This window comes from Rhipicephalus microplus, chromosome X, assembly GCF_043290135.1.
Source record: "Rhipicephalus microplus isolate Deutch F79 chromosome X, USDA_Rmic, whole genome shotgun sequence".
NCBI lineage: Eukaryota > Metazoa > Arthropoda > Arachnida > Ixodida > Ixodidae > Rhipicephalus > Rhipicephalus microplus.
Window position 1 is genome coordinate 474,072,176 of NC_134710.1, and position 144,179 is coordinate 474,216,354.

Below are 144,179 nucleotides of genomic sequence, written 5' to 3' on the forward strand. Positions count from 1 at the left end.
AATATGAAGAAAAGTGGATGAAAAGGTAACTTGCCATGGGCAGGATCCGAACCCGCGACCATTGAATGACGCGTTCGACGCTTTACTACTGAGCTACCCCAATGTCTCTCCCCCCCCGCCCCTTTATAGGAATTTATATGTGAATTAAACGTGGGAGTGTCAGTCAGCGCCATTAGTAGCAATGGCGGCGAGTGTCGCACACTCTTTTGAGCCTGTTTGGCATCACGTAGCACGTGAACTTGTTACGAGTGGGCAGCTGACCAATAGTCCCTCGTATACAACCTAAATGCAAGAAGTCTTCCAGTACGAGACCCTCGTTAATGAATAAGGAAAGAAGTGTATACCAAAGGGCTCGTTTTTCCGCGTTTTTACACAATAATAATGAGATCTAACAGACAGTAATGCCAAGGAAAGTATAAGGGAAGATATTAGACCAAGTTGTAATGTAAATAAGAAGAAAAGTGGGAGAAAGATAACTTGCCGGGGGCAAGATCCGAACCTGCGACCTTCTGATGACGCGTTCGATGCTCTACCACTGAGCTACCCCAACAGCCATCCCTCCAGCCACTTTATAGGGTTTATATGTGAATTAAACGTGGCGGTGTCAGTCAGCGCCTTCAGTAGCCATGGCGGCGAGTGTGGCACGCTTTTTTGAGCCCGTTTGGCGTCACGTAGCACGTGAACTTGTTATGAGAGGGTAGCTAAACAATAGTCCCTCGTGTACGACCTAAATGCAGAAAGCCTGCCAGTATACGAGGGACAATTGTATACGAGGGACAATTGGCCAGCTGCCCACTCGTAAAAGATCATGTGCTACGTGACGCCAAACAGGCTCAGAAGAGTGTGCCACACTCGCCGCCATAGCTACTGGTAGCGCTGACTGACCCTCCCACGTTTAATTCACATATAAACCCTATAAAGTGGCTGGGTGGATAGCTCTTGTGGTAGCTTAGTGGTAGAGCATCGAACGCGTCATCAGAAGGTCGCAGGTTCGGATCCTGCCCCCGACAAGTTATCTTTCTCCCACTTTTCTTCATATTTACATTACAACTTGGTCTAATATCTTCCCCTATAGTTTCGTTGGCATTATTGTCTCTTAGATCTCATTATTATTGTGTAAAAAACGAAACGCGAGCCCATAGGTATGCACTTCCTTCCTTATTCCTTGACGAGGGTCTCGTACTGGCAGATTTTGTGCATTTAGGTTGTATACGAGGGACAATTGGTCAGCTGCCCACTCGTAACAAGATCACGTGCTTCGTGACGCCAAACAGGTTCAAAAGAGAGTGCAACACTCGCCGCCATGGCAACTGGTGGTGCTGTCTGACACTCCCACGTTTAATTCACATATAAATCCTATAAATTGGTTTGGGGCATCTCAGTCGTGGTAGCTCAGTTGTAAAGCATCGAACGCGTCATTGGAAGGTCGCAGGTTCGGATCCTGTCCACGGCAAGTTATCTTTTCACCCACTCTTCCTCATATTTACACTACAATTTGGTTTTATATCTTCCCCTATAATTTCCTTGGCATTATTGTCTGTTTGATACCATTAATATTGTGAAAAAACGCGGAATAATGAGCCCTTAGGTATATACTTCTTTCCTTATTCATTAACGTGGGTCTCTAACAGGCACACTTTGTGCATTTTGGTTGTATACGAGGGAATATTGGTCAGCTGCCCTCTCGTAACAAGTTCACGTGCTACGTGACGCCAAACAGCTTCAACACAGTGTGCCACACTCGCCGCCATGGCTACTGGTGGCGCTGACTGACACTCCCACGTTTAATTCACAGATATACCCTATAGAGTGGCGGGGGGGATAGTTGTCTTGGTAGCTCAGTGGTAGAGCATCGAACGCGTCATTCGAGGGTCGCAGGTTCGGATACTGCCAACAGCAAGTTATCTTTTCACCCACTTTTCTTCATATTTACAATAAAAAATGATCTATATCTTTCCCTATATTTTCCTTGGCATTATCGTCTGTTAGATCTCAATAATATTGTGTAAAAACATGGTAAAACGAGCCCTTAGGTATACACTTCTGTCCTTATTCTAAAACGAGGGTCTCGTACTGGCAGACTTTGTGCATTTAGGTTGTATACGAGGGACTATTGGTCAACTGCCCACTCGTAACAAGTTCACGTGCTACGTTACGCCAAACAGGCTAAAAAGAGTGGGCCACACTCGCGGCAGAGGCTACTGGTGGCGCTGACTGACACTTCCACGTTTAATTCACACATAACCCATACAATGTTACCGGGGGGATAGCTGTCGTGGTAGCTCTGTGGTAGAGCATCGAACGCGTCATTCGAAGGTCGCAGGTTCGGATCCTGTCCACGGCAAGTTATCTTTTCAACCACTTTTCCTCATATTGACATTACAATTTGGTGTAATATCTTCGCCTATACTTTTCTTGGCATTATTGTCTGTTAGATCTCATCAATATTCTGTAAAAACACGGAAAAGGGGCCCTTAGGTATACCCTTCTTTCCTTATTCATTAACGAGCATCTCGTACTGGCAGACTTTGTGCATTTAGGTTGTATACGAAGGACTATTGGTCTGCTGCCCACTTGTAGCAAGTTCACGGGCTACGTGATGCCAAACAGGCTCATACGAGTGTGCCACACTCGCCGCTCTGGATACTGGTGGCGCTGACTGACACTCCCACGTTTAATTCACATATAAACCCTATAAAATGACTGGGGGGATAGCTGTCGTGGTAGCTCAGTGGTAGAGCATCGAACGCGTCATTCGTAGGTCGCAGGTGTGGATCCTGCCCATGGCAAGTTACCTTTTCAATCACTTTTCTTCATATTTACCTTACAACTTGGTCGAATATCTTCCCCTATATTTTCCTTGGCATTATTGTCTGTTAGATCACATTATTATTGTGTAAAAACACGAAAAAACGAGCCTTTAGGTGAATATATATATATATATATATATATATATATATATATATATATATATATATATATATATATAAAATATATATATATATATATATATATATATATATAAGGGAAAGAAGTGTATACCTAAGGGCTCGTTTTTCCGTGTGTTTAACACAATAAAAATGAGATATAACAGACAGTAATGCCAAGGAATGTACAGGGGAAGTTATTAACATTAATGGAATGTAAATAAGAAGAAAGAAAAGTGGATGAAAACATTACCAACTGTAAGCAGGAATTGAACCTACGACCTTCGAATTACGCGTTCGGTGCTCTAACCACTGAGCTATTACAGCGGCCCTCTCTCCATCCACTTTTTTGGGTTTATCTGTGAATTTAGAAGTAGGAGCGACAGTCAGCGCCATCTATAAGCCAAACAACGAGTGTGAAAACACTCTTATGCGCATGTTTGGCGTCACGTAGCACGTGAACTTATTATGAGCGGGCAGCTGATTAATTGTCCCTCTTATACAACCTAAACACACCAAGTCTGCCAGTACGAGACCCTCGTTCAATGAAATAAGGGAAAGAAGTGTATACCTAAGGGCTCGTTTTTCCGTGTTTTTAAAACACAATAATAATGAGATATAACAGACAGTAATGCCAAGGAATGTACAGGGGAAGTTATTAACATTAATGGAATGTAAATAAGAAGAAAGAAAAGTGGATGAAAAAATTACCAACTGTAAGCAGGAATCGAACCTACGACCTTCGAATTACGCGTTCGATGCTCTAACCACTGAGCTATTACAGCCGCCCTCTCTCCATCCACTTTTTTGGGTTTATCTGTGAATTTAGAAGTAGGAGCGACAGTCAGCGCCATCTATAAGCCAAACAACGAGTGTGAAAACACTCTTATGCGCATGTTTGGCGTCACGTAGCACGTGAACTTATTATGAGCGGGCAGCTGATTAATTGTCCCTCTTATACAACCTAAACACACCAAGTCTGCCAGTACGAGACCCTCGTTCAATGAAATAAGGGAAAGAAGTGTATACCTAAGGGCTCGTTTTTCCGTGTTTTTAACACAATAATAATGAGATATAACAGACAGTAATGCCAAGGAATGTACAGGGGAAGTTATTAACATTAATGGAATGTAAATAAGAAGAAAGAAAAGTGGATGAAAAAATTACCAACTGTAAGCAGGAATCGAACCTACGACCTTCGAATTACGCGTTCGATGCTCTAACCACTGAGCTATTACAGCGGCCCTCTCTCCATTCACTTTTTTGGGTTTATCTGTGAATTTAGCAGTAGGAGCGACAGTCAGCGCCATCTATAAGCCAAACAACGAGTGTGAAAACACTCTTATGCGCATGTTTGGCGTCACGTAGCACGTGAACTTATTATGAGCGGGCAGCTGATTAATTGTCCCTCTTATACAACCTAAACACACCAAGTCTGCCAGTACGAGACCCTCGTTCAATGAAATAAGGGAAAGAAGTGTATACCTAAGGGCTCGTTTTTCCGTGTTTTTAACACAATAATAATGAGATATAACAGACAGTAATGCCAAGGAATGTACAGGGGAAGTTATTAACATTAATGGAATGTAAATAAGAAGAAAGAAAAGTGGATGAAAAAATTACCAACTGTAAGCAGGAATCGAACCTACGATCTTCGAATTACGCGTTCGATGCTCTAACCACTGAGCTATTACAGCGGCCCTCTCTCCATCAACTTTTTTGGGTTTATCTGTGAATTTAGAAGTAGGAGCGACAGTCAGCACCATCTATAAGCCAAACAACGAGTGTGAAAACACTCTTATGCGCATGTTTGGCGTCACGTAGCACGTGAACTTATTATGAGCGGGCAGCTGATTAATTGTCCCTCTTATACAACCTAAACACACCAAGTCTGCCAGTACGAGACCCTCGTTCAATGAAATAAGGGAAAGAAGTGTATACCTAAGGGCTCGTTTTTCCGTGTTTTTAACACAATAATAATGAGATATAACAGACAGTAATGCCAAGGAATGTACAGGGGAAGTTATTAACATTAATGGAATGTAAATAATGAGAAAGAAAAGTGGATGAAAAAATTCGCATCGAACGCGTAATTCGAAGGTCGTAGGTTCGATTCCTGCTTACAGTTGGTAATTTTTTCATCCACTTTTCTTTCTTCTTATTTACATTCCATTAATGTTAATAACTTCCCCTGTACATTCCTTGGCATTACTGTCTGTTATATCTCATTATTATTGTGTTAAAAACACGGAAAAACGAGCCCTTAGGTATACACTTCTTTCCCTTATTTCATTGAACGAGGGTCTCGTACTGGCAGACTTGGTGTGTTTAGGTTGTATAAGAGGGACGATTAATCAGCTGCCCGCTCATAATAAGTTCACGTGCTACGTGACGCCAAACATGCGCATAAGAGTGTTTTCACACTCGTTGTTTGGCTTATAGATGGCGTTGACTGTCGCTCCTACTTCTAAATTCACAGATAAACCCAAAAAAGTGGATGGAGAGAGGGCCGCTGTAATAGCTCAGTGGTTAGAGCATCGAACGCGTAATTCGAAGGTCGTAGGTTCGATTCCTGCTTACAGTTGGTAATTTTTTCATCCACTTTTCTTTCTTCTTATTTACATTCCATTAATGTTAATAACTTCCCCTGTACATTCCTTGGCATTACTCTCTGTTATATCTCATTATTATTGTGTTAAAAACACGGAAAAACGAGCCCTTAGGTATACACTTCTTTCCCTTATTTCATTGAACGAGGGTCTCGTACTGGCAGACTTGGTGTGTTTAGGTTGTATAAGAGGGACAATTAATCAGCTGCCCGCTCATAATAAGTTCACGTGCTACGTGACGCCAAACATGCGCATAAGAGTGTTTTCACACTCGTTGTTTGGCTTATAGATGGTGCTGACTGTCGCTCCTACTTCTAAATTCACAGATAAACCCAAAAAAGTGGATGGAGAGAGGGCCGCTGTAATAGCTCAGTGGTTAGAGCATCGAACGCGTAATTCGAAGATCGTAGGTTCGATTCCTGCTTACAGTTGGTAATTTTTTCATCCACTTTTCTTTCTTCTTATTTACATTCCATTAATGCTAATAACTTCCCCTGTACATTCCTTGGCATTACTGTCTGTTATATCTCATTATTATTGTGTTAAAAACACGGAAAAACGAGCCCTTAGGTATACACTTCTTTCCCTTATTTCATTGAACGAGGGTCTCGTACTGGCAGACTTGGTGTGTTTAGGTTGTATAAGCGGGACAATTAATCAGCTGCCCGCTCATAATAAGTTCACGTGCTACGTGACGCCAAACATGCGCATAAGAGTGTTTTCACACTCGTTGTTTGGCTTATAGATGGCGCTGACTGTCGCTCCTACTTCTAAATTCACAGATAAACCCAAAAAAGTGGATGGAGAGAGGGCCGCTGTAATAGCTCAGTGGTTAGAGCATCGAACGCGTAATTCGAAGGTCGTAGGTTCGATTCCTGCTTACAGTTGGTAATTTTTTCATCCACTTTTCTTTCTTCTTATTTACATTCCATTAATGTTAATAACTTCCCCTGTACATTCCTTGGCATTACTGTCTGTTATATCTCATTATTATTGTGTTAAAAACACGGAAAAACGAGCCCTTAGGTATACACTTCTTTCCCTTATTTCATTGAACGAGGGTCTCGTACTGGCAGACTTGGTGTGTTTAGGTTGTATAAGAGGGACAATTAATCAGCTGCCCGCTCATAATAAGTTCACGTGCTACGTGACGCCAAACATGCGCATAAGAGTGTTTTCACACTCGTTGTTTGGCTTATAGATGGCGCTGACTGTCGCTCCTACTTCTAAATTCACAGATAAACCCAAAAAAGTGGATGGAGAGAGGGCCGCTGTAATAGCTCAGTGGTTAGAGCATCGAACGCGTAATTCGAAGGTCGTAGGTTCGATTCCTGCTTACAGTTGGTAATTTTTTCATCCACTTTTCTTTCTTCTTATTTACATTTCATTAATGTTAATAACTTCTCCTGTACATTCCTTGGCATTACTGTCTGTTATATCTCATTATTATTGTGTTAAAAACACGGAAAAACGAGCCCTTAGGTATACACTTCTTTCCCTTATTTCATTGAACGAGGGTCTCGTACTGGCAGACTTGGTGTGTTTAGGTTGTATAAGAGGGACAATTAATCAGCTGCCCGCTCATAATAAGTTCACGTGCTACGTGACGCCAAACATGCGCATAAGAGTGTTTTCACACTCGTTGTTTGGCTTATAGATGGCGCTGACTGTCGCTCCTACTTCTAAATTCACAGATAAACCCAAAAAAGTGGATGGAGAGAGGGCCGCTGTAATAGCTCAGTGGTTAGAGCATCGAACGCGTAATTCGAAGGTCGTAGGTTCGATTCCTGCTTACAGTTGGTAATTTTTTCATCCACTTTTCTTTCTTCTTATTTACATTCCATTAATGTTAATAACTTCCCCTGTACATTTCTTGGCATTACTGTCTGTTATATCTCATTATATATATATATATATATATATATATATATATATATATATATATATAGTGTGAGGAGGTTTATTAGCCGTTAGAGACAGTGACGAGACAGCGTGAAGAACCGTCCAGCGACCGCCTTAGCAACAAACCGAAGCACAAGCCGAGAGAGCCGGGAGTTGGCGATGCTGCTTGCTGCAGGCACATCTTTACAATCGCCCTCGCTGAAAAAGGAGCCATCTTGGCGACCTAAGAAGTTTCAGGGAGAGGCTCATGATACGGTTTTAGGCGGGAAACATGGACGAAGTCACGTGCACGCCGGCGCATGCCGTCCGATCGGGAAACTGGCTCAATTAGGTAATTAACCGGTGAGGTTTTCTCTAAAACGGTGTAAGGCCCCTCATACCGGGGAACAAGTTTTTATGACAGTGCCGGAGTTTGGTATGGGATGGCAAGCCACACGAGAAACCCTTGGGCATAGTTGGGATCCGGAAGACAGGTGCAACGGTTTTCTTTCTGGCGTTTCTGCTCGTCCGAGGTGAATGCATGGGCGAGCTGGCGGCACTCTTCGGCTTGTCGAGCAGCATCGGAGATAGGTGGACATTCGGAAGCATCAGGACGGTAGGGAAGTAGAGTAACAATTGTATGGGAAGGGTCATGTCCATAAAAAAGAAAGAAAGGTGAAAATCCCGTGGTTGTTTGTATTGCAGTATTGTATGCGAACGTGAAGTATGGGAGAACACGGTCCCAGTTGCTATGATTAGATGCCACGTACATTGAGAGAATATCACCCAGCGTGCGGTCAAACCGTTCCGTTAGCCCATTAGTCGGCGGGTGGTATGCTGTCGTTTTCCTATGAATGACGTGGCATTCCGAAAGCAGAGCTTCGACGACCTCGGAGAAGAAAGCGCGGCCTGTGTCACTAAGGAGCTCTCGAGGTGCGCCATGTCGAAGGATAAATTGACGTAAAATAAAACAGGCGACATCCTTAGCGGTAGCGCTTGAAAAGCGGCTGTTTCGGCGTAGCTTTTTAGATGGTCGACCGCCACTATAATCCACCGATTGCCATCTGGTGTCAATGGAAGGGGGCCGTAGAGGTCAACGCCAACGCGATCAAATGGCTTGGCTTGGCACGGAAGTGGCTGCGATTCGCCAGTCGCACGTAGTGGTGTTGAGTTGCGTCGCTGGCAGTCAGGACAGCACTGCACAAATTTGCCCACAAAATTGTACATGCCACGCCAGTAATAGCGATGGCGAAGGCGTTCATATGTTTTGAACACTCGGCGTGGCCACATTGTGGATCGTCGTGAAGAGAGGCGCATACCTGCGATCATTAAGTGCGTGGAATGACCAGAAGCCACCGGCGGCCATCAGGAGAGTAGTTGCGTCGATGGAGAAGTTGATCGCGGATGGCAAAATGGAAAGCTTGACGTCGGAGGGATTGAGATACCGGAAGGTTGGGCGTACCGGATAGATATTCGAGAAGAGATGCGATCCCCGGGTCACGACGTTGTTCGGTGGCAATTGAGTGAAGATTTAACGATGACGAGGTCTAGAGGCACGTGTTTCCGCACGTCGGATCTGGTGGCAAAGGGGAGTGGGACAGGGCGTCAGCGTCAGAGTGTTTGCGTCCGCAGCGGTATACGACGCGAATGTCGTACTCCTGGATGCGGAGGGCCCCTCGCGCAAGGCGGCCAGAAGGGTCTTTCAGCGTGGACAGCCAGCAAAGCTCGTGGTGATCAGTTACTAGGTCGAATGGGCGGCCGTATAAGTACGGCCGGAACTTTCCAAGCGCCCACACCAGAGCCAAACACTCTTTTTCTGTCACGCTGTCATTAGTTTCGGCTTTCGTCAGAGTGCGGCTAGCGTAGGCTACAATGTATTCTGAATAGCCTGGTTTTCTTTGAGCGAGAACAGCACCTAGCCCGACGCCGCTGGCGTCGGTGTGCACTTCGGTAGGTGCCGTCGGGTCGAAGTGGTGAAGAATAGGTAGGGAGGTGAGCAGATGGCGTAGAGTAGTGAAGGCAACGTCACATGCAGGGGACCAGGAGGAGAGGTTCACGTCGCCGCGAAGAAGCTGGGTTAATGGTGACATGATGGATGCAAAATTGCGAACAAAGCGCCGGAAATATGAGCATAGGCCTACAAAACTGCGAAGTTCTTTCATGGTCGTCGGCTTGAAAAATTCTGCGACTGCTCGAAGTTTTGCTGGGTCCGGTTATACGCCGTGCTTTGACACGATGTGGCCTAGGATGACGAGCTCGCGTGCAGCGAAGCGACATTTTTTAAGGTTAAGCTGCAGGCCAGCGTTGGTCAGAAAAGTTAAAACGTGCATGAGGCGAAGGAGGTGCGTAGGGAAGTCGTGCGAGAAAACCACGGCATCGTCGAGGTAGCAGAGGCCCATATTCCACTTGAGGCCACGTAACGTATTATCCATAAGTCGTTCAAACGTGGCGGGCGCGTTACAAAGCCCAAAGGGCATGACGTTAAACTCGTATAGTCCGTCAGGTGTAATAAATGCAGTTTTTTTGGTGATCAGCTTCAGCCATTGGAACTTGCCAGTAGCCAGACCGCAAATCTAGCGACGAGAAGAATTCCGCTCCGTGATGGGTGTCAATGGCGTCATCAATGCGTGGCAAAGGATATACGTCCTTGTGGGTTATCTTATTCAAACGACAATAGTCCATGCAAAATCGGATAGATCCGTCTTTCTTACGCACCAGGATGACAGGAGACGCCCAGGGACTGTGAGATGGTCGAATGACGTCTCTACGAAGCATATCTTCGACTTGATCGTTGATGACGCGGCGCTCTTCAGTGGACACACGGTATGGTCTTTGACGCAGTGGCTGGTGTAGGCCGGTGTCAACATGATGCTTGAATTGCGACGTGCGGCCTAGTTGAGGTTGGGACACATCAAAAGAATTCCGGAACTCATGCAGAAAATCAAGCAGGTAGGCATGTTCGGTGGGAGTGAGGGTGTCGGCGATGGCGCTAGAAAACGTATCGTTGGAAGACTCCTCAAGGGCCGACAGTGATTTTGGGTGGTCGCAGTAGTCATCCTGGACATCAACCAAAGACGAAGGGTCGAGATCCTGCACGCGGCCAAGACATTCTCCCGCAAGCAAAGTGACAGGTGTGGAAAGCGGGTTGAGTATGAACATATTGCTTCTTCCGGCGGCAAGGTCAATCGTAGCGAAAGGCAGCCGTAGAGCTCGACGACTCATGAAGATATCGGAAGGCATAAAAAAGACTGTAGCGTCAGTGTAGGCGTTGCATGAAACTGGAACAAGTGCGAAATTTTCAGGTGCAATATCGGTATCTTCATGCACGAACAACTTCGGCGGCTGATGAAGAGCGTCAAGTAATGGGGCATCACAAAAGGGTGAAAACTCAACTTCAGCGCGTGCGCAGTCGATGACGGCATTATGGTGGGATAGGAAGTCCCATCCGAGGATGACATCACGCGAACAGACAGCGAGTACAATAAACTCCACAATGTAAACAATGTCTTCGATGGACACTCTTGCAGTGCAGACTGCGAGAGGCGTTACTTGCTGTGCACTTGCGGTGTGGAGTGACAGTCCCGAAAGCGGCGTCGCGACTTTACGTAATACACGGCAGACATTAGCGGCAATAACAAAAACAGCGGCGCCGGTGTCTACAAGGGCGAAAGTAGAATAACCTTCAACAGTTACTGCGACCACGTTAACAGGAGAGGGGCGAGGGCTTAGACAGTTAGAAAATGGCGCAGTTCTTGCCTCTTGAACTGCGGTGCTTAGTTTTCCTGGTCAGAAGGTCTGGGTCGGCGACGCATGGGGGAGGGCGATCGCCGACGAGGAGAGGGTGCGCGCGGCGTCACGAAGTCGGGGTCGTTCGGAGGGGCATAGCGAGGTGACGAGACCGGCCCGTATTGCGCGAAGGGTTGGCTGCCGGGTTGCGACGATCGAACATAGTCGCCGAATATCTGAGTTCAACGGCGCCAGTAGTGGGCAACGTGTCCGGGAGTAAGCAGGCGTAGCGCATATATATATATATATATATATATATATATATATATATATATATATATATATATATATATATATATATATATATATATATATATATATATATATATATATATATATATATATATATATATACATATATATATATATATATATATATGCATTAATACATTGCTTAAAAATACAAACATAACACCTTCTCTTCAAAAGCACTTTTGAAATTAGCATCAGCACTTATTGCGATGGAGGCGCGAATGTGGTTCCATTCTCTATTTGCCTGCGGGAATAAATTGTAGCTGTACAGGTTAGTATGACATAGCAACACACCAACCTTAAAGCTTTGGTCGGCGCTTGATGAAATGTACTCATGTTAAAGATAAAGATGTTTTTTAAATCTTCATTTTGATGATACGTTTTATCAAAGAGACAAATATGAAGAAATTCACGACGTAAATATAAAGGAGATAGTTGTAGTGTGTTCTTCAGTGTAGATGCAGAAGCGCAACTGGAATAATTAAACAAGATAAACCGGGGAGCACGATTCTGAACAGATTCAAGTGTGTTGATTAGTGCGGTTTCATTGGGGCCTCAAATACTGCATGCGTATTCTAATTTTGGACGTCATAAAATATACACAAGAATAATTTTAAAGAAGAGAGAGCTTTAGAAAAATTACGGCACAAGAAGCTAAGAGTGCGTTCGCGTTGCAGGTTACGTATTCATTATCCATGTTCCAGGAAAGGCCGTAAATTACATTATTATCAAGGTATTTGAAGGACTTAATCGGACTCAAGGAGACTCTTTCAAGGTAGTAAATGTTGAGTGGGCTTCGACGGCATTGCTCGTCGCATTTCCTGAACCATTGTTTGAGTGACGCCTCAGCTGTCCAAGGCATTCAACGTGCCTTTCAAACAATTAGTCAAGTTTGAACATTGTTTCGCATGTCCCGCTAAAGGACAACAGTCCTGAAGAAAAAACATCGAGAGGCGTCTACAATGGCGTTTGGCCACCTGCGGTGATATTGTGAAACAAATAAGGTTGGTGGAACGTTACGATTCAGTTACATTGTGTCAAGAAACGCGTTCCGAGATAATTCACTTGGTTGAAGAGTTTATGGACGCCTTCCATGACAAAGCAACACCGTCCACAGCTCATTGCCTACATCGGCAAATATGTTCAGCCTACTTTCTCTTATGCCTCGCTACTCTTGAGACATTTCTAGGCATCACGTACCATTTGTTTGTGTATCTCCAGAGCTCAAACTTATACATGAGCTTCGCCTTCAAGCAAGTTCACTTGGTGCTGATTGAACTCGAAGAGATGGAAACTAATGCGAAGGCAGAATTCCACAAGATATTTTCTCTTGTGCAGACAGAGGGACGGAGTTCGAAATGAAGTGCGAAATTTTATGGCGGATAAGAACTCAGAAATCGGCGACGGCTACAGAGATCGACGATTGCATAGTTCTGTGAAAGGCTACCACAGGCGGGTCTTGTTCATTCCGAGCATAAATGACCTGAAAATTTCCCTCAATGTGCACTTCGAAAACCGTCGCAAAGCACTGCAAAGTTTGCAATTCATTTTTGTTACTTCAATATACTACAGGCCAACTTGCCCCTAGTAGTAAAGGCAGTCTACATAAAGGAAACAAAATACAAAGATGGTTTATTACATGTAATGCTACAATTTTGAACTTGGGTGCATAAAATAGGGTGCATATAACAATGAATCATTTAGATGCGCTCCGTGCCAGCCCATTATTCTACCGCAGAGTCACATCGGTGCTCGGGACTTATTCGCAAACTTGCCTAGTGCAAGCTTGATGTCGGGAAAGAATCACGCTAGTATGAGTAAAAGCGTTTTAAAGGAGCGAAAGAACAACCAGGTGTCACAAAGTGCGAATATCGTAATGAGTGGATCGTCCAACCCATTACGAAAGTTTTTTCTTGATCACCTAGTAACATCGTCATCAGCCACTGCATGACCAATTGACAGAAAATTCATTGCAAGTGTTTAGCGGACGCTTCTCAGAAGAATGGTGAAGAATACCGTAGCAAATATCAGCCTACTACCTAGTAATTATTATTAATAATGCTGTAGTGTGTACCCAGGAAGTGTGCTTGCAGCAATACACAATGAGTATTTAGTTAAGGCTTTGAAAAGCCGCCCTTTTAGCTTTCGCTTTGACTGCTCTGCGCCTTCCGCGCAGGCCTGGCATTTTTCGGTCACTTTTTTTTCCCGTTACACAATTTGTGTGGGCATTCTTGGTCGACACTGTTTGTATGGGAAGCATTATTTCTGCTCCACACTCACTAGCTTTACTTAAGTGCCAAAATTTCCTTTCTATCGTCTATTAATTGACCTCTTGGGCTGCATTTGACTTTTTTTTATTTTATTCTAGTAATGCATTACTTTCTCTTTTGCACGAAAAGACTCTCTTTCGAACAAATAGGCCTTGGGTTCCTACCGATAAAAATCGTGCCTACATGCCTGGTAATGAGAAGGGGTGAATTATAGTGTTGAAGGCTTATGTTGGTCTATGGATATAAATGCAGCGAAATCACCTTGGCCGATCACCTGCTATAAAGCAAATGCTAAATATTATGACAACTGTTTTTCCCGAAAAGCCGCCGAGAGAGCGAAGGTGATTGGGGCAAATATTACCAGATTTATTTGAGTTTGAGGGACGAAGCTCTTGAGGGCCTAGCCTTGTCAGCGTCCATCGTGCTAGGAATCGTAGATGTGAAATATGGATGTCATACACAAATATTTTTCTACAATAGGCTCACACGACTCATACCTGTGATGGAGCAATATAAAACACCTAGAAGCACAAAGCCCTTATACTCGTAAGTGACATAAATGCACAAATTATGCACCTTAGGAACTTCCTGTGTTGTCGAAGCTTCCTGTCCGCTGTCATGGTGGTTAGAAAACCATTGCTATACTTCAAATGTGCATTTAGAAAAAAAAGACAAAAACGTTCACATTAGGTTAACAACTCTTATAATTGTGTGGCACTTTAAAGTCATCATACCAGTTGTATCTAAGAAAAACCGTTTCAACAAACAAAATCTGGAACATGCGACAACCTAAATTATGAAAAATAGTATAGGCATTTGCCTTCCCACTGTAAGCAACAATTTTCAGAATATTTTAAAGCAAGCTGTCTATGCATGTCTTCCGGCCCGCTGTGTGAATTGCGAAAATTGTAATGCCATATCTCACAGCACTATATGCTAGCGAATCACCTGTCATTTTATTCACGAGTAGAGGCACCAAGCTCTTTATGTTGAAAAACAAATATGCCACACTTCTCTCCTTAGAAGATATCAATGGCATCTGCTGCTGCCAAGATATAACACTGTGAAAACTTTTTCTACTACATGTTCACGTATGATTCAGTAGACGTCCGGGCGCGAGCGGCGATAATCTTTTTGGCAGCGAGCTGACGACCAGATGAATCACCGGAAAAATCACGGATCTTCGTTTTGAAGAGATCTCAGCTTGTTATTTTGGCTTCGTTGGTTTTGAACCATGTCTGCGGCGTGCCGTCAAGGTAGAACACAACATTGGCGAGCATGAGCGTGCGATACCAGCGGTGGGCAGCACTGACACGCTCGTACTGGTGCAGCCAGGAGTCAACGTCAATGGTACCGTCAGTGGAGTAAGTGCCAGGATCCCGTAGGGGTGGCAGGGTGACGTAGGTTGTCGACTCGGCTGGAAAGGCCGGTGGTGATGACGCACTGGCAGTTGAAGTAGCTGAAGAGTCCCCGGTGTTGCGACCGCTTCGCGTCTCCATCGAGGTACGGGAGTCGTCCACCTCCACCAATAATGTTACGAGTAACTTATTTAATAAATGATATACGATGAACCGTGCTCAGTGAACAAGATGGTGACAGTTCATCAACAACGTCATCTTTCTCTTTCATGCAGCAAGGCTGTGGCGGCTGTTGTGTATCAATGTTATTTCAATGTATCTGTCTTTCATCTCTTGCCGGCGCGTTCCAACTAAATTTCAGACCTATTCTTCTTTTCACATGAATAGTTGACAAGATAACTCTACAGCACTTGAATTACCTTCGATGTTGCCTCAGGTACGCTTTTTCAAGAAGTTTCATGGGGTGCTGCACGACGACATGCTTGATCCCTCTGAGCCAGTGCCAAGTGTTGAAATGGCAGTGTAACGTGAACATTTTCTACCAGAATGCCCGTGGTCTACGTACAAAAAGAAACAAGTTTTTTGCTAACGTTCTTTTGCCTTCTTTTCATATTATCACTATTTCTGAAACCTGGCCAGGCCCTGAAATTCCCTCGTCTCACTTTCACTACCTTCCACAGTGACCGAGATTTCAGTGCATCCAAAGAGAAAGGCTGTGGCATGCTGAGTTACATTGACAGTTCACTAAAATCTGTTCGACGAAAAGACCTGGAATCTTTCGAAGAATCTATCTGGTTAGATATCAGCCTAAAGCGGCGAGAAAAATTGTTGATTGGTTGTTTCTATTTACCAGCCATAATTTCCCCTGCCTTGTTTATTGATGTCATCTCTTCCATTGAATGTCTCATTTCGACTCATAATGGGCACAAAATTATTTTTCTGGGTGACTTCAATGTGCCTGGACTTGCAGTCTGCTCTTTCATTTTCTGGCGTTTAATTCTTTACTGCAACACAACACAGTCGTCAATTGCAAAAACAAAGTATTGTACCTCTGTGTGTCAAACGATCAAACCGTTGAAGTTGCACGCTCCGACATTTCACTTGTTCGTCCTGACGAATTCCGCCCACTAATTAATGCAAGATTATCTGTATGTGCGAAAACTGCGAGCTACTGTAGTCATTTTAACCTATCTCCAAGATTTGCTTTTAGGAGAGGACACTACATGGGCTTTTGTCATTACTTGTCAGCCGTCAATTGATCTCAGGTTACTAACAAACCAAGTTTTGACGAACAAGTTGAGTAGTTTACGGAACTTTTATCAAAGAGCATGCAAAAGTTTATACCACATTGTACGCCTAAACATCGCGTATATTCTCACTGGTTTTCCCATGAACCTATAAGGGCAATGAAGCAGAAAGTTCACGCGCACAATAAAAATAATTGTTCTCCATTTAGCAAGTTGAAGGAAGAGTTAGGCTTTTTCTGAGCTCTATCTAAACGTCTATATAAACGGGACCAGAATTCATATACTGCATTGTTAGAAAAAATCTTTCTGACAGGCCAGCTGAGTTTTGGAGGCATGTACGCAAACGGTCTGGCAAAAGTGGGGAGTCCGTCAGGCTATTGGACTCGCATGAAGTCGAAGTGCATGCCGTTGCTGAGTGTTTTGCTACGCATTTTTCATCAATTTATAGAGCCTCAAACTCTTCGACTGAAATAGTACAACAGCCCAAGGCAGTTGGCACATCTAGTGCATGCTCAATCGCTGGTCAAAAGCTCATCTGCTCATGCATTAAGCGCTTGAAACCGTCTTTACCGTGTGGCTCAGATGGGATTTCTTCCAGCATACTAAATTCTTATGGTAGTATATTTGCCCTAGTATTGACTACAACATTTAAGAACTGTTCGAACGCTCGCACTTTTCCTAGCATGTGGAAAACTGCGCGTTTGTAATTGTTGCCCGAATTATCCATTGTGTGCCGCATCGAAGATCTTTGAGCTGGCTCTTCACAACATTTTGTATGATAGGTTGAAGAACGCATTAATTCCTAATCTACACTGGTTTCTTCTTGGCCATTCAACCACCAGAAAGTTTGCTAATTTCGTGACACTACTTTGTTTTCCTTTTTCTCTCAAAGGACAGGGTGATGTAATCTACTGTGACCTGAGTCTGCATTTGACGTAGTCAGCCACTCACTGTATATGTTTAAACTGTTTTCATTGTATTTATTTGCACACTTTGAAGTTGGCTTATCTGTTGTGAATCTTTTGCAGAGCTATCTGCTAAATGGCCAATCGTCTTCCTTTTACAAAGTTACTAGTGATGTCCCTCAAGAATCGGTATTAGGCCCAATCCTAATTTTAATTTACGTCAATGATGTTTCTCATCCAATTCGTAATTCTTCTTGTCTTTTGTATGTTGATGACAATAAAATATTCAAGGAAATTCATTTGGTCAACGACTGCTGCTTTCTGCAGTCCGATTTGTGTTCTTTGTCTGAATGGTATCATAAGAATAACCTCTGTATGAATACCTCAAAGACTTAATTCATGAGGATATCTCGCAAAACATCCATCATGTCATTTACATACTTTCTCGATACCATCTCCTTATGTAAGGTATATGAATTCAGTAATCTTGGTGTTTCGTTTTTTTTGATAGCATGCTAAATTTTTCTGCTCACATGAAACATGCTGCCGGGCGTGGGCTTCTTTCTCTCGGCTGCATTTGTAGAAGCTCTCGGGAATTCAGTTCTCCTACATCCTTCCACAAATCGCACACCGCCATATGTCTTCCTCAACTCGAATATGTGTTTGTGATCTTGAATGGCTTTGCTAAATTTGGCGGTGATGCCACTGAGCGAGTGCAGAAAAAATTCATATGCATTTAGAATCATCGTTTCGCTAGAAATAACTCTGCACCTCGTTCTAACAATGCCAGATTATTATCATTGCCATCACTTCACTGTCAACGAAATCGCGCAGACCTATTATTTCTTTACAACCTTGTTCATATTATGCTATCCTGCCCTCTACTTCTCAGTGGTTGACTTTTTTGGAATCCCCGTAAGGTAACCAGAGTCAATCGACCATTTCATGTACCTGCCAACTTCTTTCAACACTCGACTGTTCATAAAAAACAAAGTATATATATAATGTGAACTTTCATGATCTGGATGTTTTTCACAGTCCAGTGTCATTGTTCTTCCCTTTCCGTCTTTCAGGAATGTTTTTCCATATATGTGTATACTCTCCCTTATTTTTCACTTTCTTTCTAAGATTATTGTCTTGTCGTTTTATTCTTCCCATTTTGCACCGATTTGTTTTTTCTTTGTATTTTCACTGTTTATTTGATTTTTCTGAAGAGTGTTTTATTGTTTTATATGTAGTGTTAATTGATAATTACTGTTTTTATTATTTATTCGTATTGTATTATTTTTGCATGCACCTTCTCTTAGACCCCACGGTTGTTCCAGGGCACGTTAAATATATGATTGCTTAATTTATTAATTGATTGATACCTTATTGTACACATACATGCGAATCACAAAAAACGGGTCTGTCTACCCCTCAGAGGACTTGTGTGACTGCGCTCAGCAGAGCTTGATATGTGGGGTTTAACATCCCATAACCACCATATGATTACGAGAGACGCCGAAGTGGAGGGCTCCGGTAATTTTGACCACCTGTGATTCTTTAACGTGCACTGACATCGCACAGTACACAGACCTCTACCATTTTCCCAGCTTGGATCGAACGCGTGGAATTCAGGTGAGTATCAGAGTACCCTATAGCCTCTGATCCACCGGGCTTGACTTTGTCGCTTTGTCACTTAATTTACATTATATGGAACTGCGCTCCAATAACGTATGTGAGACTCGGAAAAAGGTTCAACAGTACACTATTATCAGTCGTAATTGTGACGGAACAATATAAAACACCTACAAGCAGCTTTATACTAGTACGTTTCTATACTAGTCGGCAGCTTCAATGTAAACAATAATGACCTTTCCTCATAGCTTCGACCACTTGCCATCAATCAATTCGTGTGTGTGTGTGTGTGTCTGTGTGTGTATGTGTGTGTGTGTGTGCACGTGCGTGTGTGTGTGCATGTGTGCGTGCATGTGTGTGCATGTGTGCGTGTGTGCGTGCGTACGTGTGTGCGTGTGTGTGTGTGTGTGTGTGGGTGGGTGGGTGTGTGGGTGGTTGGGTGGGTGTGTGTATGTGTGTTTAATTTGCTTTTTGAAAGTACGTGAGGCGGCGAATAGCCATGACCTCGACGTATTCAGTAGAAGGCCCAGTCAACCAAACTTTTGATTTAGATGAAAAGTTATTCCTTCTCCTTTTACATTTTCCGATTATTTTCTCCATAATTTTCCTAAAGACAGAGGCTCTAGTACCGTTTAAAGTAGGCATATATTACTGGAGTAAATATTAACGCGTGTTCCTGAACGCTTTGCTGTTGTAGGATGGCGCGTAGGATATTTTTCAGCACTAAGGTTCGTAGCAACTACATAATCATTACTCTATCTGGCGTTTTACGTCTAAACCCATAATAAGATTTTGATACGCCGGGTGAAAGAGTGAGGAAATTTTAGCCCTCTGATGTTCTTTAACGTGCTCTGAAATCGCAGAGTAGGCGGGCCTCTAAGATTCTGCCTCTTTCGATTTGGGACCGACACCGCCTGGTTAGAACCTTCGGGTCAGCAGCCGGCCAGTATTCCACTGAGGCAGACGCAGGTACAATGTGTATCGTTTCTGCAAAGTGTACCAGTTTACGTCATTCTTTTACTTCTGCATGAGGTCTTGTCTACTTGAAGGCCGCCGTGGTGGTGTTACGCTGCTCACCTGCTGATCCGAATCCCGACTGAAACCGAAGTATTTCTGTAGAGGTGGACTGCTAGGGTTCTGAGCACTGTGTGACGTCAGCACGCGGTAATGAACACCCGATGGTGCAAATTTCCTTAGCACTTCACTACGGCGTCTCTCATTTCGGGACGTAAAACAACAAATAGTACTGTCTTTCTCAAGGCTACAAGTTACAGTCTTCAATAAGACAAGGTCACTTCGTTGAACTCTGGCTCCAGTGACGTCCTGTTTTCAGGCAATTTTCATCTCTTTCAGCTTCCACCTACTCTTGAACTTCTGCCAATTTTACTATTCGTCTTTAATAAACAGTTAATGCATGCACCGATGATGACTGTTACATACAAACATCATCCACTTACAGGTGTGCCCGTGCAGATCAATCCTTCAATGTTCGAGAACATAAGGGTCTAATCAACACGCACGGGCTTTCCTTTTTGTGCTTGTTTTTCAGAAATAATTCATAATTTGAATTGCCTGCTGGAACAGCTACTCTGCGCGTTTAGCACTTTTTTATGTGGATGCTGCTTGATGTTTCCCTAGTTAGGTATTCTGTAAAGTTTCTGTCATAATAGTGTAAAATATGAACTTTTCCTGCCCTTTTGTAGCATTCGTACTGATCTACCGAAAATACATTGGACTACATGTGCTTCTTTTTTAACGCCAACGTATTTTATGCCGAGGAATACCAGAATTTCAGTGACGTATTTCTGTCCCCAAATTGATGTCGAAAACGTACACACAATCAGAAGACAAAAGTTTTTTAAATGGCAGTCGAACCCACTATCTCTCGGTCGATGACCACACATGCAAGCCATGCTATCCACTGCGCCTCGTTCACATTCTTTGTATTCTTGAAAGACCCGTCTTTCATACCTACCCCTTCACCAAGAAAACTCGCAGGGCTCTTAATAAAGTGAAGTAATGCATCATGACCACGACATCTACTATTAGTTTTTTCAATGCGTCATTTGAAAGTAATTATTCGACAGAAGTCTGTCTGGTTGGGTATGGAACTGGGAGATGATTTAGACTCCAAACAAAAGTTTTGAAGAAACCCGACGCTTCGGAACCAGCTTGGTTCCTTCCTCAGGGGTGACTGCGGAGGCTACTAGCAGCGTCGTCTTCAAAGCACTCGCGGGGTGGCTAATGACCCCCCCCCCTCTCTATCTAGTTTTGCCGTGGAGTGCAGTTCATGTGAATACACTGGGGGAACGGTTCCGAAAGAGCGGTTGATATTATGGGCTGTCCTCTGTATGTGCCACGACTCGAGTAACAACCTTCTCCTCCAGTTCGGCTCGCTTTCAAGGATGGCCATCGCTTCGAAATTTATTTTGTGATCCAACTTCTCAGCATGTTTAGCGACTGCGCTGCGCTCTTTATAGAAATACCACACATCGTTGGCGTATTGTTTCAGTCGTTCCGGTAGGTTTTTCGTCTCGCCGATATACGACGAGGGGCACTCGGCACACGGAATTTTGTAAACGACACCGGGGCGCCTGTCTATTGTTGGCCGGTCTTTCGGGCGGGGGAGGATATGGCTCAGCGTACACGAAGGCACGTGCGCGATGCGAAGCCCTTCCTTTTTGAAGATCCGCGCTAACATCTCGCTGGTTCCCTGAACGTATGGAACCGTTACGCGTTTCGGGGGGCTGCCTATTGAGGTTGATTTGTGTTCTCGTATCCTCTGTTGCTCTGCGCGGCGGGTGGTGGCTCAAATGAAGTTTTTTGGGTATCCGTTTTTTCTGAGGTCAGCAATTACGCGGGCCTCCTCCTTTTTTCGCTCGGTGCCATTAGAGCATAAGTTTCTAGCTCTCTCGAGTAGCGTGGTCACAACCGAGGCCTTGTGGCAGGCGGGGTGGGAAGAATCAAATTGAAGGTAGCGGCCAGTGTGCTTTGGCTTTCTATGAACGGAAACCTCCAGGCCGTTGCGCTTTCTTGCCAACTGGACGCCGAGAAAGGGCAGGCAGTGGTCGCTTTCACACTCGGTCGTGAATTGTATGGCTGGGTGCACGGAATTTAGGTGTTGTCTGAAGTTCTCAACTTAAGCCGTCTTAATGACGCAAAAGCAATCGTCCACTTAACGCAAAAAAAGCTTGAGTCGTGGCGAGAAGGAGCTGAGTGCTTTCTCTTCCATGAACTCCATGGTCAGGATGGCCATCGCGACGGAGATGGAAGCTCCTATTGTGGTTCCACTGTTCTGCCTGAGAATAGTTCCTTTCTAGGAGAAGTACGTACTGGAGAGGCAGAATTCCAGTAGACGACAGAGCTCGTCAACCACCAAAGGAGTCCTTTCGCTCAGACTTGCGTCCTCCTCAAGTGCAGCACGGGCAGCGGAGACAGCTAAGGGAACTGGCACGCTGGTGAACAATGAAATGACGTCAAATGAGACTATGCTCTCATCATCGCCGATGCTTACATTTGACGCTAGCTGCATGAAGTAGCTGGCGTCACGGACATGAGTTGGTGTCTTTCGGGTTTGTAGGGCGAATATTTGGTGTAGAAAATTTGAAAAAGCTCCGCATGGGGAGGATGTGAAGTCTAAAATCGGTCGAAGGGAGTCTTACATATGTCACACTACATGCAAAGAAAATAGTGAGTGCTACACAAACATGTTATTTGGTGCTTTACGCAGTTATAATAAACTAACTAGCCAAAGAAAAAAATCATAATGGCGTAATGTGAAATAAAGGTACAAGTGCAGATGATAATCCCTCAACCAGATGGTTATGCAGAGTAGAAGCATGAACAAAATACACGGAAGCAAGCAACGTGGCAATATTTTAAACGAAAATTGCAACACACTTCCAGTATTTAGGAAACCTCATGTGCAGGCCCATTGTAGTGTAAAGTGCATGTGCTCAATAAGCTTTCATTCCATACAATAAAGTGTAAGTAGCATGAAATAGAAAGCATCTTTTTGCTAATTGTTTTAATCACTTGATCAGATAATGTTCATCTTTAAAAAATAATCATTCATCATCTGCGCCGTATTTTCCAATTGAGGTGTCTACTTACTGTAATTCCTAATAGTCTAATTAGAAACACTGGTGCATTTTAAACAAAAAGAAACACAATGCGTGCAGTGGTTATTTTGAAAAAGAAGGTAGCAGGTAGAACTTGTGTTTTGCAGTAGGCTCTTCACTTCTTCTGATAATGAACAATAGGGCTGTAACGAAAAAAAGCACAAATACAATTGTTAATTTAGTGTCAAAATTTTGGTAAGTGTTCGCTTTTATATTGATTTCAATTATATGCGCTAAAAGTGCGCACCCAGCAAGAACGTTGTACTACACACCAACCTCCGTTAATTAATTTTTTGTGTATATTACCAGGGCTTAGAAGGGATACTCAAGAAAGTATTGTGAAATAAACATTACGAGATGTCGAATGCACACTGCAACATATTCAACTAGTTTTAACTCACTTGCACATTGCAGGAGATGCCAAAGCAAACACCTGTTTCAGTAAAATGTAGCATTCTTCAATAATAAGAATGAACAAGCCGATAGATAGTAGTGGCATACCACATGCACATGCATCAACGCGGGCACCTACATGTCGAATGCGCTGGTGCCGGCGAAATGCCGATCGACGCAGTGCTCATTCGTGCTGTTGAAATCCATGTTTCTTCACGAATGACCATAAGAGTGGTATTGTGAAACCATGTTTCACTTTCATGTTAAACCAATTGTTATGAAAGAAAAATTAAGCTTTTCGCGCCTTCGCCGTGCTGTATTTTCATATCAGACGGGCATCACGCGAGTTGGACTAGTGCGATTTGGCACTTGAGCATCAGTGCTATAGGGAACGGTGATCCCATCTTTTCCACTCATCTTCGTCTTCCTCCGTTCCTATTACACAAGAAGGTGTACTTGGTAACTTAGAGGAGGTTCAAGCAACCATGAAACAGTACACGTACCAGTCTGGCACATTTGAGGCATCTTCGCAAGTGTAACTGTACTGACTGAAGGCCTTGCCGTATCCACAGCTAATCAGACGTGGCTTGTCGTTGACGCAGGTGATAAGGCGCGTGCAATCAGCCGGATGAGGATAACGTGGGTATGGGTAGAATTTGGCACCAGGGCCAGTCACCTTGTCGGGACACCGGAATCCCACGATCGCTGCAAAGTTTCACTCTCGAAAATAAACGGTCGCTTATCGACAAACACACACACAACCTTCAACACTTATGATGAATAGTGAGTTCATTCGATTATACGTATCCTTGACACATTTATATGACAATTATTTCAAAAGGAAATTATTATCAGAGTTTTCGTTTTTCTATGTAATTTCGCTCTTAAACATCACGTGACCTTCGATGCGTTGTCTCACATTTTAAAGTAATCTCACATCTAATACTCGCTTTGTTGAGAGTTGGGGTCCCCCAAGACATAATCTCGACAACTTTTGTCAATAAATGATTACGTAGGCCCTACCAAACGCCACCAAATTCCATGACGTCAAAGCAAGCTGGTGCGGGAACATCAAGGTGGTGCCGCCACCTGTATTACCTTGTGGCAATGTCCCAAAACTGAGGCACCAAAGCTTAGCGCCGCTTCCGCCGTCAATCTAAGGCCTATTTTCCTAAATGGCATAACTAGTAACCTTTTTCTAAGTACATCGTAGCGGCGACAATACAAAAAATAATGAAATTCTTGATAAGTGCACAGAACTCTTTCGTTTTTCGCTGTAGAAGAGTCCTTAGTCGTGTCCTAATAGTGATATGCCTGATAGCGAAAAAACTGCTGAAATTGCTGTTTTCTGTATACAGCACTAAAAAATCGCTTAATTTTGAAACACCACCCGCAAAGATCCCACATACCTAGGAATTGAGGTTATGCGAAGTATGCGGAGGGAAGGTGACCGTGTCCCATTTTTTATTGAGCGACACGTCATGAATTGACGCCAACTATATGTACAAATGCTGCACGCACAGACCTATGTTGAAGAGTTGCAGATGTTCATATAAGTACTTTCAACTTGCGCAAAGATGCCAACCGGAACATGCACATTAGAAATACCAGAAGCTGATATGAAGCATTGATGCTGGCGAGGATGCTAACCCTGGACACTGTTACATAAATTAACTTCAGCGTATGGTAACTAACCACAATTGACTTTAACCCGACGTGACGGCTGTATCAAAAGAGTACATATGTAATGTTTATAAAATTTGGTAGGCAGCAGCGCAACAACTATTGACATTTCAAAAAGATTAGCGCCTATTTGAAAAAAAAAAACGCCAGGCCTGCGTGGAAGGCGCAGCAGTCACAGCGAAAGCTAAAAGAGTGACCTTTTGAAGCCTTTTCAAACACTTCTTGGGTAACTACTGCAAGCACATTTGCTTGATACTGTTATGACCCTCGTCAGTAGGCACCATGCTGTCCCTGAGAAACTTAGCCGGGCAGCGCTCTCACGCCTGGAAGCCCTGTTCTCTCGGAACCAGTGTCCAGCGGCGGGGAGACACAAAAGCATTAGAAGACGGTCCGTGAGCCCTACAAGCATTTCCTCCAGACTAACTTGTTTGGGGAGACGGTGAGGCAGCCCAACCACGCAGGTAGTGACTAAGCAATAAAGTCTTTACTTCTTAGCTGCCCTTCAAGGGAAAGGCGGAAGAAACAACCCAACCACCAAAATGTTGCGGGAGAGAACACCATTTCCCCTCTCCTCAGTGAAACTCGGACCGGAAGAAAATTGCGTACAGGGGTGCGGCAACTATTCGTCGGACCGAGTGTATTTGACTGATGCTCTGGAGAGTGGTATCTTGTGTCTGTGTACAATTGGTGCTTCAGTCAAGGAGCAGAAGCCCGACAGGGCTTAAGAGGACGCTTGAAAGTGCTGGACGTAGCTCTGAGCCATGTAACGGTTCAGCCACCCCACTCATGGAATTGTGGAACTTCTAACCTCTCTATGCTGTAAATAAGTGTAAATGGTGCCATAAACTTGTTTGTTTTTCGTATCCCCATCTTGTCAGCGTTCGTTTCCTCCACCCGAAGTTACGACATGCTACCACAAGAGACCGGATCCGACGTAACCCGGACGTTCCGGTAACCCACGTCAGCGGGGAAGCGTTGGGTTAGACCCTAGTCTGCTGCAACTGGTTATCAGCGCTGGGATTCAAAGTGACTATTGGTGAACAGCACTGAGATCTGTGACAATACCCACTAGGGCATTATTAATAAAGTTTGGGGGGTAGTAGGCCGTCATTCACTATGCTATTTTTCTTCACTCTTCTGAGAAGCGTGGTATCTGCTAAAGACCTGCAAGATATTTTGTGCCAATTGTTCATGCAGCTGCTGACGACGTTGAGGAATTATAGCTAAAGTAGGTATGCGCCACAGTTAATAGGGGAACAAGAACCAGCTTTTGTGTTGGGTTGGAATATTGGACGACCTACTCGTTACGCTATTCGTATTGTGCGACGACTGATAGCGATTTCGCTGTTTTAAAACGCTTTATAAGTCGTAATAACACCATTGCTTCCCCGACATCAAGCCTGCCTAAGGCAAGTTTCCCACCAAGCCACAAGCACCAGCGTAGCTCAATGAAAGTCCACATAGCATTATGAAATCAAAGGGCATTCCCTCTTCGTCCACTATTGGCAGAAATCTTATACGATATGAATTTAAAGGGAAAGAATACGGTACTGGCGCCCAGTGGGCCCGGGTTCAAGCCGAACCGTGTCATTAGTGCTAGTTTTCTTTTTTTTAATTTCGCGCGATGTGGTTACGGACCACCAGCAGCAGCGACGGACAACTACACGTGACCCGAGTCGCGATCTCATAACAACTTTCGCTGTAGAAGTAGTTTCGAGACCTGGTGTAGCTCTATGGTAAAATGCTTCATTGCCACGCAGAATGCTTGGGCTTGATTCCACCTGGGACCCTGACATTTATTATCTGCACTCGTCTGGTCGATGCTATAGCGAGACGATAGTTATAGCGCGAGAACAAAACTATAACTATCGTCATGCCATACCAACTAGCCCAAGCTGCCACACTTCTAAGCTATAGCGAGGTCAGGCATTTCTTAACACTCACGCGTGGAAATCATCCATCTGTGTTCTGGTCGTTCCTTGGTAGATACTAAGTGTCATTTGCCTGTGTCACATACCCGCATACCAGTGGCACATACCCGCCCGTGGGTATGTGCCACGGGATTGTCACAATATAAATGTCTTGACCAGCGCGTCATATTTGTCAAACCATCCTACACTCCCATGCTGATTTTGGTTGATGCCAAGGTAAGTGGGTGACTACGAGAGCACACAAACGTAAGCGCATAGATAGATAGATAGATAGATAGATAGATAGATAGATAGATAGATAGATAGATAGATAGATAGATAGATAGATAGATAGATAGATAGATAGATAGATAGATAGATAGATAGATAGATAGATAGATAGATAGATAGATAGATAGATAGATAGATAGATAGATAGATAGATAGATAGATAGATAGATAGATAGATAGATAGATAGATAGATAGATAGATAGATAGATAGATAGATAGATAGATAGATAGATAGATAGATAGATAGATAGATAGATAGATAGATAGATAGATAGATAGATAGATAGATAGATAGATAGATAGATAGATACGCAAAAATTGACTGAAGTTCGCTAAGAAAGGCTTCGCATTTAAAAGCGGTGCTATTGAGCATTTGAGATGACTTGCTGTCTTTGCTGATCCAAGTTTGCTGAGACGCGCTTTTTTTACAGTCAAAGCTGTTATAATTTTACAACATGGTTTACGTGCACGCCGTAGTTGTCCGCCACCGCCGTTGCCACCGCTGTCCGTAACCACTATCGCACGAAATAAGAAAAAAACTCAGTAAAAACAAGACACTAAGCTTAAAGGGATCCAAACCCGGGTCCCCTGCGTGCCAGCCCAGTGCTCTACCACTAAGCATGCCGGTGCGTGGAACTCCTTGACAAACTGGCCTTAGGCAGTTTTGAAGTCAGGAAAGCAATCACGCTTATAAAAGTAATAACGTGCTTTGTGTCACACGATGCGAATCGTACAAAGAATGGCTCGTCGAAGGGTCCAATCGTTTGCAAAAGCTCGATCTTTTTCACATATTATTTGTGCCTCCAACCCACTGTAGGGGCTTGCGTGGATTACAAAAGCTTCTGCAATAATTCTTCATCGTCGTCAATCTTAGAACAAAAAAAGTTGCACAAACTTACTTCCAAGTGCGCAGCAGGTACCACACTTCTCATAGAATGACGAAGGATGGCGTAGTGAATGCCTGTCTACAATTACTACCACTCTTCCAGCTTTCGCTTTGACAGTGCTGCGCTTTCCGTTCAGGCCTGGCGTTTTTTTTTTCAAAGTTTATTAGGAGAAGTTCCGTTTTGACGTAATTCAGCAGCGGTATTTCCTGCCCACCTAGTGCTTGAAGTTTCACAATCACTTGGGTTGGGTCTTTAAGTTTTGATGATTATTATACTAAATCGCGTGTTTGTGATTTTGTTATTAGGGGGATAAAAGGGGCATGCCATAAATTGTCACGTCATAAAAATTTTCCACATGAGCTACAAGTTATAAATGAAAAAGTATTCATATAGTTGTTGTTGAATGATCACTTCAATGTAACATCTAAGTAATTTCCGACTCGTCATCGAGTTCATTGACGAAGACGGACACATGCACATTGCTGCCATAGCATATTTGATTATTGTTACGTGAGTAACAAATCAATATATTGCAAATATATTTGGAAAATATATTTGCAAGAGCGGTTGCAGAGCTGGCCAGTCTGGCTCCGAGCTCGAGCAGCAAGCGACCTTCATCCTCTTCGTTGGGCGCACACGCGCATAGTCAATACGCATTGCGGCCGCCTACATGTACCAATTAGTATTGCTTAATAAAATAACCTGCATAAAATAACGTTAGAGTAGAGCAGCGCAGCTGGTGATGACAGAAAACAGGCGTGGTTATATAACAGCGTTGGATCGTGTCATGAATTTCATTTTGCTACCTTTAGTTTAAGTTACTTATGCACGTTAAGTTTTATATTTCCATTAACTTTAGTGCTTTCACTCTTGTACTGTAAGCCTTATCTTGGTCCTACTTGAGCACGTTACACTGCTGTATGTTGTAATAAGTGCCGACTCTAGCCTCAGCCCTGAACTCCAAGACCATAATACACAAAAGAAAAAACAATTAGTTTTAAGGTCATGAACAATCTTTATATATAAGTATCGTTTGCACAAAACACTGCCTAATACATGCGGTAACGCTGTTTGTAGTTTATGCTTATTTTGAACTGAAATAATAACTGCGATACTTTTTGGTGCTATTCGAATCAAGTGTATTTCAATTTTTCTGTGCTCTTGGAATCTTTGCGCCTTCTAAGGCCATGTTGAAAATTTAATATTGCCGAGCAGCCTCTCCCTTAAGCTTGAACGCCAACTCATCAATCTCGCTCTCCGTGAGCCGACAAAGTGACATGCATTGCATCATTGTCTCTGGTATGACATTACAGCATGAAATGTAATGTAATCAATCGCCTTTTGTGCAAAGGTCGCAAAAGCTGCTTAACGACGTCTTGGCCAAACTACGGTTCTGTTACACGTTATGTCTGCAAAACAATGGGTCACGAAGCAGGAGACTGCAAATGCCCAAACTTTACTCTTAGATGTTAAAATGACACTGACGTTCTGCCAGTATCTGTTAGTGAATAAATCAACTTGACTACTGTGCACAAATGCTGAACAGCGCCAGCGCAGAGAAGTTCACGGAGTTGGTTCAAAGCTCCCGCTCTACTCTCTTTAGTAATTTCATGACAGTGTGGCCTGAAAACTTATGGCCCCTCGTATACACCGAAACAACAGCGCCTATTGACCACCCCCCATTGTGACTACCCCCATACCTCCTATTATTATTCACTACGTTGGTGTTGAAAGTGTAATCAAGTCCTTAAAGCCTTCCTCGTCTCCTGGGTGTGATACGATCAGTCCTAAATTTTTTGAAAAACACCAGCTCTTGTTGTTCAATCATACTAACGGAGATATTCGAACAATCGCTTCATGAAGGCTGTCTCCCCATCGACTTTAAGATCGGAAAGATAACTGCACTTTTTAAAACTGGTAACAAACATTCACCGTCTAACTATCGGCCTATCTCGCTAACCAGCATACCTTGTAAAATACTAGAACACATATTATATTCCAAACTGGCAGGTTTTCTCGAATCTAACTCGTTTTTTTCCAAGTGTCAACACGGTTTCAGAAAAAAGTATTCATGCAAGACTCAACTTGTATCTTTCACCCATGAATTAAACATCATTCTTGATCATTCATCTATCGCAGATTGCATTTTTTAGACTTTTGCAAAGCTTTCGATAAAGTATGTCATAAGTTGTTACTTCACAAACTACAAAATCTTAATCTTGATCCGAAATTTTTATTTTGGCTTGAATGTTTCCTTTCTAACCACGCTCAGTTTGATGTAGCTGACGATAACGTCTCACCCCGAACGAACGTCTCTTCTGGAGTCCCTCAAGGATCTGTCCTGGCTCCCCTGCTCTTTCTTATTTACATTAACGACTTACCTTTATCTGTTACTTCTCACGTTCACTTGTTTGCCGATGACTGCGGCCTCTTTCGTGAAATATCTAATGACAATGACCTATTAACCCTTCAATTCGATGTTAACGCTATTTCTGTGTGGTGTAAAACATGGGTAACGGAACTCAACACTAGCAAATGCAAATTCCTTCGCGTATCTAGAATTAACCGTATATTGCCCACTTACTATCGGAACGATGCTCCACTGGAATCTGTCAGCACTTACAAATATCTCGGAATACATATTACTACCGACCTCACTTGGTCCGTGCATACCACGTACGTAAATAATAACGCTAATCGCATGCTTAGCTACGTAGGTCGAAATTTCTCACAGGCTCCTTCAACACTAAAACTAGCTCTCTACAAGACGCTTATTCGCTCCAAACAGGAGTATGCTGCATCAGTTTGGGTTCCTAACCAAGAAAATCTAATACACTCACTTGAAATGGTTCAAAATAACTCTGTTCGTTTTATACTCTCTAACTACAACCGGACTGCCAGCATAAGCACTATGAAATCCAGCCTCGGATTACCTTCCTTATCATCTCGTAGGAAAATCCTTCGCCTTTGTCTTTTCCATAAGTTTTCTATCACAGCCAGCTACGAAACGAACTCATTCTGCCTCCTCGGTACATTTCAGCTCGTATAAATTATGTCCATAAAGTCGGCTTGCCGTGCTGCAGAACAAACTCCTTTACCCAGTCATTCATACCGCGTACATCACAACAGGAATAGAACCACCTACCCGCACTGACGGCAACAATCTCGGACCACCAACTTTTTAAAACTTCTTTAGCTAACATTGTATAACGTGTAACACTGAAGTACATTGCATTCTCCTGGTTTTGTTTTGTTTATACCTTTTTTCCTCTGTTTTATATTATGTTTGTAACTATTGTAACCCACTCCCCTCTCTCATGCCTCTGGCCCTGAGGGTACCTAAAAAGATAAATAAATAAACAGCGCTATATTGTGAAAGTACCAGCTTTTCGTCAGTGAGTTGGTGGATCTCAACATCTGTTCAGCGTAAGCCTAATGTCGTTCAGACATACTCCTTGTGGCAAGGTACGACTGTCTCTTAATGTTTTCTTACTTTTTGTTTTTGTTTTGTCAGTAGCACTACGCGCATTAATGCGCTTTCTTTTCAGCCACATTCGACACTGCTGCATACTGACCAATGTGAATTTTATTTTGTTATTAGCAGAAAGTTCCTTTTTTACAATGTGAATGGTACGCTATAATTATTTCTTAGCCATTTTACTCGTTCCTGTTGCTTGAAGATACGCGACAGAGGTACTGCTGAGGCTGGTGCATGCGAGTGGCGTTTTTCATTTCTCAAGATGCTGTGTCTAAATACGCAGGTAAGTCCACCACGCTTCACCTCGGGATATTAGCGTTGCTGGCGTAGCGTGTTGGACATGTATGTACTGCAGGCTCATTGCCGCAACAGCGCGAGGAACGACGGACCAACAAACAAGCACTCTGTCAGTCTCTTCCTATTGGTCTGTTGTTTCTTAAGCTGCTGCGCCTTAAGGCGTTATGGGAACATTGCATGCATCATAGGCGCAGAGAGCAGCAGGGGTAATGATTGTGGCCAAAGATTACGTTGGTTCGGGGCGCCCGAGCAAATTATATTTGCGTCGTATGCCCATTATGTAAATGGCGGAAATGTTTCCATGTCATCATCAAAAAGCTGTGCAATTCTCTCTCAGTCGTTTCGAGCATTCGTTGTAGGGTTGAACGAAAAGAGTAAAAACAATCGAACCTTCAGAATCACATCCGTCAACTAGGTCTGGCCAGTTGCAGGAGTGTGTGGCATCGTCATACGCAAGTCCTGGTTCACAGTTGGTCAAGTTGGCAAGCCCGAACTCGCACTTGAAGTATTGCAAACAGCTTCCACTGGGAAAGATTCCGAACTGCCACGGGCAGTCAGGAGAAGGAATAGGACCCGCTGAAAAAAAAAAGGAAGCGTGGTCTGACCTTTAATTACACATAGTAGAATTCTTAGGCATCGAGGTAAACTTAGAAGTAGCAGAATATTATAAGTGTGTTGTGCCGAAGACTGCAAGGAAGGTTAACGAAAGGGCCAAAGTGTCACTGTAAATTAAAGTGCCATCTGTTTTTTTTTTTCATCCGCGCACGTACTTTCGTGGATCTAAAAAATTAAATTTCTTCAGAAATATTAAGAAATGACTTTTCAAAAAGTCACAGTTTTGCCTCAACGGCAAAGCAATGAATGTGATAGTGACAAATTTGATATTATAGTAAGTAAGGTTAGGAGCCAAATTTTTTTAGAAACGATACGCCGAGGTAGAACCATGGATATATATCGTGCTCAGCTGCTGACCGGAACGACGCTGGTTCTATCGTTACCGCAGTAGTTGCATTTTGATGGAGGCGAATGGTAAGAGCCCGTGTACTGTGCAATGTCCATACCGGTAAAGAACACCAGATTGTCAGAATTTTCGGAGCCCTCCACTACGGCGTCTCTCATATTCATATCGAGGTTTCGGGACGTAAAACCCCAGATACCATTATTACTAATTGAGGAGGCGATCTTGCGTTACTCTATAAAACGTTGGCTTAAAGGTACGTGGCTGCTCCATTGAGTAGAGCGGTTTCTGAGTTGTCTCCTACAATGCGGAGTTAGCGGTGACACCTTGGCACGTAGAAATGTACGAGCCTGTCAGGATTGCGCGCGCGCTTAACGCAAACTGGTAGCGTTAGGCCGTCGGCGCTATCTCGCGGCATGATAAACTAGCCTCTGTGGCGCTGAAGCAGCCCAGAGATGCACGCACCACCAGCTGTACAAATTGTCTTTAAATAGCTAGTCATTTGCATGCTAAAACTTGTGTGCCGTCTGCAGCGACGAGTAGCCATGAATCAGCCCTTGTTTGTTCGATTGCAAGGTCATGCACAATTCTGAGTAAACTTGCTTCAGTAATATTTTTCACATACATATAAATCATATACGTAACGCAATGGCAACGGCGGCAAAAACCCACCGAGAGTGTGCCTGTAATCGCTATAGCAATAAAGTTTATTGCAACATCACTTATGGAGATTCTCTAAGCGAAAACTGTTCACGGCATCCCACGGTGGCCTTTACAAGGCCCTGCATGGTGCGATCGTATCGGTGACAGCAGGTAGTACGCTGTGAAACAAAAAAAAATAAAATGTCTTCACGTGCTGAAGCGCAGCAACATTGAAGGAGAGAAAAGGCAAGCACGACCGACAAAGGGGAGGGAGTTAAATGCACCTGAAATGTGCATCTTCTGATCTAGCCAGCACAGCTTCGGGGCAGCAGGAAAGTTCTAAAATATCATTCCATCTCTCAAGCACAAGTAATCTGTGGCAATTCGAAAGACTCGGTCGCTTCGTTCCTCCACTGGCTCTCCCAGATGTCCTTGCATTCAGTACTGATTGTCACGTTCTCGAAAACGAGAAACAGATCGATGTGATCGCTCACTTCTGCTACGGTGCCTAGAATACGCTTTCTAGTGTGCCGACCACCGGGTGTCTCCAAGGTGATATGGTGGCACGCGCTACAATGCCTGCCTCCGTGAACCACCGGATGGTGATACCCGTCGAGACCCTGACAAATAATGAGCTGAATAACACTGTACCAGCAGGGTGTTCCGACGCGCGTTGGGTTGTAATCTCCTGGTTGTTATGCGTTCATTTTATGTTGCTCACTTGGCGTTTTGCTGACGTAGTCTTGCAGTTTTTTTTTTTTGTGGTGGTGGTGTTCTTTTTTTTTTTTGTGAGTGAGAGAGCTTATCTGAGCAAAGAGACTGAACTATGATGTGCAAGAAACAGATCAGAAAAGAACCGATGCGTTTTGTTTCATATTCGGTGAGTACCTTTCAGGCTGCGCACCTCATTATTAGGTGGGCCTGCGGACAGCGAAAATTTAGTGGTTTGAGACCAGAACATGACGAGGGTACATTGAAGAGTTACCAGGTGGTCTACATGTGAGAAACGCTTCAAGGACCACTACGTCCAGCGCTTGCTAAGCTATGACACTTGACCGCACCAAAACTAAAATTTCTTTCAACAAAGCTTGCCTCACAATTGATGCCGCTCCTGCTATATCTGAAGATATTTATTCGCGTCAGGTGCTCGACTGAGAGCCTAACGTCAGAACGCTATGTGGTGAAGAACCTGTGAATGGTCAGAGGCGGCTGGCTTTATGCAGGAATCGTCGTGCTCGCAGGGTACCAGGAACGCGACCCCAGCTGTGGCCGGGCAGAACGAGAGAGTCAGCCCATGAGTCCGTCCGTGTTTCAGCGTGATCTGGCAAGGTCAGCGCTCTTTTAAAATTGGGCACGGTCTCACTGCGCAACACACCAACCAGCCGGTGGTGGTTGCCATCATTCGTGGTGCCATATCAGCAGACATTCATAGAAGATTCTAGTCAATACGCTTCTGCTCGCTGTCCGTGATTCCACTCTTATAGGCATCAGGCTTTGCAGACTTTCAGCTAGATGTGTTAACTTGTTCGGAGGCACGTGCTACCACATGCACAACAAAATAAGAAATATTTCCATGGTTAAACGTGCGTAAACCAAACTGGTCGAGCAATATCCCGGTTTTGCTTGACATCGCTGTGCTTATAACCTCGAAAAGGCCCCCCTTTCTTCTCTCGCCTCTCCAGCCTGTTCAGTGCATTTCAACCCAACGTATTGTCGTTGGCTGCCGCCGCTTGAGAGCAACTGTGCGTTCAATCGTCGCTGCCGTTTTTCGTAATATGAGACAGAGAACTTCGGAGAACAACTCAAGCTTGTGATGTTTGGATTACGGTCATTGTTTTAAGAATGAGTATGCACAGGATTAAAAGCCCAGAGCATGAGCAGGTAGGTGCTGGTGTGTGGGACTCGTCATGGCTACTCGCCTAAGGGAGTCTTCCGTGCATGTTCATACGACGTTTGACCCACGACAGCGGCCAGTATCGTTTCAAGTGGTACATGAAGACATTGTTAGAGAATTGGTTATGTCAAGAGAGAAAAGTTTGAGTATGATACAACATAACAAACAGCTTCGCTCATCCTCTGTTTCCACAAAGTGGAAGGGCTTCGAATTTTTCATGCCAGCATTGCCAGTCTTTCCGTGAACAGTTTTTGCGGCAAGGGAAAGAAATTAATTTGGTGAAAAAATCTATGGCATGAACTGAGAAATTCCGTTTCATACGGGCAATTCACCAGCCAGGAAACAATGCCGAAGAACAGTTATAGTCTGCTGTTACTACATACGCTTTTCGATGCGGTCGCCGCAGTCCACACGCCAATTGTAGTTGCAGAAGTCGTAGATGCCTCCGTTGGGGTCGAAGAGAAGTCCGTTGGGACACACCTCCTCGGTGACTGTGCCATTCTCACAGCGGGTGTAACGGTCGCAAGCTGTCGGGTGAGGCCATGCCAGCAGGCCCGGGTCCGGGCAGTGTCGTGGTTCCACCACAAATGGGACAGCACCTGCATTATTCCAAAGCGCCGGTGCTTGGAGGTTCATAATAACACAGCAGTAACAAGATCTATGCGATGCCTGTTGCGCGACACGGGTGCGAAGCTGCTAACGCTAATTGTATTGGAAAGCCTGGAAGCTACACAAACAGAACCGTCGCCTAATTTTAAATGTAGAAAGAAAAGAGTATGGTGCGAGGGGCTCGTAACAATTTTAGGGCATTGCCTAATGAAGCCAATGGTGTCAACAAGCCAAAAAAAGCCTAGAATACACCAACTGCAGCTTTTAGCCATCTTTAGGTATTTTCAATAATCATCTGTCTGGGGGGGGGGGGGGATGTTTATCTTTTACCTTGCATGGACGACGCCCTGGACTGCCTTCAAGGAGCCTATTATTCCTAATAACTGAATTCGCCCTAAGGCTATTGGCAAGTGCCCCTGGATGAAGCTGACCATCAGAAAACATCGTTTGCCATGCTTTATGCTTTACACGAGCTTAACGTGATGCCTTTCGGCATTTGCAACGCGCCTGCACCTTTCGAGAAAATGATGGACACCATTCTCAGAGGCTTGAAATGGCAGACCTGTCTATATTGCTTTGATGACGTAGTGGTATTTTCTGCGAATTTTTCATCTCATATCCTTCGCCTTAAGCAAGTTTTACAATAAAAGCTGTTATGAGATCATAACTCGTGTCACGCGCAGTTATCCACCACATCGCGCGAAACTAGAGAAAAAAAAACTAGCACCAATGACACAGCGGGGCTTGCAACCGGATCCGCTTAGCTCCTGCCCAGTATTCTACCACTGGGCTACGCTTGTTTCTTTTTTTCTTTTTTCTCAGTGCGTGTGACTCGTTGGAAAAGTTGCCTTAGGCAGGCTTGATGTCGAGAAAGCGATAGTAGTAATACGATTGAAAAAGCGTTTTAAAATATCGAAAGAAGAACCAGTCGTCGCAAAATAGAAATAGCATAACGAGTGGGTCATCCAATGCTCCAACCTATTAGAAAAGCGTGTCCTTGTTCCCTATTAACTGTGACGCATAACTACTTCAGCCATGATTCCTCATCGTCGTCAGCCACTGCATGAACAATTGGCACGAAATTCTTCGCAAGTGTTTAGCGTGTACCACGCTTCTCAGAAGAATGACCGAAAATAGCATAACGACTGCCAGCCTACTACCCAAAAGTTCATTATTAATGCCGCAGAGAGCATCAAGCCAGCGTGCTTGCAGAAGTTACCCAATGAGTGTTTAGAAAAGGCTCTGAAAGGCCGCTATTCTGGCTTTCGCTGTGACTGTGCTGCGCCTTCCACGCAGGCCTGGCGTTTTCGAGTGACTCATTACCACCGGCTTACAGTCAAATTTAAAGAAATGTCATTTTGACGCCCGTCAGCTTAGCAGCCCACGTCGTCTTGAAAGAAGGAATTTTGCCAAATCTTTTCAAACTTCAAGCAGTTACCGAACACTGTAAACACGTTTTAGCCTTTTAGGGAGTTTTTGGCTCTTGTTCCAGCGTGCATCCCAAAGGTAATAAGTGAAAAACCCTCTAAAATGAGGTTTTCGCTAACACCCTTATTGCGATGTTTTTGCAGAGTCTCTGGGGAGTTTTGTCTTCCTCTTTTCGACACCAGAGTGCTAAGGGGATACGTAGAACAAGATGGCGGCGCATATTAAAGTGAATGCTGTTCGCTTCTAATCTTTCTAGTGGTCAGCCTGCTTTATTACACTCATTCATTGACAGATATTTCTCGTATTTGATTTAGAGTGAAGTTATCAAGCTTCGCTAAATGTCTATCACCGCCAAAATAGCTCCGTTTTAGGGATAAATGGCCGATTTGTGTTGGCAAAAGGCTTAACAAGGTTTGTTTACGAAGTAAATGGGGTCAAAAGAGGGAACTGACGTTGGTGTTTTTATTTAACTCAATTTGGAAGCTTGAATAAAGCGAAGTGAAAGTTTTTCTGCTTCTTTTGAGAGTCTTAAAAGCACCCTTTTATATGCCACCAAAAAAACGTATTTCAGACACAAAATTAGACGTTTGGAGACATCTATTGCTTTTATTCATCGCAGGGACATATTCGAAAACGTACATCAATGCATTCACACACAAACATGACATCTGCGAAAAAATACGCATGAAACAAGAATCGAACTCGTGACCACACGCACTGAAAAGAAACACGATAAACATTACACCACAGCACAACTTTTTTTCATATTATTCACGGACGTACTTGTGTAATAAAGACAAAATCAAGCAAACAAAAGTACAATCAAATGGCGACAATAAGCGCTCAAGCGTTACTCATAAACATTCAATGGCTAACACAGCGTGAGTTCTTCACATCGAGAGTTTTTCACATCGTATTATGCAAACAAGAAAGGGGTAAGGTCAAACAGCTCTCCAAGATGGAGTACCAATCTGGTCTAAAGTCTAGCTCGTCCTAAATGTTTTGAGGTGGATAGCCATTTGAATGAAGTGTGTGCTTGAAGAGGTGATGGGCTCTTCATTGCAGCCTTGTATTGACGTCTTCAACAAGCTGTGCATACTCATGAGGAAAAACATATCGTGTGGCATTTCATCAAGCGCTGCTGGTAGAAGATAACGTATTGTGTGAGAATTAATGACGAAACGTTTCTTAATGCCAGCTGAAGGACATAGCAAAACAGTATGGCATCTTTGCAGCTAACAAAGCAATGTTCAATCGTTCTTGGCGCATCACATAGACGGCAGTTACCAGACGGACTAAAAATACCTTTTCTTTTTAACCATCTGATTGATATGAGGGGTTTAACGTCCCAAAACCACCGTATGATTATTAGAGACGCCGTTGTGGAGGGCTCAAGTAATTTCGACCACCTGGGGTTCTCTAGCGTGTACCTAAATCTGACCACACGGGCCTACAACATTTCCGGCTCCATCGGAAATGCAGCCGCCACAGGAAATGGTAATTGTCTCAAAAAAAAAAGAATCGTGACACTATTTGCCATAGATAAAGCTGTTCTAATTCTAACCCACCCTTACTAACTGACTTGAATGTATTATCACGACTCATGGGCTCAAATGTTGAAGACCATATGAAAGTAGCGAAAATCCGATGAAAGCGTTGTTTATAAAATCTTGCGTAATGAATAAGTTGCAATAAATAGTAAAGGTGTGTTGCTAAGTTAGTATTGCAAGCTTCAGCTCTCCCAAAGATTGAAAGTCGATAGGGAACAAATGTCTGGGACTGTCGTTCAAGCTTAGAAAGCATTCCTTCCAGTAATGCGCGCTGAATCTATATGCATGCAATTGTACACTGAGGTATGTTGGAAGAGTTCTTGTCCAATTAATCCCTGCTAATTGGTTTGGTGTGCTACCTCACAAGCCAAACCAGTCTTAAATGCTTAGAGGCATTTAAACGAGCTCCTGATACTACTGCAAACTTTTCAATATAGATACCACATTTTCCACACTTGGCTTGTCTGTGCAAAAGAATGCGACATCGTCTGCATTAGCTAACACTGTAACGTCAATGCCTAATATACTGAAGCCATGAATGCAACTCGACTGTATTATGCTTAAGCATAGTGGTTCTACACAAAGTGCAAATAGAAGAGGTGACATTGGGCATCCCTGTTTTACAGAAGAGCGAATAGAAACAGGCTTGGAGAGTTGACCATTTATCAGACGAGTTGGGCATTCATAATAGCATAGTTTAATGCCTTTAGGGACAACTTTTCCAACATCGGCCTGCTCGAGAAGAGAAAAAAGGTAGGAATGACAAACATGATCAAAAGCTTTTACAAGGTCTACCTGTAGCATTGCAAGATGTTTGTGAAAACCATGACAGTATTGAAGCACTGTACAAGCCCCATGTATATTGGTTTGTATGGATCGACCCCTGATTCCACATGTCTGATGATACCCAATGAGGATCGACATAGCAAATGGAAACCTATTCGATAATACTTTTGCGAAAATTTTGTAGTCCACGTTTTACAGCGATATTGGTCTGTCAGTGATATCTCAGTGTGCAGCAGTCATGGATTGTAGTGTAAAGGAATGCAAAGTGAGTAAGATTGACGTTGTTACGAAACTCGCTGTCGATGAAGAAAACATGCTTGACACCTTTATCCTCAAATTTATGTGCACAATATTTAGCTGCAGGTGGTAAAACTTTCTGTACCTCCCCACTACAGTGTCACTCATGATGATATGATGATTTTTGGACATAAAATAGCAAAACTTACGCCCCTTTGCAATGAAGCGCGTGAAATACTAGCCTATTCAACAGCCCCAGCTATTCTGTTTAGGTCCCTGATTGGGTGACTTGTTATTGATTCATGGCAAAAGTAAACAGAAAACTTGTAATGATGACAAAAGAAGAGCCAGACACAATACCAGCACTTGCTACCTTGCCAGCAAATGTCTCAATAGTCAGAATTCGCTGTGTTGATCACAAGCGCTATGACAACGAATTGTAAAACAAAATAACCAAAAGGAAGGATCAAGGTGACTAAATAACAAGGTTCAAGAAATTCACCTGACTGATACGAATTCAATTAAATTAGTCATGTATAAGTGACACATCTCCTAAATGTTATAAATATTCACATGTAATCTTGGCAAGCTCAAGTGCTGATATGTGACTAATGAAGTGACAATACCATGAAATGCACGTGCTCCCTCAAAAACGCAGTGTCACTAACCACATGTCTGTGACATCATAAGATCTTGATTACGTCTCTTTAACATAATTTATCTTTCAAGCTAAATGCAATGTAATTTTTTCCTCTACGACACAGTGAAGTCTTCTTACTAGCTCGTGAAGTCTTCTTACTAGCTCATATTCTGGGCATAAGAAGAGAATAAATAGAAAACAAATTTGCCCTATACACATTTCTTCACATGGCAGCCCGATAACAGTGGTTGTTTGTTTTTGCTTGAGTGTATACTCCCTGAAAACACTGTTCCATTCATGCTTTATCGTAACTAAACAAATTATGTCGCACAAACTTGCCTTTTTAAGGCGCACTTGCTTGAACTGGCTGGCTGTGCAAAGCTTCTGAGATGTTTACAGGACTTTAAAAACACGCACCACCCATCGTTATGTGAGCTTACCAACTTTGTTTTTTTTTTTTGCTTTTTGTTGCTCTTTTCACGCAACGCAAAGCGCAAAACGCTTTCTATTGCTGCTCAAGCGACGATAAGGATTCGCGAAGAGAGGAAACATAAGTATTTATTTATTTATTTATTTATTTATTTATTTATTGATTTATTTATTTATTTACTTAAATAAATAAATAAATTCCTATGTTTCCTCTCTTCGCTCTTTTCTCTTTCGCTCTTTTCACGCAACGCAAAGCGCAAAACGCCTTCTATTGCTGCTCAAGCGACAATAAGGATTCGCGAAGAGAGGAAACATAAGTATTACCTACCATTTGCGTTTCTGATTGTGCCGCGAACGCGGCGTGCCCCTGAGCTGCTTGGATGTACACAGCGACATGCTGGAATGCTTGTCACTTCGTAGCGGCCACTTGAGAAGAGTTCCCTTCGTTTCTTCTTTTTCTTTTTTTTCTGCAGGTCTCCTCAACACCTGGTTTTGTTCTGTGCGTTGATGCACGCCGCGCCCGCGCGATACGGTGTCTAAAAGGGTAAACTGAGTGTGCATGCGGTGCCAATCGGCCGCATTGAAGGTCTGCAGGCTTTTCTTTTAGCATTATATAGATTGGTGGTAAGGCAACATAAGCGAAGTTTTTCTGTGGTCGCAATGCTGGTTGAACCCGAGCCCAACTGTCTGAAGTGTGTCCTCCGCAGCATTCCATACAACGGATATCGTTCGACGATATGAAGAAATAAATAATTTAAGTGTGCGCTCCGCAGCGTTCCGTACAATGGATATCGTTTGACGATATGAAGAAACAAATTATTTATTACCGCGTTGTGAACTTGTTAAGCTTTCTGAAAAATTTGTGCTTTAGTGTGACAACGCACTTCTTCTCCCTGCACAACAGAATGCATGCCGGCCAGCACTAAAGGCAAATTGCAGTTAGCTCCGGGATAAAAATGAAAAGAAAGCACGTGAGAGGACGTGAAATGGGAGTTTTCTGGTGGTCTCGTTCGTGACAGATGGCGTACGATCATGAATTTACCTCCTTTATCCCCTCATTCATCCACTTTATTTTCTAAGAAAGTAAAATAGAGGTCGCAAAATCATATTACTCTTTTTGTTACATCCTATGGTTGTAAAAGTGTGAATAAAGGTAATATCACGCACTTTAAATGCCCCATTCGGCTAGTTTGTGTTTACAGTGAATATCTCAAGGGCATCACTCTAAAGAAACTGCGAAGCTTCACAGATTTGTGTTCATAATTTTGGCGCTTCATCCACAATTTTGCTTTTATTATTTCCCCCTTGACACAGGTTTTCGCTAGCAGCAACAACCTCTAAGGTTGGAATGCTGGTTGTAATGAATCATTTACGATGCTCCACCGACTCCTCACGTTCCCTCCAATTCTGCGCCACTGCGATCCCCACGCGCCTACAAAAATATACATGGACTCTAGCAATGGCAACCTTGCCGCTGTACTTGCTCAGCAGAACCCCGACTTTGGCGAGTGCGTTGTAAAATATGCCAGTCGTACCCTCACAAAGGAGGAATCAAATTACTCTGTCAACGAAAAGTAGTGTTTGGCGATTGCTGGGGCAATCGCCAAATTTCGCACCTACAGCTATGGGCGGCAGTTTGATGTTGTTACCGACACAACGCACTATGCTGGCTGTCATCCTTGAAAGACCCGACTAGACGCCTCGCTCGTTAGGCTTTACGCCCACAGGAGTATGATATACGTAAGATTTATCACTATGGACGGAAACACTCGGACGTTGACGCCCTATCACAGTCGCCACTGTCCGGCTCACCATCTTCTACTTACCATTCATCGAAAAAGAACGGCTATTTGGGCTAGTTGGTTTGAATTCATGGTAATAAGGGCTGCAGCGCGAGCAAAAAGGTGCTAGAAGAAACGTAAAATGAAAGGCAAGGCAAGGCAAGCGTGTTGTCCTCTTTGCTTTCCTTGCCTCACCTTTCGTTTCACGTTTCTTCTTGCACCTTCGTGCTCGCGCTGCAGCCCTTATTACCATGTTGCCATTCATCATCTCTGACCATCACCGACATGCCAGAAGGGCAGCGCAAAGATCCCTGGATTGCCTCTCTGCGTGACATTTTGTCTCCCCATTCACCGAATTCCGTCTTACGCACCCTTCGTCGTCAAGTCCAACACTTCGCACATCGTGAAAGCTTGCTGCGTCGTCGAAATCACCTGACAGACGGCCGCAGGTGGCTCCTCGTGATCCCCCATATTTAGCGCGCGGGCATTTGCAGCGCCTTTCATGACGACCCTCAGTGTGGTCACGCTGGCACGTTCAAGACGTACTCTCGCCTTCGCCTGAAGTACTACTGGCGAGGCATGTATCGATACGTTCGCCGGTATGTTCAGTCATGATCTGCCTGTCAACGTCGCAAGGTTCCTACTCACAGCACTGCTGGTCCTCTATAGCCATTGGCCTGCACTGCCCGACCATTCTACCGCGTCGGAGTCGAACTCTTCGGTCCACTCCCGACCACTATTGACGGCAACCGCTGGATAACAGTCGCCATCGACCACCTCACATAGTACGCAGAAGCATCTGCGCTACCAGCTGCCACCACAAAAGACATCGCGTGGTTCCTTCTTTGTCTTCTCATTTTTCGCCACGTGGCCCCAAGTGAATTACTTAGCGACCATGGCCACATCTTCCTCTCAAATTGCATCAAGGTCCTCCTCAAAAAATGCCGCTTTTTACATCGCATCACTTTCGCATACCATCCTCTAACGAAAGCCAACACGGAAAGCTTCAATCGTATCCTTGCCGACCTGCAAGGCGATGTACAATTCAGAAGACCATACCACATGGGACTGCGTACTCCCTGTCGTCATCTACGCTCACTACTCTGCGTTCCAAACAACCACTGGCTTCTCTCCCTTTTTTCTCCTATATGGAGGTGAACCTTCATGCTCCATGAATACCATTCTGCCCTACCAACCAGACGTTTCTGAAGCCAAATCCATCTCTGAGAGAGAGAGAGAGAGAGAGAGAGAGAGAAAAGGCAGGGAGGTTAACCAAGCTTGGCTCTGTTGGCTACCTTAAAACCGTAAACTGGCTCGCTCGTTCGCCGCCACGATAAGTCGCGCCGCAAATTTCGTCATGACGCCTTGGCGTCTGATGACCATTACTCCCCGGGAACGCTGGTTTGGCTCTGGGTCCTGTTCACAACTACTGGTCTTTCCGCAAGGCTTTTGTTAAGGTACTAAGGTGCTTACCAAATACTGGAGTGGTCATCTCCTGTACATTACGTCGTCGAGCCAGTCAACCCATCGCCCGAACATCACAGCTGAGGCCGTTAGACAGTTTACGTCCAGCTACTTAAATCCCAATAAGATCCACCTGTAGCGTCTTTTCCCTAAGTTGCCAGTATGTCTCCTATTTCTGCAGGAGAGACTGCACCGGTGCACATCAGCGCCTGCTCTGTGCCGGCGAAAAAAAAGACGATGACGTTCGTGCATCGCACGCTGTTGTAAACATAGATGAACAATCACCCTTTCTGTCAGTGGCATTCAAACCAACCACTTGCAGAACCCGTGCCTGATACTCTACCAATTAAGATGCGACGGAAGGCGCTTCGTGGTCCACTTCACTGGGCATTTCTATGTCCCACTGTGGTGCTTGGTTCCTCACCCGAAAGTCACGGGTTCTATCTTGGCCATGGTACATGCATTTTAAGGGAGGCGAATGGCCCGTGTACGATGCCAGTGCACCTAAAGGAACATCAGATGATCAAAATTTTTGGAGCCCTCAGGGTATCTGATAATATTCTCGTTGTTTTGGGACGTAAAATCAATTCCACACTTCACGCACCAAGCTTACATCGATCTGCGAATGATCTTAATGACCCGCTTGACCGACTCAATGCGTTTTTACAATGTCGTCATAGTCGTCTCGGATCCTCTTTGGGACATTGTGCGTAAAATGTCATAACCTTCATTATTATGTAGCATGCTCCATCTTACGTCCAATCGACAGTTACGCCGTCTTCACCGACCAATTTTCAGTAGAACGTGTTCTGTGGGGCTCTTCTAACTTCCCCGTGTTTGAGCTTGGAACTCTATACATTATGACCTTTTCTATAGAGAGTCACTTCTGTGGATGAAACCGTCTTTTTTTTTTTTACAGCTGCCGTCTTGATGTTTCAGTATCGCATGAGGTGGGGTTTCAAATGGCTTTTAGGGTTTGACAATTCAGTGAATCTTATTTTATTTTTCTCGCTAGTCTATCTTATTTTTGTAATTTTTATTAGGTATTTATAAGATTGAAAAAACCTCACTTCTTTTTTACGTGTTTTGTACTGCGACTGTTTAAGAAATCTTTCGAATGAAAATTTTGTTAATTTTCTTCACGTTGTCGTTGCCTTCTTGTTCTAAAACCTGGTATTTGTTTGCATGGACCATTTTAAATTACTAAGGCTTCTCCCGGTTGCACATGCTTTCGAGGATTTATTTTAGTCTTGTTTTCCTAGAATTTAGAGTGATCTTCACCCTCACTAACTTAACAGATCAGCAGCGTTGGCTATTTTTCTGGAAACAACTTGTTTAAGCTGTGTGTGGCGTCTTGTAGTCAAAAGGGAGCTAAGCATATTGCTCATTGGATTATTTGAACCCACTGCATTGTCACTATATTTTTACCTTACTTAACTGTGCTGCGTATATCTGTAATCAATCACTTTGGAACAGCCACTACGATGGTCTAGGAATCGTCTGACGTGCCGTATTCTAGGACCAACCTCAAAAATATTACTTTTATTTTCTTGAAATGAATGCAACAAGAGACTGATTGCGCACATACTATAATCCTTTGATTTTGTTATTATATAGAAATGGCACTTGACTGACTGCAAAATAATTAAATATCTCCTTACATGCTCGATTGCAACAAATTACTGAAAGTTTCACAGAGCACTCTATTCACTCGTTTTCGTTTTTGAACTGTAATACTGAGTGTCTTGCAATTGTTTTTGTTAATTTAACGAACCTGCAAACCTTGTATTATACTTCGCGCCTCAATGGTCAATATTGCTACGTTTTACAGTACCCGCTAAAGCTACGGCATATACTAAGTATAACCTAAAACTAATTTATTGAAAACTCTATTTTGTTTTAAAACGGTAAGGTGCTGCATGGTTGATGGAACACAAGTGAAAATTTTTTACCGTTTTTTTTGACAAAGAATCCTCCCCCTTCCTTATATGCACTTTACTATTTCGTTTCTTTTGTGTGTGTTACTTGCATTAGGACTGACACTCAAAGATTTCATACGAATGGCACGGTTTGGGTTTAGGAATTTTTTATATTCATATGTATTTTATAGCAAGGCACAGTGACGTAAATAAAGCCGAAAACTGTTCTTTCGCAATATAGAACTGACTGCGAGCCGTGTAAATGCACTGGCTTCATAAATGATTCGTATTCTCGCTACCGACTGATTGAAAGAAATGGGAACTGCGGTGAGCGTCCTTAATTCCGAGGGTCGCAGAACGAGTCAATACTATAGCTGCGTGCATGCAGGGCGGGGCTGCGGGGACACGCTCACTCCGCGGGTGGCGAAATTGAGGCCACCAATATGGCCGGTTTCGAGGCCGGGCAGCTGTTCTGCAGCACCCACCCAACTTCTTGTAGCACGGCCAATTTCGCTTTCACCGCACAAGACATTGAGAAATAACATCACATAGGACACTTCATCGCGTTGCGCTTTCGTGGCTTCTACATTACGCAATACGCCAGCCAACTTTGGGATACACGAATTAACGGAAGCAAGACAATTTGCACTAACACAGTCAGTGTCAAAAGCGTCACTTTGGGTCTCTTGTGGCTTTTGAGATGTATTTAAGCATTCATGTAGTTTCTTCATTTATTTGTTCATTCGGGTATTTAATTCAGCATACCATTAGATCATGCAGGTAGGTCACATATTGTAATACCCCAATACACAAAAAGGTGCCGTAATTATACTCACCGCCAACCAAATATTTAGCAAGGGCACATGGAAAGCGATCAATTATTGTTGAAAAATACTGCGTCGTTAACACAAGCAAGTATAGAGGGCAATTTTTCGCACTGTATGTAAAAGCACTTATGCATTCATCACTAGTAATTAACCACCAATGAAAATAATGTAAACATACTACAAAAGCTGCAAATAGAACTTGGCGGATAGCACAGAAAGATAGAAATGACTGAATATAACAAGGCACGCTTGAACAAAACCGAGATTCTAGTGAACCCAAGTTTTAGTTTGAAATAAAGAATGCATGGCACGTTCCCAATCAGTTGCACCATTTTCTTGCTCTCGCTCTTCACACTTTGGGAAAATTTCTACCCGATTGCAAAAGTACTCAATATAACTCGATAGAACTAATTTAGCGATGTTCGGGAGAACTATACAAAATTTTCGAAAACAGCGCAATAAAGCGTAGACACTGTGCCCGAATACACTTAGGCTTTTTTTCAAAACTTCCCTCTGCTATTTACCTCCCGTCCTCACTAGCGATTTGTCCGTAATGCCAATGACTCAAACTTTGTCATCAGAATGACTTTAGCGTAAAAAAGTTTCGACAGTGGAGCTGTTGAAGCGGAACGTAAGTCCGTACGGAGCAGCATCGTAAACCAGCCCACAAAGTTTTCATCCTCCTCCTGTTTTGCTTCACTCCCAGAACACGTGTACCGATTTGTCCGACGTGGATTGCGATAACTCTGATGGGCGAGAGAAAGAGTACACTATAGAACGAAAGAAAGAGAGAGAAAAGCAGAAAAATAAACGGAATAAAGACACAAATATAAAAGGAAACAGAATAGTGAAAAGAAAATAGAAAAAAAGAAAATCAAAGAAAGAGATAAATTGGTACACGCACAGAGCAGGAGAGAATTTCGGAGAGTAGAAGAAAGAACGGGAACAAAACGAAAGCAACAGCGACAGAGTGACAGAGGTATAAATAAACAGACAAAAATGATTTTTAGAAAACGGAGAACAAAGATTAAAGAACAAGGAGAAGCATGGCAGACAGCCGATTTCCGCCCTTCTCTTAGGCGTGGCACTTGTGCGAAGCCATCTCAATTTTTTAAATTAAGATCCTGCTCAGCACCAGTGCATCATATATTCTTGCGCACGTGCTGCGCTTTCCTGTTCCTTATTTTTTCCTAGCTGTTTGCACAAAACATTTCGTTTTAGATTGCGATAACCTCGTAATCTCGATTGTTTGTAATTTTCCTACTCGTTTAAGCACATTTTCTCGAATTATATAAAGGCCCAATGGGCAAAAGTTCCTATTCGTGAGTGTTCTTTGATTGGATGACAGTTTTTGCGAATAAAACATACATTACCGAACAGGCCTGTAGCAAGGAATTCTTTTTAGGGAGGTAGGGGGGGAAGCAAAGAACATTTGTTGAAGATTTTGAAAAACTTCTATTTCTTATAATTTCTCTGGTAAAACACACACTTCCATCCAAACTTCAGGCGCGAAGTCAGTCCGAGCCTTCCTTCCCCCTTCCTGGCAACGGGCCTGTTAACAGATGCGGCTTGAATTCTTTCCTACGAATTTTGGCACCAGATACTTCTGCCACTGGCGTAGCTGAGAGGGGGACGGCGGTCTTTTATAATACCCACTGATTTTAAACTTCAGTCATCATCACAAAGAACCACTGAACTTGAGTCCTGCCATTGAATTGATGAAAATGTACAGTAAGGCATAGACTTGTTGACGTGAATAGAGACAGCTCCTGTTTTTTTATACAAATTAAGCAATCGTGCGCGTACCTGAAAGCTTGTGTTCAACAGGCGTGTTTAATAGTTCACCTGCAATAACACTGCCAAGAACTGATAAAAGGCAAGTCGTACAAATCAGAAGCAATGGCCGAAGGTGTTGAGATTCCGGTTCATTGGATGTAAAAAGAGCTGTCGAACTTGATGGCAGTTGAATGAAGATAAAATTTATCCCGCCGTCGTTGCGCAATAAACTTTTTACCAGCAAATTAAAAAGTTGTTGCTGCTAAGAACCACGGGATTCGAAAAATGCACTTCCCTGAAATCCTCCATTTTTTTACGCAAATATGAAGATCAACATGCGGCACAAAATAATACAAGCCGTCAATATCTATTGTAAGTGCAGTTCTGTCAGTTTCTTGAGCTTCGCTAATTATTGCACCCAAGATCAACACCCTTATTATTTTCGTGGAACCTTTTCAAATATATCCAAAAACGATATGCAGTGTACTTATGCCGCAAAAACTGCGTTCTATTCAATTCAACTCTACGCTTTTAAAAAACTTACTAGTACCTGATACATTTGGGTTAGTAACGGTTGGTCACATTGGGTATAGTCATATATGGTATAGTAGGCCAAATCAGCAACGGCGAATGTGGTCACTCTTACTACCTTTTCCGTTACTAATAGCAAATAGTAACCGTTACTACTCTAGCTGTTGCAAACTTTATAAGTATTCGGTTCTGAAGCTTTTAAGAAAAAAGTGTTGGCCCCTACTACCATGTCCATTTGCACCATATATTTTCTCCATTGTTATTCTTGGTCAATTGATGTCTCATAACTACACAACTTCGGGCAATCTTAGACCTCTCCACTGCTTTTCACTGCGTGTTTACAGGAGGTTCTCAGGGCCGTAGACTGGGAAGAGTAAAGGACAGGAGTTAATAGGGAGTATCTTAGTAACCTGCGGTTCACTGACGACACTGTTCTGATGAGTAACTCAAGGGATGAATTACAGGTCATGATTACTGAACGGGATACGTAAAGCAGAGAGTAGTCGTGAAAATTAAATATGCACAAACTAAAGTAGTGTGCAACAGTCTTGGCAGAAAACAACCCTTCAGGATTGGTGGAGAGACGCTGAAAGTTGTCAAGGAATATGTCTACCTAGGACACGTATTTACCACGGAGCCGAACCATGACATTGAAATAACAAGAAGAATAAAGATGGCGTGGATCCCATTCGGCAATCGTTCTTAAATCATGAATCGTAATCTGCCACTAGCCATCAAGAGCAAGGTATACTCGCACCTTTCAGGAAATATAGGGGGCACACCAAGAAAACCAAAAGGCTGTTGCATGGGCGGAGCCTTCGTCACTGGCGTTGTAACAGTATGGTTGCCGCCGCTTTCAGCTAGGATAATTTTTCGTAGCATTGACATTCCCATGAAGGAAGCAGCTGGGAGAAGCCCACTGGGCGCTAGTTGCATTTATCAGGACTACAAATAGAGTTTTATCATTCATCCATCCATCTCAAATGCTGCTGATAATGAACTCTCTCTTGTCAATAAGTTCTGAATAAATATCTTGGTCATTAGTGAAGCTGATAAGTAAAATATACATGTCTATTGTGGCCACCTGGTCAAAAATTGCCGGGTACTTGCACTGGAAAAAATAGCATTCATTTAGAGGGTATACAGAATGAAAACATGTACATATGGGCATATTTGGAAGTATTCTGTGAAGCAGGCTACGAAATTTAAAAAGCTTTTTCAAATTTTACTTTTCACCTTTATTCAATAAATTCTGCCAACTCTTTGCCAAAGGAATATGTGATCAGTGACTCCACACTAAGAGGGCAGCATTGTTGAAATTTTGCAAGTGATAATAGTGATTTGTTTCTTATACGTCAAGTTAAGCACTGGCGAATTGCAGGTAACTGAGAGCGTAGTTCTTCTGGATAATAACCCTGAAGTTTGAAATAAAGCCTTGAAGGCTTTATTTCTCGCAAGACAATATGGCAGCTCCCAAAATAGATATAATTGAAGTTCATCAAAGTTAGTGTTCGCGCATGTTAATGGTTTGAGTCTCTACAACTGCTTTTTCCTTGACGTTGCTCTTGATCTATGCAGTAAACAAAGGTTCAGTGACACCACTGTTGAGGCTGAGACAGACGCTTAGGCGGTAGCAAAAACTGAAGATCAGAATTCAGTTTCTGCAATCGTTCATTGTTACAGCAGCGACTTTAAGAACTATGCACACTTCGAATCAGAAAAAGGTGACTAATGTATTTCTCTCGCAATACAAACTACAACAATTTGAATAACGCAGGTCGTGTACACTTACGAAAAAAGAATATTCTCTTCCAATATTTTCAATATGGCTACCGCGATATCCAGCCTTTGCTAGGAGTTTAATTCCAGTGTTGTCTAATGGTAGAGAAAATCGTTCAGAAATCGTTCGTTGGTAAAGAAAATCATTAGAAATCGTTCCCAATAATGTTGACTTGCTGTCTTCAGGAACCTTCATCGCAAGCTGTTACACATTCGAAGTGCGTATATCACTGAAAGCTATGAACTCTTTTAAAACAAAAACAAAGTTTCATTTTCAAAGTGAATTGGGAACTTATGTTTCTTAAAAACAAAATTTTGAGGACTTGTTTGTTTGACACAAGTTTAATAAAAACCGCCAAAAAATGAAGCCAAGAATGGTACAAGAAGGTAACAATATTCTTGTAGGTGTGCTGTTTTACAGTCAAACCTCGTTATTTAGGATTTCATGTAACTGAAAAAAATGTCCGAAGCAACTAAATGCTGAAGCATCGAAAGTATCTAGCAAACAAATAAAAAGTGTTGGTTACATCAATGGATTTGCGTTTTCCTGATGAATACGTAAATAAAGTACATATTTTATGTAAAATAAACGCAAAACACGCAACTTTTCGTCATTCACGACTTCACCCTCACTGTGACCACGTCTCAAGACCCCGTGTCTTAAGCGGAAACATACTCATAGCCCATGTCTTAGTACTCATTGCCACCTCCAACACTATCACGCACATGTGACGATGACAATTTTGTCGGTAAAATGGCCGGCATTAATCATTCATTGTGGCACCATATATTCGCCGAACAAGAGCATTTCGATTAAAAGGTGCCGGGCTCCACGAAGCCCCATGTCGCAGTCTCGGCAAATCTCAATTTTTGCGTGGTCGTGACGCAAAATTTCACGTGTTAAGCCAACGCTGCTGTCTTCAAAACGGGTTGACTTGCCAAGGCTGCAGTGCATGCCGTAATGTTCCCTGCTTTTTTTCATCCATTCTTTCATCTGAAGGCCAGAGACTATATCGGTTGTTGGTGAAAACCATTTTCTGTTCCTTAGGGTCACACATTCGCGGCGCCGTGCTAGGCAAGCTCCGGGAATTGTCCGAATCAACCATGACCCGAGTTTCACGCCATTGCAGAGCACATGTGCTGGCTGGAACCACAGAACACGTCTGAATCGCTTGAGCTTTCGTATTATTAAGCTTTGGTTTTGATATATGGATGTGAAGAAAACGCAGGGGCTGAAAAGATACACAACAATTGCCACCGGCAGGGATTAAACCTGCAAGCTTCAGAGAACAAGCGTGATGCTTCTACCAATTGAGCCATGGCGAAGGTTGTCCCCTTGCCTCTTCTGCTGGGTAGTTAAAGTTATAAAATAAGGCATTTATAAGATAGTCAAAGTTCACGAGGGGACGATCACTGTTATCGTTTATTATTAGGGCATGGGGTGCTTAATTCTAAGACTGCAGGTTTGGTTCCTGCAGTAGCAAGTTGTCGTTTATTCAACGTTAATTCATTAGAGTGTAAGAATGTGCATAAAACAGGGCAATTAACGTACCTATACCTTCCATAGTTTTATTAGCTGCTGGTTATCAATAAGTTTGCATACATACACAAGCCTCGAATGAGGAAAATTTGGCCTAGTGGATTTCAACACATCGTACAAAAAATATGTCATGCTGGCACGAACAGAAGGGGAGGAGAGAGTGAAACATCGAAAGCAAAATCAAAGATAACATAGTGGCTTCACTTTTTTTAAAACCATTTGCATCTCGCAGTAATGTAAAATAGTACACTGCAGCTTACTGACAGTGCGTCTGTTGCGAGCAACTTTGATGCTAGTTGTTAATTGTAGCTCATATTATCGAACGCGCAAGGTTAGAGAGCAAAACGACGGGAAGAACTGGACGCAAGCTCAGCCTCTAGCCGAAGAAAACGCCAAAAAACCATCTCGCCATCCTGACGCTCTTCCATTATTTGACCCTGTTTAGAACGCAAAATCAGAAAATGAAAACTATTCAGCACATATCAATCGACTTTCTCGCCGCGCTGCTCGATAGGCGTCCGTGTTCACGACGCCACCGTATATGTCACGGACATCAGGTTTCTTGCATTCGGTGCCGTGTGCCGTGACGGGACGGCACCTCCTCTTTCACTCTCCTCTGCTTCATTTGCTTGTAGTTTTGTGTTTTAAAAAAAAAGCGAGCGCGCCTTTTGTTGTGGTCCCGCCACAGTGTACGTGGAGGTTCCGTGCTGGAAGTGTAGCTAGGAGGGGTCCATATTCATACAGCTGTGGACACAGACAACGTGCTCCTGCTGACGGTGGGCGTGCGCCATCTGTATACATTCATTGAACAGCTTCATCTGTGTGTCTGCAGCAGCTCTGCGCAATTAGGCTGCCAGACATGTCCCATGGCAGCCTGCGTCTGCGGGACTGCATGCTGTCGACGTTCAATAAATGCTATGCAATGGTTTAGACGGTTATGCACGTTTTGTCAAAGGGCGGGTAACATCAGTGATAGAAACAGTCATCAAGGTTGATTGCAGAATGTGCCTGTATTTGTGAAGGCGCTAGATGTAGTTCCGAATACCATTTTCATTGATAATGGGTGCGCACTGGCCGTTCATCTACACGTAGAAGCCTGGAAAAGTCACTGCTCGTAGAATTGTTAGACGCACTAAATATGATGGTTTTCGTTTATCAAAGGCGGTAGTTTCAGGTTAAGTTGGAGTATGATAATTCTTGCACGTGTAAGTGGTGATGTGCTAAATTGGACGCGCCTCATCGGAAAGGTAAAGCGTTAGACCTCGTGCGCTCTTCTTCCCTCGTCTCTGTTCACTGTTTTCGTGGTTTGCCTACATCTGCGACAACTTTCCACATTAAATAGAGCAAGTGTACGGCGAACGCCCGTAAACGGCGTCCGCCTGTTTACGGGCGTTCGCAGTCGCATATGTTTATCTTAGCCTTTAAAAGGAGAGTATTAAGAAGAAAAAAGGGCTCTTTTCCGTAGTAGTTGCTTATTTTTTCAATATTTTGAACACTCCCTCATTCCAAGAACGTGCTCGATTAGCGAGAAAGAGAGCAAAATGAAAGAACGGGTGCAACGTCACCTTGAAGTTTCCTCACCAGACGCATGCGACGTCATATACTTCGACGACGTCTCCTAGGGCCTGCGTATTTCTTGATCAGTAAAACTGAAGTACGCCATTTTCTGACGAAGGCAGAGACTAAACGCATCAAGTTTTGAGATGTATCATTGACCAATGTAGCCAGATTAATAAACAGCACTTTGAAATTCGTCACGTCACCATCGGAGATATCAGCGGAAAATAATAAGCGAGATTCTGACATTGATGTTCTTGCCTAATGAATGTATGGCTGCAAAATATTGATTGGTTAATATGTGGGGTTTAACGTCCTCAAACCACCATATGATTATGCGAGACGCCATAGTGGAGGGCTGGGGTTCCTTAACGTGCACCCAAATCTCAGCACACGGGCCTACAACACTTCCGCCTCCATCGGAAATGCAGCCGCCATAGCCCGGATTTGAACCCGCGACCTGCGGGTCAGCAGCCGAGTACCTTAACCACTAGACCACCGCGGTGGGGCACGGCTGCGAAATTAAAAATACTAGAGCTTTCATTGCATAATAAATCTGTCTAAACAAATTACTGTGTCAAGTTCGGGTCCTTATAAGTATAGATTATATTTCTAAAGCACGTGATCAACCACCGCTCAGAACAAGCTTCTGACTGCTGGAGTGTGCGCTTGGCTGCTGGAGTATTCAGGCACAAAGTCGATGCTTATTCCAGGAGCAATTTATCAAGTGATCAGTCTGAAAAGGCGTGCATTCGTCTATGCGTAGCCTGCGGCAATAGCGAAAAAAGGTTGCCCACTTCTGTTGCGTTAATGAAATTTGTTTTTGCTCAGAAATAATTTCAAATAAAACATTCATGCCATTAGACTGCAACTTTACGATGGGATGCACAAAAGGTGAATTAAATACAAATATTCGTTGTACGTGTGGGTATTACTTCAAGATAACCGAATCACTACTCACGCCTCTTCCCTCCTGCTGAAAACCACACTCAAAGAAATGAAGTGGTTGTCGTGCTCTGTCACCTCGCTACTCGTGAAGAGCAAGTCTGCAGTGCTGTTTTGACCTGTCAACAAGGCACCCTGTTCACTACATCTCTTGAATGAACAAGATTATGGCTGAAAATGGGTGAATGGAGCCTACGCATTAGAGCTTAAACAAATTTGGTTTGTAGTTAACATCCCTAATTCAAGAAATGACATCCGTACTAGAAGTGACATTCAGTGGTTAAGATATTTTTTAATTTTTTTACAAGATACTGCAAGCATGGAGCCCAAGCAGGAATGGTACAGGCAGTAAGGCAATCAAGCCAAGCATCATACAGCATACAATACTCCAATCATCACACATTTGCAACAATAATGCAACGAAGCTTATCATAACAGCAGTGAATTAAGTGGGATTGCGAGAATCGCATTTTTATTTATCAAGAGAAAGGGAAAGCAACATGGCACTAAAAGTAAGCAATCAACAAAAAGTATCAGTGGATAATAAAACTGCAAATCATTTTTACATCCTCAGGAAAACGTGCGTTAATAGAATCTGTCGTAAACGCAGGGCGGCACGCAGGGAACGTAAACAGCAGGGCGGCAAACGGTAAAATGTTCTACTCACAGATTGTGCGCGGGAAAAACGAAAATTTGAAGAGATTAGCTTTGGCGAAATACGGAGTTAAGGCAAGGGAGTGTGAATGACGACCGCGCCGTGTTTCCAGGCGACTAATGTAGGGGCTGTGATCAAATAAGAGCTTCCGGTTAACTAATTGGTAAAGTAGTTTTAATCTAAACGATTTACGTCGTGATTCTAATGTTGGGATACCATATCATTCCATCAGGGCAGAAACGGAGTCTGTTAGACCGTACACACCATAAATAAAGCGGACGGCCCTTCTTTGAATTCTTTCGAGGCAGTCGATATTGGTTTTAGTGTGAGGAACCCAAATAACGCAGGCATATTCAAGTTTCGGTCTAATTATAGAAGTATATGCTAAGTATTTAACCTCAGAGGGAGCGGTTTTGAGTTTGTGTCGCAATAAACAAAGTTTACGGAAAGCGGCAGCGCATATGTTAGTAATGTGAGAGTTCCAACTTAAGGTACTGGTTAATGTTACGCCAAGATATTTGTGTTCATCTACTTGCTTAAGCGGTTGGTCACAAGTACAATAAGAGGATTCCAGAGGGTGTTTCTTTCTAGTCAATCGGAGGTAAACTGTTTTGTCATGGTTTAATTGCATGTTAGAGGTTTTACTCCAAGAAGCAACGTTTTCTAACGCCGAGTTTAACGCAAGTTGGTCGTCGATGCTATTAATTTCATTAAAAAGTATACAGTCATCTGCAAAAAGACGTATTTGAACCGGACTATTTATAAAGTTAACAATGTCATTACAAAAAATAAGGAAAAGTAAAGGGCCTAGCACACTTCCCTGTGGTACGCAAGACGTAACAGAGAGAGTGTCAGAAGTGCTTCCATTAATGTCGACGTACTGTCTACGGTTACTTAAATAGGCAGTTAGCGAAGAGACGATAAACGCTGGAAGCCTGATTTGAACTAGTTTATCAATTAATTTGTCGTGCGATAAGCGATCGAAGGCCTTACTAAAATCGAAGAGTATGAGGTCAACCTGTCCCCCCTTCTCAAGAACTGAAGAAGCGTGGTGAACAACTGTAAGTAGTTGAGTGACGGTCGAGAATCCCTAGCGAAACCCGTGTTGAAATGAAGAGAGGATTTGATGGGTATCTAAAAATTGTGTAATGAACGTAGCAACAACGTGTTCAAGTAACTTACAGGCGGATGGTAACATAGATATGGGTCTGTAGCTGGAAATTAAGAGTGGGTCGCCTTTTTTGGGAATAGGTACGATATGGGCTACTTTAAAATCTGAAGGTAGCGTGGCCGCATGAAGAGAAGATTCGAAAATAAGTACAAGATATTAATGGCAATATAGGCATTATTGGCTTCATGGCATTTTTTTTCGGCTGAACTGCCACGCGTCCAAATTTTATGGCACTTCACCAAATTCTATCAATAACAGTGACTTTTTAAATGAACAATTTTAGAGTAGGAGTTAGAAATCAACAAGCAATTTACACCTCTAACCTGCGTTTAGGAATAGTAAGTTGTAAAAGCGTACTATGGTGTTATTAGCTTAAGTTTCTGGCTGTCTTTTATAAGGTTATTAATGACCACAGCACCTTCGGTCATTACCACTTGAATCCGAGGCCCTAAGTACTACACAGCGCCCGTCATGTCGCGACTATTGCGATTCTTGGAAGCATTTTGCTGTAGTGCCTCTGAGAAATAGTGTACCGTTTGGCCCAGATCTTGCCGACAACATTGCGGACTTGATAGATACCCTTTCGAATGTTTTGTGTGTGCTACAGTGAGAAACGTTTGTTGTCGAAAGTACGCATTTCTTAGTCGAATGGGCTCCCGGCGAAAGCACTATTTAATCAATGGCATTGAATGGAATCGAAGCAAGGTGAATACCGTTTGATTTGTCCGTGGGGCACCATGAAATTGGCAATAAAGCTGAAGGCATGAAGAAGCTAAGGTCATGTCTTGTGCCCGTGTCACGCAGGCATTAACGGAGATCACATCATTCTAAACTGACAGTTCGTTATCACGTGACGGGTCGCGAAAGCTCTTTGCAAGATGTGCTTTAAGTGATAATTGCAAATCAATTTGTTTCCTGCCATGCCTGTGAGCATTTGTTGATTTGTTGTAAGCTTTTAATGCATTTGTGTTGGTACCTTATTTTGGAGTGTTTTAATTTTAATTCAAATTCTCTTTTCTCATCCCGATGTTTTGTCCTCTTTATCAGACACCGTTTTTCATGGCTGCTCATAGTGAGCAAGAATGATGTCATAGAAAACCACAGTCTGATTCTTCAGCCACTTCTACTTTCTATTTGCCAATAGTCCTGGGGAACAAATATAAATAATATTGCAACTTCTACAGTGTCACCTGGGGACAATGGCAGTATGCATGTGACATTAACGTGTTTTATTTAGCCATACTCGTACAAGAACGTAAACAAGACCTACCTGCTTATTTGGAGATCCAAGCCATCTTTTTGCGCTTTCTAAGTGACTCTGCGCAAAAGCACCATGAATTTATTTTTAGTTTTGCTAAAATAATGCTAAAATTGAAGTCGTGTGGCACAAGAGCGTGAGTCAGATTGCTGGCCGTTTCTTGGCAAAGCTAGTCTCTTGGCAAAGCTACTGTGCGTCGTTTAACCCCCAAAGCGGAGTTACCACTTAGAGTCATCTGACTTCCCCAGCTTCGGTAATGTGAAACTCCAGATGAAAATCCTTGCACTGTTCCTAAGAGACTCAAGGTAAACTGCTAGAGCGCGATGACTTAGAGCCACCAAGGGCATTCACGTCTTCTTTCAACAAAAGACCTATAGGCCTATTCTATGCTTGCAAACAAGGTAGGTGCCGCAGACTTACCGATGCGATGGTAGCGACGTCGTTACAAGCGTCTCGGTATGTCGACGGCGCCTACCTCTGCTAAAAACATTGATTAGACCTATACGTGACAACGCAGGGTTCTCCGGAACATCTAATACTGCAAGACCAAGCTAGTTGGTATGAGCCCTGCCACGGTGGTCTAGTGGCCAAGGTACTCGGCTGCTCACCCGCAGATCGCAGAATCGAATCTCGGCTGCGTCGGCTGCATGTTCGATGGAGCCGAAAATGCTCTAGGCCCGTGTGCTTAGCATTGAGTGCACGTTAAAGAGTTATATTTCTACCAGGTGGTAGAAATTTCCGGAGCTTTCCACTACGGCGTCTCTCATAATTACATGGTGGTTTTGGGACGTCAAACCCCACATATCATCGAGCTAGTTGGTATGAATGCATAACTTTTTTTTAGCACTCACTGTCACACAGACAAAGAGAGGGAACGAAACAAGTGCTGCTTTTAACTGAAGGCCTTATTCAGAAAAGTCAGACACATATATTGATGCTACTTATGCCCATTAGCACCACCGTATTTGCAAAGTCCGGGGCAACCACGCTATATCTGCTGTTCTCGTTATCCCCTTCAGCAGTGACACTTCTTTTTCAGTAATCACGGGTGGCTGATATAAAAGATAATTGTCTGATGTGGATGTGAAATGCCTCTGCGATATCTCGTGCGGTGCAATCATGGTTCCTGAACAAAATCAGTGAGGCGGAAATGTTGTAGGCCCGTGTGCTCAGATTTGGGTGCACGTTAAAAAACCCCAGGTGGTCTAAATTTCCGGAGCCCTCCACTACGGCGTCTCTCATAATCATATTGTAGTTTTGGGACGTTAAACCCCACATATCAATCAATCAACGAACAAAATCAGTGAATTCGAAGCGTACCTCGCACCCGCACAATGTATCACCAAATGCATTAGTGGTCTGCCCTTCGGAGTCGAGTGGTGCTCCCTTAGGCGCATGTTATGTATGCATCGACCAGTCTGCCACATAAGCTCTTCGACATGTTAGAGGAATATAGCACACAACATACACATAGAACAAAAGTAACCTTGTGCTTAACTTGCAGCTTTTCTCCCAACCATGGGGTACAGCTTAGCCAGTTCATTCTTGGCCGTAAAAACCGCATTTAGCCCATACCTATGCGCGGTCTTTTTTATTTGGTGTGAGAGTGCATGCACTTAGGGTATCACCGCTACTCTGCCCCGTTCACATTCCTGCTGGTGATGTTGGCTGTCTTTAATAGGCTTAATAAGACGCCTGGACACTGTCTTCAAAACACACTCGGAGAATTCGGCGTGTTTTAGCCTTACAACCGGATCCCTGAAGCTCTCCAGTGCTAAACGATGATTCAACTTGGTGACTGCGGATTTTGAACAAGAAAGGGCAGCTTTTTTTTTTCACCCTGAAAAGACAGGAGTAGTAGCTCAGAAGGGGCTTATTACATTGAGGAGCATATCTAAAATATTTATGGTTGGCTGAAAAATGTAGCATGAGGTCCAGGAACTGCAAGGTGTTTTGAATTTTAGCCCTCCTCGTTTCACCTCAGAAGCTCCCAAAACATCCCGTACAAACGTATCTATATACACATTGCTGCCCCGTACCAAAAAATCATCAACAAACCGAAACACCTTAGTGGCGACCCCCTACAGATCTAGCTGCAAATTACGGTTCATTCTGCTAAAAAATTGTCACTCAGCACAGGAGCAACTTTAGATCCAATACAAATGTCAGGTTTTTTGAATATGGAAGTTATCCTTGAATTGGACGAAGGCGTAATTCAAGTAAAAACTAAGCAGCTCTAGGAAGCTCTCCCTGTAATACCAGCATCATTTTTAAAAACAATTTTATCGTTGTCCTTTACAATGCAGTCTCTAACCCGTGCCATTAAAAGATGATGCAGGAGAGAGAAAAACAAGCCTTCTGTATAAATGCTTATACAGAAGCAACTAGTACACTCAGCTTTAGAAAAGAAATCAGTTACCGTGACTGAGTTACGGATGGAAAACAGATCAGGGGTGTTCAAAGATTCAAGGTGTTTTTGGACGTACATGGAGACAGGTTCTTTCTCTGTACCTCGGTTCGATACAAGAGAGCGAAAGGGTGTCCCTGGCTTGTGTGTCTCGGCAGAAAAAAAATCAATACGGATCGGGTTTCCTCTCTGAGCGAGGTGGCTAGACCTGCCAAATTCAACCGATTGCACACTTCAACTTTGCGTTATTGAGGCATTTGACATCTACATCAGGCAGCCATCTTGTATCAACCACCTGTCAGAGAGTATCTCGGCAAAATAAGTGTCGCTGCTCAAGGGGATAACGGGTAAAGTAGATATGGCGTGACAGCCCCGGACTTTGTGACTACGACGGTGCGCATGGGCAGTTGATGATAACATTGGCATACATGTTTTCCTTTTCTGAATAAAGCTTTGCAGTAGATAGTAGTGCTAGTGTTGTTCCCAACTTTGTGCGCGTGCGATACAAATGTTACTATGACTCCAAAAAGAGTCGCTTACATTGTTTTGTTGTTGGTGGTGGTGGTGGTACACGTGGTGTTGTTGTTTTCATAGTGCTGTGCTGGTGACGCCCATCATAAATATTGCTACCTGACGGTTCCTTCAGTGTACTGCAAGGTGTATGATGAATGAGCCGGAAAATACGAATTTTTCGAATTTTCTAGTTTTGCTAAAAAGATGGCTTTTCCTGTTTTTTGCGTGTTTAACATTGCGATAACGGCGTTTTTTTTCATATGTTTACGGCTATATTCACGATCACCAATAAATAACGTAAGCTTACTGGCATGGTGTTTTTTTTTCTTTAAGTTGAGGCCCTTAGGTCGCCTGGGGACATAACAGAAATATTTGCAGTAATGTTATGCCGTGTTCGTGAATAGTACACCGACACAGCAATAAATAAAACCCCAAAACAAGCATTCGAGAGTATTGGCTCCGTATCTGCATGTTACACTGCAAATGTCGTGGAGAGACGAGTCTTGCGTCTGGAGACAGTGATCAAAAACGTTTATTTGATGTTCTGCGCAAGCAAATTGGTGAATGGTATTCTAGAGTCGCTGCGTTAGAGTGCCTCGAGCATGCAGCGGAGGTGAACGAGCGCATCAAGTCAGGTCATACGTGAGATGTGAGCGCTATCTGTCAGTCATCTTGAAAAATGACGCACGCGGCGTGTGTTCCCGTGACGGAGGCGATACGGTGTAGAACGCAAGGTGACGGATAGGTGCCACCACCATGTCGTCTTAGCAAAACGTTAGACACATTTGATTTTTCATGCAAGCGTTGCATCGTCAGCGCAGCACGATAAGCGCCACCGTCCTTAGAATCAATTATGTATGTCTTTTCTAGTAAAAAGACACACATACTGAATATTGATGTGTTGTTATGGTGCCTCAGATATGCGCAATGATTGCTTCTTACTTGACAGTCACACAAGTATGAACGCTAAATATTGAGCAATATCGGTGGGCGCTGCGCATAAGGTCAGCTGTTTGGGGTTTCATTTGGTGCCGTTTAGGGTATCGTTAAGGGCAGACCAAAATGTTTGCGTTGAAGCTCCCCAAGAAAGACTTTCGTCTTTAAAAAAACTCTAAAATAGCACAAACCGCGCCGCTTCGCCTCTACCAAGTAGCGCCACCCGCGCCTCATCGCCTCTACCTCCTCTCTCAGCAGCTGCAGCAACGCCCCTACTGCATCCAGCAAGAAACTACGAATACAGTAATACCCTCTCTCGGCGCACAGGGGAGGGTAAGTAAGTACAGCGCCTCCGCCTCGCTGGTGTCGTCATGGAAGCAAAAGGGAATATGCGACAGGCAAGATGGCGCAAGCACTGCCAAAGTTACCAAGCATGGGAGAGAGGAGGAGCCTGAACGGTGGCAAGAATGGCGCTACTTTAGTTATTAAAGACGATAGTCTTTCTTGGGGACCTTCAACGCAAAAATTTTAGTCTGTCTGTCTGTCTGTCTGTCTGTCTGTCTGTCACTTTGTCTGTTGTCTACCCTTACCGGTACCGGGCATTTTAAATGGAACTAGCGGATACCCCAAACGGCCGACCCCATTCGCAGCGCCCACGAATGTTGCTCAACATTAACCGTTCATACTTGTGCGATTGTCAATTAAAAATCAATTATTGCGCATATCTGAGACACCTAACTACACGTATATATTCTGTGTGTGCGTCTTTTACTGGAAAAGGCATACATAAGTTATTCTAAGGGCGGTAGCGTTTCTCACGCGGTGCTGACTATGCAATGCTTGCACGAAAAGGGAAGTGGTTCCAACGCTTTCCTAAGACGACACGGTGGTGGCACGTACCCGTCACCTCGCGTTCTATTTTTAGGGACTTTATAGTAATAGGTATAGCAGCACCCCCTCTCACTCGTTGGCATTTGTTTAGCAGCACCACTACCGATAGTTCTGTTGCATTGTCGGGGTTCACAATAGGAGGAAATGACAGGTGGAAATGGCAAACTTTCGCCGACAGGCAGCGCCACTTGTCGCTAAGGGGCAGTCAGTGCAGCCCGTTCGTATACGTGTTGCAGGTGTTGCTTCTGCAGCAGTGTAAGTTCTCCGCGCCTCGTGTGGTCAGAAGTTGTACTAGTGATGTGCGCATGGTTTTTAGCGTGTCAACGCTGTTCTTTATGCCACATGGAACCGCAAACACATGATACTACGGGAAAGACATCAGGGCAGGCCGAAAATGTTCTTTGTGCTGATGTGCCCAAGTGGCTATCGCATAATGCCGGAGAAGGTGTCTGTGTTTCCTCTGCCGCCGGATGTGACTTGCGAAGTGGGAGTGGCTCAAGCTGACCCAGACATGTGTGTTTCGTGAGAAGCATTTTGAGGACACCTACTTAGAAGAACCTTTAAACCTACAGCAGGGGGTGTCGTCAACGACTTTGCCAAGAAGACACCGCGCCTGAACCCCGACGCACTACCAACGGTATTTGACAACTATCCTAAAAGGAAAGTACTAAATATTTGTGACCACACCATCACTATATGGCAAATTGCAGTGCCGTTACAGATGTCAGCAAAGGGTCATCAAGCACACACTGCAGAGCCTGCGTTGCAGTGTTCAGTCCATCGTGCTTCAATCTCAGTGCTTTGCCACGAGGCTGTGTTCATATCACCGTGCTTCATGCTCAACGCCCGTTCTACAAGTTTTTAATGCCTGCGACTTGGACTATGTCGACCGAAACGCAAGCTGGCTCTGTGGCCTACGCACTTTATCGTGCAGAAAGCAATGACCTTTCTGCGCTGTTTATCCAGATAATGGTGACGTTTGGAGCTGTGATGCCGATCATGGTTAAGTACTGGCTAGAGCAGATTTCCGTGGAAAGGAAAGTGGTAAGCACGTGCATGGGATAACAATGAAAGCTGAAGAGTTGATCGAGAAATCTTTATCGCACATGCTGTGTGGGGGATGGGGCCTTAAACCGGATTCTTGAAAGTTCACCGAATACAGGGAACTGTATTTTTCTTAGAAGCATCAGTTTAGTGATGATAGCTGCGAGCAGATAGCTGCGCGCAATATCTACGAAGGCTCGTGCGAGACAGACTGTGCAGAAAAAAGCGCGCAATACGCTGTCAGTCTGCACCATGCTCTAAACAATCAATCAATCTTGTGCGAAAAGAAAACTGGCCACTGTGCAGCAGAAAGTCCAGAATGAGGCGCTGAATGAATCAGCAGTGCAAGAAAGAGTAGCAACCCCCCTCAAAAGCAGCAAATTGCTGTGAACATCTGCTTTCTTGACGCTCAATGACAATCTGTGAAAGGCATGCCGTACGATAAGAACTGGATAGTTGAATGACTTTTGATGCGAATGCGCAGTCCGAGACTATATGAGCACCTGCGCAAGGAAAATATATTTGTTTTGCTGGGGCGAGGCGGCTTACAAAAATAGGTGCTGTGTTTTAAAGGCAGTTTTATACTTAATTCGAACATATTTTCAACCTTGAAAAAGAAGACCAGGGATCAAGTTGGATTCTTTCAGCCGCCATGGGGGCCTTCTCATCGATCAGCCCCTGCAAACTATCTGTTCGCGATTGAAAAATATAGTAGCCGCATGATTCGAATACCTCGGCACATATAACTAGTATACCTTTATCATGATGCTGCATCACACCGAGTGTGATATACAGCTAACAAAATAAAATTTCATGATGACGTAGCGGGGTGAATAGAAGTTGACTAAATCGAGGTCTAGTAAAACCACTGCGTTGGAAACCAAGCGAAACGGCCGGGACGAAGAATAAAAAAAGCAAACATTGTTCAGTTCTGGAGCAGTTTTTAACGCAATAAGATGTACCAAGTGGCATACAGCTGCAAGGCCACCCTTTATCTGGATAATTTGACGGCAAGCGTTCTCGTGTAGCTGCGAGAAATTGGGAGTTTCATCGTTTGCAATTGAAAATTTCGTGAGCCATACATACGACACGATTTCCCGCATTTATTGTGTCAGCCTTAGCTTAACATTTTCAAATGACAGCTTTAGTAAGCAGTAGTACATTCAATGTGGCTTCTTGTATTTGGCCTTGGTTGTTATAAGCACGGAATCACGAAAACAAGCAGACGACCTGAGGTACGTGCGCGTGAAACACTTCGTCGTTTTGTCATTCCGAACCAGCAAAAAATTATCTTGGGGCAGTTATTTGGCGCTAAGATCTTCTTTTTCTCCGGTCAAGTCTCTTGTAAAGTGTGTTAAAAGCAAGAAACAAGAGTGGATTCGCTGCACAAAGTGCTCTACTACACTGCTCTTAGAGCAGGAGGCGCCGACGCGTGGTGGAAGATGAATGGTTGGATCAATGTATTGATATGAGTGTACCCTTTAGATCGGGCGGCGGCTAAAGCCACCAAGCCATAATAGGACGTATGAATGGATATGGCTGTACCCTTTAGATCGGGCGGTGCCTAGCACCACCAAGCCGTAATACTTAATGAATCAAAAACTAGATTTTTTCCCTTAAAGTATGAGGTTGAAGATTCGTACTTTTCAGTTAAGGGTTTAATTTTCACTCGGGCCTTGACTTTACCCATCAATTAGACAACCTCCTTCTAGTTAATTCTACCAGCTTAGTCTATTTTGCCCTCCCTGTCCCTAAACCCCAGTGCTTTGAAAAACTTTGCGCCATCATCCTGAACTATAGGGTGAAGCCCTTTAAAAAACATTATCAAGTGTTTTGCAGTTTCTTCTTCCTCTCCACACGCAGTGCATACCGTGTCTACCCCTTTGTATTTTGCCCGATATGCCATGGTTCGCAGTACTCCCGTCCTGGCCTCAAACAGTAGAAAACTACCCCGACTATTATCATACATCCTTTCTTTGGCAATTTCCTGCTTAAAAGTTCGATAGATCTCTAGTGCAGACTCCTTAATCATGCCGATTTTCCACATATCGGTCTCAGCTTCCTTCACCTACTTCTTAACCGATCATTCTTTTTGGCTTGGCCCCCTGCTGTTTTCCAAGTATTTACCAGTCAATTTTCTGGTTCGCTTCCTCCATTTTGTATCAACATTCTTCATGTACAAGTAGCTGAATACCTTCCTAGCCCAACACTCCTCCCCCATTTCTCTCAATCGCTTCTCAAATTTTATCTTGCTGCTAGCTTCCCTGCCCTAAAATGATGCCCAACCCATATCACCTTGTACTCCCTGATTTGGCGTATTCCCGTGAGCTCCTAAGGCAAGCCTACCTACTCCACGTTGCTTAATTTCTAATCTTGCTTGAACTTCTGATCTCACGCACAAGACCACATTGCCGAACGTCTGACCAGGAACCATGTCGCCTTTCCATATTCCTCTTACAACATAATACCTATTGTAATTCCACTTTGCCCTGTTTTTCATTACCGCTGCATTCCTGTTACCTTTAGTCGACACCTATATTTCGTGTTCTCCTAGGTACTTGGCCCTATTGCTTACCCATACGCCCAGATATATGTAGTTATCTGTTTTCTCTAGCGTGACCTTCTGTATTCTAACTCACTACTTTCATTGTGATTAAAAATCATGACTGCTGATTTTTCCTTACTGAATCTGAAATCTAACCTATCTCCTTCATTACCGCAGATGTCCACCAATCTCTGCAAATCTTCCTTGTTGTCGGCCATAAGCACTATATCATCTGCGTACATCAATGCTTGTAGTGCCTGTTCAATGAGTTTTCCTTGTTTGACGAAAGAGAGGCTGAAGCCCAGTCCACTTCCCTCTAATTTGGCCTCTAAATCTTGCAGGTAAATCATGAATAATAAGGGTGACAGGGGACACCCCTGCCTAAGCCCCCGTTTTACCTCTGCAGGCTTGTATACCTGTTTTTCCCACTTTATGATTACCTTGTTACCTTTACAGATATCCTTTAAAAGATTAGTGACTACATCTTCCACGCCTAGTGTGTCCAGTATTCCCCACGATTCCTCTTGAACCACGCTATCATGCGCTTCCTTGATATCCAAAAATGCTAGCCACAGGTGCCTGTGTTCCTTTTCTGCTATTTCGATGCACTGCGTCAGTGAGAACAGATTGTCTTCTAACCTCCTGTGTTTCCGAAACCCATTCTTCAGTTTCCCCAGCACCCCTTCATCCTCTATCCATGCTACAGTCTTCCCTTTATAATCTGCATCGCCAGCCTGTAGACCACTGATGGCACATTATAGGACGGTAGTTGTTTATGTCAGCTTTGTCCCCCTTTCCGTTATAGATCATGCTCATCCTGCTAAGTTTCCATTCATCGGGAACTTCACCATTGATTACTATTTTGCTCACTGCCTCTCTCAAACCCTGCTTAAACTTCGGACCTCATGTCTTTATCAGCATAATAAAAATGCCGTCTGGGCCTGTTGATGTACTACTAGGAACTTTTTTCTCAGCCATTTCCCACCCACTCTTGCTGTAAAAATAGAGGCACTGCACCACTTCATTCATCCTTGTCTATTGTGGTGCATAAAGCACTTCTTTTGTTGAAATTTTTCAGTCACCCTTGTTCTTATATATTCAATAGCTTCGTTCCCTACTAGCCTAGCACCTTGAGCTGTGGTTATAAGCCTCTGCTCTAGGCTCGTCTCATTTCTTATGGAGCTTAGATGGTTCCGAAATTTCACAGCCACCTTTCTATCTTTTTTATGTACTTCTGCCAGCCACTGAACTCCCTTTCTTCTAGTCTTCTCATTGATCAGAAGGGATGCATCCCTTCTACAGCTTACAAAGATTTCCCATTTTCTTTCAACATGATCTGTTGGTTCACCCCGCTGCTTAGCATGTCTCTGTTCCATGGAGGCTTCCTGACGTTTTGCTATGGCTCTCTTAACTTCCTCATCCCACCAACTTTTGGGTTTGTGTCTTCTTTTCCGGGGTGACTTTTCACGTGCCTTAGCAAGCTCTAGCTCAAGCAGTCTAATTAGATTCGTGTATGTCCACACTGTTTAATTATCCTCAGTGAATACTTTCTCAATTTGTTTAGTTGCTATTTCAATTCGCCTTTCCGAATAAAAATTTTCCTGTAGTTGCTCATCTTGTCTCCTTCCCACTTTCACTGCTCTTCCGAAACTTAGCTTGATACGTTTGTGATCACTACCCAGACTTCTGGAGCCACCTTCATCTATGTGCATTCCCCTGAGCTTATCATACATTCTATGTGACATCTGTGCGTAATCTATTGTCGACTGCGGCCTTCCTACCTCCCATGTTATTTGCCCTTCACACTTCTCGGTACTTTTGCACATGATCAAGTCAAGCCTTTCACACATATCCAGGATCACTTTGCTTGTCGGGTCGTTATACCCATCTATATCTTCTATGTGCGCATTCATATCTCCTAGTATAATTATCTCGCACTCTCCTCCTAACTCCTGAATGTCATTTGATATACACTCTACCATTGCCTGGTTTTCCTCTCCGGCCTTTGCTCCCGTCCACAAGTACACGATACCAAGGAGTGTCATGCGCCCTGCCACTTTCCCTTTCAGCCATAAATGTTCCTTGCACTCCTGCTTGACCCTTTGCCAGTCTGTACTTTTATGAATGAATGCCCCAATACCACCCCTCTATCTGCTGCCTTCTGTTCTATTACAATATTTCCATGCGTAGTCTGCATTGTTAGAAGGTTGTTCCATGTCCCTGAGATGTGTTTCTACAAAACCGTATACCATCCGCCTCTCCTCCCTTAGCTGTTCTATCTCTTCCCACTTCAGCCTGTTCCTACCACCTTGCATGTTAATATACCCTATGTCTGAATTGGCTCGGCGCTCGTGGCTACGTCTATTTATACCCCGGACTCTACCTATCTTAGATATTGGTGCCACTTTGGAATCGTATCTGTTCATATCACCTGTTGAAGAGTCTCCCTGGTTGTTTTCCTTGTTACTGGCTATCATGCACCCCGAAGTAGCTTGCCCCCCAAAATAGCTACTGCGCGTCCTGAAAGTCGCCAACCCACCTCATGACCTAGCCGTTCATCGAAGTGAATTCTGTCTCGTTGAAAACCACCCCACCTATGCACCTCTCTATTTCCACCACCTCAAAGCCTTTCTCTCGACTCATCCGCCATATCTCTTGGTTTGCGTTGACAACCGCTCTTTGCAGGTTGCTATCACGCACCGGTACCTCCGGTATCGTGCATATCACTACTCTGGATGGCTACTATCACTACTCTGGATGAATACATAGTGAGCAGCAGCGCCACCATGCGATGACTGTGGGAAGGCGTCAGCGCGGCGTCGACGCGGCGGCGACGCGAGAGCGCGTGCTCAGCAGACTAGTCAAGGGTAGAATTTTCTGTAGAATTTGTCGGGGTGTTCTGTTTCGCAACCTGTACCGTCTGAAGCACGTGGGCACACTTGTCAAGTTGCTGCAATCAGCTGTGAAGACGCTGTCCGCGTGAACATGTCCGTATCTACGTGTTTCTCTGTTGATGCTCTCTTAGCGCAATAGCGCTACTGCGCCGGTAAGCCACACGAAACACCCCCCTAGATTGTTCTGGCCCTTAAACTCAGGTCAACAACCGTGAAATACCAGTTCGGCACATTGGCCGAAACAAACAAAGGCTCAAGACGAGTTTTTTGCTACACACTCCAGAGACGCGGGCTGCATGAAAGTTTTATGTTTACAGTGGAGTAAAGAAACTAGGCGTTTGTCAGCACCTATGTTATTGGCTGTGAAAGCAGTATGACAATTGAGAGCGTTAAGCTATATGTCAAGACAGGCGGCGAAAAGTTATAGGTTAGCAGCAATGAAGAAAAAAAGCCAGGCACTGAGTACTACCGAAAGGTAATGACAAAATGAGGAAGAAAATATTTTGAATTAGTTTACGAAGCGTTTTGCTGTTTGGAGTAAGGTCGCGTTTTCTTAGAACACGCAGTTATAAAGCGAGATTCCGTAGAGAAGGAAGAAGTACATGCTTTGCAGAATCTAAGGAAGCGACGTAGCATGTCGCAGTTAATTGGGAGATGTGCGCCCTGGTGTATGTCTAGGCGCTAGACTACCGTAAGTCTTGGCTTTTAAAAATAACAATAAAAATCTATGCCCATCGGTGACAGATATATTAGACAGATATACGATTGATGGTAGAAATGTAGAGAAAAAGAAAACAAATGGTTGGAAAATTAGGGCCATTCTGTCCTAAAAGGCCGAAAGTTCAAGTGTTAAATTATTTTTGTATTTCATGCACTCAAGAGCATTCTAATTGAACGAGTCAATTCATTTGGCGAACCGTAAACAAAACTGAGTTGTTTTTTGTCGACACTGGTGGTGAACAGACCACCACTCTTTTACAAAGGGCACGCCCTAATGTCTATCCACGCACTTTTGACCATGCGTTCACGACTACAGCGAAATAATAATGATTTCATATTCAACAACGACGGAGGAGACTGCGGGTTGCTTGAAGAACAAGCCATTTGGACAGCGCCTGCAGCCATCTCTACAATGCAGGCAGAGGCAGCACACATGATGAGAGAGAAACTAATGGTAGCTAGATGCCCAAACAGAAAAGAGGAAAGAAGAAACACTCACAGGTACAAGCGGAGAGTTCCCGCTATTCAGTTCTTGAAAATTAACAAGCCGACATGTAAGCATACTCATCCACTGTGCCACTCGTGTGCGAGATAAAGTTTCTCCTTCAACAGGAGAGCTGCGGAGATGCAAAAATGACGGACCATACGACATGCAACGATGGTCCCCTCGCTCTGCCAGTTCGCTATACACACGCCGTCTCGGTAGAACAGTGGCACTTTGCTCGGCTGCTGACCCGAAGGTTCGATGCCGTCCGCTGTGGTCAATTTTTGATGAAGGCGAAATGGCAGAGACCCGTGTACAGTGTGATGTCAGTGTACTTTAACGAACACCAGATGCTCAAAATTTTCAGTCTTCCACTACGGCGTCTCTCATAATCATTTTGTGCTTTTGCGGCGTAATATCCCAGATAACATAATTTATCTGTTATGAACCAACTAGCATACTAACGTAGTTTATTCAGTACCTCTGTTGTCTTGAAATGCTGCAATTTAGCTTGGTTTGTCGCGGCAGAAAGATGAAGCAAGTTGGTTTTTATCGTTGTCTCGATGTAGGTCAAGGACGCCGAAACGTCGCAAGGTTGTCACTGATGTGTTTTCGCCAATGTTTCTCTGCCAAGTGAGCACGCAGGTCACGTGCTTGTTCCACGCGCATCGCGCGTCGTAGCAACGTCAGCCTAAGAAGCTCTCTGGAAGCCTCTTCGCCACAGCCAAGCATAGAGGAAGAAATATAAAGAGCAACGGAGCCGTGAGCATTGCGTCGACGGCGTTATTGCGACAGCGAAAAGCTGCTCAAGGTTGCTTTTTCTTGTCCCCATTTCACAGTTGCGGACTGGAGCAAAATTTTTCTTGCTCTCAGCTAGTGCACTCACGCTTGTGTACCTGCGCAGGTTCTCACTCTCTCTCTACCTCTCTCTCTCTGTGTGTGCTTATTCTGTGCGCACATGCATGCAAAAGGCTTTGAGAACACCATTTGTGTTCCATTGCCTACAAGGCGCCCGTGCGAGAGCCTAGACGTCTTCCTTTCATGTGAACATTCCTGTTTGGTGTCATTTTTACAGCGAAAACTGTAAATGGCTAGGAGAAACGAAAAACGGTTCACCAATGGTGTCATGAGCTATTGCCTGTGCTATCCGTTATGTCATTCTCACCGTCGTGGCCAAGCACACGCGCTGTTGACTGAGTTGTGATTGACGTCATCCATCCCGCAGCCGGGGCGCAGAGCACGCGCGCATGAGTTTCCACTGAAACCTTCCACATTGGTAAGCCACGACCAACTCTACGAAAGCACCGACAGTGGAAACGTGAGAGAGCTCGCATTCGGCGGGCCGATTTTGCAGCTCGGGCGCGAAAATAAGCCCGGGAGGCTGAGGGCTGGCAGGAAATGTGTTCCGGAAGCCTTCTAGCCAAGCCATGCTATATCTCGAACGGGAATGCAAGTGCCGGGGACGGGCAGATCGTGCAAACCCACGGCACTGAGGTAACCCGCGATGCCAAATGTTTCTCACAACGCCACGCCGAACAAGCGCCGTTACGGTTACGACAGCTTCAACGTTACGATTGCGGAAGTGCGTTCGCTTTCGGCGGGAGTTTCTCCAGCAGCAATTTGGCTTCAGCGGCGACGTCTGTGACCACCCGTGGTTCGAGACCACTGTGATTACCTCATTGCGAAACGCATTTAACCGGTCATTACACTCCTCCATGATCGTGGTCACTCGAGGCACAATGTGTAGCATGTGAAATAAGCACTGTGGTAAACTCAAGCCAGACCCATGTCTAACCTCGTTAAGAAGCACGAGCATGTAACCAATAAATGTGAAATGCTTCAGTGCAGCGTCTGGTTGAACTCGCTGCTAAACACTGAGGCCGCACATTTCAGCTTTCGATGGTTAACCAATTGTACGGAGTGCTTGGTGGTCAGTCAGTCATTAACATTAATAAATTATGCTGAGGAGTTTAAGCCACCAGGGTGTCCACGAGGGACATTCTAGCAGCCGCTACTGTAGGCGACGCCCGAGTTGGTGCATCCTCATGACTTTTCCCGACTATTCCGGTGTCTCGTCAACTCTCGACTTCATAAGTCGCGTCATTCACTTGGCGGCATGCATATTATGGGCCGCTTTTTTCGGAAACAGCAGCTTTTCGAGAAGCCCAACAGTGATGTTTACCAAAAAGGAGAAGAGATACAAGAAGGAGGCCCTTTTGTGAGTGCAAGTCTTCAGTTTGGCTCTTTGGCCCACTTGGTTAAGTGCACCAAAAGTTGTCATAGCGCTTGCAGTCGTGCAAATCAGCTAGCTCTATGACACCTCGTCATCATAACGTAACGATATTGTTAGCCGCATAGTTGTGTGCTGGGTTGCCGATCAGGGTGAAGGTTTGTCGTGATGCCCACCCCTACCTTGCCAATGTATGGCGCAGATTAAACACCCTCCTTCATAAGTGTATAAGCTGGGTGGCCGCCCTCCCCCCTGTTTCTCCTCGTGCGCCAGTATATGGTTAGCTGCATTAGATGGGCTTTCGTGCTGCATAAGATGGGCTTTAGTACCTCCATTCTGCTTTTTTTAAACGTCCCTGCTCTTCGCCATGCGTTCTTTACATCTTCGCATTTTTTTATTGATATGTGAGTTTAACGCCACAACACCACCAGTCGCGATAATGTACGGGAGCTTTTGGGACCAATGCGACTCAAGTCGCTGTGCCTGATCACAAGCGAATGAACTCGACAGCGCTTAAGCGTTGTGGCAACTGGATATTGAAGTATTGCACAGAACTAAGTCTGAACTGAAAATGCCACAATAACAGTCGATAACCGCAGAATGGCGGCTCAGAAAAATATGACCGAGGATGACTTCACTAAGGCATTCATCCAGAACGGCAGAGCAATGAGCCCTTGTGGTCAGATTAGCTGACACGCCCAGATACATGCCAACCAGGAACACAATGTCTACCACCATTGTCACCAAATGTAAGGAAAATGCGGACGATCAAAACGGCAACAAAAGTGGACCGGTCAAAACCATTGGAGGTAAAATTAAGACAACCACTGAGTTGTGCCTCATGCCTGCCTAAGTACGTTTGGCCCATTGAAACAATTTCTTCAGTATATATATATATATATATATATATATATATATATATATATATATATATATATATATATATATATATATATATATATATATATTCATTTATATAAGGAAAGAAGTGTATGCTTCATGCTTCATGGCTCGTTTTCTGTGTATCACATAATAATTATGAGATCTAAAAGACAATAATGCCAAGGAAAGTATAGGGGAAGTTATCATGCCGAAATGTAATGTAAATGTTAAGAAATCATCATCATCAGCCTGACTACGCACACAGCAGGGCAAAAGCCTCTCCCATGATCCGCCAATCAACCCGGTCTTGTGCTTTCCGCTGCCACGTTATATCAACAAATTTTTTAATCTCATCGGCCCACCAATCTCTCTGTCTTCCCTTCGTGTGTTTGCCTTCTCTGAGGCTCAGATCAAGTCAGTTACCCTTAATTACCACCGGTTATCCTCCCTACGTGCTTCGTGTCCGGGCCATGTCCATTTATTTTTCTTGATTTCAACTATGATACCCTTAAGCCCGGTTTGTTCCCTGACCCAGTCTGCTCTCGTCTTGTCTCTTAAGGTTACATCTATCATTTTCCTTTCTATCGCTCGCTTCGTCGTCCTCAATTTAAACTGAACCCTCTTTGTAAGCATCCATGTTTCTGCTCTATGGGTAAGTACTGGCAAGATGCAACTGTTATATACCTTCCTCTTAAGGGAGAGCGGTTCTACCAGTCATGATTTGAGAGTGTTTGCCAAATGTGCTCAACCCCATCCTTATTCTTCTAGGTACTTCAATCTCGTGGTTCGGCTCCGCGCTTATCGCCTGTCCTAAGTAGACATACTCCTTAACTTCCAGCTTCTCTCCACGTTCACGAATTGCTGTTTTCTGCCGAGATTGTCACACATTACTTTAGTTTTGTGCATATTAACTTTCAGACCTGCTTTGCTACTTTCCAGGTCTAGTTCAGTGATCACGAACTATAATTCGTCGCCTGAGTTACTCATCAAGGCAATGTCATCAGCGAATCGCAAGCTACTAAGGTACTCTCCATTAACTCTTATCCCTAAGTCTTCCCAGTCTAGGGCCTTGAATACCTTTTGTAAACACACGGTGGATAGCATTGGAGAGATTGTGTCTCCCTGCCTTACATCCTGCATTATTGAAATTATTCACTTTCTTTATAGAGAGCACTATGGCGGCTGTCGATCCTCTGTAGGTTTCATCCTGTATGTTTATGTAGGGTTCTTCGATGCCCTGATTCCGTAGCCCCTGCATTACTGCTGATGTCTCGACTGTGTCAAACGCCTTCTCGTAATCTATAAAAGCTATGTATAGGGCTTGGTTGTATTCAGCGCATTTCTCTAATACCAGATTGATAGTATGACTATGGTTCAATGTGGAGTAACCGGTACAAAATCCTGCTTGGCCTTTTGGCTGACTGAACTCTAATATCGTCCTAATTCTATTAGCCATTATTTTGGCAAATATTTTTGTAGAGAACAGAAAGTAAGCTGATTGGCCTGTAATTTTTCAAGTCCTTGACGTCTACTTTCTTGTGGATTAAGATGATGTTGGCACTCCTGCAAGATTCTGGTACCTTCCCGTCAAGAGACACTTTGTATATAAGGTGGCTAATTTTTCCAACACAATTTCTCCGTCGTCTTTCAGGAAGTCCGTTGTTACTTTATCCTCACCAGCGGCTTTGCTTCTTTGCATTCTTTCTAGGGCTTTCCTTACTTTCCCTGTCATTACTGGTAGGATGTCGAATTCTCTTGGCCTACTATAGTTTCTCTCAATACCATCCTGCCTCTTTTGGCTTCTGTACAGCTCTCTGTAGAACTCCTCCACCATCTCGACTATCCTATCCATATTAGTTATGACATTGCCTTCCTTATTTCTCTATGCATACATTCTATTTTTGCCTATGCACAAGCCTGCCCTCGCAGATTTCAGGCTTCTGCCGCTTTTTACAGCCTGCTCAGTTCTTTCCATGTTATACCTCCTGATGCCGGCTTGTTTACGCCTATTGATAGAGCTAGCTCCACTAGCTCTATCAATAGGCGTAACAAAATAGAGCTAGCTCCACTAGCTCTATTTTGTGAGTTGCATTTGAGGCTTTCATCGTTTTTCGTCTCTAAATAAGATTTTTTGTCTTCTGAGATAGCTTGCCAGTTTCCCGTCTAGTGAATGAACCTCCAATTTGAATTTCACACTCTTTGATGGCACTATTTTTCACTGTGTCAACGCTTACGTCGTTTATCTCACTTAGTGCCTCGACTCTTTTCTGAAGCGAAACTTTGAATTCCTATATTTTTCCTCTCACCGCCAGTCATTCAATTTGCTTCTTGCCTATCAGTTTTTGTTTTTGCTTTTTTAAATCTAGGTGTATACGAGCTCTTACCATTCTATGGTCACAGCATCTAATCTTGCCAACTACTTCTACATCCTGCACAATGCCCGAGTGTGCACACAGAATGAAGTTCATTTCATTTTTAGGTTTCGCCATTAGGACTTCGCTACGTGAACTTATGGTTAGCCCATTTTCTGAAGAAGGTATTCATAATCCGTAAATTATTGCGTTCTGCAAACTCTACTAAGAACGCCCCTGTGGAATTTTTAGAGCCGACGCCATAAGCCCCCACTGCTAGGTCTCCGCCCTGTTTCTTGCCTACTTTGGCATTAAAGTCACCCATGAGAATAGTATACTGCGTCTTTACTTCATTAATGGCTGACTCTACGTCTTCATAAAAGCGTTCGACCAAATGATCATGTTGGCTCGATGTAGGCGCGTAGGCCTCTACTATCTTCGTCTTGTACCTTTTGTTAAACTTAATTATGATACTTTCCACCCTCTCACTGACGCTATTGCATTTTTCTATGTTGCCAGCGATATTCTTGTGTATGAGAAACCTCACTCCTAGTTTTTTTTTCTGTCAACTAAACCACGGTAGCATAGGACTTGTCTATTCTTCAGCACTTTATAAGCCTCACGTGTCCTTTAGCTTCGCTGAACCCTATTCCATTCCATTTAACACCCTCTAATTTATCGAATTGCACAGCTAGACTGGCCTCACTAGATATCGTTCTAGTGCTGAAAGTAGCCAATAGTGGCCTGTTCATACCCAGAGATTTTTAGCACCCTCCGCCGCGTCACAACTCTGACCACCGCTTTGGACAGTTACTTCGCAGCCACTGGGGACTGAGGGCCAGGGGTTAATTGCTGTGTTCATGGGAGGCTGTGGCCAGGTACGGCACCAGGGTGGCCTATCCTGCTCTGGTGAGGGAGCGTATTGCCAGCAGATGGTCGCCAGTGAGACTGTATCCGCAGACCTCTTTTTTAGACGATTTTTTAATCACACTCTTAAAAAATTGAGTGACGTTCTCTCCATTTAGAGAGTAACGGTGATATTCCCAATGTTCGTCTTGAAATAGAGAAACGTCGCTCCCTTTGCCAAAGAGAAACATGTTCCTCCCTATGAAAATCAACATGGCTGCCCTCAGGCGAAGCGAGTAGGCTTAGCAAATGCAACGATTCTCGACTGATAAGGAGTACACGGCACTTAAAGTTACAAAAAACGGTCCCACTGAGCTTTATACTGAACGAAATGATTATAAAAACAAGCAGACAAACCTGTGGTAAAGAAAACATCGCGAAAGAAAACGACGGAGCAAGCAGGATTCGTTCAGTCAGCGAAGAGACGTACTATCCGAAAGACACGGATACTGCTGAGTCCTCACCTCAAGAGTGCGTGCTAGGCTTGCTGTATTTATTTCTCGCAGATTAACATAATGTAGCGACGTTATCCATGCGTTCACTGGGCCGCAGGTCACGAGATGTGCCTCCAAACCATAGACTCGATTGCAGCGAAACCATTCCGACTCAGTAGTGCAACTTTGATGGATAGATAGATGTTCAACGTTATATAAGCAGCTGGAGGTGTGAGAGCGTCATAGCCGTGAAGTAAGTGGTAGCTGGCGCCATCTGGAGAAACTGAACCATACTACAAGAAAAAAGGTCGCCTACGGTGACGTACGTTGTCCTACCCACTATCACGGCTCCCTTGCGGATCGCCTCAGCCCATTCAGGATTACTCACTGACACCGGAAGCCTAATATAAGCTGATGCAATGCATATAGCAACACATGCACACATGGACACATACTACACATAAAGTACGCAACATGTACGCGACAAGAGGACAAGCAACCATTCACAGCAACGGAACAGTTCGGCGTGTTTACTCACACCCTACTACGAAAGCGCATAAGCTTATACAGTGATGAATTTGGACTGATCATAGCGGCACAAGTTACAAGTATATTTTCTTACACATTTTTACGTTTTGTGGCAATACCACAACATGCGCACGCGCAAATATATTGTATCTGATGCTAAGACAAACGTAAGTTGATCAATGGTTGCACAATAATTAACGAAATAATTACAAGAGCTTATCTGGTTTTCACGAAAGCGAATACCCCCAAGCCATGCATAGAATGCCCATGGCATTCCGAACTCTGCGCCTTCTCTCGACCACTGCCACAGTCATTTTTTTTTGAAGCCTCCGAGAATGCAAACACTTGCGGCGCGCTTGCCAATTCGGAGCTCACTTTTTTTTTATTCTTCTTCTTGTTTCTCGGAGAGGGCGCAGCATGCAGACCAAACTTTGTCTCCGTCGTGGTAGGTGTTCTGTGGTCACGTCGACCTCGTTTAATTGTTTCGTGTTAACGTTTGCTTATATTCTTTTTACGTGCTTTCCACAAGTGCGACCGTTAGCCATGGATACAGTACACCGCTAGCCCTTCAATGACATTGTTTTTGATGCGGTAACGACCGTCCTAGCAGTGTATATGTACGTTACAACGCGGGTCTTGCGAGAGAAATAAGCGATGACCTCACATCCGACGATATTTTTTCGTGAGCTATGGCAGTGGCTGTTGGCGTCATGGCAGCTCTATTACTTGAGTGCAAGAACTATCGCTGCAGTGCGCAAATTTACTACAATGTTATAGCATGTTTAGCATGGTATGTCTACATACTTTTCTGCTTAGATGCCTCTCGCGATTCACCTCGCGTGTCAACTTGCAATCATAGTGCGTGCCACAATTTTGTTGTTAGCGCTGTGGCTGTGGTGGCTATTACTCTGGATTTAGAATACTCTTTTCACAAAGGTGAGTGAGTGTTAGTACTTACCTGCTGTGCACAGCAGTTACTAAATGTGCATTTCGTGTTGAGTTTCTCACGACAAAGGAGAATCATGGAAGGCATACTGCACGCATGCACAATTCCGTCTTATGTATCAGTGCTGGCATGGGCAATTCAAAACGCATGCGATTGAGCATTTGCTTCAACCGACAGAAGTCATTGGTTCACTTTTCGCAAAAGTTTAGTTATGGTGATGTTTAAAACGTTTCTCATGGTTGTAACCTAGTCTGACGAATAAATGCTCGGTGAAACTTCACACCCTGTTTCCCATTGTGCTTTCACCTGCCGTGGTAGCATAGCCTTATTGGGTTGCCCCGCCACGGTGGTCTAGTGGCTAAAGTACTCGGCTGCTGACCCGCAGGGCGCGGGTTCAAATCCCGGCTGCGGCGGCTGCATTTCCGATGGAGGCGGAAATGTTGTAGGCCCGTGTGCTCAGATTTGGGTGCACGTTAAAGAACCCCAGGTGGTCTAAATTTCCGGAGCCCTCCAGTACGGCGTCTCTCATAATCATATAGTGGTTTTGGGACGTTAAACCCCACATATCAATCAATCAATAGCCTTATTGGGTGTCGTGTGACTATGCTGGAGGACGCAGGTTCGACTTCCGGCCACGGCGGCCGTATTCGAATGGGGGTAAACTGCAAAGAAATTCCATATGGCTCTAGTGGCACGTATAACTCTATCAATTGTATGTGATCGTGCTTTCACGCATGGACTGTAGAGTGGTATCAGGTTTCCTAGAATGCTGAAAAATTAGTGCTTTTTTACGCGCCTCGTCGAATTCATGAGTGCTGTTGGTGCCGTGCGAAACTAAAAATTCGTGGGCTTACCAAGTATGTCGACACTGAAAAAATTAATTATTTTTGTACACTCTAAGGTAACCGATAAAGCAATACTGCTTGGGAAGCAGAGCTCCTTGTATTCGTGACAAATTGGTAGTATGAAACAACACGAGACACACATGGACGTGTGCGGAGCATCGCGCGAGTGCTTGACGATAAAAAAAAAGGAGGCTTTTACTCTACACCAATAAAATAAAAGAAAACGTAACTCCTGCATTGCTTCCATCAATCTTAGGTGAAAGCAATCGCTCGCGACTGGCCGCGGCCGGCTAGGCTTGGCGTGCGCATGCGCGCGCGCAAGAACCCCCCTCCCCCCGTGATTGAGGGGAAACTTGAACGCTGAAGGAGGAACGCTGCTCTCTTGGTCCTTGCCGCAAGAGGCCGCGACGGGTAAAGCGTCAGAAAGGGAGGAAGTCGCTGCGCCGAAGGAGGAATGGAGCCCGTTTCTCCGTTATCGCTCTTTTTTTTTTTTTAGATTGCACGCAATTTAAGTAGATATACAATTGGGAATGGTTCGACATGTGTATTCGAACCGAATTTTGTCATGAAATGCTTGGCTGCGGCACTATATCTAAGTAGATGGTCTGTCGCACTTTATTAGCAATGTAGAAACCCACCTGACTGCCTATAAGCTCCCAACGTCCCCTGGCTCGCAGCTCGCCTCACCTTTTTTGTCAAGAAATAAAAGTGGATGAAAAAATAACTTGCCATTGGCAGGAACCGAACCTGTGACCTTCGAATAACGCGTTCGATGCTCTACCACTGAGCTACCACGGTTGTTATTCCCCCCACCCACTTTATTTGGTATATATGTGAATTTAAACGTGGGAGTGTCAGTCAGCGCCACCACCAGTAGCCATGGTGGCGGGTGTGGCACACTGTTGATGAGCCCGTTTGCGTCACGAATATATACCACGAAACTTTCATGGAAGCGTCTGTACTTAACGTTTTCATCTGGTGGAGTAATGTCACAAGAATTCATACATGGCTTTAAAAGCTCCTTTCAATAACAGGTCAGCGCCATCTGTGCTGGATAACATCAAAATTCGCGTCATAAAGTCTCACGTGCTTCAGAAAAAGAAAGAAAGAAAAAAGAGAAAGAAAGGGGAAACGCAGAAGGGCACGAACATTCTGAAGACCCAGTTCAAGATTCCCTTGTATGTACTGTGACGTGGTACTATGCTTATATGTAGTTAAAAGATGTAGAAGCACAGTGGTGCAATGATATTTCATGGCAGTGTACGAACAATCTCAGTGATATGTGAACGTATAACTGAAGCCACTGTGAAATGATTGTGAAATGAATTGTTGAAAACGTTCAGGCGCTTCCGTGAAAGTTTCATCGTCTCTTTCTATATATATATATATATATATATATATATATATATATATATATATATATATATATATATATATGAGAAAGAAGTGTATACCTAAGGGCTCGTTTTTTTGTGTTTTTGACACAATAGTAGTAAGATCTAACCGACAACATTGCGAAGGAATATATAGGGGCAGTTATTAAAACCAATGTAATGTAAAAATAAGAAGCAAGAAAAGTGGGTGAAAAAATAACTTGCCTTGAGCAGGAATCGAACCTACGATCTTCGCATTCAAATAATGCGTTCGTTGCTCTAACGACTGAGCTATCACGGCGGCTTCCCCTCAGCCACTTTATTGGGTTTATATGCGAATTTAAACATGGGAGTGTCAGTCAGCGCCAAATAAAATGACTAGGGGGGGGGGGGAATAGCCGCCGTGATAGCTCAGTGGTTAGAGCATCGAACGCATTATTCGAAGGTCGTAGGTTCAATTCCTGCTCACGGCATGTCTTTCTGTTTTCTTTTTAATGTACAGTATCAATTTGTATAAAAGAGAACGTGTGAGCGCGTGGCCTGCGCTCTGCAGCGGCTGCCAACAGCACCATTAGCCAATCCATCAACACCATCAGCGTGTCCGCTTTGGTGGCATCGCCCATTTCCTCGCCGTGGTGGTCTAGTGGCTAAGGTACTCGGCTGCTGACCCACAGGTCGTGGGATCGAATCCCAGCTGCGGCGGCTGCATTATCAATGAAGGCGAAAATGTCGTAGGCCCGCGTGCTCAGATTTGGGTGCATGTTAAAAAAACCCAGGAGGTCAAAATTTCCGAAGCCCTCTACTACGTCGTCTCTCATAATCATAAGGTAGGTATATGACTTTAAACCCCACATATCAATCAATCAACATCACCCTTTGCGAGACCAAAGCGGGAGCACAGTTTAGCACCGCTTGTCCAATGGTCATGGCTTGTTTTGTTTGCTAACTCCAAACGCAAAAATTGGTCGCGCTTTCTTTATCTGTCGGTTGATGGTGCTGCAGCCGCGACAGAGCGCAGGTCAAGCGCTTGCGTGTTTCCTTTCATAAAAGGTTACACTGTACATCAATGGCGTAGCAATAGGCATAAATGCGTCAGTTATATTGCTTGCAAATAACTGCGTAATATATAAAAAATAACGACTCCCACCAGCATCATTCACACACAGTCTGCCCTCAGTAAACTAACACATTGGTGCTCCGTATGGCAGATGAAAATTAATACAGATAAAACAAAGTATCTTAAGTTTAGTACGGCCGCAATTATCAGAAGTCATACACAATTTACAATATCAAAACTTGCACGATTTCGACATATACACAGTTCGGTGTAATATTTATTTCGACTTTGACCTGAAATAACCACATAGATTACACATTTTCTAAAGCCCTGAAGAAGCTTTGCCTCTTGAAGCGACGCCATCATCTCACGAACTGTAACACCAGGTTATTTACCTCACCCAGTCGTCCTCCATTAAAATACGCATCTATTATATACATTTTCATCGCGTCACCTGGTATAATCACCTCTAAGTGGTTCAAAACAAAACAGCCCGGTTCATTCTATCATCGTATTTTCAATTTTGAAGTGTCAAAGAACTAAAAAGCAATGTTATTGTGCATTTACTCGCCTTGCTTCGAACTCTTGCCCGGTTATCCTTCTTTGACACTCACTACCCTATAGAAGCACGTCTTATCTCTTATTGTAGTCGCGTACCACTTTCTGTCTAAGTTAAAGTCAAACCATTTTTTTCTCAAACTGAAAAATACTGGGAATCACCTCTTGCACTACCAATAGATCAACGGAATTTACTGTCATCAAGCATTGCCACTAGGAACGATCACCACTCTTTTCTGTTAGCGCTCCGCTCATTTCTCGAGCACAATAACACTTCGATAAATCACATCGTTGTATCTTATACTGCACGTCATCTTTCATTTTCTTCACTTCAGAAACTGAACAAACCTGAAAAATTATCTTGATATTATCCTTATTTGTGAAATGTTGTTTCTGCACTGTATTTCTTGAAAAGGAAAAAGTTTTACTTTTTCATTCCTGAAATTTGATTGTATTTCACTCCTTAATAATTTCTCTTGTGTAAAGCTCCCCTGACTCTTAGGGTATCTAAATAAATAAATTAATTAATTAATACTCTGGTACCACACGTTATTACTTCGATAGTACATGTTTATCGTGAAGCACGTAGACAGAACGCGAGTGTTTGTAAACAATGCAAGGTGCTTTCACTGCATTTCCAAGCAGAGGAACTAATTTTTACTGTTTTCGCAATAAATACCATTTAGAAAAATAGTAATTGCGTGGCTCTGTGGTTGAACGTTTGTTCGTCATGCAAAAGAACCGGGTTCGATCCCCACTCGGACCCAGAATTTTTATAGCGTTTATTTTTTTCAGTATTTCTCGATTTTTTGGTCGCGTAGAATATGTTGATTTTTCGCTCCCAACAACTCCGCAGTTTCTACGAAATGAGCTCTTTAACTCTGTAGCGTTAATGCGCAGACATGCGGCGATGTCAGTGCGATGGCTTTTGCGGGCGGTACACAGACGCGCACAATCCCAGTTCAGCTTCATGTCACTGCGTGCTAGTAAGAACGACGATGATCGATGGCTGTGGTGACCCTCAGCCGATATGCATGTTGCATTGGAGCGATGCAGGCAACACATGCCCCGTTGCAACTTGTCGCTGATGAAACGATGGTACGCGATGAAACGTTGCAGTAGAGCTCTGGGAGCTTCCACTGTTTTGGTATACTTCGAACACGGTACCAACCGTCGAATTAAGATTGCTGAGGCTGATACCAAGTCACGAGCGAATAACAGTATAAAAAAGAGCTGATTTTGGAAGAAACAAACATCGTATATATAAACTGAACCGGGTTTGTTTGCCTCAGTGCCGCGGTTCACCGTCTCATGTCGCGTTACAAAGTCATGATGCAAAGCGGCCGTGATTGGGGGTGCATTTTACTGATGGACACTATAGAAAATTTTACTTTAGTATTCTTAGGTTGTCACCTACTATTGGCATGCGTGTGTGTGACGTGGTGGTGACGTTTTCGAAGCAGTAGTCGGCATATTTACGAGGAAACTTTCTTTGAGCAAACTTTTGCCCAGTATATAGAACATCAAAATACAAGTGATACTCTGCGCAGTGATAGTAGCGAGAACAGTCATCGGTCATCGAGTATTCTGCCAAGGCATAAAGAATGTCAGCTTATATACATTTGCCATAGATGACTCCAGCGTGATTGTAGTGCCGGCGCATATATGTTTCATAAAAAATTTAATGTTCGAGTTGTACGCGTAATCTTATCGGAAGGTCCTAAATTGACCTGCAAGTTTCCCCAGTCATGCGGGCGGGGTTTACGCGAGGCAGTAGTTGCATACAATGGGTGCGTGTTTTTGACGTTCATCGTCGGTGCGGACGCTCATTCACGTAGAACCAGTACGGGAAAGCTTCGTACACCTCGCGTGTTAATATTATGCTATCGCGAAGTACTTTCACCTCCTTGCCCCTTGAAACGATACGCAAGCTAGGTTGAGGTTCTTCTTTTCGTTTTTGTGTAGATAGCTTCAAAGTATGAAGTAGTGTTGAGAAAATGGCAAACGAAGACACTCGCGCAACCATACTGCGGTTTAAATTTGCGCTTGAATGCCTACGGGTGTTCATAATACATTCATTCATGGTAAGCACCCTCATTATCTAAAACACCTGCCCGCCGACCTTTAGACATTGGTATTTGGGGACAGAAAAGGACAAAGTATGGTCTTGTGTGCCTGCCAGTTGGTTCAATATTTTTTTTTTTTTTGAGTGACGTGCACGCTATAATGGGGAAGTGCGATTGAGACTGACATATTTAAAGTTAAACCACTTTAATGGTTAGTGAAATGCAACAGCCACAGCCCATAAATTCCTCGCGGTGCAACCACTGGAATCACGCTAATTCGTTTGTTGCAAGGCATCTTGCGTACAAATGTTGCACCAGCGAATCAGGACAAGGGCATGCCGCCTACCGCCCGACAGATATGCGATCGCACCACACCCATTAACAAGTTAAATCAGCAATATGCTACAACTGAGTTTGAAAAACCACTTTCCTTGAAAGTTTTAAGCTCAACGAACTTGATTGATTGATTGATTGATTGATTGATATGTGGGGTTTAACGTCCCAAAACCACCATATAATTATGAGAGACGCCGTAGTGAAGGGCTCCGGAAATTTTGACCACCTGGGGTTCTTTAACGTGCACCCAAATCTGAGCACGCGGGCCTACAACATTTCCGCCTCCATCGGAAATGCAGCCGCCGCAGCCGGGATTCGAACCCGCGACCTTCGGGTCAGCAGCCGAGTACCTTAGCCACTAGACCACCGCGGCGGGGCTGCTCAACGAACTTGTTACACAAGTGCGGCAGCTTGGGCTAGTAGGTATGACATTACGAAAGTTATACCGCGAGAACATAACGATGACAATTAGACAAGGAGGACACGAGCACTTGTGTCCTTCTTGTCTCGCGCTATAACTATCGTCTTGTCACACAGGCTTCTGGCCCTATGTTTCAAAGCATTTAAATTTTATTCTTCAGCTGTGAATATGTGCGTAAACAAAATTTTTGTAAATATCGTGTAGGAACTTTGTCAAGTTTCCTGACAGCAGTTATGCGCCATGTTTTTTTTCACTTGGTTCATGCTGCACGAGCTAAAAACGAATGCCCTTGTGAGATTGTAAGAAAAGTTGAGACATTTTAAATTGAGTCAAATATCTTTGTACAACTCGACCATTGGCGTTTACGCAAACTTATCATCTCTCTAAGTGAGCAGAATTTCAGCGCTAATAAGCGTATGCAGTGCTTACCTGGATATCCTATGATTGTTGCAGTAGTTGGAAGTTTCGGGGCACGAAAAAGCCACAAACCCATTATAGAGTGCAATGTAGCTTCCTTGGCCGCGTTTCGCACCCTCCTGTAGCGTGTACGGGTTGAAATGCCTTGGCATGCTAAACACTTGGCGCTACACTACCAAAAGTGGCGGATCCAATCATTTTGGATCACACAGTCAGACTCCTCTGCTTCTTTCGCGGTGTGTTCCTGGGCAGACTAGTATTTTTAGGTGCTTCTGTCGGTGCATGTTGCTTCTGGTCATCTAACTTTAGTTCCACTTGTAAGCTATTCAAAATCGCCCACTAAAATATTTTCACTTTAGAAAACATAAAAAACATGAACTTCAGGGAAAGCTTACAGTGTAGCTCCGTGAACATAAGGTTTTCTTTAAGGAAGAAAATTATTTCATTTCAAAAAAATCTGACGAGTCAATAAAACCTCAGGTGTGCGCAGGGGTGAAGACGGGGGGAACAGGGCGGGGGCACTTACCCCCCCCCCCTTTAGTCACCTCAGAAGGAGGGAGCGAAATCTGCCCATACGGGGGGAAGGACGCTGCAATAAATTTACGCCTATGAATATAACATAGCAGCCATGAGATCGATCATATAGCTCCCAGATGAATTCTGAGCATACACAACTCGTATCCTGGAGATTTGTTCCGTGAAGATGCGGCCAGTCGTCAAGCATGCAAGCTTAGTGTGGTGTTCTTTGCAAACGAGGAGTCTTCACAGCTGCATTCAGAGGCAGCCGCAAACTATTGTTTCTGGAATTTTTATCTCTACTTCGAATGAAAAACACTCAATCACTCGTAGAGGAGCTGATTCGACCCAATTCTGGAACATGTGACTCGCGAAAAGCAAGTAAAAGGGCGATTCCGTGATACAGAACACAGTCGCTTGCAGAGGTGTCTTTTTCCGATGCTCACACATGGGCGTGATAATTCACACTCACCATAGGTCGTGCGGCTCTTCATGTTATTAAGGAAAGGAACATATTAGCTGATCGTTTGTCCGGCAGTCTCACACATTATCGTACGGCCCGGATACGGTCTGAATTCTAGCGGCATCCTCGCTACATGCAGCGCATTTGGCAGCAGAAAACTGGGCCGCCGTTGAGACGTAGAGCGAGGCACGAGAGCGTCGCTCGGCGTGTCAGGCGGACACTCACCGGCAAGCGACGCTAGGCCCACGAAGACCACGATAGAGATCATCATTCGCTCGAAGCTGTCGACGGTCTCCGCTTGGCGACGATCTCGTTGCTCCGTTTGTCCTCTCTCTCGAGGGAAAGTGGTGTGCATGGACCGGTTCAGCTGGTTGCGCTAACCCAGATTCCATACTCCCGTGTGTACGAGGGCCGTTGTGGTTGCTCTATCTCCACAGCGTGTGCATTGCATTGCTGTGCTGATAATGAAATCCGATTATATTGCCACACTTGCATCAGAAAAGTTCAAGCAATTCAGAGTCGGTGGAGCCGGACATACTTGCAAATTAAGCAGGAACAGGAATGCTTCTGAGATTACGATCGTAGTTCTCTGTTGTTTTGGGGGGCTTTTTTTTTCGTAGTGCTCACAATACCATAATCCACGCCTCGTACGTGCACAGGTTATCCGGAATGGTCAAACAAATTCACATTAGTGGCGTCGCAGCGGCGCAAAAAAAAAGATGTGTGAATTTACTAAAATTATGAGTACACGACAAGCCAATCGAATAGAAATGTGCTCGTTGCGCTAAGCTCTTACAACTCCGGGACATTGGAGCATGCTAGCGCCTCGCTTTATTTCTCCTACGCTTTCCACTTTGATGCCAGGTCGTCAATAAAGTTGTTTCACGCACTCACTACACGATCTGGTGTTTGATAGTCCTATTACTTGCTTGAATCTGTAGGAGAGATGTTTTGGCCGAGGGTTGCTATGTGTTGTAGATAGAAAATGATCATGATCATGCACTTTCACTGGCCCTCTTCATCACCTTACCCCTCTTCCTCGTATGCTCCGCTCCCTGAACAAGTACGCCAATTTGTCCGGCGTTGCATGCGACAAGTTCGATGAACAAGAGAAAAAGTACAGAGAGAGGGAAAGAGAACGAAAGGTAGAGAGAAATTAGACTTCAACCAAATGTCTTGGCTGCACCTGCGTTCCAACAGTCCATAGGTGAACGTAGTATCCACTCGGCTATACGCTACAGCGAGCAATAAAAAAAGATGAACATATGAGGAAAGAAGATAGAAAAACATAAAAACAGCAGTAGAAAAAAAAAGACAGCAACCATAGCCATGTAAAGCAGAGCACTATAGTATGCCTTTCCCAGCAAGGGCTGGGAAAGACAGAGGTGAGAACGCTAAAGCCTAGCCTAGCCAAGACTCGTAAGATGGCTACCAGCTCATGCTGTGACACAGCCTTGCGCAGTTTATACACACACACACACAAACATGTATATATATGTATATATATATATATATATATATATATATGTGTGTGTGTGTGTGTGTGTGCGTGTGTGTGTGTGTGTGTGTGTGTGTGTGTGTGTGTGTGGAATGTGGAAGTCTTTAGCTTTTAACACAAATTCCACTGGTTACACCAGTCATGAAATTTACTCACGTCTGCTTGCAGTGCTGTCACGTCCTCATAACAATATATATTTTGGTACACCACGCGATCATCTGCAAACTGTCGTAAAGTGGACATAATACCCTGATTTATGTCGTTGATGTATGTAAAAATTTCGCAGATCCGACGTACCTTGGGAAAAGACATGCTAAACATGCGGAGAGATGGTGAAGATGTAACTTTTTTATGAGTGATGTGTCATAAAATAACGCTAAATATGTGTAGAAATGTTGGATGCACAGACATATATTGACCAGTTGCAGATGTCTATACAAGCAGTTGCCCTGCCGCGGTGGTCTAGTGGCTATGGTACTCGACTGCTGACCCGCAGGTCACGGGACTTAATCTCGGCGGCGGCGGCTGCTGCTGCATTTTCGACGGAGGCGAAAATGCTGTTGGCCCGTGTGCTCAGATTTGGGTGCACGTTAAAGTACCCAGGTGGTCGTAATTTTCGGAGCCGCTCACTACGCCGTCTTTTATAATCAAATGGTGGTTTCGAGACGTTAAACTCCGCATATCAATCAGTCATTACTAAGAGGCTAGTTCTTCATGGGACAAGTGAACGGTTAGTGTTTAATTAATGAATATGCCAACCTTTTTTTTTTAAGAATGTACGATTATGAATGCTTTTATGCATCTCAGCTCACTTTCAACATCATATGTAGCAATAGCCTCTCTTTTGTCTTTTGCAACGCAACGGCAACCTACAGTGTTCTATGAGTTATCTCAAATTTGCACCTGAAATTTCTGAATTTCGTTACTTCATGAAACTGTTCATCGCACTCGGCTGCGTTTATACCCTTTGGTATCCGCACCGTTCCACTATACGGTATAAAACAGCCCTATACGCTGTCTTGCGCCATGCGCGGCCTTTATTGGTACATTTGTTTCTTTTTTTTCTTAATTTTTTCCTGTTAACTTTCAATAACAATATGTCGGTAAATCATGTGTTCCACGCTGCCATCACCTCCGCTCTGCGTAATATCGCGCTTATGAGTTTTCGTTCCATCACACGCTGTGGATTTCTCACCTTCTTTTCCGCTACCTTTGGTACCAACTAAATTATTACTTCATGTGTTAGTGCTGGTAAAAATGCAGTCATCCCACTTTTCATTTAGGATTATTGGTGAACCCCGCCGCGGTCGTCTAGTAGCTAAGGTACTCGGCTGCGGACTCGCAGGTCACGGGATTGAATCACAGCATCGTCGCCTGCATTTTCGATGGAGGCGAAAATGCTGTAGGCCCGTGTGCTCAGATTTGGGTGCACGTTAAAGAACCCCAGGTGGTCAAAATTTTTGGAGCCCTCCACTACGGCGCCCCTCATGATCATATGGTCGTTTTGAAACATTAAACCCCACATATCAATCAGTCAACCAGTGGTGAGCTGCCGATCATAAGTAGCGAATTTTCGCCGTATGCACAAATTCCGTGTACAGGTTTAGGCTCCCTTCTTATTAAGAAGTCCGAATAAACTCTTGCAGCGATTATGGTAGTACGATTGCCCCTTGTGATTTCACCACAGCGTACAGGCGCTACAATGTCAGTGTCGCAAATAAAGCGGCATCGGCAGCGTTGTCCGTTAATTAAAAAATGCGGATGGATACAAGTTTAAAAATTTGAATTTCAACCGAAATCGAACTTCAGTATTCTGTGTGCCAGCAAATGATTGCGCCACATATCCAGGTCGGTCCTTGCATGTGAATCTCAAAAAGAAAAAAAAACATAGGAAAGGATCACTTTGAAGCAGGCTCAGCAATACATGTGCCAGACCGGGCTAAGAGCCACATGAACGAAAGAGTATCGTGTTGCGGAACCGTAGAATTGCGTCAGGCGTTGAACCATCTGCAACGCATTACAAGCGGGTGCTTACAAGTTGTCAACCCTGTATCAGCCGTGTTTCACCATCATAATCAAGAACAGCTGTAGTAGCAGGCACACCAATAACAAAGTGTGCCGCCACATAGACGCACGCAGCTCCTTACGGACCAGTAGCAGGGGCATATTCGACTGCTTCGTAAAAGTGTCACGCGCACAGGCGTCCCTTCCCTCATGCCACGGCGCTCTTGACACGCTTGTGATGAAATCGGTGCCGTCTACCAGCGCCGTGCGAACTACTACCTTCCTCATCGGCGGGTGCAGGGAACAAGAGTGGAACGTGATAGCAGCACACTTCAGGTGTGCACCAGAAAGCAATTTACAAGGCGATGCGAAAGGGGCCCATACGTATACAGTGTCGCGTTCTGTTCTTAAAGCCGAAACCTGTGCGTTTTGGTCTCGCCAATCTAATGAACATGTCTTTGCCTTTTCCATCCTTAGGCCTGTTTAACAATTTTGTGCTTGAGTATTGAATCGCTGTTTGCAATCAGTGTGCATTTCTGTCATGGAGCACTATCTTCTGCAAAATTCATGTTGCTGAGATATTATTCATTAACACTAAATCCCCTTTTTTGTGATCTAGCCGTTTCTAATAGCTCTTAGCGTGTAGTGGGAAACGCTGCGTCATCTTCACATTTTTGATCGCATTTTTTTCTGCTTTTGTTCTAGAAAAGAGAGGTGTGTGTGTAGCCTGCGAATATTGGCTCGCATATTCAGGTATGTTTCAAGTGCTCAATATAGCTTACGGGGCTCGTGATATCTCAACGGGATCCATTTCCTTTTCATGATCAGTACAATCACTCAGCTGCGTTCCTGTGACATAGTGGCATTGCAAACCACTTGACTGAACAATTACAACACAGCGTACAAGCGCACAGATTTTTACTGTAGTTTATACAAATTATACAAATTATTCAAGTTATAATTACACAAATATATAGAATACTCACGACTCTTGAGTTCTGTCAAAGCACCGGACATATTAGATAGTCGATTTCTTCCTTCTAAGCATTCCCGAAGACATTTCGAAAAGAGAACAATGTGAAACATCACTGAAAATCAGTACTATTAACGGTAGCGTAGTTGTGTGTGTGTGTGTGTGTGTGTGTGTGTGTGTGTGTGTGTGTGTGTGTGTGTGTGTGTGTGTGCGTGTGTGTGTGTGTGTGTGTGTGTGTGTGTGTGTCTGTGTGTGTGTGTGTGTGTGTGTGTAAGTCAGACGCAGGAACTTGCACAATAAGTGCTGAATGCTGCTTTCGGCTCCCATAGTGGAGTATCTGGAGTTCTATACGTGCCAAGAACCACGTTATAGTTATGAGGCAAGCTGTACGGAAAGGCTCCAGAAATTCTGACTATCTAGTGTTCTTTCACGTGCGCTGGCATAGCAGTGTACACGGACTCCTATCAATTCGCCTCCATCAGAATGCCGCCATCACGGTTCCGGTTGTGCCTGCAGTCTTCGGGTCGTCTTTTGCTCCTTCTAATATCTGTCGCGTTTCTCTGCAACTCGTCAGGAGCGTCTGCTCTTGTACGCGATAGTCAGGGAGAGCGAAAGGTCTCATCCCCCTTTGACGAGGGGGGGGGAGGCTTAGCCATGAAAGGGAATGCTGGAGGCTTGATTTATATGTGGAGTTTAGCGTCCCAAAATCACCATATGATTATGAGAGACACCGTAGTGGAGGGCTCCCGAAATTTTGACCACCTGGGGTTCTTTGACGAGCACCCCAATCTGAGCACACGGGTCCACAGCATTTGCGCCTCCATCGGAAATGCAGCCGCCGCAGCCGGGATTTCATCCCGGAATCTTGCGGGTCAGCAGCCGAGTACCTTAGCCACTAGACTATCGCGGCGGGGCGATGCTGGAGGCTTATTCATTGCTGAGTGCTTGGGCCTTAAAGGCTCGTTTGTAGATGCGATACACTCGCCAAATTCATGTGGACAGCACCCCAGGAATGAACCACCTGAAGGTACCTCCGCAAAATCGGCAGTCGCATTTTGCTCTCACTCTTACCCTTCGTCTTTCACTCTCACTTTGAATATTTATTGTGATTTTTTTCTTCGATTTACTTCGAATTTTCAAATGACATGTGTTAACCTTTTAAGACATAACAAAACTTGGTTACTGATATCGGGCAATAGCGGCCGCGTAAAGTTGGCGACTGTGTTTTTATCACCTCTCGAAGCACCCGTTGATGAGTGAGGCAGTGGGTGGCTGGCATGGTAGCCAAATTTAATTATCCCTTATTTACCTCCGTTCCTTTCACTAAACGCTTTCATCGCACTCCCACAGAACAAGGACGGACGAGTGAATTAGGTGGCTTCTTTTCTCCCCCTAAAGTGAGTAGGCGTTCGTGATGTCGATGTAGTCCGTCATGCGGTCCTTGGCTTCCAACCACGTTGGATGGTATGTCACTGGAGCACCTTAGGTTAACGCTCGCGCCGCTGCATGTGCCGTCTCGCTGTGGTTGTCAATGCGTTCCGACGCGTTCCCCGCCTGCGCCGGGAACCACTCGATTCTCACTTTTCTGTCTTGCAGTCTGGCCGCACGCAATTTACGCTGGGCCTCTATACATAATTGGTCTTTGGCGAAAGTTTCGCACCACCTATCTAGAGTCACTCAGCACCACGTGGCAGGCTGTGTCAGTGCTAGCCAGAGCAATTGCCACCTCCTCCGCTGGTTCCGCTCTGAAATTTTTCCCACTCATTGCCGTTCTTGTTACGCCAGTCGACACCGCAATGATGACCGCTGCGAATGCGTTCCGTTGGTATTCAGCCGCGTTCACGTACCACGTGGGCGCGTCGTTGGCGTGCAGGTCGATGATAGACCTGGACCTCAGCACCGTTCTTACCTTGTTGTTCTCGGAATTCATGTTTTTCGTAGTGTGGTGGGTTCTAATCTGGCGTCGAACCTCTTAGGAGACGTGGAGTTCTGTCTTCGCTTTGCTCGAGCGTCCAATTCCCCGATTATCCATTATCTTCTTCCCGGCTTTGTTTGTTGAGCAAGTGAACATACATATTGTCACGCACAGTTGAAAAATGAACTTTAATGATAATATCTGAAACGGGCGAACTAGTGCCCCACAAACAAACAAGTTACAGCAGAATGTTTACGTTCAGAACATTTTGGCTTCTTCCGAATTCGGCACCTCGTCTTCTTCTCTTATCTTTCGCCGCTCGAACGTACCTGAGCTGTCAATTTCGATCCTGGTAGTCCCCACCGACGCTTCGCTTGCTCTGTTTCGCACGAACACCACAGGTAACAATGAGGGCGAAGCAAAAGACTGGCACGCGAACTTTAAATGTATCTTGCGTCATTAACCCCCATTCCGACAATGCATCGTCCCAATGCTTGTTTAGGTTTCAGGCTGGTATTGTAGTATTTATACCAGTAGTAGCAGGCATCATCCAGTGGTGTTGCTTCATTGCTCATTGTCTTTCATGGTATGGCTTCATTCAGATAGCGTGCAGTTTCTGTGCGATGCCGCCGTCTGGATGATGTTACTTGCTCCTCGGGGGCAACTTCATAGTTCAAAGGACCAAGCTGGCAAAGCACTTTGTAGGAGACAAAATAACGTCGAAGTTGCTTTTCGGAGAGTCCACGTACGCGTACGGGTGTCCATACCCATACTTTGTCTCGAGGAGCGTGGTTGACGTCTCTTTGTCACAAATTATACCTATCGTCATTGCCTTTTTGTTGTTGCTGAAAGCGATGTCGTGCCAGCTGCCTTGCTTCTTCAGCTCTTAGTGTGAAGTCACTGGCCCTATGGTCATGGTCTGAGTTATCATCCACAGGTAGCATTTCATCCAGAGGCGTCGTGACTGTTCGGCCAAAAACAAGTTGAAAAGGTGTCATTCGTGTTGTCTCCTGCACAGTGGTATTGCATTCGAACGTTGCGTACGGTAGTATTCTCACCCAAGTTCGATGCTCTACGTCGACGTACATCGACATGTCAGTTAACGTTGTGTTGAGCCATTCTGTCAGTATATTCGCTTGGGGATTATACGCCGTGGTTTTCCTATGACTCGTGTGTGTCAATCTCATGATGGAGTTTGTCAGGTCAGCTGTAAACACTGTTCCTTGATGCATGATTAGCACAGGAGCTCCATGCTGCAGTAAAATGTTGGTCACAAAGAATTCAGCTACTTCCACAGCCGTTTCCTGAACAAGCGATGCTGTCTCCACATATCTGGTTAAAGAGTCCGCTGCAACAATTATCTATCGGTTCTCTGATAACGACGTGGGAAATTGCTCAAGTAAGTCCATTCCCCCTTGTGCGAAATGGACATCTGGTGGTGCTATAGGTTGAAGAAGACCAGTTGGTTTCACTGGTGGGGTTTTGCGCCTTTGGTGATTCCGGCAGGTTCTTACGTAGTGCTGCACAAAATTCAACAACTTTGGCCAGTAGTATTTCGTGAGAATACGTGCCAGTGTTCTGGTCACTCCCAAATGTCCTGCTGATGGGTCATCGTGGCGTGCTTCCAAGATCTCGGGTCGCAGCGCAGTAGAAACGACAAGAAAGACATTCTTCAGACTGAGTTCAGAATTTCTTTAGTACAAGACGTCATTTGGGAGGATGAACGACGACAGGCTTCGGAAAAAAACACGAGGAAGGTCAACGGGTTGTCCCTGCAAGTACTTAATCAGCAGCACCAACTCAAGATCAGATTTCTGCTGCTGTGCAATCCCTGATCCAGTGATAGCTCCCGAAAAAGGAGCATCCGGTTTGCTTTCCGTACAGGTTGCTTCCGCGGAATCAACAGTTGCACGTGACAAACAGTCAGCGTTACTGTGCTTGTGACCCGACTTATATACGACCATTATGTCGTATTCCTGGAGTCGTAGGCTCCATCTCGCAAGACGTCCTGACGGGTCTTTGAGATTTGCCAGCCAGCACAGTGAATGGTGATCGCTGTTGGCTCGAAAAGGTCTTACGTATGAGTATGGCCTAAACTTGCTTATTGCTCAAACAACCGCAAGGCATTCTTTTTCTGTCGTTGAGTAATTGACCTCAGCCTTCGAAAGTACACGACTAGCGTACGCAATGACCCGCTCTACACCATCCTGCCGCTGAACGATAATGGCCCCAAGACCCAAGTTGCTTGCGTCAGTGTGAATATTGTTATGATTAGCCTGCCTGGCTTGACGCCGCTTTGACGCATGAGACATTGCGGCTAGGCCTACCCCGATTTTTTCGGTGTCAGCGCTCCCAGAGATGCACTAAGAGTGGCGACCACAGAGAAATCATTCTTCTTGTTATCCCAAGTTGTAGGCGCCCCTCGTAAATCTTTTGGACACGCCTGACCAACTGACGCATTAGGAAGAGTTGTTAGCCTGCGACGCGGCTTGCTTTGTCGTCAAGGTGCCCCGGGCAAAGGGCCCAGCGTCTCAGAACCATCTGCAGATGCTTTTCCTACGTTCTCCGTCACGTCTTGGTGCCGCTGTTTCCACAATTTGTGGTCTGTCTGGCGCCACGAACCCAACACTGTAACAGACTACGAAATTGACCTCCACGTAAGACTCAACGTCTTCGTGCTGTGCTGCGTCGTACGCGGTGTGCAGTGTTTTCTCCCTCGACATGGACCGAACTGAGCGTGCTTTTTCCCTATTTTCTTGGTCGGAAAGGAGGCGGCGTTTCACCTTCCCCTTTTGAGGGCGGAGGTGAATATGGCAATTTTCATTGGACTGTCTTGGCCTCCATTCTTTTTCATGCGGGGAATCCTGGGAAGGCCAGGACATAAAACGCGAGTGCCGAGGCGCTCCAGACAGGCTCTCACAAGCTGGCAGAAGCTACCACCATGCTTCCATCGAGAGCTTCCATGATGCTACCACCATCATGTAACACGCTACCGGTAAATGCTGTAACTAAAAGTTACTGTTGCCCCGCCGTGGTGGTCCACTGGCTAAGGTACTCGGCTGCTGACCCGCAGGTCGCGGGATCAAATCCCGGCTGTGGCGGCTGCATTTCCGATGGAGGCGGAAATGTTGTAGGCCCGTGTGCTCAGATTTGGGTGCAGGTTAAAGAACCCCAGGTGGTCGAAATTTCTGTAGTCCTCCACTACGGCGTCTCTCATAATCATATAGTGGTTTTGGGACGTTAAACACTACATATCAATCAATCAAAGCTACTGTTAGCCGCTTCTGGCTCCTCTCCTCGACATCTCCCCGAACTCTGGCTGGCTCCAGTCCTCAGGGCAGAACCCCGGCTACACCAGTATCAGTTTCGGCTTCCTCGTCAGAATGTGCCAGGACTGGGTGGCTCTGAAGGCGGTGTCGTAGCTCATCAAAAGCATCCTCCTGTTCCTTCAGCCAAATCAAAGGTGCATCTTCCTTTGTCAGTCGCGTTAAACATTCGTCGATCTTCGAAATTGTTTTTTACAAAGCACCGGTAATAAGCGCAAAGTTTCAGGAACAGTCTAACTGCCTTTTTGTTTGTTGATTTTGGAAATTTTTGAACTGCCACGGTCTTCTCATTCCAGGCGAATACATTAAGCACTGACAACATGTCCAAGAAAAAGGAGCTCTTGGAAGCCGAAGTGGCATTGCCATGGCTTTATCGTCAGGTCCACCAATCTAAGAGCTTCAAGCACAGATCGCGGTCGTTCGACATGCTGCTCGAAGGTAGCCGAAAAAACACAACATTGTCAAAATAAACGAAGCAAGACTGTCACTTTAGTCCGGAGAGCACACTGTCCATCATCTGCTCAAATGTCGCGGCAGCGGAACAAAGGCCGAATGGAAGTACTTTAAGTTCATATATCCCGTCTGGCGTCACGAATTCAGTTTTCTCATGATCTCGTTCGTCCACTTCTACCTGCAATACCCACTTTTAAGGTCTATGGAAGAAAAGAACTTCGCATCTCGTAGTCTATCTAGAGTATCGCCAATCCTGAAGAAACGATAAACGTACGTACATAATACACCATTCACCTTATACAGAGTCAACCCCAACACACCTCCCACATGCTCCCTTTGCAACCATCCCTACTGCAATTTCGAACACATGCTTTTGCTGTGCCCTACCCACAGCGCAGCACAACTAAACACCCAAGAGGCTTGGCAGGAAGACCTCAAGAGCAACGAATACAAGCAGCAATTACAGGTGGTCCAGAAGGCCCGGGACATCGCTACAAGCCTTCAGCTGCCAGCGTCATCCGGGGCGAAGCCTCCAGGTTGAATTAAGGATCGGAATGGACCCTTCTCAGCCTCCTCAAGATATGTGTAAATAAAGTCAATCTCACTCACTCACTATAAACATCTCGCTTAGTGACAGAGTTCAACCTTCGGTAGTCAATACAGATTTGTAAGGACTGGTCTTCTTTAAGAGTGCCACTGGTGACGCCCATGAACTCGCCGACGGCTGAATTACATCGTCTTTGAGCATTTCTTGCATCTGATTTCCTATCACTTCTCTTTCCTTTTGTGACACCCTGTAAGGGTGCTGGCAGATGGGTTTGACTGATTCGTCGACAATGATGTGGTGTTTTGTAATGGGCGTTCGTTAGACTTTGGATGACGTTGAAAAGCACACGGCGAATTCGCTCACGAGGTTTTCTATTTGTCTCTTGCTGGCTTGGCAACAGTCGTTGGTCTATGCCAATGGCTTCCAATACAGAATCAACGTTTTGGAAATCAGGGTGTGACGTCTCAGAGGTGCTCAGGTTCGCAACTTAGACGAAGTCGCGTATAATTGCAATAACGGTCCCCTTCGCAAGTTATTGTACTTCATTCCCAAAGTTTGTCAGCAAGGCGTTAGCACATCCGTCAAGAAGCTTGCATGCAGATTTCTTTTCCGAGTATGAGCACAGTGTTGCTGTCAGCGAGCCCTTCATGGTCACTAAACACATCGCTTCTTACCCGGACAGCTACGCTAGACTTTGGAGGTATCACCACGTCGTAATCCGCAAAACACAGGTCATTGACCTTTTCTTCTGTTGCGAACGTTGCAATCACGTGCTTAGTTTAGAATGAGATGCATGATTTCGGCAAGTTCATTACAGCACCATTATTCTTCAGGAAGTCCATACCTATAATTACGCCTCTCGAGCATTCCGGCAGCACAATGAAACTGGTGACGTATGTGCAACCCCTTGTTTCTATTCTTGCCGTACACGTAATAATCGCGTCGATGAGGTGTCCCCCTGCGGTGCGAACTTGAGGTCTATCCCATGGAGTCTGTACCTTGTTGAGTGTTCTGGTGAGCTCACTACTGATTACTGAGTAGTCCACACCTGTATTCACTAGTGCTTTTACTTCATAGCTGTCAACAAATACACGCAGGTCCGAAGTGACGTCATGATTGCTGCATCGGCTTCTTAGTTCGTCGTTATCACGTGGAGTCAGCGATGGAGGTTCTCTTTAAGCTTAGGCAGCAGGCTTACCTCAAAAGGTCGCTGGCTCTAGTTTTCCCGATCCGGGCTTGGCAAACGGCACCTCGCAGTGGGAGAGGCTGATGATTGACGGGGACTCGGTTACCGATATCACAACGGCGCTGTCGAGCGAGGCTCATGTGGCTGAAAGTCATGAGAGTACTGACAAGACGACAGGTACTGCTCGATTTTGAAAGGACGCTCCCCGTTCCGGGGCCTAAAATGTATTCACTGCGAATCCCCGAAGCCCTGCCTGGCGGTACTGGCACACTCAATACAGGTGGCCGGCCTCTCCACAATGGTAGCAGAGAGGTACCCTGTCAGGAGTGTGCCATATGTAAGTTTTCCTCGGTCTCCCATGCGGTGGCGGGAGCGTGTTTGGTGGCGCAGTGCTGTACACCGAAGTGGCTGCGATGTCCCTGTGCATAGGGGGGGGGGGGGGGTCTTTGCAGTTGAGCGTCGGCGTATGAGACTCTGCTATAATGATGGTGACCCTTCGGGTTGGGCATACTGCTGACGTTCCCGTATGAACTGGGGGTTCCGAACCGCCAGTCTGCCTTCCTCACGCATGACGTTGGCCAGTCATGACACAGCTAGAAGGCTGTGCTAGAGTCACTGCCTCTGGAGATCATCTCGCACCACAGACCTCATGAGTTCACGTAAATCCTTCATGCTGTTTCCCAAGGCAGTGGGTGCTGCATCAACGGAGGCGATGCCCAGATCCCGTTTGTACAACCTCACCCATTGCTGAAGCATTCTTTCCATTGTGACAGCCTCAGAACAAAACTCCGCGACGGCGAACCAACGTTACTTGATTCTAGTAACGCTGCGGTGAACGGCGGATTCCTAACGAAACCGGCAAAAATTTCCTGTCTTACGCCTCGCATTAAATGGCGAAGCTTTTTGTCCTTGCTCATGTTAGGGTCTGCTCGGTGGAAGCGACGGGTCATGTCCTCTACCTACATCGCCACGCTTTCATTGTTCCGCTGTTTCTGAGCTAGAAGAGCAGTCTCGGCTCTCTCCTTGCGATCCGTACTCGGGTAGGTGGCAAGTAGCTCCCATAAAAAGTCATCCCAGGTCAAGATGGCAGCCTCGTGGTTTTCACCACTTTCGTGCGCGATCCTCCAACATAAAATAAACACGTCATAGCTTCCGAGCAGCATCCTAATCATTGACCCTCACGACGCGCCAGTCCTCTGCGTCTTCGTGTGCGTCACCGTGAAATGGTTCGGGCGTCATCGGCAGATCTACTACAATTTGTGTTGGCGCGGCCTGGGAAGTCATCTCGGTAGCGTCTCCACTGGGAACTGCGACTGTTTTTGTACAATGCAAAGGGGAAAACTCAGGGTCCTCACCACGTATGGGCTATGGCTGCTGCGCTGGTGAACAGGGGTCAGCGCGGCGAGTCAGAGTTTTCTTTGCTTCGAATTGCCTTCTCCAAGTTGAGAAGAGGTTGGGCTCATACCCCGGCTCCTCCACCAGATTTGTCACGCACAGTTGCAAAGTAGACTTTAATGAAAATAGCTAAAACAGACAAACTTTTGCTGCACAACCAAACAAGTTAAAGAAAAATGCTTATGTCCACAACACCTTGGCTTCTTCCGAATTCGGCACCTCGTCTTCTTCTCTTATCCCATGCAGCTAAAACGTGCCTGAGTTGCCAATGTTGATTTAAGTAGTCCCCACCGGTGCTTGGCTTGCTCTGTTTCGCACGCACACCACAGGCACCATTGAGGGCGTAGCAAAGAACTGGCGCGCGAACTTTAAATTCATCTTGCGTCAATATATAGGGCTTTAAATGTATCTTGTGTCAATATATAAGTGCTGAGGTTTCTTTAAAAAAACCGCACTTCTTTGGTTGCCTTCAGCTCGACAAGTGGCTGTGATAGTGATGTCGCATTTCCACGCCAGGTGGATAGACGTTACTGACTAGGTGCTTGTGCACGAGCTGTGTGATGTGCTATCTTTTTGTCTCTCTCCTCTCGTTCTTTCTATCTCTCCCATCCCTTTGCCACGTGTAGCGTAGCAAACCGGTTATCCAACTGGTTGACCTCACTACCTTTCCTTCTTTACCATTCTTCTTCTCCTATTTATTTTGCGTTTAGGCTCGGTTTCCCGAATATCAAAGACCTGGCAAGGTTCTTTCGTCAGTCCCACCTCGCTTCAGAAAAGTAGGACGCTCATCGAAGCGGACTGAACGTAAAATGCAAAAAATGTTTCAGTAACCATGGCGTCCTGCAACTCGCAATTTAGGTGCAAGCGAGCATCGCGTGACATTGAGTTCAAAACAAGCACTCCGCCTTGCGTAAGGTAACGCGTAAAGGCGTTTATTTTGGACATACACATGGTGCCAGTGAGATGAAGTGCACACACGAGCAATGTATATCACGATCAGTGGTACCGAATCTCGCTTTATCAGGCAAGAATGGCCCCGGTGATTTTTCTCTTTGCAGCTGCATTCTCCATCCATCTCTCGCTTCCTGTGCGTTGAACTGTTTTATTGCGCATCCTAGAATGTTCTGTTGGCGGTTGTCTTCCGTTAGTATTGCAAATGAGTATACATGCCGCTTCCCCTTCTCAGTGTACAAGGAAAGGCGAAACCGAAGCCTCCGAAATGGCTTCGGCAATCGTGGAGACCAAAGGCAAGAAAAACTTGATTGTGGTCACGACCAACATTCTTCGACTTACCTGTATGACGTACTGTTGGCATTTGCTATTTAAAGGCGGAATTTAGAGCCCTCAAAGCCTACGTGTGCGATGCTGTGCGACGGCGACCACTTAAGACGGTGTTCACGGCATGAGTGATGTTTATCGCGTGCGTCACCAGTCCACTGTTGCACGTTGACCACCGCGGCCAGAGGTTCTGTTGAGCTACATACTGAAAGTTACCACGGTTTTCCTTCAAGGTTACTGAAAAGAAGGACACCTACACTCTAAGGCAAAAGAATGATAAAAGGGTGTGTGGTTCGTCATTTTGGGGACTAATGGGGCTGCCACAATCATTGTTTCTTTTAAGGACTAACGGCACCCGGTCTAACAGTTAGTCCCCAAACACGTGCTCAAGGAACTAACATTTTGTCCTCACATTTACACCTTCGTCAGTAACCGTTAGTCCCACAATTCACCTCAAAGAACTAAGATGTAGTCCTCACATTTGCACCTTATAGAGCAACTGTTAATCTCCACGTTCACACCTTGCCGGACGAACGGTTGATCCACTCAAACACTCAAATCGGATCCACTTTTCCTCCCCAGTTCAAACGTTGTTTTTGTTTATTTTCCGTCAGGCTTAATACTTTTTTCGCCTGTTTTTCTGCGCAGTGAGCAACAAATTGCGCAGAAAGCAACACGCAAAAAAGTAGTTAGCCACCTATGTGTAACTGCTTTCACAGTCACGGCAACAACGAAACACAAAAGTGAGACATCGAAATCTTTTATTTTTTCTACATACACATGAATTTTCTTTATTCTTTTAAGTGAATTCATGGTGAAGTGTACAAGTCCAGTCTTGTTGTAAAATCTTGTTCGCTCCTTGGGGAGCTCCTCCGACGGAAGCGATAGATGACATGCTTTGCAGACGCCAGCGCACGCAGCCTTCTGCCAGTTGTGTTCCCATGGCTGCGCGTACAATACAATAATAAAAATAGTTAGACACACGTGACAGAAGATGAAGATGCATGCATATGAAAAGTACGTGCGCGTTAACATAAAAAAGCATTAAAATATGACGCACAAATAACTTTACCTTCACATCTCGCCCAGCCCTTCTGAAGCCGCTCTGACGAAAGAGATGGATGACAGGCATCGCAGACGCCAGCGCACACAGTCTTCAGCGTGGTGTGTGCCCTCGGCTGCACAATAAGTATGTAAAATAGTGAGTCACACGTGACAGAGGATGAATACAAATGCACATGAGAAATACATTCAAGGTGAAATCTAATCATACGTGAGATATGCTAATAATTTTACCGTGATTTCACACATCGTCAAAGACTCATTTCGATCCCTGTAGCGCAACAGCTTAGAAGTGGTGGCCGCAGCCACAACTCCACCAACCACCACGCCGCTAACAAGTCGGCGAGTCCTAAGCGAGCGACGTCGTTCAGCTCGAGCAAGCGAACGCGAGACCAAACACGGTGCCGCACGCGGATTGTCTGCTGCCAGTGAACTTTGAATAGGAGAGCGAGCGTACGCTTGGCCACCGCCACTAACAGCGCCGAGCTGGTTTGGAACTAGCGCCGAACAAATCGACGGTAATGCGGCCCTTTCCACAAACTCGAGCAAGTGCAGCGCGTAAACGCGAGTCCACCACCGCGGCCAACGGACGGCACCGAGCTGCTTGCGACGGACTGACGGGAAAGCAACTGTAATAGTGACCAGCTTTCAGTAAGTTACGACGCTAGCGAAATCCCCGCCAGCCCATGCTGGTGCACCCAATGCGCACGACATAATACAATCAAGCTTTTTACGAGAATCCGCAACATGTTTTCGACGACTCTCAACACAGCGACGAGGTCTCATCCCAATATCGTCCACCCGGAGCTCATCGCGGCGGCGAAGACAGGCGAGCACTCAATGAGCGAGCGTACGGGACACCGACGGCAATGGCGGCCAATTCTCAGGCAGTCGCACAGCACAGGCGAACTGCAGAAGCCGAAGCTGACCTTCGCGATGCATTTCATGCGTGTGATATACAACACGACCGATCCCGTTGCCAGCAAGCGCGATCCGTATCGCACACACGACAATTAGAGTGTAATAAAGAATGATAACCTACATGCCTTAGAATCCAGCGCTGTTTTTTTGCCCTGAGTCAGACTGAAGTATATACCCGACAGGCCTGTTGTCTTCTCTGCCGCCATATTGGCCTTCCGAACTCTTGCTGTCGTGTGTTGGTCGTGACAATCTTGAAGCCAGAGATATACAGCGCGGCGTGGGGATGTGTCGACACTTGTTCCAGACTTGATGGGTGCAGCGAAACACAAAAGCCCAGGCTTATCCAAGCGTACACACAAGCACCACGTCGTAATTCTTATATCGTCGAATCCAGGCGGCCGTGGTCGAGCACTCCGAGCACGACGCAACGCGAACCGTCGCTGGTAAAATACGGGGAAAGACTACGCCAGCAGAGGAGGAGAAGGAGAGCTGGTCACCTTGGCAACGTTTTTCGCGCTGCCTGCAATATCCGGGCGGTTCGTCCCTTTGGAGCGTGTTTTGAGACTAAGTGGTTTCACGCGGCACGCTTCCCTCTGTGGTTGCTCCTCAACGGTCTATCCGTTCATCACGCGCACCTATTGGGCTCCTTTACTCTTTTTTCGGGTAATTTTGCCTTAGAGTGTACATTATCACACTTTTTCATGCGACCCGCTGTGGAGAACGCGAATAATTAGGTATGATCAGCAAATCTGTACTGAGTCATCTGTCATAGCTGAGTCCATTAGTGATTACTTCTACGAAATCTATAAGGATAGACTCACCGCATCTTCGAATCCCCTTACCCGCTCTACCCATTCATTTTGCCTTTTTCTTGTAATTGCTGATGAAGTCTATTCTACAATCCTCAGTCTAAAAAACTGTAGTGCTGCCTAGACAACATGTCGGCGTTTCATTTAAAGCTTGCTGCTGCGGATATTTAGGAAGTATTAAATTATATAGGTAATGCTATTTTTGAACTTGGTACATTTCGGAGCTCACTAAGAAAAGCTAAGCGAATTCCAGTACACAAAGAAGGTGAAATGACACATTGCCACAAATATCGTCTGATTTCTATTTTGTTCTCCATCAGCAAACTTATTGAAAAATTATTTTTAAAACGTATTAACAAGTACTTCAACAAATTTCAGCTGTTAAAGCCTTCTCAATTTAGTTTCCGTGCTAGTAGTTCCACAATTTTAGCACTGCTATCACTTTAACAAGGTGCTTGATTGGGCTGGTTGGCGCTGCATGGTAGACGAAGAAAGTGCTTAACAGCGCAAACGACAGGAGGGGATGGAAGAGACGAGAACAGAGCACTGAATAAAAGCGCTCTGTTCTCGTCTCTTCTATCCCACCCTGTCGTTTGCAATGTTAAGCGCCTTCTTCGTCTACCTAGCATTGCTATCATAAACCTATTTCTTGAAATCTTCCATCGACAACAGCAATTTCGCCGGGTTTAATTTCTTGAATTTCACGATTACCTTTGACACAATCTGTCATAATATTTTCTTTAGCAAATTAGAATTCTTAGGTATCAGTGGTCCATCCTTAACATTCATAAAACATTGCCTACTTGATCGCGAACAAGCAGTGAGCCTAGGGCACGTTCATTACAGTGTTAAAATAATAAGTCAAGGGGTACCACAGGGTTCTATTCTTGCGCCCTCACAGTTTCTTATCCATATTCATGATTTCGCGGGTTCAAATCTCGGTTGCGGCGGCTGCATTTCTGATGGAGGCGGAAATGTCGTAGGCCCGTGTGCTCAGATTCGGGTGCACGTTAAAGAACCCCAGGTGGTCGAAATTTCCGGAGCCCTTCACTACGGCGTCTCTCATAATCATATGGTGGTTTTGGGACGTACGTTAAACCCCACAAATCAATCAATCAAATCCATATTCATGATTTGCCGAACTACCGTAATGATTCTAACATTATTGTTTACGCTCATGATACAACTATTTCCCTGTCGCATAAATCATTACTTGTTTTGATCAATAAACTAAAACAACGAAATGACCAATGATGTTAAATGGTGTCGTATGAACAACTTAGTTTTGAACCCACTTAAGACTCACTTTATGATTTTTAAAACTCTCAAAAATATCTATTGATCACCACTGCATTCCATCATCTGACTGTGCGTTTTCTGGGAATAAAATTACACCCTTACTTGAAGTTCAATAATCAAATACTCTATGTTAAACAAAAAACAGCATTTGGTATAAGATCCCTCAATGAGTCTCGCTCATTTTTTTCCCTTGATGTCTTATTGTCTTTATACTTTACCTTCATATATATTCACGTAACCTATGGCATTACTTCATGGGGTAATTCCTACAACTCTCATCTTTTGTCCGTACAGCTCATTCAGAATCCGGTCATTCACATTATTATCAGCAGCTCATTTTATTCCAATGTTGCTCTACTCCTCCCCGCTAACCGCAATCTTACTGTCTCTGGCTTGTTTCATTTTCACTTACTTTTAATGTTATTTAAACAACTTAACAAGCAGCTTGTGCTTGATTTAATCGATTGTAGATTAGTCACTAACACCAACAGCACTAGGGTCGCACCTTTCGCACCTTTTGATTACCTAAATTTAATACCAACTATGGCAAACTGACATCCTCCTCCTTGGTGATTAAATTTTGAAATGATTTTTTGTACTCACTAAAATCATTGTCATCGTTACATGCATTCAAACATGAACCTGAAAATTTTATCTTGTATAAATAGGCCGACAGCAATAATAATTTATAAACTAAACGGAGTGTAAGTAATTAGAAATTTTAAGCAGGGTTTTCTTCTATAGCCTGCTTATTCGACCTGTATAAGTCGTTATTATGTACTTGTTTTGAGCGCGTTTTTGTTATTTTACTTATTCATTGTAGTTGACTGGTACTTTCACTGTTCACTTCCATTTAGGTTGTGTAATATTACGTGCTGTTATAAATGAACCTTTTATTGTTATTGTTAATCGAGAGTCCCACTGCTGTCGCCCGACTTTGGGACCATCGTCTGCATATTTTCGACTGTGGACTTTCTATTTTGAATAGGTCAAACTGAAACTGAAATGAAATACGCTTATCAAACGCATTCGCAAGGGCCCGTAACCAGCACCTTCACCATTCTGATTCGCCACAGCTACGTAAATCGAGAAAATGCAAGTCCTTTGATTCCGTGGTAATTCATAACGCAACAGTATAGCGTCAACTGGGGTGTTTCTTTGTAGATCACTGAGCTGTTGCGTCTGCTCTTGTTTTTGCCATCGTTCTGGCGAGTGAACCAGCAAGTATATCAAGGTAGTTCGGTGACGCGTCCGTCTAGCAAAGAGTAGTTCGAAGCTTTTGTGTGTGTGTGTGAGTTAAATACGAAGACACACTTAATATTTAGCTCAATTGTTCATTCACGCGCTAGTTGCACCTGGTTGCAACAAAACACTAATTAGACCATGTTTAGATTTTGCCGATCTCATTTACAGTCCACATCAAAAGTACCTCACTAGTAAAATAGATAGATTACAAAATTTGGCAGTTAGTTTTGTTTCTTCAGACTTCTCGAGCTCATCTAGTTTTCCGTCTTGCTTGCCATGACAACCTAACACCTTTTTCGCAACACAGAATTATCTCACGACTTCCGCATATCACGTTGTCATTACCTGCGAGACCCTCCTAAACACTCATTGTGATTTAACCACTTTGAAACAATCCACCAACCTTTAAGTCGTGTTTATGCTGATAAACATTCTATTTTTCCGCAAGCTATTCACCACTAGAACAGATTAGACAATAATATTGAGTGTTGTAACAATATCTAATCATTCATGCACCTCATACATATTGTCCGATTTGACTTATCAGTTGTTGACAATGGCCCCGCAGCGGTGGTCTAGTGGATAGGTACTCGGCTGCTGACCCCCAGTTTGCGTGATTGAATCCCGGCTGCGGCGGCTGCATTTCTGATGGAGGCGGAAATGTTGTAGGCCCTTGTGCTCAGATTTGGGTGCACGTTAAAGCACCCCAGGTGGTCGAAATTTCCAGAGACGTCCAATACGGTGTCTGTCATAATCATATGGTGGTTTTGGGACGTTAAACCCGACATATCAATCACTTGTTGACAATGTATCTATATTCTTGTTATTTCGCGTATGTAATTTGTTTGCGGTTTTTCGCATATATTTCTTCTCCCCACTCCTGCATGAGTCGTGAAAGGCCTGCAGTACGTACAAATAAAAAACAACGCGGCTGGCCACCCTATTTATAGGAATCGATATAACACAAAAGTGAAACCTGTCTTGACAAAGGTAGTTTAGGGTTTACTGTGCATTGTTTTAGAAACAGCAAGAATTTGCAAGGTCACGTTGGGAACAGCAAGCAGCACGAAGCTTGCAGTGCACGCCTGAAACAGAAAGCACGTACGAAATTAGAATACAAAGGACGAGCGCGGACTAACCACAGTCACAGCTCAATACTTAAAGTGTGCTGTTTATTTACTTATTTGTTTATTTATTTATTTATTTATTTATTTATTTATTTATTTGGTTTGCGTATATAAAAAGCACGAATACACAGGGGAAGTAGAGAGTCAACAGAATGAAACAGCCACCCATATGAGGCACAACGGCTGCCTGCTCGTTCGGGAAGGGGAGACATAGAGGAAAAGAGGGAAGTAAGTAAATGAAAAAACACACACGCAAGCAAATAAACAGTCACATGAAAAATATTTATAAATGCGACTTCAAGTCCCTTTGACAAACTAAAAAGGGCTCTGTGCACCTGGTCATGCCTAGAAGCACTTCCTCCTGGGAACAAGCAATCGTCAAGGGTCGTGCACCCAAGTTCAATCAGTCCATAGTCGCTTTTGAGTAGTGCTCGCTGCACAACGAGTGTAGGACACGCCAAGCTGGCGTGCTTTAGTGTCTCGCAGGAGCCACACGACAAACATATTGGACTGCCAGCACGTTCTTGGCGGTATAATCGCTCACGAACTGACACAGAAACAAATATGATAGAGCTTTGTCACGAAGACTCAATCAATGACCACAAATACCAAAAGAAAACAATCTGCTTACGACACGCTTATTGAGATGCTGCTTTAGAAGGTCACACAATGAGCAGACGAGTGTTCTCAAGCCTGCATGAAATTTCTCGACAGTCACACTCGTGGGCACAAATTAAAGTGAGGTGATCGGCCTTCTTATTCCCAGGATTACCAACATGCGAACGTATCCCTTGGCAAATTAAGGACACCCCACTTTTCAAACAGAAAGAAAGACGCACGAAGCGAGCTTACAAGTATACATAGGACAAGCGCGAACAACTGTCCAAATTCTTCCTGTGCCATGTGTCAGTTGCGCGCTCCTTTCGTAAGCACGGCCGTAGCAGCGTGCGAAGTGATCTTCATCCTCTTCTAATTACGAGTCTGATAAGCACTCGCAGGAAAGACCACGCTCTGTGGGGGTGGCGCTTTGTAGAGGCGGCGACCTTTATAGAGCATGTCCAACGCTAAAGCCCCTTTGTTCAACGCGAGCCCAGTGCATCATTTCGTCACTCATAGCGGAAACGCACTAAAGTTTCGAAGCTCTGATGACTGCCAAACGGTCTATGATGTATAAAAATATCTTACCACTGGTACTCTAGGCTAGCCATGTTTCGTGACATTGTGGTTAGCGTTGCGCGCTTAGAATCGAGTGGTCGCTGGTGCTAGGAATTGGTTGTGTTGCGATTGTAGCGGTAGCCGAGAGCAGTGAGCAGTCGAATGAACTTCTCCGAGCCCTTCGCCCAGAAGCGTTATAGGGAGGCAAACGTTTTGTAAAAACAAAACAGGTAGCAACGTTTATAGCAGAAGCTTATCGTTTGTACAGACCTGACCAGCACGACGACGTCAGCTGGGGCGAAAATCCCGAAACATAGCGCCGGCACGGCCCTAAATAACGCTTTTGGCCTTTTCTCTGAGACCACTTCCCGGTGTTTGGCAGAGGAAGCGAAACCTTCTCTCGATCTGCACGGTGACTCGGTAAAGGAGGCGCAGCTTTCCCCGGAACTGCACGTGGCTCACCTCCATCTGTGACGCCTTGCCTGTAACTGCACGGTGGCTCGGTGGAGAAGGCGAAGCCTCAGTCCCTGGAACTGTACGCGGCTCGCTGTCGTCTACATGGAAGGTGGCGATGGGGGGGGGGGAGGAGTTCGCCAGAATTGCGCTTGTTCTCATGGGAATAAGCGCTATAGAACGAAGACTATGCTTCTGGAATAACAGCACTCCCGTCACCAGACAATGCATCCAGAGTTTTGAGCCGTCTAGCACGGCTCGGAAGAAGAGATGCTGGTTCACCGCTGAGAACAGTAGTCATTCCGTTCTCTCTGCCCGTGGTGACTTTCACAGTCCAGCAGAGGAGCACTTGGACGATCAAGGATCAACATACCAAACCATTGGGATGGAAGCAAGCACCCTCTGATTGTCCCTCATAGCGCAAGAACAAGGCAGCAAAGAGATTTATTGACTATAAACTATAAATATTTAGCAGGAGAAACGTATCTCTTAGAGAGCTTAAAACGCTGGCCCCCACAAATGGTGTGATTACACTGCACAGCTCCGATGCCAAGAAAGGATGTGTAACGTGTCCTAATTACACGAAACTATCCTCAATGCGATAGGAGTAGTTTGGCGTGTTGATTCTCGGACGTCTTAGTGATCCTCTGCACGGCTGTGAAAGTCACCATGGGTGGAGAGAACGAAACGGCTACAGTTCTCAACGGTCAACCAGCATACCTTCTTCCAAGCTGCACTAGACGGCTCGAAATTCCGGATGCATTGTCTGGCAGAGGGTGGGTGGTGTTATGCCAAAGGAATGGTCCTTGTTTGGGAGCACTTCTGCCCACAAGAACGGGCGCAGTTCCGGTGAAGTTCCCCCACTCTCCCAGCACCACCTTCCGCGAAGACGGCGGCGAGCCACGTACGGTAACGCGGAAAGCTTCGCCTCCTCCGCCGAGCCACCGAGCAGTTCCAGAGAAAGCTTCGCCTCTTCCAACAAGCACCGGGAACTGGTTGCAGAAAAACGACCAAAAACGTTACTCAAGGCCGTGCCGGCCCGATGTTTTCAGATTTTCGCTCCAGCCGACGTCGTAGCGCTGGTCATCTCTGTACAAACGATAAGCTTCTGCTATAAGGGTTGCTACCTGTTTCCTTTTACAAAACGTTCGCCTCCCTATTACGCCTCTGGGCGAAGGCTCCAGAGAAGTTCATTCGAATGCTCGCCACTCTCGGCTACCACTACGCTCGTTCTCGTGGGAAGCCGCGCGCCTGAACGAGGACCATGTCTCTGGGATAACAATGGCTTGATTCTGTTCAACAGAAGTTTGCCATTAGATTTCTTTGCAATATCTCAGTGTATATTTTTCAACGTCACTTTGGTGACAGAAGTACGTGGTGGACCTTGGCATAAAACAATTCTGTGTTAAAAACACTGCAAGAGCTTTTCGAGATTACAATTCTAACTAGTCGACATATGTAAGGTTCACATATAAAGAACCACTGCCAATTCGCTAGATTTCAGCTGAGGTTGAATTCTATGCTCAGTTTATGCTTCTGGAATGTTTTTATCTATTTTTGTTTGTTGACCTCTCCCAGACTATTGTTATGGTGCGAGCTCAGAACGACATCTTCAGTACAAGAATAAAAGCGCTAACTTCCAACTGAGTTTATTGTGCGGAGCGCAAAAACATATATAGAAGACAAAATATCGGCATATTCCACGTACCAGAAATTAACTTTATGCAAAACACGCGGAGGGAAAGTGACCGTGTGGAAGTTTTTTTTCTATTGAGTGACACGTCACCAAATAACGCTAAATATAAATACAAATGTTTCACGCACAGACATTGTTGAAGAGGGGCAGATATTTATATAACCAGTCGTTTGCACTAGCACAACGACGCCAACTGGAACATGCGTATTAATAACACCAGAAGCTGATATGAAGCGCTAATGCTCACGAGAATGCTGGCCCTAAGACACTACTAAGCCAGGTACAACTTAAAAAGTTAGTGGCATTTTTCCCTCAAAGGCAGATGCCCACGAGCCTCTATCAGTAGACGCGCACTTCAGTTGACGTTATGCGCCGAACTACACTCTATAGCCGCTTACTCAGCCAACGGAAAACATACCTAATATGGCCGCCATATGAAATATGGTCAAAATAAGAAAAAACGTTGTCGAAATGCCGCGAGGGTGCTCTATGCCCGAGCATTCACCACAGGTGGCTTGGGCCTAGGCATATGGGCTGGAGCGACGATCCCAGTGTCATCATTATTGAAAGTATTGGGCGATAAGGCCTGGATGCGTCAGATTACAGACTTGGCAGTTCCACAGCAGCGCTTACCGATGCCGTTGGTTCAGTCGCAGGTGGTGTAGCGGTGACGAAGCCGGGCTGTAACAGGACGGGCTGTGCTTCCGATCCTGGCAAGAAAAAATTGGTCGGGACCGGTGAGGGAGCCCGCATGGCAGCAGTGGAGTGTTCCATGCAGCTAGAGGCTATCGTCCAAAGTGGCTGCTAGGACGGTCGCATGAATGTTGTTGTTGTTGCTGTTGTTGTTCTCCTATTGTTAGTGGCGCATACCCACTGTGGGGGATTGGCCAAGAATCGAGTGGCTTTAAAATTTACTGTTCAGATTTAGAATGATGGAGGTATAACAGAAAGATTACCGATAGCCTATAGGCAAGAGTGGTGCTTAATGTAATGCATACAAATATACATAAACAAATTTATTCGTAGAATAGAGCAATAATTTGATTTTATACGTATATAATTAGGTGGACATGTTAGGATAATGAAACTGGTTAATTAGTCAACCTATTAGTTTCATCAATATAGTCCCGGACGGCCGCGCATACTGTCCCATCAGAGAAACCAGAAATGGAAGCTCCAAAAGACAAAATGACAGGCAGATATAAGTCCATACCAATACAACGCAAAGGTATTTCTAATGTGTTAAACCGCCTGCAGGTCAAAAAGAAATGGTCTATTGTTTCCAGTTCATCACAGAATGCGCACAGTGGCGAAGGTGCCTGAGCCGACCTGTGTTTATAGAAATTTAGATTTGGTACCCGGCAACGCAGCCTTGTGATAGCTACTTCTTGTTTTCGAGTGCGGCAAAAGTCTCTTCGCCAGGGATATAATAAATGGCGATATTCTGCAGAGTTTGTTAGTGCTGAACCTTTAAAGACTTGCATAAGCGTACGTCTGCGGAATCGAGCAGCAGTCACATAAGCGAATGATGAACAGAGTGGTAGAATTGGTTCGCTGATTGACGACTTAGCTGAGGAATCGGCTATTTTCATTCTGAAACAAACCTTTATGTCCAGGCACCCAAACTAATCGTACTTTTCTCAAATGCACAGGTACTAGTGCACGGAACGTCCTTGTTACGTGATTATCAGCACCAACAGAAACTGCTGCACAGAGAGATAGGGGATCTGTTATTATGACAGCTGATGTAATTGCTGTATCTAACTTGTGTAAGGCAAGCACTACTGCCAGAAACTTAGCCACAAAAACGGGTATGAAATAGGGTAGTCGAAGGGAATAAATTCAATTTAAAATTGGGCTAAAAATACCAACCCCTGACTTTTCATCGTATTGCGATGCGTCTGTAGCAATAATAACGTTCATTGTAATACGGCGCAGGTGATCTTGGAGTAAACCATCCAAAATATTATGGGGAAGTAATTTGGCATTATTAGAAAAAATGTCGTCGAATTGAATTTTCACCGGGGCTGAACTATAACTACTCGGCATGATGTCGCAAATACGTACGTTTAGAGGCTCCGGTAAATTTTGCACAAATATAATTTGTGGCGTGTGAAGTCGCGGCCATCTAGCAGCAAAAAAAAATGATTCCGGGGTGAAAATAAAGGCTGTTTCTGAATGTCGTAATGGTGATTCATAAATTCTTAAGAATGTCTGAACAGTCAGAAGGTGAATTTTACAAGAAAAAATGAGAGACCCTCGATTCGAGATACAACACATTGTTGGCAACTGTTTTGGGAAGGCCAAGGCGTAAGCGCAAAGCTTCTCTTTCCAGAAGACTTAGAGGCCGCAACTTGTAAGCTGGAACTCCGGAGAAAAGTACACAACCAAATTCCCAAATGGGACAAACATACATGCGATATATCATTAATAATGTGTCTCTTCTCATACCTATGCGGTAGTTGCTTAGTCTACGTAATATGCCATTGGCTCGCACACCTTTTCTGGCAAATATTCGATATGAGATCGCCAGTCAAGCGATGTGTGATAAATTACTCCAAGGTATTTAACAGATTCCACCTGTGGTATATCCTCATGATGGTAAGACAGAGAGATGTTCACAGGGTATTGCAGCGGGAAAACAAGGAGGGCACATTTACTCGGATTAAGTAAAAAGCTGTTGCCATCGAGCCAGCTCTCCAATATATTAGGGTAAGTCTGCAGCCGTTCTTATAAAATCTGAATGTTATCTGCCATTGCAAAAAATGCGATACCGTCTGCATAAACATAAGTTGTTATATCCTGTTTACGTGGAATGGTGCTCATTAGTAAACTAAATAGCACCGGGGAAAGCACCGAGTCTTGCGGTACTCCCCTCGTTTGGGTATGAGTAGATGATGAAAACCCATCTTTAAAACAATAAAGTTTTCTGTCTGCGAGAAAATTGTGAACCCACGCTATTATGTATGATGTAAAATCAAGGTATTCTAATTGATCTATCAAAATACAGTGCTCCACGGTATCATATGCTTTAGCGATGTCTAAGGTAACTAAAGCAGCATATTTTTTTATGTAGCCGAGCTAATTGAAGCCTACTTTCTAAGACAACGTGGGCATCCCAAATTGAACAACCAGCCCTGAACCCAATTTGACAGGGACTTAGAATTGACCTCATGGTAATAAGTTCATTAATTCGTATATTGATAATTCTCTCAATCAATTTCACTAAGTTTGATGTCAGTGCGATCGGCTTTATGTTATCTAACGTGTATGCATCAATTTCATTGTTTAGAACAATACAATTTTGGCAAGTTTCCGTTCTGGAGGTGTCCATGCATTCCCTAAAGAATAATTCACTAGTTCTAGCAAAAGAATAGGCGATTCCTGGAGTAAGCATTTCAACATAGAGTTCGTCATCCCATCTGGTCCGGCAGCCGTCCTCGGTAAGCATAATACTGTCTGATTCAATTCAGCTAAAGAAACTTCTGGAAATTCATGCAAGTTTACCAGAACGGACTGAATAGCCAATAAATTCGCAGTGAAGCGGCGTTCTAAACCTTGCGCTATGTCTTCTAGAGAGGTGTTCATTTCTACCGGCGTCAAGACACATGTCTGCAACGTTAAAGGTGATGGCAGTACTTTTCTTGTCCGAAGATAAGCGAACAAAGCACGCCTATTTTTTTTATTTAAAAAGATAATCAAAATGTCTACTGTCATGTTCTTCTTTCGAGCGGTTCACTGTACGCCTAAATACGCCAGCAAGGAATTGATAGTCTTTCCAGTTTGTTGGGCTCTGATTAAAAAGAAGTTTTTTCCAAGCGGCTTTTCGTCTTGTATAATCGCGCGTACACTCATCGTTCCACCAACGAGAGGAGGATCGTTTATTGGATGGAATAGAAAATTCGGATTTTTTTCATTGTAGAAGCAATCTCCTTAGTACTGGCATTTCCAAGCTTGGAAATGGCAGAATGGAGGCAGGCTTGAAATTTTCTATGATTGATGTATGTGCGTTTTGGCTGATCTAAAGTTATTGTTGGACAAGTAATGTCAAAAACTACAGGAAGATGGTCACTGTTAGTTGCCGAATCCAGAACAGCCCATGACAAAATCTTGATTGCATTGGAGCAAAACGTTAAATTCAATACTGAGCTAGTTTGACCTCGGACAAATGTTACATGAACTTTTATTCAGACAGGAGAGGTTGTGATCAATAGTCCATTCCCACAGTCGCCTACCACAAGAATCTGTCCTTTTACCCCAATACAAATGGTGTGAATTAAAGTCTCCTGTGAGTAAAATTTCCTTTCTACATGCTACCAAAACGCTGTCAAGATAACGCATGCTTTGCACACCAGAGGGGAAGTAACAATTTACAACTGAAAAAGGGTGGTATCCGGGGAGACACAAGTCTAATGCTAATAATTCACAATCCAAGTCTAACATTCTCAAAGAAATTTTCGCCCTATGGCATAATTTACTTGATACAAGGATCATTAAACCACCACCACGTGATGAACGATCTAATTGAAAAGAACGAAAACCTGCAAGATGGAAATTTTTATCTGGTGTAAGCCAAGTTTCTTGGAGAATTAAAATATCAAGATTAAAATCATTGCAAAAGTAATGTAAGTCGGTTGAGGCTGAGAATATAGAACGGCAGTTCCACTGTAGTACCCTCAACTGACCTATGGTGTTGAGCGCACCGCAAAGGCGCATGTCGCGCCCTTGTTAGCATCTTCACGCGAAATAGCTGATTCATTCCATCTAGATTTGGACTTGAGATCGCTGAAGATAGGGGATCTGGTACGTTTATTAGTTCGTATATCGAGTTCTATATCTGTAGCAGTACTTGTGCTCGGCCGAGGCGAATGTCGGTCCAAGTGCACCTGTGTTCCTGGCTGCTTAGCCTTGCCTGCAGATGCAGAAAGTTCGTCCAACACTACATTGCGTAGCTGTGTGGCGTCCCTGGTTTTGTGTAATACTGCAGGTTCTGTACTAGTCTGTACTGTTTGTCCAATCTGGCTTGAAAGAATTTGCGCTAAACAGTTGGAAAGGTTAGATATGAGTTTATCCACTGCCTTACTCACTCCCTTTTCCACAGCAGTTTCAATAGCCTGCGATAGGTTTGAGTCCATACTGGAAGTGCAGCGCGCTGTAATACCAGAGTATCCAAAAGCCCTGTCTCTAACTATGTCAATGGCTTCCCTTCGAGAACAGCGGTGGCGGTCAATAACTTCTAGGATTTGAACCTCCCGGGAACGAGCGGAACAGTCGGAGTTGTCGGCGCAGTGACTGCCCCCACAGAGACAACACTTTTCCACTGTTGCAGTACACTTGCTTGAAGGATGGCTCTCTCCGCAGGTGCTACAACGAACGTTAGAATTACATCCACCCGCACTGTGGCCGAATCTCCAGCAGTTCTCGCACTGAATCGGACGAGAAGCGAGGGGTTCTACTCGGAAGATCAGTGGCCATAATTTTATTTTTGACGCGCATGAATGGAGAGCACAGTATTCTAAGATGATGATGGTGATTATGATGCCTTAACTATTGTTCATACCCACTCAAGAGGACTGGCCAAGAATTGGTTATATAAACTTTTAGGCCTATCAAATATCAAGTAATCCTAAAAAAAGAGGATGGAACGTACATAAAAAGAGAGAGGGCGATAATTCTTTTTAGCCATTCTGACTATATAGTAGCGTCTACATCATGAACATAGTTTTTCTAGCCGCTCACTAACAATTGTGCCATTTTACAACAGGCCTATAAAACCGGGCTTGAGCACATTCGTCGCTGTTCGCAGTAAAATTCACCAGGTATGTGACACAGAAATCACTCGAGATCCACTACTCGCATCACTCAACGGGAAGAGCCTGCTTATACCTAACGTACCAGGTACGTGCCACGCAACTCTTAGAATCGCATAGAGATGTGTAGTGTAGTTAGCATGATGGGGGGAGGGAAGCAAGGTGTGCTGTTTGAGTGAGGACGAGGAAAAAAAGCATCTAGCATAGTCATGTATGATACCACATGCTAAGGCGGTAGGGACGGTCAAGTGAGGAAGAAGAGACAGAAGGAGAAGGTAAAGCACATCATGTACTTGTATAGTAGAGCAAGCTTAGAGCGCAAAAAGGAAGTGAGGGTAAGGAGAGAACAGAGGAGACAAAGCCTACACAATTTACGGTAAACTTTAAATTATTAACACTTGCACCTATTCCTAACGAAGACATTTAGATGCAGTCAAATTATAGATAGTAATAGATGCAGTCAATAATTAGCCATTCTTCTGAACACTGGGGGACTTTGATAGGCAAATCCAGGCAGCAGGGTCTACAGGGAGCGCCTTACATAGACGACAACGCTCCATCAGAGGCAAATCTCGCAAGAAAAAAAAAGACAGCAACGAGTCCTGAACAGTATCCACCCGTCCTAACAATGTCGTCGGCTACACAATGGCCGTAGAGTAAGTAACAGGGACAATCGCGATCATGGCGATCATGCTCCATGCTGAAGAGTTGGCAACAAGCGGCATCGGCCCTGGCCACTCAGTTATAGTGGTGGTGTCGCCACTGTCGAAATCCAAACCTACCCGGTGAGGCGGCCTACTCAGCGATGGTCACTGCTAGATCATTGGTTGAGTCGCACGTGGCGTGGTTGTGACAAACTTAGGCTGAAACATGGCCAACGATGCTGTGGGATTTTGATGAATCATATCGGTAGAGGCCAAAGAAGGCCCTGCATGGCTGAAGTGCCGTTTTCCAGGTAGAAAAAGAACTTCTTTCACAACGATTGTGCCGATGGTGTGGCTGGACCAAGTGCAGCTTTATTGATGCTGGTGTCTCGTGTGGAATCCAATGAGAAAGGGCGCATGAGTTGGCAACCGCGGCTCAAGCCGCTAGCTTCTCTGTGAAAGCGGTCAGTACAGAGCGAAGCTCAACTTTTTATTTACGACATCACCTTCACCTGCCTCGTGAGTTGTTGTGGTTGTAGCCTCTTGTTCTTGTTCTTGTTCACCTAATGCCCGTGACGCATACCCACTGTGGGGTACTGGCCAAGAATGGAGGGTTTTTATAAAATATAGGGTAGTTTTAGAATAATGAAGATTAAATAATAAAAGGATGAACGACGACCTGTAAAATTGTGGTGCTTGATGTAATGAGTATATTTACTTAAATGAACAAAATAATTTATTCCTAAATGAAATCAATACTCTGATTTTTGTACTTATATAAGGTTGTAGATCTCTTAAATTGCACATGACCAATAGGAGGAAGACGTCGTCTTCGTTGTTCAGGTTACTTTGCAGAAACATACGTTCCCCATGAATTTCTCAGGTATTTATTATAGCAATAAATTGTGGAATATGACAGAGCACGTTTTATTCTTTTTTAAATGAGACAACCAATGTGCAAACATAACTTTTTGCAAACATTTAGCCTTTATGAGTCACACCGCAACATGTCATGGCTTTTTGTTAGCACCTTTCAGCAGCTCGCATCTGAAGTTTGTGGCGATAAAATAAATCACAGCATATCCACGGAAGAAATCATGAGTGGTGCGAGGTGTCGGTCCGTGTGTCTATCCACCCGTGCGTCCGGACAAACAGAGGCACGGATGCATGGACGAGGGGACGCACGGACGTATGAAAGCACGAGCGAACGCATGGACAGACGCGCGGATAGACGGACGCTAGGACGCATGGACGCTTCGCCCCAGTGAGCATTATTCACTGCGTGGATATGCTGTGAAAACCACTAACGCAATCTAGTTATGTTATCAGCGACTTATAAACACAACAGCATCTATTGAGCGACTTATAAGCTAGAGGTGGCTACATACTACTACTGTTATTATAACAACAATGAATATTACTACAGAGGCGGCAACGACCCACGGCAAAAGCTTCGCCCCTAAAATAATCGGCAAACGCTCTACTAACGTAGAGGTAGGACACACTCATACGACTCGCCTGAAGCCGACTGGTCTGTCTGATGCTCCATAAAACGCTCGGCGCGAATAGTGTGCGAAGGGGAAATATTGCATAGAATATGTGCCATTCAAAAGTAGAAAGTAGCCTGTAGAGTAAAAATGACAGCATATCCACGGAATGAAGATGATATAAGGGGCGAAGCGTCCGCCAAACTGTCCGTGCTTCCGTCCATGCGTCCGTCCATACTTGCGCCCATTCATGCGTCTGTTCGTGCGTGCGCCCGTTCATGCGTCAGTCCATTCGTACGTGCACACGTTCGTGTGTCTGTTCCTGCATTCTTCCATGCGCCTGTCTGTGCGTGCATGCGTCCGTCCGCCCATCCATGTTTCGGTCTGTCCGCCTGCTTGTCTGTCTGTCGGTCTGTGCGTCCGTTTGTTCATTTAGTGCACTACTTCACATCGCTTCTTTTTGTCATATATACATCTTATAGAAGTACCACCATCCAGTGGACAACCGAAGGACAAAACGAGAGTATGTACCACATTTACGCTGTCAGCGCTTTTTTAACACCGAAAGCGTGACAATGATGCCCTGCTACGTTTCTCGTAGCGTTTGGACGTAATGTGCCCTAGAACGGGTATGTGCCACTGGTATGTGGGTATGTGCCACAGGTAAAGCGCTACGACAACGGAGGAAGCACAAGCCACGCCATAAGGAGCTTCGACCCTAAAAGAAAAACAATTGGAAAACCCGAAAATAACCCCGCCGGTGTCATTGCGTGCGTGCACCCGCACTTTACAAATGCAAAACCGCAATTTTGTATCACAAAGTGAAATGGACGGCTTGCTGATGCAAAAGCATCCCTCCCGCTTTACCTGAGCCACCTCTACAATCATCTCTACGGTTTCGAAGCACTCAAAAACAGTGGTGGTGGTGGTAGTGCTTCTTGAAGAAGGAAGGAAACATGCAATTTCCGTCTAGCATAAGGCGACACGACGCAGCCTGCCTGGCTCAAAAAAATAAATAAAAAGAAGGAACCAGTTCAATACGTACCAGAGAAGTTGAAAGAAAAGTCGCTGTTGCAGCTGATGTAACACAATGAAGTATGAAGCAGCAGGATGTAGTTTGGGCATTAAATGAAGATTTTTGCCCTCGGTGCAACTGACTCGCAGATCTAGGTAAAAATATTCATGCTTTATACAATACGTAACATTATGTTTTGCTTCGCATTAAAATTCGGAAAATCAGGAAAACAATTATTGCAACAAATCGGTAAAAAACCTGCAATTTCTTGATGGCCTTGTGAAAATATGTATAGGGCAAGTGAATAGCTACTACGTAAAAAACGATAAGCACTTCATTAGCTATAAATATGGCGTGCGCTGGTCTTCGTTACACACATTGAGGCCCACGAGACCGGTTTATGCTCTCCCGTAGTCTAGTACCTCGTACTTGTAATCGTTAACAACTTTTTTCAAATCACACAAAGGAATCTGGGACGGCCTAATGTTCTCAAATAGTAGAGTTCTGTATGCTCTAAATCATGGAACATTTGTTCTATACCACTATGCAAGAACATTATGTTCAAAAAAGACACAAACCCATGTGTCCCACCTGTTTAGGTCGTTAAGTGCACAGCGTAGAGGCAAATTTGACACAAAAATCGTTTTGTTTTCTTTGCACTTTAGGAAGGACATCCTATTGCGAGAAAAAAAGAAGGGAGCACCCAGAACAAGAACCAATTATGGCAAATGAAGTGTTGCGTACTAAAACACTCACGTGATAAATGCCCTTGCAGATAAACTGAACGTTAGTGCTAGCAAAGCAGCGTTTAAAACAAACAAAGAACTTGTTTCTAACCACTCGTACACCATACGAAATTTATTACGCACAGTTTCATGCCTCGACCAATCCTGAAATCATATATATTTGTATTTTGAGTGTAATGTTGAACAGTTTAATATCGTTGCACCCGTATGCACTTCGTGTTCCTCAGTGAATGAATTTTGGTCAATTGCACTTGATTGATTGATATGTGGGGTTTAACGTCCCAAAACCACCATATGATTATGAGAGACGCCGTAGTGGAGGGCTCCGGAAATTTCGACCACCTGGGGTTCTTTAACGTGCACCCAAATATGAGCACACGGGCCTACAACATTTCCGCCTCCCTCGGAAATGCAGCCGCCGCAGCCGGGATTCGAACCCGCGACCTGCGGGTCAGCAGCCGAGTACCTTAGCCACTAGACCACCGCGGTGGGGCAATCGCACTTGGTCATATACCTCTACGTCAGTAGCGTCTACCTATGTAAATGTGCTATACTATATATATATATATATATATATATATATATATATATATATATATATATATATATATATATATATATATATATATATATATATATATATATATATATATATATATATATATATATATATAGGTAAAAGGCTTTTCCTAGTGTCGCGAACGAGGCGAAAAAGCTGAAATGTCAGCTTTTCCGCCTCTTTCGCGACAGAAAGGAGTTGTGCGAACGGTAATCGTGTGATTCTTCCTGGCACCGAACGACACATTGTGATCTCGCGAGTGTGTAGGGGCCCGGCGGTTGCTGGTGCAGCGAAAAACTGATGAGTGCACTCTCCTTGAATTACCTGTGTTATTCTTTTCAGGTATCGCTAAGATTGAATAATGTTGGGTCGATAAACCAAGTATATGATCAATATTTGGCCAATTCCACAAGACCCCAACGGAATCACGATTACGCGTTGTTTTGACTACATGTTTTTTTTTTCGCGACATAACTTTGTTAAAACAAAACGGAGAGGTGAGCGAGGTGGTATTGATTAATTATGGCGTTAATGTATCGCAAAAAAGTGAGCAACTACAAGCGCATGTGGTTGTTCACTTTCTTGTACTCGTTCGTTTTTGCGCAGCATTGATATCATAATAACTTCAGTAAATTAAATCAAGTCGCTGTAATACTTAGAGCACTGAATTAATATGAAACAATAGAAATAATCATAGTTTTAGGTTGATTTTACCAAATGTCATTCATTGTTATAGGTAAACTTAACTGGTTAAAAGATATTTTTGGTCTATTCAGTGCACATAAACAGTAACATTTGTCCGCTTTAAATGTCAATAAATGCCAGGTCGAGGTCTACCACTGCACAAAAATTATTTTGATAAAGTTTGTGAGCTGAACTAATAAAACTTGACTAACCAAAATCAGTGTTACTTTTGTATAAATGTAGTTAATTGAGGTAGGGCACACGCACTCGTACTTGTGAAAAATTATTTTGGTTGGATAATTGCCATCTGAGATATTAATCTAAAAGTACACTAGACTCTTCCCAGGACACAGTGCTTTCAGAAAAAGAATGAGAGGGGTGAAACAAAATCGCCCTTCTATAGAAGAGGAATGCCCCGCCGCAGTGGTCTAGTGGCTAAGGTACTCGACTGCTGACTCGCAGGTCGAGGAATCGAATCCCGGCTGCGGTGGCTGCATTTGGATGGAGGCGGAAATGTTGTAGGCTCGTGTGCTCAGATTTGGGGCAAGTGAAAGAACCCCAGGTGGTTGACATTTCCGTGGCCCTAAATTACGGCGTCTCTGATAATCATAAGGTGGTTTTGGGATGTTAAACCTTACATATGAATAAATCAAATCAGTGACGCTTCCACTTGCCTCACCTCCTGTGGCCCCCATACGTGTGCAGGGACCTTTCAGTTAAGAAAAGTGGTCGGCCTTCCCTTATTTCTATGCCAATGCAGTTGGCCTACGTGGCGTAATGTTTTTGCCTTTTATTAATTATTTATCTTGTTACGTTCTAATGAACTCTTCCTTATTGAGGGCTTGAAGCTGCTTGTCTTGAATAAATACATGCTCATGCAATACCTACTTTGAAAAATGTTCACAACGAGAAGTATCAAAACAGAGCGGGCAAGGCAAATAAAAAATAATACTATGCCAGCTTATTTCGAAAATATTTTAGAAAGGAAATCAAGTCAGGCTTTGCTTAAAAAGTCCGCAACCATGTAAACTGTAAGGGCCCAGTTTGCTACAAGTATGACGATGAGCGCGCACTAAAATGCGATTGTAATAATCAAAATTATTATTTGATAAAATTAGGAAATTAATGGAAGGGGCATTGTTTATGCCGTCTACTAGAGTACAAAAATGAGATGATTTTTGTCAAAAATTGCTTTTGAATGTTCAAGCAAAGGTAGAGCTATCCATTTACAAACATATAGAAAACTTTGGCCAGTTTTGAACTTTGTTCCCGTCAGCGAGGTGTGTTTTTATCATGCTGCGGCTGTGTCACACCGGATTAGATAGGGTGTGCTTCTTAATATTTACCACTCATCCTGTCTTTGTGTGTGTGTGTGTGTGTGTGTGTGTGTGTGTGTGTGTGTGTGTGTGTGTGTGTGTGTGTGTGTGTGTGTGTGTGTGTGTGTGTGTGTGTGTGTGTGTGTGTGTGTGTGTGTGTGTGTGTGTGTGTGTGTGTGTGTGTGTGTGTGTGTGTGTGTGTGTGTGTGTCTTTGTGTGCGCACATGCTTGAACTCGCCATTGTGGGCCTCAAAATGCGGTGCTCGTCAAGGAAGAAGTAGTTGCCATTGGTCCAAGTGGCGGGTGCAGAGCGATAGTAAAAAATCAGTTCGAAAACTAAAACATTTTGGGTTGGATCTCTCTCGCGTTAGATCCGACAGACTCAAGGAGCCGCCATAAGCGTTGATAAATCAAAATCGCATAGATCGGAGCGCTATGAGGAAACGCAAGAGGGTGCATGCATAGAAATAAACGAGCGTTGTGGCATTTCACGGACACGCTGAAAGCCTGCAGGCTTACCGGGGAAACAAAAGAGGAGGTAAAAAAATTCGGCAGATCCCACGTACCAAGATCACCATGTCACAAATTTTTTATTGAGCAACACGTCAAAAAATAAATAATGGTAAATATACGTACAAAATGTAGCACGCACAGACGTATGTTGAAGAGTTGCTGATGTTTAAATAACCAGTTGTTCGCACTTTTGCAACGATGTCCTGGAACATGCGTATTGGCAAAACCAGGAAGCTGGTATGAAGCGCTGGTGCACGCGAAGATGCTGGCCCTAGATATTGCTACATAAATCAACATTGGCACATGGCACATCACCACAATTGTCATTAACCTGACGTGACGGCCGTATCAAAAAAGCACATTATCATCATCATCATCAACAACATCATCAACATCAGCCTGACTACGTCCACGGTAGGATAAAGGCATCTCCCTTGTTCCGCCAGTTAACCTGGTCCTGCGCTTGCTGCTGCAAATTTATACCCACAAACTTCTTAATCTCATCTGGCCACCTAACCTTCTGTTTGCCCCTAATTTGAACTAACTGCCTAACTCTGGAAATACAGTTAGTTCCCCTTAATGACCAGCGGTTATCCTGTCTACGTGCTACATGCACGGCCAATGTTCATTTCCTCTTCTTGATTTAAACTATGATATTCTTAACCCCAGTTTGTTCCCTCATCCACTCTGTTATCTTCTTGTCTCTTAAGGTTAAACTTACCATTTTCCTTTCCATTGCTCGCTGCATCGTCCTCAATTTAAGTTGAACCCTCTTCGTTATTCTCCAGGTTTCTGCTCTGTAGCTAAGTACGGGCAAGATACAGCTGTTATATACCCTTCTCTTGAGGGATAGTGGCAATTTACCTGTCATAATTTGCGAGTTCTTGCCGAATGTGCTCCACCCCATTCTTATTTTTCTAGTTACTTCAATCTCGTGGTTCGGCTCCGTGGTTATTACCTGCCCTAAGTAGAAATATTCTTTTACAACTTGAAGTGCACTATTACCTAGCTGGAAGCGCTGCTCGCTTCCGAGGTTGTTGTACATTACTTTCGTTTTCTGCAGATTAACTTTAAGACCCACCTTTCTGCTCTCCTTGTCTAACTTCGTTACCTTGAGTTGCAATTTGTCCCCTGAGTTATTCAGCAAAGCAATGTCATCGGCGAAGCGTAGGTTACTAAGGTACTCTCCATTAATTCTTATCCCTAACTTTTCCCATTCTAGGGTTCGTAAAACCTCCTGTAAGCACGCGGTAAATAACATTGGGGAGATTGTGTCCCCCTGCCTTACACCCTTCTTGATTGGTACTCTGTTGCTTTATTTATGAAGTACTATGGTAGCAGTTGATCCCCTCTAGATTTCTTTCAGAATGTTTATATATACTTCATCAACGCCCTGATTCCGCAAGGTCTGCATGACGGCTGATATTTCTACTGAATTAAACGCCTTCTCTTAATCTATAAAGGCTATGTATAGTGGTTGGTTATATTCTGAGCATTTCTCTATTACCTGACTGATAGTACGAATGTGGTAGATTGTCGAGTAGCCTGTTCAAAATCCTGCTTGTTTCTTTGGTTGATTGAATGCTAATGTTTTCTTTACTCTGTTAGCAATTACCTTTGTTAATAGCTTGTGTGCAACAGAGAACAAGCTGATCGGCCTGTAATTCTTCAAGTCCTTGTCATCTCCTTTCTTATGTATCAAGATATTAGCATTCTTCCAAGACTCTGGTACTTTTACCATCTCGTAGACAGGGTGGATAGTTTTCTAACACAATCTGTCCTCCATCTTTCAGCAGATCTGATGTTACCTGATCCTCAGCAGCAGCTCCGTCTCTTTGCGTGCTTTCCAAAAATTTTCTGACTTCTTCTATCATTACTGGTGGGGTGTCATCTGGGTTACTGCTAGTTCTTATAGTATTAAGGTCGGGATTTTCCTAGCTACTGTACAGATCTCTGTAAAACTCCTCCGCTATTTTAACTATCCTACCTACATTGGTAGTTATTTTGCCTTATTTGTTCCCATGTGCATACATCCTATTTTTGCCTATCCCAAGTTTCCTCTTCACTGCTTTGACGCTTCCTCCATTTTTCAGAGCGTGTTCAATTCTCTCCATGTTATACCTTCTTACATCGCATACCTTACGCCCACTAATCAACTTCGAAAGCTCTGCCAGTTCCATTTTGTCTGATGTACATGAGACTTTCATGATTTTACGCCAGATGTATACAGGACAATATATATGCAAATGTTCGACGCGCAGACATATCTTGAAGAGTTGCTGATGTTTAAATAACCAGTTGTTCGCACTTGAGCAACGATATTCTTGGAACATGCGTATTAGCAAAACCAGGAAGCTAGTATGAAGCGCTGGTGCTCGCGAAGATGCTTGCCCTGGATACTGCTACATGAATCAAATTCATCGCATGGCACCTCACCACAATTGACGTTAACCCGACGTGACGGCTGTATCAAAGAAGCACATATGTAATGCTTATAAAATTTTCTAGGCAGCACTGCACCTCCTATTGACGTTTCACGAAGATTAGCGTCTACTTGAAAGGTGGTTCCGAGACCTGGCGTAGCCCCGTGAAAAAAATGCTTGACTGCCACGCAGAATGCTTTGGTTCGATTCCTGCTGCGACCCTGAAATTTATCAATTACATTCGTCGGGGGTCAATGCTGCCTATGTCAGGTTTTTCTTAACACTGGCATTTTTCTATGCCTTCGTTGGATCTACGATACCAATGTCGGGTATTGCTTACCGCTCACGCATTCAAATTGCTCATGTGCCTTCTCGTCGTTCCTGAGTTAGGTACTAAGTGTCAACCACCTATGGCACATTTCCGCATACCAGCGGCTCATACCCGCTCATGGGTATGTGCCACTGTCTGACGGGAAGTGTTTTAAGACGTACGTGAAAGGATTCCAACATTATTCGCGTCTTGTTCAGCACGTCGTATTCGTCAAACCATCTTACTCTCGCATGCTAATTTTGGCTCGCGCCTAGTTAGGCGGCTGACCACGACAGCACCCAAACACGTAAGCGGCTAGATAGATAGCTACGCTTAAAATCGCTTAAGTTCACTAAGAAGTGCTTAGCATCTAAAAGTGTGAAAAGAACTTGACTGAGAAAACGAGCTACAATCTTCACAATTTTACGCTTCTTAAACTTTCTGCATACTCATATACATATTTCTCTCCAGAAGAATGAAAATAAAAAAACGTCAAAGTGGCTGTCATTATTAGTCTATCCCGCGTTTCGAAAGCCAAATGCGAGTGGGAAGCCACAGAGGGCACGGCGAAACAAGCCATTGAATTACAGCATGTACCCCTGTACAATACAGCACTTCACGTCCAGCCTCCTGCACATTAGTGATCAATGAAGTTATAGTCACTCGCTTTATTTCACGAGGATGTCACCAGAAGCCAAACGGTCCTACACAAAGCATCACTGTTTATGGCACATGTCGAGACTCCGAGATGCTCATTTTGCCTCTTACCACCAGCAACAACTTTGCCGAATTCATTTCTTGATTGCTGTCGTCTTTAGGGCCTCGTTGTCAGGTCTATCATCTTCACTGGGAGGTGTAGCGGAGCGTGGATGGAGCACCGGAAGAAGCCAGTACCCGCCGTGTCCCCCACGAAGCTTTCTCAGCGTTTTCAACCTTGGCCACACTTGAGCTTGTGTGCCAGCTCAACCTCTCCTTGTATATCCAATTCACTCATCACTTGGGGACACTTGATGATGACCAGCCAAGATGGAACCAGTTCCGCCTCATCGGCCATTCTCCATTTTATCAGAGATATGAGTTCCCCACTAGAGTCTTTTGCACCAATGATCCGCTCGGGCTCTAGCCCCCGATTAACACCACGTGGCTGCGTATCCTCCTCTGATGGCCGTCGTACCTCACAGGCTGTCCTCTATTTCTTCCTTTCAAGCTAATCAGCAGTTTTGTTGGCCTTGGCTCCCGGTGAACGCTTGCTACGTTGTTGTGCGGCGCGATACAAGAAAACTGCCGAGCTACAAACTGCAGCTGCTCTTTCCTGCTCCATGGAAATCTCTGCTTGGAGAAATCCATTTCTGATAACTAACAAAAACCTTCTCGTTTATGATATAGTTCACTATAATAAAACGTTGTAGAATTGCTGCAGGAACGCTTGATGCCCCAATATTCACCGCACGCGGCTTGGGCCTAGGCAGATGGCCTGGAGCGAGGACCCCAGTGTCATCATTATTCAAAAAAATGGGCAATAAGGCCTGGATGCCTCAGACGACAGACTGGGTAGTTCCACAGCAGTGGTTACCGACGCCATTGGTTCAGTCGCAGGTAGTGTAGCGGCGAGGCAGCCAAGCTGTAACAGGACGGGCTGTGCTTCGGCTCCTGGCAAGAAAAAATCGATCGAAACCGGTGAAGGAACCTTCATGGCCGCCGTGGAGGGTTCCTTGCAGCTGGAGGCCATCGTTCAAAGTGATTGGTAGGACGATCGCGTCAATAGCGTGGCTGGATCGAATGCACCTTGATTGCTAGACATAGATGTTGCGGCGAATTCAACCAGCAAGGGCACATGAGTCACACTTAACAGGTGAAGCAGCATCTCTCTAAGACTCGCGCAGAAAAGAAGAGCACAATATTCCAAGATGATGATGATGGTTATGATGCCTTAACTATGGCTCAAACCCACTAAGGGGGATGAGCTAAGAAGTGGTTGGTATAAACTTTTGCGCCTATAAAATAATAAGTATGCCTAAAAAGGAGGATGAAACATACTTAGAAACAGAGAGCGCGATATTTATATTTAGCCATTCTGACTATACAGTAGCGTCTATATCATGAACATAGTTTGTCCAGCCGCTCACTAAAAGGTGTCCCATTTTACAACAGGTCTATAAAGCCGGGCTAGAACGCATTCTTTGCTGTTAGCAGTGAAATGCAGAAGGTATGTAACACAGAAATCGCTCGAGATGCACTACTCGCATCAGTAAATGTCAAGAGCCTGCTTATTCCTAACGTACAAGGTATGTGTCACGCAACTCCTAGCATTGTGAAGACAAGTGAAGTATATTTAGCATGATGGGAGAGTGAAGCAAGGGGTGTTACTTGGGTAAATACGAGGGAAAACAGGAAAGGATATAGCATAGTCATATATGACACAACATAGCAAAGTCGTAGGGAAGGTTAAGTGAGGAAGAAGAGACAAAAGGAGAATGTAAAGCACATCATAGACTTTTATAGAAGAGCAAGCTTAGAGCGGCAAAGGAAAGTGAGGGTAAGCATGGAACGGAGGAGACAAAACCTGCGCAAGTTACGGTAACCTTTTAATTAATAACACTTGCACGTATTTGTAAAGAAAACTTTTAGATGCAGTCAAAAAATGAATAATAATAGATGCAGTAAATAATTTGCCATTCTTCGGGACACTGGGTACTATGATAGGCGAATCAAGAAAACAGGGCTCACTGGGAGCGTCTTACATAGGCTACAACACTCCATCAGAGGCAAATCTCGCAACAAAAGAAGACAGCAACGAGTCCTGAACAGTGGCTACCCGTCCTGACGAGGTCGTCGGCTCCACGGTGGCAGTGGAGTAAGGAACGGTGACAATCGCGATCATGGCGAGCATGCTCCATGGTAAAGAGTTTGCAGCAAGCGGCTTCGGCAATGGCCACTGAGTTATAGACGTGGTGTCAACACCATTGAAATCCAAACCTACCCGGCGAGGCGGCCTCAACAGCGACGGTCACTGCTAGAGCATTGGTTGAGTCGCACATGGTACACAATGGCCCAAGTGTGGTGACACACTTGGGCTGGAAAATGGCCATGTCATGGGATCTTGCTGAAACATCTCGGTAGGGGCCAAAGGAGGCCCCACATTGCTGCAGTGCCGTGTTCTAGGTAGAAAAAGGACTTGTTTCACGAAGATATCTTAGTAGAGGCCAAAGAAGGCAGTTATTACGAGTTAATCATTAGCGGTGTGCTGTGTGTTGCGCAATAATACGGATGATGCAGAGCGCGGAGCCAGTTCCCGACCCGTCAACTAACGAAGCTGATCCGTTCCGCGAAGGCAAACACGGGAGACCTGCGCACGGGAAATAAAGGAGACTCCTTCGTTCACACGGTTCACGAGAGGAGCCGCCAAAGGTCGCCCCTGTTTGGGAATAGAAGAGGAAGGCTTATGCCGTGCGGACTCGCCCACTGGGCTGACCACGGTCTTTGAATGTGAAATAAAGAGCGGAGGATCGGGCTTGCACTCGGGCAGACGCCTGAGGCTGCGGTAAAGCGTCTGTTCACCGGACAACGTCTCTTCCTTCGCGCTGCCACCGTGCACTCGAGTTATCAAGGGGACTTATTCCGAACCTCAAACATCTTCCCTTTTTAGCAAGTGTAGAAGCTAGTCGAAAAGGAGGAAATTAACTGATACTGTCGACAGGATGCAGAGAGCCTGCAGCGAGGTAGGTGCTGAAGTTCGGGAAGCTGACAAGACGCTCATCGCTTTTAGGGCCTGCTGTTACGCTTCGAGAAGCAGCATCAAAACGTTCAATGCGTTTGGTACCTGCTGGTTTGCCTCGAGAAGCAGAAGTACAATTCTGCACGAGCCTGCTGGTCAAGGTTGGAGCCAGGAGGTGTATAGCGAAACAGCACGGCGCGTCTGTAAACGAGAGCCAAGTAGCAAAGTCAGTCAGCGCGGATGACTTCATACAATGACAGGGGTGGTCAAATTGACTACCCGGAGCATTCAATGATTCATCGATACCAGCGTTGGCGATGAGATGGACGCCGTTTCTACCAACGTGGTCATCGGGCGACGCATCACTGCAAGGTGAGGCCTCCTTTGTGCTCTCTCGGGGCCCCGCAATTTTTTTTACTGAATGCACTTGCGTTAAGCACACGGTAGGAGATGGCGAACTCAGATAGAGATGTGATAGAAGGTGAGAGTGTTAATGAATTGGATCGCACCCGCGAGTTGCAGCTTGAGAATGAAGTGTTACAGCTCAAGCTCGAGCGGGAGGAAATGAGGTCGTCACCTGCTCCATCAGAGGATCCAGACAACCGGAACCAGCAGAGCAGTATTGGACGGTACGCAAAAGAGCTAAAAGCAGCCCTTGCGCCCATGCCCACTACTGAAGCTATGATTCCCGCCTGGTTTAAGTATGTGGACGCTCTTTTTGCGGCATTAAGCATCCGTGAGGAAGTAGAGGGCACGACTTTACTACCATTTTTAAGTAAGAAGATGCGTACGTTCGTTGCCAATCAAGCAGGAGCTGAGGTAATGCCGTACTCTTATTTAACATTCAGAGTGTTAAAGAAGCTGAGAATGACTCCGAGTATCAGCGAATATTTCTGGAAATCAAAAGAGAGGAAGGCGAGTCTTGGAACCAAGTGACGGCGCGCCTGCAGACTATGTTCACTTACTATATCAGAAGTAGAGAGGTGGAGACATTTGAAGGTCTTCAAGAGTTGCTTGTAGCTGCAGGCTAAAGCAGTTATTGCCAAGTAATCTACACTCACTGGTCATTCAGCAGGAAGTGAAGGGCTGGTTGAAGGCCAAGGATATTGTGGAGTTAGCCGCTAATTTTGAAGAAAGCCTCGACAGCAGCAGGTTGGGTAGTTATCGCGGGGTGTAACCAGGAAATTTCAATTAAGGGCCGCAAGCCAAACTACTTACTAGAGCGAATTTAGGCTGTAATTCAGGAGCGTGTTTTGGCTGCGGTAAACGGGACCACTTTCAGAGAGATTGCAAGGTCTCGCGTGACATGGCTGCTATTACCGCGGAAGTTTTATGCGTGGCTTCCCAGAAGAAGCGATCAATTGAAAGCCGAGCCACACCATCGCGACACTCTGCGGTTATGGTAAACTCGCTGATGAGGCAACCGCAGATCGATATTTTTGTGGGAAACAAGCCCTGTTTCGCACGCGTTGACTCAGGTGCTGATATCACAGTGGTACGGGCGAATGCAGTGCCCGCTGAAATTTTAGATCAGAATAGTGGCCCAATAAGGCTAACAGATGTTTTTGGGCAAGGTATTACCGCAAGTCTACTCTATGTACCTCTAATTCTTCCAACCTCGTCGGGAAGCGCTGCTCAGCCTCTGAAATTACGATGCGCAGTGAGCGATAAGTTGAATACGAGAGCGTCCGTCTTGCTTACTTCCGCAGACTACGAATGTCTTCATGATCACTGGCAAAAGCCAATGAACGATCTAAAGGATGGTAATGCGAGGCAGACACAGCTGTGTAAGAGGGGAAATAAGAACGGAGCAGTATTCACCGGCAAAGGAGCCAGATCATATGCCTCGAGGTTCTATCCTTAGCGCTAACGCCGTGTTTCGTAAAACAGCGTCAGTGGCTGAAGAGAATAAATATTTGCAGCCATGATCAGCATATCCAATGTTTCATTGAAAGCGTACCTGCGCATGGTTATTGTTGTATCGTGCGTCGGACGCGACACACGTAAACCACAAGGCCTGGCACCCGAAGCGAGGGCCGGGAAGGAGGAGTAGGGAGTGGCACAGCAGAGACCCGGGGGGAAACTCTTTATGTGCACAAGCATGGCTTATATATACAGTTGTACAACGCCTTCTAGTGGCCAACCAACCGAATTTTAAACCACAACTGAAACCACGACACCATGTCATCATCGCTCTTTGAAATGAAGACGACCTGTGGTCCAACACACAACCAATGGACATTGAGAATAAAGTGTACAGAATACGCAGAAAAGTCAGAGAATGCACAACAGCGTGAAGAATTTCACAGCAAACACGCGAAAATGCAAAAGCAAAGCACACTTGAGAAGGAATCACATCATAACATCACCTCCCCTCCCCCCCCCCCTTGAATAAAAAGCATGGGGTGTGAACGTACCACAAGCACACACTGCACGTAGCACAATAAAGAATACGAATGTAAGGCAGGCACATGTACAACCAACTAGCTCGTAGGCTGGCTCCTCTAAGACATGCATACACGAACTTGCGTGCCGCCATGGTGCACGTGCGAGTGGTTCAGTGAAACAAAAAACGAATTTCGCAAAGTATGTTTCAGTTACACAAAATACGACTAAGCAATAAACTGCAGTTGCTCTTTGGTGTCCCGTCGAAACCTTCGCTCAGAGTATCCCGTTTCTTAGAAGTTGTGCAATGGTTTTGGTTTACGAAATAGTTCATCACAAAGAAAACAGTGGTGTCGCAATCCCAGCCATGCTCGATGCCCGAACCTTCACGCAAGGCGGATTCAGCCAGGTCAGAGGGCGTAGATTGAGGACCCCAGTGTCATCGTTATAGAAAGCAATGGGCGACCAGGCCTAGCTGTCTGGGATGACAGACTGAGTATCTTCACATCAGCGGTTACCGAAGCCATTGGCTGAGTCAAAGGAGGTGTAGTGACGACGAACCCGGGCTAGAACAGGACCGCTTCTGCTTCGGATTCTGGCATTAACAAATTGGTTGAGCCAAAAGTAGAACTTGAATGGCAGCCGTGGTGTGTTCCATGCAGTAGGAGGACATCGCCCAAAGCCGATGGTATGAATATCGTTGTACTGGTGCGGTTGTATCGAAGACACCTCGATTGGTAGTCGTGGATCTAGCGGCGAATCCAACCTGCAAGGGGACATGAGTCAGAATTCACAGACGAAGTAGCTTCTCTCAGGAGTCGTGAACAAAACAATGAAGCCTAACATTCCATGGCTGACGTTACCTTCATCTTTCTCTTCTTCACCTCTTCTCATGGCTCTTGTCCGATGCAGAGAATCGGTCAAGTGTTAGGTGAATTTGTTTTCAGCGTTTCTTCACAATACTTCTTGCATAACAAGAAATAGTTTATACAACAAACATAATTACGAAAATAATAACGGAGTCTGCCTCGTAACCGGACGTCGTCTTCATCGTTCTCGCATGAACTTGTCGCGTTCTTTATGTAGCCTCCGATTATCGCAGTGCGTGACATCTGCTGGTATTTTCGTATTTTTTTATTATACTATAAGGGAGCAAACTATGCATAAACAAGGTGACTGTTTCAAATCATGGCATTTATGGATCTGATTGTTCCATACCGCTGTACAGTTTACAAGCATTAGCAGCACTGTTCTTGTCACAAAAATTATGAAATAAAGTATTGTGCTTCATTTTAGGCCTAATAATTCATTGTCTGGCATCTATTGCAGTGATTGGGCAAGGGTTCGTATACATATAAGCAAATCCTATTTGTACATACTCACGCAGCATTATCCATCCGAGCTTTCGTAAATCCATCCTAGTGGGCATTCTTCAAGCACGTGTTCACAACTTCCAAGTACCATGGCGCCGCTGAGCGGTGGTGACCGGAAGCTCTGTTGAGATGATTGTAGTTTCGAGCCTAGTTCAAAAAGCAGACGCTTTAGCTTGTTAAACACGTGTGAACGGTCTCGATATTACCACAATTCTTTGAGTTTCTAAGTTAAAGGGAAAGTAGAAAGAAAAAGAAAAACCCGACTGATGTCACTGCGAGCCTCGATGCTCACAGCTTGTATACACCGAGAAGGAAATTGAGCGTCCCGTTGTAATTAGCACCCCAAAAAGCCATCAGAAGTCAGTAGGGTTAAATTTAGCAGGCAAATAACCAAGGCTCGTGATTTGGAGCAGCATCCATTTTCTGCACGAGCACAGCAACTTCCAGGCTTGCAGTTCTCACGCTTAGTTCGTCTACTCGATGCGTTCAGCTTCTAGAACAGATTGAAAGGAGTGGTTTGAAAACATTCATTGCACCATTACACATCTGAGGCATCTGCGAAGCGCTTCTATGACCTTCACATCTGCAGCACTTTGTGAAGCGTTGCGCGCGATTACGTACGGCCAGCAATGTGAAGAGCGTTCATGTGGGCCTTATCTACAATTTCGCACTTATCTTCCTAATATGCTTACCCAGCATTTAGTAATTTATCATAGCATGCTCATTTATATGTGGGGTTTAACGTCCCGAAACCACCCCAAGATTATGAGTGACGCCGTACTGGAGGGCTCCGGAAATTTCGACCACCTGGGGTTCCTAAACGTGCACTCAAATCTTAGAACATGGGCCTACAACATTTCCGCCTCCATCGGAAATGGAGCTGCCACAGCCGGCATTCGAACCCGCGACATGCACGTCAGCAGCCGAGTACCTTAGCCACTAGACCATTGCGACGGGGCAATATCATAGCATGTTAGCGCTTTCCTACTTTCTCATAAACATAAATCCAACGGCCACCGAAGTACCAAAAATTGCAGTCTTCGCCAAAAGTGTACTTTCAACTATCGTCTCTTTCAGGGCGATCATCTCAATAACCGCCATGTTGGATGTATAGTAACGCCACAAGTAGGTCGAGAAAGTTGCGAATACTTGTTCAGATAACCACCACCAACAACAACAACGACAAGAACAGCGGATAGAACAGCAGCCTTTAAGTTGGCAAGTCACAAGTTTAGGGTTGAGTTTCTCCATAAAGCTCACTTTGCATAAAGTACTTCACTGACATGCTAGAGACGAAATGCCACAAATACACGTTATTAATCACTCAAATATTCTGCCAGTGTCACCTGAACACTCTTTAGGATGTTCTTGAGGCGGAGCAAACTTAATTGATACACCAGACGTGGGCGTCGGGGTAGCCCCATGTGGGCAGGGAACCTTTCGACCCTGGCAGCAATCGCTAGGTGCTTTTTCTTTAGGGAAGATTTAGTAAGACCTTCCCACGCTGGCCATGGGCGAGCTAACAGGATTGTTTTGGGGGATGTAAATACCTCACAGTGCCACAATATATCATTTTGAGCGGCCACTTTTTTTCGCGTTACAACTTCGGCCGATTAGTCTAACTGATTTTCTTGTAATAAAGGCTAGTCAGAGAGGACTATGGAACGAGTAAGTTTGAATGCGGCAGAGGATCGTGGTCTGCGTTTTTGTGAGGTTTTCATTGGGTTATAAGTAAACGCGCCGTTCATTCTTCTGGAAGCTTGTTCTGTCAGTACACGAACTCCATGTCTCACCAGATAAGACCGAGCTCGAGAGACGTGCCTCCCGGTCTGTTAGACCTGGAGCAACGTGATGCACCTTGTTTCCAGTGTTCCGCAAGAGATCAGGGATCCATAAAAGTTCAATAACTATATCACGCAGACAGGGTGTCAGAATCTTTCTCATTGCTTAGAAATTTCTATTTTCGACATGATTTAGATGTAAAGTTTTATAGAACAGTTATGCAGATAAACGTGCGTGGCGCTGCAGAGCACGTGTCCGTGGTCATTCACTTAAGAAAACTCGTTAAATAAGTCGTATTTATGCAAAACACTTGCTGCGACGTACCGCAGAGCAACGGGCGCTAGCAAGGAGCACGCCGACCCCAAACTGCTCATGTCGACGAACACGGTGGAGCCAAAGTGAGATGAAGCACACTAATTGGCAATGCAATGATATAAAACGAAAGGTGTGTAAACTGAACAAAGCCCTGTTTGTGCTCACTAGATGTGGAATCTAGGAGCCACCACAATCGCCGCTAAATCAAAAACGCATAGATCAGCACGCTATGAGGAAACGCAATATGATGCATGCGTAAAAATACACGAGCGGTATGGCTTTTCACAGACACGCTGAAAGCCTACAGGCCTACCGGGGGAAAGAAAGAGGAGGGAAAAGTTTGAAAAGAACTGGACTGCGAAAAAGAGCTCAAACCCTCGCATTTTTCGCTTTTCCAACCTTCTGTCTACGTATATACATAATTTCTCTCCAGATAAATTTAAAGAAAAAAACATCACAGTGGCTGTAATTAATAAGCCGACCCGCGTTTCGACAGCCAAATATGAATGGGAAGGCACAGAAGCCACTGAGAAACAAGTCTCTGAATCAGAGCATGTGCGCATGCCCAATAGAGCACTTCACGTCCAGCCTCCTACACATTAGTGATCAATGAAGTTATAGCCACTCACTTTATTGCACAAGGATGTCACCAGAAGCCAAACAGTCCTACACAAGATATCTCTGTTTACGGCACATGCCGAGGCTCTGAGAGGCTCATTTTGCCTGTTACCGCCAGCAGCAACTTTGCCGAATTCTTTTGTTGAATGCTGTTGTCCCAGGGGCCCCGTTGTCAGGTCCATCATCTTCAATGGGAGGTGTAGGCGTGTCATTCAGGACAATTCGCGAAGCATGGATGGAGCACCGGAAGAGGCCAGTACCCGCCAGGTCCCCCGCCCCCCTCCCCTCCGTTGCTTCCTCGGCGTCTTCGACCTTGGCCTCACTTGAGCTTGTGTGCCAGCTCTACCTCTCTCTGTATATAGAATTGAATCACCAATTGGGCACCCTTGACGGTGGCTAGCCGATATGGAACCAGGTTCGCCTCATCGGTGTTTTTCTATTTTATCAGAAATATGAGTTCTCCCCTGGAGTCCGTAGCACCAATTATCCACTTGGGCTGTAGCCCCCCATCAAATCCACGTAGCTCCATCTCCTCCCCTGATGGCCGTCGTACCTCGGAAGCTGTCCTCGATTTCTTCCGTCAGGGCTTCTCAGCAGTTCTGTTGGCCTTGGCTCCGGGTGAACGCTCGCTACGTTGTTGTGCGGTGCGATACAAGAAAACTGCTGAGCTACAAACTGCAGCTGCTCTTTCCTGCTCCATCGAAATCTCTGATTAGAGAAGTCCATTTTCTGATAACTTCTGAAAATATTCTCGTTCAATATATAGTTCACCATAACAAAAACGTTGTCGAAATGCCGCGGAGACGCTCAATGCCCGATAATCACCGCAGGCGGCTTGGGGCTAGGCAGACGGCCTGGAGCGAGGACCACAGTGCCATTATTATTGGAAGTATTGGGCGATAAGGCCTGGATATCTCAGACAACAGGCTGCAGTTCCACAGCGGTGGTTACCGATGCCATTGTTTGAGTCCCAGGTAGTGCAGCGGCGACGCAGCCGGGCTGCAACAGGACGGGCTTTGCTTCGGATCCTGGGAAGAAAAAAGTGGTCGGGACCTGTGAGGGAACCTTCATGGCAGCAGTGGAGTGTTCCATGCAGCTGGAGGCCATCGTCGAAACTGGCTGGTAGGACGATCACGTCAGTGGTATGGCTGGATCGATCGCACCTTGATTGGTAGACATAGATGTTGCGGTGAATCCAACCATGCAAGGGCACACGAGTCACATTTGACAGGTGAGCCAGCTTCTCTCTAGAGTCGCGCAGAAAAAAAGAGCGCAATCTTCCAAAATGGTGATTATGGTTATGAAGCCCTAACTATGGCTCATGCCCATTCTGAGAGATTGGCCAAGAATTAGCAATATAAACTCTTACGCCTATCCGATAATAAGTAATCCTAACAAAAGGAGGATCAAACGTACTTAGAAACCGAGAGCGCGATAATTCTTTTTAGCTATTTTGACTATACAGTAGAGTCTATATCACGAATGTAGTTTTTCTAGCCGCTCACAAAAACATGTGCCATTTTACAACAGTCCTAAAAAGCCGTGCTTGAACGCATTCGTTAATGTTTGCAGTAAAATTAAGCAGGTATGTGACACGGAAATCGCTCGAGATTCACTACTCGCATCACTAAACGTGAAGAGCCTGCTTATACCCAGCGTACAAGTTATGTGTCACGCAACTCCTTGCAATAAATAGACAAGTGTAGTGTAGTTAGCATGATGGGGGAAGGAGTGAGGGGTGTTGTTTGGGTGAGGACGAGGGAAAAGAGCATATAGCATAGTCATGAATGATACAATATGGCAAGGTGGCAGGAAGGTCAAGTGAGGCAGAAGAAACAAAAGGAGAAAATAAAGCAGAAAAAGAGAAAGTAAAGCAGAAGGAGAGAAAGTGTATAGTAGAGCAAGCTTAGAGCGGCAAAGGGAAGTGAGGGTAAGGAGAGAACAGAGAAGACAAAACCTACGCAAGTTACGGAAACTTTTTGAATATTAACACTTGCACGTGGTCCTAAAGAATACATTTAGATGCAGCCAAATAATAGATAATAATAGATGCAGTTAATAATTCCTCATTCTTCTGGACAGTGGGAATTACGATAGGCAAATTCACGCAGCAGGGCTCACTGGTAGCGCCTGACATGGACGACAACACTCCATCAGAGGCACATCTCGAAAGGAAAAAGACAGGAACGAGTCCTGAACCGCAGCTACCCGTCCTGACAACGCCGTCGGCTGCACGGTGACCATGAAGTAAGAAATGGTGACAATCGCGATCATGGCGAGCATGCTCCATAGTAAAGAGTTTGCAGTAAGCGACTTCAGCCATGGCCACAGACGTATAGTGGTGGTGTCGACACCATCGAAATGCACACCTACCCGGCGTGGCGGTCGCAACAGCGACAGTAACGGCTAGAGCATTAGTTGAGTCGCACGTGGTGTAGTGGTGATAAATTTGAGCTGGAACATGGCCAACGACGCCATGAGATGTTGCTGAAACATCTTGGTAGAGGCCAAGAAAGGCCATACATGGCTGCAGTGCCGTGTTCTAGGCAGAAAACCGACTTCTTTCACGAAGGTGGTGCCGATGGTGCGGCTGGATTTAGTGCACCTTTATTCATGCTGGTGTGTCGTGTGGAATCCAAAGAGAAAGGGCGCATGAGTTCGCATCCGCGGCTCAAGCCGGTAGCTTCTCTGTGAAAGCGGTCGGAATTGGCCTAAGCGCAACTTTTCATCTCCGACATCACCTTCACCTGCCTCGTGAGTTGTTGTGGTAGTAGCCTCTTGTTCTTGTTCTTGTTCTCCTATTGCCCGTGGAGCATACCCACTGTGGGGTACTGGCCAAAAATTCAGTGGTTTTATAAAATATTGTGTACATTTAGAATAATGAAGATTATATAATAAAATGATGAACGACAACCTAGTAAATTATGGTGGTTCGTTTTATGCACGTAATTGCTTAAACAAACAAAAGAATTTATTCTTAAATTGAAACAATGCTCTGATTTTTGTACGTATATAATGGTGTACATATCTCACATGGCTCATAACCATTAAGAGGGCAGACGTCGTCTTCGTTGTTCACGTTACTTTACAGAAACATACGTTCCCCATGAATTTCTCAGATATTTCTCACTGCCATAAGTTTTGGGATATGCCAGGGTATCCCCGCCGTGGTGGTCTAGTGGCTAAGGTACTCGGCTGCTGACCCGCAGGTCGCGGGTTCGAATCCCGACTGCGGCGGCTGCATTTCCGATGGAGGCAGAAATGGTGTAGGCCCGTGTGCACAGATTTTGGTGCACGTTAAAGAACCCCAGGTTGTCGAAATTTCCGGAGTCCTCCACTGCGGCTTCTCTCATAATCATATGGTGGTTTTGGGACGTTAAACCCCACATATCAATTAATCAATATGCCAGGGTACGTATTATTTTTAATAAATGAGGCAAACAATGTGTAAACATAACTGTTTGCAGATATTTGGCCTTTATGGGTCACACCGACACACGTCATGGCTTTTTCTTAGCACCTTTCAACAGCTATCGTCTGAAGTTTGTGGTGATAAAGTAAATCACAGCATATCCACCGAGTGAATGATGAGTGGCGCGAAGCGTCGGTCTGTGTGTCCATACACCAGTGCGTCCGGACGGACGAACAGAAGCACGTACGCATGAATGGGGGGACGTACGGACGTATTAAAGCACGAACGAACGCATGGACAGACGCGTGGATATGCTGTGAAAAGCGCTAACGCAATCTAGTTATATTATCAGCGACATATAAACACAACAGAATCTATTGAGCGACCTATAAACTAGTGGTGACTACATACTACTACTGTTATTATGATATAATCAAATATTACTACCGAGGCGGGAACGACCCACCGCTTAAGCTTCGCCCCTAAAATAATCGGGAAACGCTCTAAGACGTAGTACATACTCGTACGACTCGCCTGAAGCCGACTGGTCTGTCTGATGCTGCATAAAACCCTCGGCGCAAGTAGTCTGCGGAGGGGAAGTATTGCGTGGAATATGTGCCAGGCTAAAGAAGAAAGTAGCGTGTAGGGTAAAAAACACAGCATATCCACTTAATGAAGATGATATGTGGGGTGAAGGGTCCGCCAATCTGTCCGTGCTTCCCTCCGTGCGTCTTTCCGTCGGTACGTGCACACGTTCGTGTGTCCGTTCCGGCGTCCTTCCGTGCGCCCGTCTGTGCGGGCGTCTGTGCGTCCGCCCGTCCGTGTTAGTGTCTGCCCGTTTGCTTGTCTGTGTCCGTTCCTGCGTCCGTTCGTCCATCTAGTACACTTCAAGCACCACTATCTCGCTTCTTTTTTTATCATATATACATCATATAGAAGAACCGCCATCCAGCAGACAATTCAAAAACAAAACGAGAGTATGTACCACATTCATGCTGTCAGCACTTTGCTAACACCGAGAGCACGATAATGATGTTGTGCTACGTTTCTCGTAACGTGTGGACCCACGCATATGTGCCCCAGGACGGATATGTGCCACTGGTATGTGGGTATGTGCCACAGGTAAAGCACTGCGACAACGGGGGACGCACAAGCCACGCCATAAGTAATTTCGACCCTAAAAGGAAAACAATGGGAAAACCTGAAGATAACCCGGCCGGTGTCACTGCGTGCATGCACCTGCACCCCGCGAAACCACAATTTTTTTTCCACAAAGTGAAATGGACGCCTTGCTAACGCAGGAGGATCCTTCTCGCTTTACCTGAGCCACCTCTACAATCATCTCTACGGTTTCGAAGCACTCGAAAACGGTGGTGGTGGTGGCAGTGCTTCTTAAAGAAGGAAGAAAGCATCTAATTTCCGTCTGCCATAAGGCGACACGACGCAGTCTGCCTGGCTCAAAAAAATAAGTAAAAAAGGACCACAGTTTCCCGAGTGTGAACACTGGTTAGCATGCAGAGCACATATGATGAACTGCGATAAATGTGATTTGTAATTTGCGACATACGTGTGTGTTATTAGTGAACACGAGTGAACAAGAGTGAACACGCACGCACGTATACTGTGAGCGGTCGTGTTTGAGGTATTTTTCCACGGCTTTGTCGACGTACTTCTCTACGGCGGCACGCGATAGGTTGGGCGCGAGGTACATCGTCATGACGTCGACTCCGCAGACGCTAGCGACCCAGTGATCGCCGTTGGTGCGTTGTTGGGCGCCGGGCCGCAGTTGAAGGTCTTCGACGGAGTCGATGTCGTCAGGCTTGAGGTAAATTCCCACGCCGCTAGCAGGTCGTTGGAACCCGTGCGTGCACGCAACCGGAGCGTATCCCGCAACGTCGACGTCATCGGTGGCATTCCTTGCCTCGGTGAAGCAAAGCACGTCCAGTCTGCGGAGTACGCGGTCTCGCACGACATCAACCGCGTGAGTGCCCAGCGACCTGGTGTTGAACAGTGCCACGGTGAAGTGGGACTCGGAGTCAACGTCTTCGAGCACGCGAAAGTATCGTTGGGTGACGGTGTCCAGCCTGTGTATCTGCAAACGTTCAAACTTGTCGCCAATGTTCTTGTCGAGGTTTTTTCGCGCGTGATGAAAGTGGTGATAGCCGGCTTTGTTGGTGAGGTACAGGTTGTTGACGTCGGTGCAGTGGCTCATGGCAACCTACACCAGCTTTTGTGGTTGCGTCTTAAAGTATTTGTAGACGACTTTGGAGTAGGTGGCTCCCTGCGACTTGTGTATGGTAATGGCGCTGGCTTGGACGACCGGAAACTGGCGCCGTTCGCAGGTAACGCTGGCCTTGCGGTCGAAGGTCAGCTTGAGAGTCTGTCGAGCGATGGGGATCCACGCATTGTCAACGACGTATACCTTGAGCGTGGCTTTTTGTACGGCTCCGCATCGTGAGCTCTTCTCAGCGCGGCCTTGTCCATGGACGAAGTCTTTAGGAAATTGCTTGCGCTTCCGCTAAAACATTGGCTGACGCTATTGGACGAGACGTCAGTAAGTGTGTTTGTGGATTTGTTAGCAAACATTTTCACCAGCGACATCGGACGTGGAGCGACCGCACAAACCAACCGACGAAGGGCGGCGCGCCCCGACACTCGGTTATTTATAGCGAGCGCCGGCCCCGGCCTGCGCATGCGCGCGTTAGCATACAGCTGGCCCACGTAAAACTAAACGTCGCGCGGCGCGCTGAGGGTAGAAGCAAGCACAGCGCGCTGTGTTCAGAGGTGGAAGGGATGCACAGATGGCTGGCTGAGGAGGAGGGGAGGCTGCGGACGGCAACAGCGCATGACTAGCCCCTAGTATAACATTCTCCGCATATAAAAAGGGACCAGCTTAATATGTACCAGAGAAGTTGAGAGGAAAGTCGCTGTTGCAGCTGATGTAACAAAGTGAAGTATGAAGCAGCAGAACGTAGCTTTGAGCATTAAATGTAGATTTTCGCCCTTGGTGTATGTTAATGGCAGATCTAAGTTGAAATATTCACGCTTTATACAATGCATAAAATTACGTTTTGCTTCGCAGCAAGATTCCAAAATGCAGGAAAAAAATATTGCGACAAATCAGTAAAGAGCCAGCGATTTCTTGATGGCCTTGTAAAAAGGCGTATGGGGCAAGTGAATAGCTACGGCGTAAGAAACGAAAAGCACTTCATTAGACCTAAATATGGCGTGCGCTTGTCTTCTTTGCACACATTGAGGCCCACGAGACGGCTTTATGCTCTCCCATAGTCGAGTACCTCGTACTCGTTATCGTTAACCACTTTTTCTAAACACACAATGGTATCTGAGACGGCTTATGGCTCTCCCATAGTAGAGTTCTGTGTGGTCTAAATCATGGAAGATTTGTTCTCTACCATGATGTAAAAACACTATGTTCCAAAAACACACAAACCTGTATGCCCCATCTGCTTAGCTCTTTAAGGACACAGCATAGGGGCAAATTTGACAAAAATCACTTATGTTTTCTTTTCAATTTAGGAAAGGCGTCTTTTTGCTAGAAGAGAAAAGGGAGCATCTAGAACAAGAACCCATTATGGAAAACGAAGCTTTGCGTACTAAACAACTCTTGTGATAAATGCCCTTGCAGATAAACTGAACATTAGGGCTAGAAAAGCA

At 44.6% G+C, this 144,179-nt stretch overlaps 1 protein-coding gene and 7 non-coding genes across 9 annotated transcripts; 5 read left to right on the plus strand and 3 right to left on the minus strand.

The window, feature by feature from the left end:
- Positions 1-3,639: 3,639 nt before the first annotated feature.
- Positions 3,640-3,712, minus strand: TRNAT-CGU (transfer RNA threonine (anticodon CGU)). Its single transcript has one exon. It is a non-coding gene; the product is annotated as a tRNA-Thr (tRNA).
- A 383-nt stretch (positions 3,713-4,095) lies between these two features.
- Positions 4,096-4,168, minus strand: TRNAT-CGU (transfer RNA threonine (anticodon CGU)). The gene has a single exon. It is a non-coding gene; the product is annotated as a tRNA-Thr (tRNA).
- A 1,270-nt stretch (positions 4,169-5,438) lies between these two features.
- Positions 5,439-5,511, plus strand: TRNAT-CGU (transfer RNA threonine (anticodon CGU)). The gene has a single exon. It is a non-coding gene; the product is annotated as a tRNA-Thr (tRNA).
- An 839-nt stretch (positions 5,512-6,350) lies between these two features.
- TRNAT-CGU (transfer RNA threonine (anticodon CGU)) lies at positions 6,351-6,423 on the plus strand. The gene has a single exon. It is a non-coding gene; the product is annotated as a tRNA-Thr (tRNA).
- Positions 6,424-6,806: 383 nt separating this feature from the next.
- Positions 6,807-6,879, plus strand: TRNAT-CGU (transfer RNA threonine (anticodon CGU)). The gene has a single exon. It is a non-coding gene; the product is annotated as a tRNA-Thr (tRNA).
- Positions 6,880-7,262: 383 nt separating this feature from the next.
- On the plus strand, positions 7,263-7,335 carry TRNAT-CGU (transfer RNA threonine (anticodon CGU)). The gene has a single exon. It is a non-coding gene; the product is annotated as a tRNA-Thr (tRNA).
- A 15,530-nt stretch (positions 7,336-22,865) lies between these two features.
- LOC119186712 (protein obstructor-E-like) lies at positions 22,866-87,433 on the minus strand. 2 transcript variants are annotated; one of them, XM_075880857.1, is made up of 5 exons: positions 87,281-87,433; positions 35,794-36,009; positions 32,307-32,492; positions 23,873-24,074; positions 22,866-23,119 (listed from the first exon to the last, which is right to left on the minus strand). In XM_075880857.1, the coding sequence occupies exons 1-5, from the start codon at positions 87,408-87,410 to the stop codon at positions 23,092-23,094; spliced, it is 762 nt and encodes a 253-aa protein (XP_075736972.1). In that variant the 5' UTR covers positions 87,411-87,433; the 3' UTR covers positions 22,866-23,091. The 2 variants fall into 2 exon arrangements, with proteins under 2 accessions (XP_075736972.1, XP_037268955.1); XM_037413058.2 differs by lacking the exon at positions 87,281-87,433 and adding an exon at positions 87,065-87,101.
- Positions 81,622-81,694, plus strand: TRNAM-CAU (transfer RNA methionine (anticodon CAU)). Its single transcript has one exon. It is a non-coding gene; the product is annotated as a tRNA-Met (tRNA).
- Positions 87,434-144,179: the final 56,746 nt, after the last annotated feature.

Coding starts and splice junctions, on each gene's coding strand:
- LOC119186712 (XM_075880857.1), bottom strand. CDS start 87,410: ATGCACACCACTTTCCCTCGAGAGAGAGGACAAACGGAGCAACGAGAT. Junction 36,010..87,280: donor GGGCCTAGCGTCGCTTGCCG/GTGAGTGTCCGC, acceptor GGAATAATGCAG/GTGCTGTCCCATTTGTGGTG. Junction 32,493..35,793: donor CGGCGACCGCATCGAAAAGC/GTATGTAGTAAC, acceptor TTTTTTTTTCAG/CGGGTCCTATTCCTTCTCCT.